The following is a 126656-nucleotide window of genomic DNA, read 5'->3' on the forward strand; positions in this document are numbered from 1 at the left end:
AGCAGTTTTCTAGGATAATATTGCTATCTGGCTTGTTGTTGTCTGCTAGTGTTTACTTGAAACTGTCCGAGCTGTTTGGCATGTGGATTCTGAGCAGAAAATATTAACTAGATTAGATTATGCAATTTGCAGAAGAATGAGGGTGACAGCTAAAAAAGCTCAAGACTTTGCACTCAGAAACTGCAATACCAGGAATGAACATGGTTTTACATTATACTGTATTATAGTTATTTTCCTGGTAGGAAATTTAAGTCTTCACAAGGAATCTTATCTGTGCACCTCACATCACACTAGTTACAAAGACACTGTGATTTTTGTAATATACTCATTGTGTCTCTTACTGCCTGGTTTTCTCTCTGAATATTGGTACATATCTGTACTTCCATGACAAGATAGGTGACAGGTTTTAACTAGAATAAGTAAAATTTCTTTTTACCTGCTAGCATTTGTTACAGGAGGATTCATAACAACACAGTGGAAAAAACAAACAAAAAATGCAGGCAGCCTTTTCCATGCACAGCTGTCAGCAATGGGACACTGGTTAGAAAATTGTGTCTATCTTTGCAAGCCATTGAGTCACCTATGTTTTGGCAGAATATTTGAAATCGATAAAGCTAGACCTCTACTGTTTCCAGAAACATTTGCTGCGTTCAACAATAGCTCAAAGGAACTGGTTCATTCAAGTGTTTTCTGTGATCACAAGTAACAGTGCTTCACTTTTCAGAAGTTCTGGGATAGCAGCCGGTATCTGAAGGAACAGGGTAGCAGCTACAGCACGTCCTGCAGCACCAGCATTTGCTCCACTGATAAGCTTTTCAGGGCCAACTAAGAGAGGAGGCTGTTTCTTGGAGATTATTTATCTTCCTCTGCAATATGTCCAGAATTTTTGGTGAGAAACAAGGAAGACATAACATTCTGACCCTTGGGTATTGCATTTCTGCTATTACGGCTGCTACGGGAGAACCTCAAAGTCAGAAAAGTCACGTGGCCTAGCAGGAGGGGATGTGGCAGCAGCATATATTGCTAAAGCTATCAAAGTACAGAGGGAACTCTCTATACAGACACAAGATTCAGAGAAAATTTACCAAGATTAAAAAATGTTAGCATCTACACCTAGTGAAGGTTCCCCCACCAAAACGAAGCAAAATTAGACAGCATGACATTCCTTCAGAGGTGCATTCTTCTTTCTTTAACCTCTCTCCTTCCCCCAAACCAAGCTCTTCTCTGCAAAACTCTCAGCTGCTTATATAGGAGTGTGTAAGGGTATCTGAGATACTTCTAAGGCTCTCTAAAATAAAACAACCTGATATCATTAGTTTTACATTAATCACACAAGGCCCGAGCCTTCACTGAAAAAATTTTAGGGGTCTCTCTATAAAAAAGGGCTGACACTTCAGATCTAGAAGACAGCCTAGCTCCAGGATGTGACTTTATTCCAAATATTTTTATATTGAAAATGAAATAAATGTTAGCATTAAAAAACCTAAACTATTCAGGGTACACAACTTGGCCCTACACTGCAATATCTGCATTACAAAAAATAGTATCTTCTCATACTTAAAAAAACAATGCAAGTGTTTTAAGTTTTTATGTGTAAATTTTCTCACAAAGTCCATGCATAATCATCTGTATTTTTAAAACAGTTTGCTTTACATTCTAAGTTTTGCCAGGGTTCGGTTTTTAAGAAAACTGCAGTGATTAGGCTTGTTGGCAAGTAAATTCAAAAGTTAATCTCAGCAGCTATTGGATACTCTGAATGGAAAGCAAACTTTGTACTCAACAAACATGCATCTGGTAGTAACAGCTGCAACCACACACATCTAGATGAAAAAAATATCAAACTAAGCGCTGCACTTTAAATAAGGAATGTTTGAAATAAATATTCATAAATAAGCTATTATTGAAGAATGAGAAAGTATTCAAATAATTGTGAATGGTGTATTTGACAAAATTAACCTACTTAGAGACAACTTAAACCCCAAATAATTCTACAGCATAAATTCTTTGCCCAGATTATATTAGAATCAATAAAAATCTGATTTTTGGGGAATTAAGGCACTCATCAACTTTAATAACACCAAGTCAATCAGACTCAATCATGAAATACAGTCAGATTGACACTTATGTTCCTTTAAACCACAGAATCTTTGAGAATTACGTTCAAAATTTTCTCAAATCATCTGCTAAGGTGAGAACTACAGAGAATAACTGCTGTCTGGTGCCAGTATTATACAAGCCACTACACAGGCTGCATTGGAATGGCTGCACTTTCACTGGGGAAACTGACAAATTAAAAATACTGATAATAAATGCCTGCACAGTAAGACACGCACACGTGTACGCCTGTACACATTAAAGGACACAATTTTTTCAGGAGGGTAATTCCAGCAGGGAGGTTCTCCATCTGTGATGCAGGCCCTTTTGGAGAAGTGTGGATCAATTATGCGAGACCAGTTTGTTTCTGCTTGGTTGAGAAATAACTGAGTACATACAAAAAAAGTTAGCAGGGCCTTGCTAGATTTCCAAGCTCAGGTTGGTTTCACAAACGCTTCACAGGCAGCAAAGCCAGCCTTGCTGCGTAAACTGTTTTCTGCAAACAGATACAACTGCTTTCCTAGTTGTTTGCTCCCATTACCACAGCAGGCCCTATTGTGCCAGAGCAGTTGTCTGCATACCAGTGCAACAAACCTGATCAGGGAACTCTACCAGATGAAACGAAGCACAGTGGTTGGTTTTCGTGCTGGCTCATCACACAGCCACACTCATGTTGGGACAGAAGCGTCAGCGGCACAAGTTCGTGAATAAAAATCCCTACTCCTTTTACGGGCAGCTTAGCAAGTTTCCAAAACCACCAAAAGAGCCAGCAATGAGAAAAATACGTCTGAAGGAGACAGAAGAGCTGGACTCAGTGAAATACATTGCCATGTTTCTCACATGGTGTTAGCCCATTTGCAACAAACCCTTGGCAAAAATATTTAAACGCAGCACTAAACTCATTACAAAGATTCTAGTAGCTGCTTCAGAGTGACTTACGCAGAATATCTAGAAGCAAACTGCTTGAAAACGTGTATGTGGATTAGATGCTAATCTCTAGAATTCCAGATGTCCTTAATGAAAAGATAATGGGCCAGATTAGCTTTCAACAAAAACAAGAGAAATCTTGTAATTCTATTTTAATACTTGTATTTCGACACATAAAACCCTATTCAAGTATTTAATTCAAAGTGGATAAATTCAGTGAGAAGCAAGCCTAAAGCAATGGTAATGTCCCTTGTAATTTTTCAAATCACATCAAGATGAGCAAGTACAGTAGTTACAAAGGGTCTCAGCCAAAATACACCAGGTCCCAAGCATGTGCCTCCCTGCCAAAACTGTGGGTGGACTAGCTTGCGAGGACACCACATGCACGCCACTAGAAATCGAGCTTCTTCGCAAACTGCACTGAAACTTCCCCCATACATTTTAGAAAAATATGGATTAGAATTAAAAACGAAGCAACAAACAAGCACCAAACAAGAAGAAAATAAGAACAAAAAACCAAAACAAACGAAAAACCAACCAACCAAACCAGAACAAAACACACACACACCGCTGTCCCCTCCCCAGTGTATTTAATTAGGAGAACTGAAAATTAACACTGCCCGCAGAGGTGTCCCCCAATACGCAGGGGGACGCAGGGAGGGGGTGCGGATTACCACAGCAGCACCCTCCCAAATCCTACTACCAGTGCCACCGGCCCCACCACGCTGGGAGTGCGCGGCGCGGGGGAAAGCCAAGGACCTGCCTCTCCGTGTACCACCCCCCGCTCCCGCGGCTGCCTCAGTTTCCCTCCCAAAGCGCTGGCGGGCGGCGGGCGAGGGCGGCGGGCGAGGGCGGCAGCCGGGGACGTACCGGGGAACTCCGGCGTTCGCCGCCGTCCCCGCCACGCGGCGGCCCGAGCGCGTGAGGGCTCCCGGCGGCCGCGCTACCTGCGAGGGAAGGGCGGCGGGTGGGGGATCCCCCGTAACCGTCCCCCAAACCGCCACCCTCCCCGCCGCGCCAGCGCCTCGCCCCCCGCTCTCCCGCCGGCCAATCGGAGGGCTGCGCACGTGACGAGCGTTCCCTTCGATGACCTCATCCCTGGTGTGGGATGACGTCAAATTCAAGATGGATGGAATCACGGCGGTGGCAGCAGCGCGCGCGGGCGAACCGTGAAAGGAGGCGCCGAGGGGGGCAGCAGGGGGGGGCGCGGCTGGCGGCGGAGAGGGTGAGTAACGGCCGCGTCTCGCGCCCGCTCCGGGGGCTGCCCGCGCCGTGTGGGTCTCGCGCTGTACAAAGGCGTCTTTTCCTGACGTAACTCTGAGGTGGTTTTTTTTTTTTTTTCTCTCTCTTCCCCCACCGAGCGGGGCTGCGGTCCCCGAGCGGCGCACTGCGCCTGCGCCGGTTACGAAACTCCGCTCCCACCTCCTCCGCGCATGCTCCCTCGGCCCTGAGGAAACGGCTGGTGCCCGTTGCGCCGGCACACGCCCGCCACATAGACCTGCCGGGCTGCCCTTCTGCGCATGCCCCGCGCCAGCACGCCGCCTCGGCGGTCCGTCATTTGCCTGTGCCTCGCCCCGTTCCTCCCCCCCAGCCCGGGTCGGAATCCCGCGGAACTGCGCCTGCGCGGCGGCCGGAGCGGGGGCAGCGCCAGGCGGTGCTCGCCTGCACGGCGCATGCGGAGCGGCGGCGTTGCCGGGCGGGGAGGTGGGGAGGGAGCGGCGGCCGCGTGGGTAGCGGAGTGGGGCAGCGCAGTGGGGTGCCCGGGGGGACGGCAGCGCCGCCTCAGGAGGCGGTTACCCCGCAACGGCCGCGGGAGGGACGGAGCGCCTGAGTAGTGGCGGCGGCGGTTCCCACTCCGGGGGAGCTGCCGGTTCTGATCTGAAATGTAAAACATGGCAGAGGATCCGGGAGGGCTGTGCCTCATTGTCATAGGTGTCCCCAACTCGTCTGTCTTGGAGAGCCACACTAGCTTGCAAATTTCAAGGCGGAAAGCAATCCAGCGAGCTTCCTGCGACGTGCAGGTATTAAAGTCCAAGAGCTCTTTGGCCATTTTATTAATGAATAGGAAAAAGTGCATCTCGTAGTCAAGTGGAAAAATTCTCTATGCTATGTAGCAGCCATGTGCTATGAAGCAGTGGAAGGTATTTTACCAGATCACAGCTGTCGGAGAGAACTTTTAACACTTTTTAAAGCTCGAACTGTCATTATACACCCAGATTGGATGCAGCTCATGTGAAATATCAGACGGCAGGGAAACTTAATCTAAAGGGACAGGAGACATTGCAGAATTTCATTGTGTACTGACTAAACTCTTAATTACATGGCTATAAAGGCTATTCCGTTTTTTTGTTGTTGGACTCAAAGTGGAAGTAAGAAGTAGGTAGGCTGTAGGTATAAGAAGAGATTATGATGAATTATATAATTACAAAACTTTCTGTAAATACAGTGAAGATTCTGTAGTTATAGTTAATATTTTTATCCTTAGATAAGTGCTTAAACAAAAATATGGTTTCTAAATGTATTTTTGTGCAACAAGGATTTTGTTATTAAATCGGGAGTAGCAAATATGTATTACAGGTAAATCTAGTACTGCTTTATGTTTGTATTACTTGAACACTGCCAATTATAGTGGTCTGTTCTGACTTTACTCAGACTGACAAACCAGCTGCTTTGACTAAAATTGTCCGCCAAGGTTATGCTGATGTTCTTGAGGGGAAGTTTTGAGCTAACTTTAGCAACTGTTTTTCTAAACTTTGTTTGCAAAAAACAAATTATGTGGCCATCTCTTGGGTGGAAGGGCATCTGACATACCTTTCTCTCAAATTTTGTTAGCCTCATGCTATACAGCTGTAATCTCATAAGAACATTTGTTTTACCTGTAGAAAATCCATACAACCTGATTGGATTGCGACCATCTAAAGAACTGTCATTTGCACGTTCTCAGCAGGGAGATGTCACAGATTGCAACCTGTGGAGTTTTCAGCTACAGTGATGTGTGCTAGACCAGGATTTATCAGGGATTTCTCCAGATGTGAGCTCCCCTGAGCCTGCTGGAGCCAAGATCACCCCTGGGGATCGGAACTGAGAGCGGGTGACCACATCTCTTGTTCTCACTGGTACTCTTGCTCCTCCACCAACTTCAACAGTGCCTTGTGATCCAAAACAGGGTTAAAGTCATAATGGGTTGAGCGTTTCTTTAACGCTTAAGGTAATTTAGCCTTTGGTATGTATTAGCACTCTTAATATAAAAAGAGGAAATAGCTTGTGAGAAGTCTGCAAAGTCTTCTTTGAGCTGTATGTTTAATGATACACAAGTCACAAGTATGATAAATGTGAACATTTGTGGTTCCTTTTCCTGCTGTGTAGGTTCCAGCTGACAGGGTGATCCTCTGTCAGCTGACTCAAATACAACACGCTTCTCAGGCTGAGAATTCTCCATATCACTGGAAGCTTGATATCACTAAGAGACTGGGTTTTGCGAGCTCATGCTTTTTGTGTGTGCGATGCTAGAGAATACTGATACACTGGGAATTGTGTATCATTTCACTGATCATCTTCATAGTAATGGCTGAGTATGCTTTCCTTAAAATTAGAGGCATGCCAGCATTTGGGTTTGAAAGGACAACTTTGCAGAATGCTGTGAGCTTTCCTAGTGTATTGAAGTTGTTGAATTTTTGAATTTCAGGAGCTGTGAAGCTGTTACCATAAAAAACCCCAAGTAATTTCCAGTTACAGTTTTCAAGGTTTTGAAAGTTGTTTTATCTGCAAAATAGTGAAAACTATGGTTTATAAACAAGTATATACTTACAGTGTAGAGGAAGGAGGAGCTGGAGAGAGGAAGTTTGGCTGTTACCACCGTATGGTTTGTACTGCACCAGGAGGTACTATGCTGTGAGTCACACACTACAGTTGCAGCTGTTTCCAGCTCTTGTTAAAACAAATTCTCAACTTTTGAGCAAGGGAGCTGTTTCACAATGATCTCTGCTACATTTAATGATCTGAGATTCTTGGAAGGGAAAAAAAAATCTTTAGAGGCAGCAAAATAATTTGTTGCAAGTGGAAAGACTGCAAGATGCCCTGCTCTAAAATAGGTATTCTGTGTAGAGGGAGTTGCTTTCTCCAAATTTTTATGGTGTAGATTTAATATTAGTCTCTGCACTGTAATCTATTTTCCCATTTTTCCCTTAATGACAATACTTAAGATATCAATTCTCTTATATTTTCTTTCAATCAGCAGTGAAATTAAAAAAAAAAATCTGTTGTCTTTGCTTATTGGCTAATTTATGTATTATGTTGTTCTAAAATAGTTCAGGTATATTTTATGAACAAGAAAAAAGTGTTGAGCAACTCTTCTACCTTCCTAAACTCAATCTACCTCCACCACTACTACCATCAGCTCAGCAATCTTACAGCCCATTAAAAATCAGAAAGTTTTAAAATCACCTAGTCCTGATTGTCGGAGGAAGTTTGTTTCTGAGATTTAGTGAAACACGACAACTTTGTTGTACAAAATCTTTCTTTACAATCTGTGATGAAAAGGCATGAAAAGTCCTTTGGCCAAATAATTTAAAAAAAAAATGTTGTGAAACCTGTCCTTTTGTAGTAATTCGTATGTGATTAAATTGCTTTCTCTAGGAAAGGAAGAAATTTTTTTTTCCTTTTTTGTATTAGAGCATTAATCTCCTTATCCATGGTTTATCCTACATCAGCCCTTAACAGTGTGAGTAATCTTTAGGTTGCAATTCATTCTCAGTAATCTCTTTGATAAGTTGTGGTTAGTTTAAGGGCAGTTCTCATACTGGGGATGGCGAGTGTCCCTGCCACCTCCTTGCCCCCCCATTCCCTCTGACTCACTGGTTTCCTTCCAGCACTGTGTAGCTGTGCATAAGCCAGCACCAGCCTGACACCACAATGCACTGGAACTAGGAGGGTACCAGTAGTCATGGTGGGGCCCACAAGCGAAAAAACTTTAGTGCTGCTTTGGGGTGAACTGTTTGGCATTCTGGTCTGAATACATTTGTGAGTATCTTCAGGGAATTTTTCAAAAATAGTCTACTTGGTACAAGAAATATGCCTCACAAAAATTCTTTTCAAATAAATTAATAAACATGGATGGAAAATCAGCAGAATTACAGTGATTTCTGATCACTACCACAACTTAACCTACTTGTCACAACCAAGAGTAATTTGGTTTGTGCCAGGAGATAACTCTGGGTACAGTCCTGCTGCTGTTGAGGCCAGATTCCCCAGAAGTTCAGTAAGAATAGGATCAGCACCTTTCTTGTACATACTTTTGAGGAATAATGACAAAGTACATATTGTTCTTCTTTGTAGAGGAGGAGGATTTTTTTTTTTAAGTATATGAGATATCGTCTACTTACAAATGCACATAGAGTCTGAGTAAGCTGAAAATCTTCCATGTGCTATCCGTGACATTGTAGATCTCTTATGTAAAACTCATGTAATATTGCTATTGTCTTTTCCCTTTTACAGTATCCTGTTACCTTCCCAGTGTCCTGCCCGTAGTTAATGATGGCGGAATGGAGTTTTCTTTGGATACTTTCAGTGGGTGGGAGATGTCTGTGTTCCCTGAATCATAAGTTCCTCACTTAGCAGTTTTTAGGCTCAGTTTTTATATTAGTTCTGCATGTTTCAGATTAAGTGCGTTACTTTTTCCCCCAGCACTTGTTTTTTAATAGAAACCTTAGTGTACACACAGTTCTGTTGATAAAGTAAAAAGTTGAAAAAAGTACCTTATTTGGGTATAATTGGCTTGTCTTCCCGTCTAAAATATGCCTGTCAAAAGCATCTTTATATTGATAGAAATATACCCACAATAAGGGTTTGTCATTTTCACTATACCAGCAAAACTAAAAGCAGTAGGTAGACAAGATTTTATTGTGAATTGGGCCAGTTAAACGAAGAAAGGGTGGCTCATATAGTAAAGCATGACTGAATATTATTCAATTTGCTAAGTATATCTCAGCATTACCAATAGAGTAATGAAGGAGACCTGTTGAAAGAATACAAGTGTACACATTTGATGTGTGTCTCCACTTCTTCAAATTCTCAATTACATGCATCTCTTTCAAAAAATCATAAGAATATTTCTGGGGATGAGGGTTTTTTAGGTGTTTAAGTTGTATGGCCATTGAGCCTTTGGCTCCTGTCTGATCAGAGAGTTTAATGACAATGTTAGAAAACTCAAGAGAGTGAAAACTGAAGAACTCCTTAGGGAAAGGGATTTTTAAAAATTTTAGTCTCTTGATTTAGTTTACAGCAATATGGATGATGAGTTACACACCTTTCAATTGAGGCATTGAGATCAGGACAGATATTTTCTGGAACTGTGCTTGATTTGCTCTAATCTTCACAAACTCTTACAAGAAGAATTAGAAAAGCTCTCAGCCAGTGCACATTCCTGCCCTCTCCCTTAGCCCAGTAGTTCTGCAGTCCCATGGTCAGCTGGTTCACTTTTAGTGATCTGGTAGCAAGCTTGTCTGCTGGGGGGTGAGACATGGGCTTCTCCTTGCAGGAGCAATCCCTGGTTAGATTGGACTGAGGGGAAGATGAAATTGCACCCTTAGCTGCTGCTTGTTTGTAAATAAGAATGAGAAGGACAAGTGGAGCTTTGTGGTGTTACTCTGACATTTTGTAGTTTGCTGCAAGTTGAGAAGGAGGTATTTTGAATGTCAGTTGGTAAAACTATGGACATGATCTGAATGTGAAAAGTAGCTGCTAATTTCGAAGAGAATTTCTAGTCAGGATAACTGCTAATTATTTATCTCTTGTGGAGAGCAAAATAGAGAGACTGAGAAATATTATAGAATTACTTATTTTCCTCTCCCTAAATTTCTGCATCTGTATGTGTGGAGGATAAATAGTTGGAAATTAATACATCAGTATCACACACTAGCAAATATATTATTTAATTTTATGCCTGCCCTCATACCAGTGACTCCTTGCTGCTCATCTGCTGGAGATGAAAAACATTTGTCTTTGTGGAGAAAGTTCACAATATTGTCTGCAATAGAAAACAGCAATAGCGGTTGAAATTGTGTTTTGTTAAATCCAGGAAGACAGAATCCCTGAACTTGCAGCAAAAGATTACTTAAATATTTGATTAGAAAAAGATTACAGAAGTGCAAACATTTTTGCTCTGCAGTTTTGGAACTTTGACGTATAGCTTTTGGGGTTGCATAGGGATGTGTGTGTGTGTGTAAATATATATGGACTGTAGAAGAGTATGTTGCAAAGGCTATTGATGGGAGAAGAGGCATTTGATAAACTGTTATCTAACTCAAATACTAAAATCCAACGTAGGATCATTGAGTAGAAGCTTAAGCAGCATAGGTTTGGTTTGCATCTGAACTCTTGATCAGTAATGGGACTTTTCCCCCGCCCCGTGCATCTGAAACATCACATGAATTATCAGAGCCATCAAATCCTCTGCAAAGGACTCACAACTGAGTGCAACATTCCTGCATTCACCTGGGGATACTCCAGGAGGTCACTTGTATTTCTTGGCTGAGTGTTATAATACATGTTTCTCTGTTTTTGTTTTTGTTTTTTTTTTCAGTGGGTTTGCTATCACGACACTTCTTATGGATGTTTTTTCCCTGTTGAAATCCCCATTCAGTCTCTCTTGTTGCCTGCCCCCTCTCTGTGTGTTTCTTCCTACTTCCTTGTATTTTCTGCTTCGAACTGCAGTTTCTCACAGCCCTGGCGCCTCCTTGCTGCAACACTGCATTTCATTCAGTGTTTCAAGAGCATGGTCTTTCCCACTGCCACCCTCAACGTGCTATTAACATAGCTTTAGCTGACAGCTGTGTATTTGTAAAGTTTCAGCATTGGTGACTTCATTGTTTCTGAAGGTGAAGTTTCAGATGGACAAACCTAACGGAACAACTTGCTGACAAAGAATGGGGAGTTGCATGGCTTCTCTTGCTGAAATTTTGATGCTCATCTGACCTCTCAATGAGCTGCTTAAGCTCCCAACCTATAAAATAGCAAATAGATATAAAAAGCTGGAATGATTTTGTTTGTTCCCTGCTTCATTTTAGGGACCTGAATCAACTTGCTGGGAGGTCAAATGAGCAGCAGAGCTGGTGAAAAGAAGAGGAGGGTCCCACTGGGCTGGGAGGAGAAGATGTGAGAGTAACAGACAGAGGAAAGGAAGGGAAACTACCACTTCAAAGGTAGGTAGCTGTTGAAGATCAGTAAACTGCTGGGCCAAAGATTAAGTTTTTTCATCTTTTCCTTGCAAAGAGCTTTCCTGAATAGAGATTTAAAAAAAAAAAAATATTGCAGAAAGTGATTTTGAAATAGTAGATGTCTTTTTCTATCCTTGTTCAAAAAATAAAATAAATCTTGTACCAAATATGGTACTTAAGTTTCTGAAATCCAGTTTGCTGAGATTAATAGAAGGCTGTTGAAGATTGACACTAAAATATCTTCTTGGCCTCCTAAAGGAAGGCTGTAGGTGTTCCTGCTGCACTTGCCCTTCCTGGGTCTAGAGTCTTGCTGTCACTGTTCCTCCTGAGGTCCAGCAGGTGCAGTAGCATGTGGCACCTGAAAACAGCCAATGGGAGATTTTCTGATATGCTCCTACTGTTTTCTTGATACAACCTGAACATCATGGAAGAAAAAAGAGGTTTTTTTCCAGTCACTCATGAAGGCAGCTGGAAGAAATAATTGGAGAGAGCAGAAGCAGGCTATCTGGAGGAAAGAGTTTAGGTAGTTAATGGCAAAATAGTCTTCAGATGAAGCAGTATGAGTCCTCAGACACCTGGAATCAATTCTAGTGCTGCAAGAGGCTGCCATAGCTTTGTTATCTATGCAGTAGCTAGGCACACCTTTTTTGTCAGGGCTGAGCGCAGTCAGCCAAGCATTGGCTTTGATAAAAAAATGCTGTAAGGAGTTCTTGCCTTCTTATAGCTACTCTGCTGCTGCCATTTGCCACCTCTTCAGATTACTGCTTAATATAAAAATCAACCAGCATTTCAAAAGAAATATTATTTGGTTTTTATTTATTATCTGATCTGCTGTGTAATACAGGCCTGAAAATACTTGTATTGGCACAAGCTGAAGGAGGAATGACCTGCAGTAAGATGAACAAAAGAGAGCAGAAATGTCTTTGATCAACTTTGTTACTGAAAAGTATTAATGTAGTGAAATTTTAATACATTGTACATTTACTTTGGTTATTTTTGGGGTTTTTTAACATTTAAGTATTTCAGGCTTTCAAATGATCTGTGTAAATGTCTCTAAATAGTTCTGCAGACCAGTTCTGGTTTTGTTTCTTAAGGTATCATAGCTTATTTTATTTCTGACTGTTGTGTTTAAAGACTATTAAGATAGAAGTCAGGCACTGGAATTAGGAAATACTGGGATTAAAGCTCCCTTTTCAGGATTAATTTGGTCCCTTGCCATTTGTGTATGTCACAGTCTTGGTTACTGTTAAAGTGACAGAGTTACATATTGCACCAAATTGCTCTGCCTCCTTCACTGCATAGAAGAGACTGTACTCTGAGAATGAAATGGGGGATTGTAGTGAGATGCTTAGCTCTGACTTGTTTAGCATAATAAATTGAAGGCATTCCATCAATAAAAAAGGAGAATGTGGAAAGAAGGATGGGTGACCATTGGATTCTGCTTTAAGGACGTCGATTTTACACCTATCTCTATCAGTAGCATTATTTTGTTACAGTGAACAAAGGGACACATAGTAATTACGTGATGTTTATTCTGTGAGTGTCTTACACAAAACGCAAGACCTGGGTAAAGCAGATTAAAATGAAAGATTTGAAAATATTTCATAACATTTGACAAATAGACACAGTGGGACAGGAGTATATGAAGTATGGCTTCTGCAGCAGCTACTATTGGGTGTCTCTACAATACTGTTTGAGTTCAAGTTTCCTTTTTAAGAACACTGTTGATCTATTACCTCCATATGTCATGCTGCAGCTTGCATCCCAGATGAATCACTTGAGTTTGCAAACCCAGTTTCTTTCCGATGAAGCTGAAGGAAAAGATGCATTCCTGCAACACTTATTCTGATAGCACTCCAAGTGTTAATGGGTGCTCAGACCACAAGACTGGATTAGGGCCAGACTCCACCACTTTAAATTGCAGTGGCATCCACAAAGGAGACAGGTAGTGCAACCCCCTGCCTCAGACAGTACTTTGAAGCAAAGCATAGAAAGCAAACTAAACCAGATTGGTTTCTCAAATTCATAGCAGCTTGACTGCTCTGCTCTTTTTAGATGGAGGTGTCGGGGGGGATTGTACATTATAACTATGAGGTGAATTAAGGATAACTTGGTGTTTGTGAAACGACACTGAAACACTCTGTAAAGACAGATCTGGTGAGGAAATGGAATTCTGCTTTTGCTGTTGCTGTGACACTATTAACTCATTTGGTAGTTTTAGATGTACGGGTGGTAGCTCAGTCCTAACATACGATCAGTGCCTTCAGATGCTGTATGCGGGACCCTTTAGGTCATTTCTCAATAATACCAATTTAGACTTCGATCACTTATTTATATCCATTTAGTTGTAAGATTTACCACTTCATCTATTAATCACGAAGTTATGACATCTTAATATTGTTTTTTGTTTTGATAACATTTTTGTTTTACTCATAAGCTGATAAATAGTGAAACCTTTTTGTTGTAGTAGCATACATCATTTATAAATTATAAACCTAAGAATAGTTTCCAAAATCATCTGTAAAAAGAAGATAATTGCTCTTAATGGACACATCATTGACTTGTTTTACTACCACTATGGAAGAAGGTAGTGTCAAATTATTACAGGTTAACTTGAACAGAATCATAAGCGTGTTTCAAGAGTGTTTCTGGGGAAAAAAAAAAAAAAAAATCGGATATTTCTGGTTTCTCCGTGTGTGCACGTGCACAGATACATAAATTTCATTTCACGCCACAGTATAGAGTGGGCTGTGTTTTGAAGCATATGGAACATGGAGATTTCTGCACTACAGTTTAATTTGTGCATGTTGTACTCTTGGATGCATCTGAGAGTAACTGTTCCTGAAGTATATATGTTGTGGGCATAAAGTGCTCTTATGCTACTGAATAAAATTGAGAGTTTGGTTCTCTGGTTGCTTTAAATCTAGAACAAAAGAATGGGGGAGATACTTCAATTATAATTGTGACATTTCCAAGAAAACAGACCCTATCAGCGCAGTTATAAGTGACACATATTTGATAGCTAGAGTATACATTAACAACACTTATTAAGCATAAACAAACATGGTGAATTAATCTAGATTACAGACAATAATTCTGCTTCCTTCTCTGTTCCCGGTATTAATGCCCATTCCATCATTCTATGTAAAATGACAACAAACCTCTGTTAATTTGTTTAGTGTGCAGGAGACTGTCAGGATTGCTTAGCCTCAGGTGACTTGGCATAACTAGGTTTTAGATACCTGATTCAAGAGTTTATCAATGTAGTTGTCAAGATAGATCTTCATAAAGCTAAAGATGAGAAAAAGATGATCAAGAGTGAAATAACTGAGCAGTTCCTTCACATGGACAGGTATATTGCAGGAAGAGAACACAGCCCTCACTCCCAGTTAGTTAGGTGTAATATTCTTGGTGTAAGATCAGCAATTAACAGTGTATTTGAAAGTGGACACTTGAGCTGGTTCTTCTTGAGCTTGTGCACCTGTTGGAGCTAACAGTGTTGTTTTAGTTCCCATACTTTTCCTCCAAACAAGCTGTTTTCTTCAGCACTGTTGATGGTAGTTTAGCCAGTCCATGAAGTACAGAGGGATTAGGTGTGTTTACTTTATCTCTAACAATAGTTCATGTAACACAACCTGCAACTTGTTGTTGTTCTCTTTCAGAAACACCAGAATCATGGAGGGACTCTTGCATTACATAAATCCAGCACACGCCATTTCACTTCTAAGTGCACTGAATGAGGAGCGTCTAAAGGGACAGCTGTGTGATGTTGTTCTTATAGTAGGAGATCAGAAATTTCGAGCTCATAAAAACATTCTGGCTGCCAGCAGTGAATACTTCCAGACTCTGTTCACGAATAAGGAGAATGAGTCTCAGTCAGTGTTTCAACTTGACTTTTGTGAGCCAGATGCTTTTGATAATGTGTTAAACTACATTTATTCTTCATCCTTGTTCATTGAGAAAGGCAGTCTTGCAGCTGTGCAAGAACTGGGTTACAGTCTTGGAATATCCTTTCTTACAAACATTGTTTCTAAGAGTCCTCAAGCTCCTTTTCCAGCTTGCCCTATTAAGAAAATACTATATCAAGATGAAGATGAAAGTAGTTCTCAGAAGAGAAGTGTCATTGTCTGTCAGAACAGAGTTGAAGCACAAGCAAAAAGTATAAATCAGATGCAACATGATTTAAGCCATAGTTCTAAACCTTCCCCCTCTGTTGCTGTCAAAACTAGCAGTAGACCACAAGTAGCAAAACCAACTGAAACCCTCCACAGTTTATCGCTGACTGAAAGGAGGTGGCTGAAAGAAAGCCCTGTGAGCTATACCAAGGTTCATGAAACTTCTGGAACTGTGGAGGATCAGAGCAGAGGTGGTTTAGTGAAAAGGAACACAGTACTGCCCCAAATGCCTTTAGCAGAGAAAGAACTTGCAAATGATGAACCAGGAAGCAGTGGTCAACTTCTACGAGGAAAGGCCGCAGAGATGTCGTTAAAAAGACTGCGTCCACCAGTCTTGTCTCTCCGTGGTGCATCAGAATCTACATTTTTGTTGCGAGAGGCAGGAAAAGCAACTGGTCAAGGTGAAGACAGGAATTTGCTATACTACTCTAAGTTAGGGCTAGTAATCCCATCTAGTGGATCTGGTCCAGAAAACCAAAGTATTGACAGAAGTGGGCCACTTGTAAAAAGTCTCCTTCGAAGGTCGCTGTCCATGGACAGCCAGGTTCCTATTTACTCAACTTCCGTTGACCTAAAACCATCGCAGGTATCATCGTCCTCCTCACCAGGAACTAATGATTCCCAGAAGCCATTCAATGTTGTATCTCAAAAGTCATCCTTGAAAGAGTCAACAGAGAAGTTAGTCTTAGATGAAAAACCACAGCTAATACACCCACATCGCCTTAGGTCTTTCAGTGCCTCTCAGTCAACTGACAGAGAGGTTGCTTCCCCTCTCACAGAGGTGCGAATAAAAACTGAACCCAGCAGTCCACTTTCAGATCCTGCTGAAATCATAAGAGTTACAGTGGGTGATGCTTCAGCATCGACAAATAAAGACTTTCCTTTTAAAACTGAGGATGATCCTAAGGAATCAAGTAGACTTCCAGCAAAAAGGAGATTTCAAGCTGATAGAAGACTACCGTTTAAGAAACTGAAGGTGGATGAGCAAGGTTCTCCTGGGTCAGAAGACAATTTTGAGGAAGGCTCAAGCCCTACGCACCTTGATGCTGATTTTCCTGATTCTGATGTCAGTAAGGATGAATACAGTGAGATGGAAGAAGCAAGACCAAATAAAAAATTTAAATGTAAACACTGCCTTAAAATTTTCAGATCAACAGCAGGTCTTCATCGTCATGTTAATATGTATCATAATCCAGAGAAGCCCTATGCTTGTGACATATGCCACAAGAGATTTCACACAAATTTCAAAGTGTGGACACACTGCCAGACACAACATGGAATTGTGAAGAATCCCTCACCAGCTTCCAGTTCGCACGCTGTTTTGGATGAAAAATTTCAAAGAAAACTGATCGATATAGTGAGAGAGAGAGAAATTAAAAAAGCTCTAATCGTTAAACTAAGACGTGGTAAACAAGGTTTTCAGGGACAGACTGCTTCACAAGCACAACAGGTCATCAAAAGGAATCTAAGATCTAGAACCAAAGGAGCCTATATATGTACCTACTGCGGGAAGGCTTATCGTTTCCTCTCACAATTTAAACAACACATAAAAATGCACCCAGGGGAGAAACCAATTGGAGGAAATAAGGGTCCTAAGCAGAAAGATCATATTCATATGGAAAGTCCGATAGAAAACAAAGAGGTTTATCAGTGCCGTCTCTGCAATGCGAAGCTCTCTTCACTTATTGAACAGGGAAATCATGAGCAACTCTGTAGAAACGCTACTCTCTGTCCTTACTGCAGCCTTAGATTTACTTCTCCAGAGTTGAGGCATGAGCATGAAAGCAAGTGTGAATACAAGAAGCTTACTTGTCTTGAGTGTATGCGTACCTTTAAATCATCCTTTAGTATTTGGCGTCATCAAGTTGAAGTTCACAATCAAAACACAATGGCTCCATCAGAGAACTTTTCTTTACCTATCCTGGATCACAATGGAGAAGTGACTAGTTCATCAAGATTGCCTCCTCCATCAGAATCCAATAAAATGAATAACTTTGTTGCTGCAAAGGAAGATGGTGTATTCAGTGATTCATCAGAACAAATAAATTTTGATTCGGAAGATTCCTCTTGCCTACCTGAAGACTTAAGTGTGTCGAAGCAGTTTAAAATTAAGATCAAAGAAGAGCCTGCAGATGATATAGAGGATGAGGTCACTGAAGCTAGCAGAGAACCTAAGGAAGTCGTCTCCAACAAAGATGCTGGTTTGTGGCCTTGCGAAAAGTGTGGGAAGATTTTCACTGTACGTAAACAGCTGGAGCGTCACCAAGAGCTCTTGTGCTCTGTGAAGCCTTTTATTTGTCATGTGTGTAACAAGGCCTTCCGAACCAATTTCCGGCTGTGGAGTCACTTCCAGTCTCATATGTCGCAGGCGGCAGAGGAGTCTGCAAATAAGGAGCCTGAGATATGTCCAGCAGCTAATTCCCCATCACCACCACCCTTACCTCCACCCCCGCCCCTCCCCAAAATCCAGCCTTTGGAGCCTGATAGTCCAACAGGCTTGTCTGAAAGCTCCACTACTACTGAAAAATTATTTGTACCGCAGGAGTCAGATACACTCTTCTATCATGCTCCACCACTCTCGGCAATCACGTTCAAAAGACAATACATGTGTAAACTCTGTCATAGGACTTTCAAGACGGCTTTTAGTCTATGGAGCCATGAACAGACACACAATTAGCTTTAACAGATACCTTAAAAAGCTGGTTCAGTGGAGGCTGTTTTGAGGATCTCAGAGTTATGCCATACAAGCTAGAAATCTAAGAGGATCAAAACGGTGACGGCAACAACGTCAAATTTGGAATTTGTGATGCTGCTTGGATTTGAAGATTAAGGTAAACTAACTTGGTTAGTAGTTAGTAGCGGAGTAATTTAAAATACTATGGTCTGGGATCTAAAAGTAACAGAGTAATTTTTATTTCATTTAACACTGAAATACGATCACATCTGGATTGTATGCATGGATCTTCATCCTGTGATGTTGGTGTGTGCGTGTGTGTTATATATAAAGTTATATATTAAAGAGCAACAACAATTTGGATTCTAATTGTGTGTTTGTAGTAGTGAAATACTGTAACCAACTTAATTTTTTTTTAAATAAACCAACACACAAGCTCCATATAAATACTTGCCATGCACTTGCAGTTAGGAAGGAGGTGGATGGAGTGTCTTGCTGAATTGACTTAGGTCTTAGAAGCCTTTAGCAATAACAAATAAACCTCAAGTTTGAGTAATCATGATGTTATTGGATAAGAATGTTTGATATTTTAAGGGAATATAGAATTGTTTTGTTGTTATATGGAACTTGTGCAAATTAGAATTGAATTTAAAGTCAGCAATATTGTTACTAAGATTTTATATAAAAAGGAGCAGCAAGCCTGCTTTCAGCCATTTAATTATAAGTTTCTAATGAAAACTGGGGAAGGGGGTACTTTGCTTTATATAATGTCCCAAAGACTAATTTACTGTAGATACTTTGGTAGCTGAAGTTGTTGTATTAACAGCCATCATGATGGAAATGGTACTGTTTATAATAGGAACTCAGATTGAATGGATGTCAGACAGGTTTCATAATTTTGTTTCCACTATTTGTACAACTGTTCGTAATTCTAACTACAAAGGAATGTATAACTACTAAATAAAAAAAAGAGAGCTCATTAAGGGACAGAAGATGAGTTGTGTTCCTACACACAGGAATAAGCTTGGCCATAAGTACAAAAATATGTTTTAACAAAAACTAAAAATGTAAATATTTATATAGACAACTGTATAAATGAAGAAGTATGTATTTGAAATTTGTATTAAGCATACATATCCAGATCAAAGCAGAGGAAAAAAACATCACACTACAATCACTGCATTTTATGAATACAATGCATAGAATATTTCTTTCTGCTGCTTTCTATGATATGTGATACTGTGTTGAAATTTTCTCATTTGTTGAAAATCGTGGTAATAATGGGCTGCAGATATTCTGTGTTGTTCCATTATTTTACCTCAAATCACAACTGGAGCATTTAGTGTAAGTAGGATCATAGGTATTTACCAGCAGCTATAGTAAGGGTCCAAAATCATTCTGTAAGTAGAAGAAATATTTACCCAGAAACAGGTGGTAAAGAGTGAAAAATTCTTCTGCTAGAATTTAAACTTAATGGAGTGGTGATGGAATCAAGTGGATGTTAAGTGATGCAAAAAGTATTTCTTATCCTGACCAACGTTACCCCGTGCGGGTTGGGACAGGGGATCGCATTCCACACCGTGTAGTCAGAGCCCAGTCTGTGTTTGCTGAAAGCAACAGGAGTTTAGTCACCAGATTCCAGGGGAGCAGGAGCGAGGCTTCAATTCTGTATGTAACCGTGAATTTTTTTTCAGCATCCTAAAATCAGAAGTAAGAAGAATTGCAAGCTGACACCAAGATTTAGCAAAATTGAGCACAAGTGTAACTCCTAAGAATCTGAGGATGGGCATCCTTACTTAGACACACACAGGAGTAGATTTTTTTCAGTGAAGGCCCAAGCGTGCCACTATATTTTCCAACAGATTTTTTTTTTAAGTTGTTTTTCTTATAAGTTAAATTTAAAATAATTGGCTCAGGATGGATCCTTGACTTTTTTTTTTTCACCAACCAAAAAAATTGCAGTATTAGTTTCAAGTCTCTTCTGTTTCATTTTTGATTAAAATCATTACAAAACACTTCTAATAGTAACGTGTTGTTCTTTTTGGTCCTTTTTCAGGCAAATTGTAGCTGAATATGATTATGCTGATTTGTTAGACTATCAGTTAAACTCTTTTGGTGACATTGCAATTAAAACAAGGTACTTGTTTAATAGTGACATTTCTAATTATTGACTTTTTTTATTCCACCTAATAAGACTAAATTTATTTCTTACCAGAAACAATTTCAAAATAAAATTATTATTGCACTTAATCTGGTTTAACAAAATCAGAAAAACATAAAGCTTGGCTAAGTATCCTTTAAATGCATTTTAAAAATCTGTGCCTATAAAATATGAACATGTTTTTGTAAAATGGTTCTTAAGTTTTCATCAATGATTCCTCTACACAACAATCTGAAAGTTTATATGTAGCCTTTTAAAAATCAGTGTGCTTTCTGAAGGAAGATGGCAACTAGTTCAGCTATGCCATAGTCATCTAACTTCCAGCTGGGATTCTGCTATGTGATAGGATGATAAATTTCACACACTTGAAATCAAAAGCTTGTGCAACTTCTTTGAAGAAACCTTGATCTTTTTCCTAGTATACTCTGTATTATAAAAAATACATAAAATATTTTTGGTCTAAATAGCCTCCTTCTAAGTTTTTCTTTAGTTGTTTTGTTTTGTTTGGGGTTTTTTCTTTAAATTTTGTTCTTAACTTTGAATGTGTTCTGTGTGTTTTTGTTTTGTTTTTTAAATTTGCTTCTTGTTGTTTAGTAAAGGAATTCAGGATCCCTGAAGTTTAATATGAGATGTTTGTATAGCAGCTCTGGTTTTCTATTAGCTTTTATACAGTATCTTAAAAAGCCCTTGATAGAAGTGTTTATTTTGGAGGATATGGAGTAAATATGCTTCCACTAATATAACTTTAATATATGTTTTAAAAGTTAAATTATGGAAAAAATGTTAGTTGCTTGTTTATAAATAAAGGTCTTTTGAGGAGTGTCTAGTTTGGCCACAGCCAAAATAAAAGACAAATTTATTGATACAAAAGTCTGTCTTCATCATATTTTGTTTAATTTTGTAGCTGTGTACTGAAGTGACACAAAGTTAAGAGGTCTTGTTAAATATAAAAAGTGGTTTGCTTTTTTTCTTCAAATTTGTGTCAGGAACGTGGAGATGTTTTAATATATAGATTAGAATCTTTAATAAACTTTTTTTTGCTATTTTTATAATCAATCAGATAAATCTCAGAGAACTATCCTGCTTCAGTGGAAGTACAGTGGAAACTTGTGCTGCATTTAAGAGGAGCAAGGTTGAGCCATGAAATGTATTTTGGTTTGGGACTTTTTTTCCTTTCAGGCACTCTGTTGGCAAAGCATCTAAGCCTATGGTTAAGTTCCATTAAAATCAGTCTTAATTTTTTTTAAACACATACTTAAGTTCTTTGCTAAAGTGGGACCATGATCAACCTTGAAAGTGAGCAGTGGCAGAAAAATACATACAGATTTTTTTTAAGCCCTAGAACCAAAAGTTAAAATTATTTTTCCTCTACGTAAAAACTGCATATACAGCTAAAGTATATTTCTGTAGTTTTACAAAAACAAAGCATGTGAACCAGTAATAATAATGTACCTACTTTTTTTTTTTATTATTTCTTTTTTTGGCAAACGGGAGCGAAACACCCTGTGACAGTTAATTGAGCAGGTAACCTGCTGAAGCAGTGGGTGACAGTAGACTTTCTCTTGTGTATTTCGGAATGGAGATGTAGCCTTATCCGTGAACCAAAACACAGCTGTAAGAGACTTACTCCTGCATTTCTTATTTAGGCAGGCCTTCTAGTGACATCTAGTAGACTTTTTTGTCTAATGTTTGGGTTTTTTCCCCCAAGTAGGACATGTGGGTTTGGTCTGAAGCTACATGTACTCTGTTTTTGTTCCAAGCTTCCAGTGATAAAACTAGAAGTTCCTCACATGGGATAAGGACAGACTATGCCTAAATTCTTGGCACTAACAGTGAGGGTGCAAATATCCGGCATGAGCCTGTAATCTGGCATGTGCCTATACTGTTCAGTAAAATTGTTTACATTTTCCTACCAGAAGATTTAGATAAAAATCAAAGCAAGCTTAGGTGGTTTTGGTTTTATTATTTTTTTAAAGTTGCTGTTAATAAATCAGTGTTAAAATCTTTTTGTTGTTGTTGAACACAGCCTGATAGTGTTTTCTAATGTCATTGATTCTTGCTTATTTAAGATGACTTGTGAAAAACTGTACTATAGCTGTTGTACATAAAGGGACACTATCAAGAGAAAGGTTGGATACGGTAAATGTACTTCTCTGTATTAAGAATAATTTATATTAATAAAAGCAAAGAATTCAAAAACGGGAATTGAGTCGTAACACTTGAGCTGCTTGTGCATGAGAATGCCTATTAAGGGCATCCTTAGTTGTTGCAAGTATGTCTGAAAAATGTATCTGAATTCTGTGGGTTGAGCTTATTTTTCATGTTGCTTTTTCTCTCACTGTTCCAGAGTAAAGGACTTAATCCATTTTTCCTTTTCCAGTTTCTCAGTGATACACATTACCTTTTAAAGACACAAGCTTCCCACTACTGAAGCAGCAGAACAAGCTACCTTTAGTGATGTGACACGCAAAATTTATATGAAGTACACATTTTAAGACTTATTCTTGATAGTGTCCCTTTTTAAAAAGCAGGAAAATGGGATCATTTTAGTGCTTGGGTACAGCGGAGTAGTTTCCTACAGTTCCTAAAAACTGGAATTATCCAGTATATTTGCTATAGAATTTTCCAATTAATTACACAAAATCACTTGTCATTTTAAAAGATTATAGAGGTAAGATAAAAGAAACTGGTTTTATAATCCTGTATACCTTTATAGTCGTTCTGTATCAGTTCAATACACCAGGATGGATTTTTACTTTTTTTAGGACTGAGACTTAATAGCTTACGGTAACTTTTTCTTTAATGTAATGTAAATCCATTGCTTCTTTGTACAACTTTTTCTACTGTGTGTTTTCTTTACTTAGATCTTGACTAAGAAATGTTGGCATCCAATAAACTTACACTTTGTTTCTTTTGAATTATTGTGTTTTATACTGTAATCTCTTGGCAAAGTGTGATGTTATTGTACATACCATTGTGTCTGTGGGATGGGAATTTTGTTTATAAAAGAGCATCTTTTGATCTATTTGTTGGATGTGACTTTTTACATTACAAACATAATGGCTTTTTGTTTGTCTTAGTAAGTGCCCTACTGAACCTTTTACTGGAAAATACAAGGAAACCAACTGCTCTAGACAATCTCTTAAAAACCTGAGCAGAGCCCAATTCTGCTTCCTGTGCAATCAGTGATTAAAATGGGACTTTGTGGAAGCAAGGTTACTTCAACTGAGTATCTCTTTCATGTAAAACCAGATTGAACCAGATGTTTGGAAACACACGGTCAGGAATGTTTATGGTATTTTGCAGTGCTCTCATCAAAAGCGGTTTTGCTATGTGTATTTCCCTCTTCAAAACTCCTGCATGGGAATATAGTGCGTGGATTCCCATGGTGCAGAAAATGATCTCTGTATCTTTTCAGAACAGGATTTCCTAGGCTCCTCTCTTCAAAGTAGATGAGACCTATCTTTGAAAACCCTTAGGCCAGTATTCCCAGCTTTTTGGACTTCACATTTGCTGTCCTTTGCCATTTTTAATTTGTGCATTCAGTTGAACCCATTGACCAGTTTCACTGACATTTAATAGAGGAGACACGGTCTCAAGTTAATCATCTCCAAGAAGTTTCATAAGCATAACTGACTGTGTAGCAAAGAATGGTCTTAGTGAGAAGGGTAAGATTTCCAGCAAGAGTACAGCTCTCTCTACAGCCAGTTAAGATCTACATACAGTTCTCTGTTACTGTTTCAGAGCAGTTGAACATCTGCTTAAATGCTTCACAGAAAATGTCTGCTCTAGAGACCATACAACCTATATTTGACATAAAAGTCAAAAAGCAAAACAAAATGGTAAAAAGTTAGCGATAATGCCATTAACATCATGCCTGTTGTCATGGTTATTTTTATTCTAATTCCAGCTATCCACTTTTAAGACAGTTGCTTAGCAAAGAAATCCAGTAACTGTTCCTTACTTTTCCACTCATATGTTGTTTTCAGTTATCACTCTTCTTTTAAATACACAAACAGGGTAATTTTTACATGAGACCTACCTGGATAATATTTCTGTTTCCAGTCCTGAAATCTTCTGGCAATAGAAATTTTCAAGGTCTTGGCTTCAATGAAGCAACACACACAACTTTTATTTCCCCTTAATTTTACGTGAGTTGAAAGAGAACATCGTATGCAAAGCCAGTTTATGTTAACAAATAATTTGTTTTAAATTTCTTCTGCACTTTTGATACAATCCTTAACAATTTCTTCATGTCTTGTCAGTCCAGGACCCAGGATGGATACCATTCTTTGATGTCATGATGTCACAGAGCCCCGGTTGTAATCATTAGCTTAAACTGATATTTTAGGGCTCAGGCTCTCATCCAGCAACTCCAATGAAGTGCACTGGTGTTAAAAATGAGGTGGTGATGAAGCAGCATGACCTGCTGGGATTAAGAGCATCCAGGGATGCTTCTGCTGGAAGGAAGAGACCATACTGAGATTAGCAGGCTCGGCAGGCAGGAACAAAGGACAACGAGCCAGAAGAAGAGGTGGGAGTAGGATGACAACAGTAGAAGAACATAAGATATAGAGGAGAGCACACTGTGGCTCTGCCAAAAAACAAGTTAAAAAAAAAAAAAAACCAGCCTCTGTTTTAAGGTGTCATTTGTGAAGAATACAGCTCCTTTGTTCCCACTTTCTCCTTTCTTCCCTAATGAACAGCTAGGAATCCCCGGGGTTTGCAACCTTTTAACCCTTTTTGGCTGACAAAAAACTGCATCCATTCCTCTATGCTTTTAAGGGAAGAAAAACTTCCCAAAAGATTGTTTAATAATATTTCCTCTACAGTGTTGCACTGGGAGAAGTTTGGGTCCTTGTGGAACAGACTTTGAAAACTGCACGTCCTGAGGGCTTTGCCAGGTGTGGAAACTATACCTGTGGAGATACATTTGCAGTTTCTCCACCTCACCACCTGCACCTCTGGGTCCTATAAAGAGGGGGCTATAAAACCAGAGGAAAACCTATAGAATAGTAAAGATAGATCTGTTGACCACCATCCTACTTATTCCTTCCTCAGCTGGTTAGTCCTTGGCTTCATGCACATCTCTTGCTCTGCAGGGCACCCTGTGTGGAGCCCAGTTAATGTAACAAAAGACACAGTTGTTGCCCCCCATAGGGGAAAAGGTAAAGACTTCCTCACTGCATGATAGCCCAGGGCTGTGATTAACAAGGCTGCTGCCTCTTCTTCACTCATCAATCAGCTGAGCAGCCAAATGCCACAAGGAAGAAATTCAGCTTTGTTAGCTTGCATCCAGATTACTTGTTTCAGGAGAAATTTGACTGAGGCATGTAAACGCATGTAAATGCATTCTTTAAGAGCATGAGAAAAAAACCTGTAAGAATACCAAACTGTCACTGAATAAGTCTGGAGGAGAATCACTGATATTTAAAATGAGATTTGAAATCGGGTAGTTCTTTAGCAAGTACTACTACAAAGCTCAAGAGGGGAAGAACCACGTAGAACCTTCATTTTATGGAGATGATCCTACTATCTATTACGTGCCTCTAACACTGTGTACAGGCACTAGGAAAAGCCAGAAATAAAAGACTGCAACATCGCATCTGTCTGAAGAGCCACACTGGAAAGCACCACACGGAAGGTGAACCCCTATATATACATATATATGTATGTGTATAAAAATGCATGTGAGTGTGTTTAAATATGGCTCTGTTACACAGCAATTGCTGAGTTTGGAGAAAATTCCCTGTTAGGTCAAAGGCATGTTATAATACACTTTTGTCTAAAAGCTATCTCTCCAGTATTTCTTTAAGCGGCATGGTTTCTGCCTAACTGATAGTTGGGAGTGAAGAGATCTCCAGACTCTCCAGTCCTTGGCTCCCTCTTGAGACTGCCAAGGAGGAGGCCAGTCCATCCCAATTGTTTCTGCACCACAGAGAGTTGTTTAAGGAAATGCAAGAGGATCCGTTGTAGCTTAACACCTATTACGGTTACATACAGTCAGCACACTTGAACATAATGTGAACTCGTGACTGAGCGCTCACAAGCTTTTTACCTTCTGCCCGTGCCATAACACGTTGCATTCTCCTTCAAGTATCTGGCAGGATTTGCGTAACCATGAGTGAGCCTGTACCCACACGCTCCAGATTCTTAAGTGTTTTAGCATTAGCACAGTACCCATGGGGGTGTGCTCTGAGATGACATGCAACATCAAACTGGGACATGCCCTTGGATCTTAGCTGTCTAGCTGAGTTGGAGCATTTTAACTGTGCTTCTAGAGGAAAGCATGAGTTCTAAGATTTTTCACAAGCCTTTTGGGTTTTTTTTCATACTCTTACCATTAATTTCCTGCAACATTGCTTGATATGCTTTTGCTCTCACTGTAAAACTTGAAGATCTCTTTTACTACTTATTAAGTCCTTTCTTCTTTCTGATGCCTGACAGTCCCAAAGGCAGTTGGTCTAAGTGTCCTCACGCATGTGTCTGGGAAGCATATGAGTGTACTGTATGGGAGAAGCACACGTCCCTGGGAAGTCAGCATCTCCTGGGCTGGAGCCCAGGATTTGGAAGGAGAGGAATGTCTCCAGTGGTTCCTTGTCAGGAAATTCTTCAGCTCCGTCTTGGACATGGGAAGCCTTAACCATTTAAAAGTCTAAAAGGCGTTTAGATGAGGTTCTTAAGGATATGGTTTAGTGCTAGAGTTAGGCTATGGTTGGACTCGATGATCCTGAGGGTCTCTTCCAACCTAAATGATTCTATGATTTGGGCACAGCTCTGAGCCTAAATTAACCCAGAGGCATTAACCTTCATGTAGCTGAAATCTCCGATCACGTCTGGAGTGCCATACTTGAGGAAGGCCGCTCACAATACTGCTTAGAGTACAGCAGTCGCTCCATCCCAGCACCATGACCTCTGGTGACACTTGCGCTCTCTAGTGGAGAGAACATGCAGGCTCCAGCAGGTGAAAATAAAGAAGAAAATAAAAGCAGCTTGTTTGACATGGTTTAGTTTCTAATAAATCCCGGTATTTTACTGTAGTAAATATATTTTTGAAGATTCAACATAATAGAAAAAATGATACTCTCAAAAATATTTTTCCCTCTTCCATTGCAATGCCAGATACAAGTAGTAAAAGAAACCATCAGCAGTTCCAGACAAAATGTCTTTGTTCCTTTTGCAAAGTTGCGACCACTTAGAAATAGGTTATTTATGAAGATATTGGAGAGTTGGAAAAGTGTAATCCTACAGAGAAAAGCAGAGTAGTTATAATATGACAAAATTATAAGACACTTCTAAAATTAATGGGTGAAATATTGATGCGCTATGATGAATACAAACGCCATGGTGATGTTATTTGTGAGCTTTCTCATGATGTTTTTTGTTTGTTTGTTGGAGGGGGTTTGTGGTTTTGTTTTTTTCTTTGCTAGGCTGTATTTTTGGTGCATGAATGGCTACAAAAGAAACTACAAATATCCACGGTGTACCAAGTTGTGTCCATGGTTGTTCTAATGGAATTGAAGCATGGCTATGCAGTTTTGCTTTATATCTGAATACATCATTTGAAATTAAGTTTGGTCAAAATAAAACGTTGTGATCCATTTGAAACTTGGCCAATTTGTGAACACATATTTATGAGGAACGGTGGTTTTTTCAAGATTTTTTTTTTAGGACCATACCTATATATTAATAACATATCTAATAACAAAGCCACAAAAGCAGTTTTCTGATCTAATGAAAAACAGCTTCTGGCAGAATGCCTCCTTAAGCACTTAGGAGATGTAGGCATTTGGGCAAAGAAGAACTAAGTGGCATAAATGAATTGAAGATACTCTACTGTGAGGTCATGGTGGACACAAATTTTTTTCAATAGAGATTTGTGCTTGGATAGATCAGATATCTCCTGATTTTGCACAAGTACCAAAAATAAGAGTAATTAGTCTAAGTGAAGGTCTACTGGTATCATCATCTCAGAGCCTTTTTTTGTACGGAGTAAGACTCCACTAATAAGAGGATGGTGTCTGGAAGATATGAGGCAGGGGCAGTTATTCCAGATCAAGAGCCAGCCCAGTGCTAGCCTCCTTGTCCTCACATTAGCTCCTAGTTTTGAAAGCTTGCTTAATGGCTCCTCCTTAGTGCCAGACAGCCAACCATCTTCCAAGGAGGCTTCTTGGGCCATCCCACCTGGCCCTCGTTCTAGCTCGTTGCACACTCATTACTGTCTCTGACGGCTGTTGCAAAGTGGAGGACATAATCTCTGGTATGTTGAGTCATGAGAGATGAGATGGGTCACACATACTGAATGTCACCTAGAAAGCAGCTGCAGAAAACAGACTGGAGAGTACACTAAAGGGCAGGACTAAGTGGAGGAGCTCACCTTCTGGCTTTAGCATTGTGCCTCTCCTTGCCTCACAACCCCTGAGCAGACTTGCCAGGGTCAGCAGGTAGAAGGACAAGGCTGTTACCTACCCCTGGCACAGCAGGTAAAGGAGAGGGAGAGAGGCTGAAGTGCTGCCATGTGACAGGAGAAACGGTCCCCTTTTCCACAGGAAGTAACATGCCAAAGGGTCATCTTTCAGCTGTGAAGACTGACAGGTCTGCTTCCGACAGCAGAGCTGTCAATGAAGAGTAGACAGTGCTAACATCTCAGTCTGACTGTTATGCCAGCAAAATCTGTTAATGAAGACATGGTAATGGCCATCTCACAGTTAAAGGTGGCATCACACAGAGTCCTGGGACACTGGTAAAAGCTCTCCCAGCCAAAGTGCAATTTGGCCAAAATAAGTGCCTCTTACACTTTTATAGTCTCCTGACAAAGCCCTTGTTTCAGACTTCATGTTAGACTGTATGTATGGTCTCTTACAAACCTTCTATTTCTTTCATGTGTGTAGAAAAAAATATGCTGGTGCTTAGAGGCAGAGAATTAGTGAGAAAGGTTTGGATTGATTTTATCTCTGTGCATTGTAATTGTGTAAGTGATCATTTAATTGCAGTGATTGAACCTACTGCTTTGTTGTTGTTGTTGTTCTGCCTTCAGCTTTAAAAATGAAATTGATTAAATAATTATTATCTCATCCTCCTCCCTTTGCCTATCTATACCATGAGACTCAGGGTAGTCTCTGATCTAGCACTTTCCAGGTGCTAGGTCTGAGTGCATACCCTGATGGGTGCCACCCTAAGGTAAGACAGGACCTTGGCATACACTGTTCCCACATTTGCCTGCGCCAAGTCCAAGCCACCATTCCACCAGCCTCCAACAAATCTGGAAATTTAAGAAATAGTTAAGGTTCTCAAATTCTGCCCACATTCTGTCTGGGAGGTGAAAAAGAACATCTCTGGAAACTCAGATGTATGATGAACCCGGCAGTGCTAATTAACAGGTGAGATATTGTTGTTTGTGTGCCTTGGGTAGCTCTACCAGCAAAACATTCTACTGTACACTGTATCAGAATAAGCTACAGGTTTGCAGTTTTCTTCTTGCCTTTCCAACACGGAGAGTGAAATAGTTAACAGAATTCATACTTCAGATGACCAAAACAGGACACGTGAGGTAACCATGATGAGTAATATTTTTATAATTTTCTTGTTCCAGGACCCTTGTAAAATCAAGTCTGTATCAATATCACTCACTTTACATTTTTTAAACTTGCTTTGCAGCCATCACTGACAAAGATATATACTTGCTGTTTAAAAGAAAAGCTGGGATCTGGGAAATACAGAAGTTACTTAATAGAAGTACAGCACATAACAGAATCTAGGAGCAAGTCAGAGTCACAGTTCCCAGCTTCAAAGTACATGGAATTATGAAAAACTAATTACTTTACTAATCACATCCCCAGAGCTATGCTTTGATGGGTAAGATCCTGAATGATCAGAGAGGGCTATTCCAAATTGACAGGTGCACAAAAAAGGAAAATAATTTAATATTAGCTGACACATATTTTTGCTATACTTCCAAAAAAAAAAAAAAGTAAAATATTTCTAGTAACATGACAGCTGATAAAGTTCTGTAAAGGAAAACCATTCTTAATATCTCAGTATAAACTTTTACTCTTTCTTGTCATTTTGTGTTCGCTAATTAGAGTCACAAAATTCCTTCCAGTTAAAGACAATTGTCTGCATGGCATATGTGGGGACCTGGAACCTGAGACAAACTAAGGGCGGGTTTGTCTGCCACAGTGCAGTGCTGTATTAGAAATCTCTGAGCCATCTGCAGACAAACTGGTACAGCGCCATGCAACACTGAGCAAAGATACTGGTTCGGATCTTAAAATGAATGGGCCTGGCTAATAAATCTGGTCTCTCAGCAGGGTCAATTAACCTACGTATGGTGCTGTACTAACTGAGCAATATGGCTCTAGCTGTGGATCTCTGGAGATCTCAGCAGCTTGTTCTGTGGTACCATGTAGATGTACCCTAAGTCACTCTAAATCACCTGCCTGCAGCCAGGCAGGCAGAAGGCAGCTGGTCAGGGACTGAAGCATGGGATTTCCCTGTGGCTCAGGCAAGTACTTTGAGGTCTGAGTAGCCCTTTCTTCATATGCCCACACAGTAAACCAACTATAGAAGATAAAACCATGTTCTGCCCCTGTCAAGTTTGCAGCTTATAGGTGCAAATGTGGACAATTTATTTCCAACACAAAATGATCAAATAGCTTCTCAGGCAACAGCCTGTTTCTTCTCCCAGAGGCCTAGCCCCTGTATTCATAAATACTGTATTAAATGTTGATGTAACAGCCCTTTGGGAATCCCAGGACTCAGAGATGAAGGTGAAAGTCCACAGTAAAGAAGACAGACATACCCTTGGTGGAAGAGAATCAGATCATGGAATACTTATACAAGCTGGACATATATAAGTCCATGAGCCCTGATCACATGCCCCCACAAGTGCTGAGGAATCTGAGAGATGTCATTACAAGGCCACTCTCAATCATCTTTGAATGATCATGGTGATTGGTAGAAGTGCCTGAGGACTGAAGGAAAGCAAACACCACTCCTAACTTCAGGAAAGACAGGATGGAGGACCATGGGACCTACAGGCCAGTCAGATTCACCTGAATCCCTGGGAAGGTTATGGAGCAACTAATGCTGGACACCACTTCTAGACATATGAAGAATAAGAAAGTCATCAGGAGCAGTCAGCATGGATTCACCAAGAGAAAGTCATGTTTGACCAACTTGATTAACTCCTACGATGAGACTACTGGCTTGGTAGATGAGGGGAGAGCTGTGGACATTGTCTACCCAGACTTTTGACACAGTCTCCCACAAGATCCTTGTAGAGAAGCTTATGGAGTATGGGCTGGATGAGCAGACAATGAGGTGGACTGAAATCTGGCTGAACAATTGCACCCAGAGTAGTGATCAGGGGCACAAAGTCTAGTTGGAGGCCAGTAACTAGTGGTGTACCCCAGGGGTCAACACTGGGTCTGGTCCTGTTCAACACCTTCATTAATGATCTGGATGGTGGAGCTGAGCATACTCTCTGCAAGTCTACAGATGACACAAAACTGGGAGGGGTGGCTGATACATCAGAGGGTTGTGCTGCCATCCAGAGGGACCTTGACAGGCTGGAGAAATGGGCTGACAGGAACCTCGAGAAGTTCAGCAAGGCTAAGTGTAAAGTCCTCCACATGGGAGGAACAACCACTGCATGTTGGAAGGCAACATGCTGGAAAGCAGCTTTGCAGAAAGTACCTGGGGGTCCTGGTAGACAGCAAATCGAACATGAGCCAAAACCATCCCCTTATAGCAAAGGCCACTAATGGTATCCTGGGCTGAGTTACGAGGAATGTTGTCAGTGGGCTGAGGGAAGTGATCCTTCCCCTCAGCACTGGTGAGGCCATACCTGGAATGCTGGGTCTTCACCAGAGAGAGTCCAGTGAAAGGCCACTGACATGATAAGGAACTGGAGAATCTCTCATATGAGGAAAGGCTGAGAGAAGTGTGGGGGAAGAAGGCTAGAGAAGGCTCAGGGGGATCTTATCAGTGTATATAAATGTCTGAAGGAAGGGTGCAACGAGGATGGAGCCAGGCTCTTTTCACCGGTTCTCAGTGACAGGACCAGCAGCAATGTGCACAGACCAAAACACAGAAGGTTCCCTCTGAACATAAGGAAACCCACTTTTCCGCGGTGAGGGTGACCAAGCGCTGGAACAGGTTGTCCAGGGAAGTTGTAGAGTCCTTGGAGATATTCAAAAGCTGTCTGTCTGGGCATGGTCCTAGGCAACTGGCTCTGGGCAGCCGTGATTCAGCGGAGTGTTAGACCAGATGACCTCCAGAGGTCCCTTCTATCCTTGACCATTCAGTGATTCTGTCACATACCAACTTCCTATTCCTTTTTACCTCTGCTTCTAGCTGTGAATTTGCTTGAACTGTCCAGCAAACAAGCTTTTGCCATCTGGTCTGTGAGCCCGCATGACTTCTGTGCCCTGGCACCTGCCGTGTGCACGGCTCCCTTGGGAAGCACACTGCAGCCAGGCACCACGAGATCCCTGGTAATTCCCCTCTCTGATCCATGGCATGCACTCCAATGGTCTGAAATTCCAGTTCCCAGCAAGGAAAAGATGTTTTTGCCCTTTAAGGCTACAGTGGCAATAGTCTAAACCTGACTGGAGCAAGAATTTACAATGACATTTCACTACCAACCTCAATGACTTAATCGCTAGTTGTTTTAGCGTGTGGATTGGGCAAAAAATACAAGTGAGATTCATCAGCTGGGAGCTGCCATGGCTAAAGAAAGTCACTATGAAAGAAACTGAGCAAAGAAGAGTAGAAGAAAAATGAGGGCACTAATAGAGATGAGCTGATGAGGTAGCACTCTGAAAACCAAACAGGAACTTACTAAAAATGAATGTGACAGAAATAAATAATTATGAAATTTTTATTTTCCTATCAAACAGCAATTTCCTCCCCCTTATCACAAACCTCCTACTGATAAAAACAGTCATCCAGCATGGTTTGCAGAAAGTACTTAGTTCTGAACTTATGCTCCAGGTCACAGATCACAATAAAACACAGAATTGTTTTTCCTCCTTCCAGTGAGTTTGACATCCTCAGCAAAGGAGATGCTGAGGCACCAGGAAAAACGGGAAGCTTGCGTTCACTTTTTGATAGGAAGCAGAGGGAAAAATACAATGTCTCACAGTCTCTTTAGCTGTGCCCACAGTGCTGTGAAGGGGTGAGCAGGAAGGCTGAACACAGACCTGTAAGTGTAACCTTGTTACATGAAGGTGTCCTTCCATGAAATGCTCAGTTTCTACTGAGGAGCAACATGGAAATTTTATCATAGAATCATAGAATAGTTTGGATTGGAAGGGACCTTCAAAGCTCATCTAGTCCAACCCCCCTGCCATGAGCAGGGACATCTTCAACTAGATCAGGTTGCTCAGAGCCCCGTCCAGCCTGGCCTGGAATGTCTCCAGGGATGGGGCACCTACCACCTCTCTGGGCAACCTGGGCCAGTGTTTCACCACCCTCGTTGTAAAAAATTTCTTCCTCATGTCTGGCCTGAATCTCCCCTCCTTTAGTTTAAAACCATTACCCCTTGCCTTCTCATAACAGGCCCTGCTAAAAAGTCTGTCCACATCTCTTCTAGGCCCCTTTAAATACTGAAAGGCCACAACAAGGTCTCCCTGGAGCCTTCTCTTCTCCAGGCTGAACAGCCCCAACTCTCTCAGCCTGTCCTCACAGCAGGGCTGTTCCAGCCCTCTGATCACTTTTGTGGCCTCCTCTGTCCCCTCTCCAACAGGCCCATGTCTTTCCTGTACCTGGTGCTCCAGAGCTGGAGGCAGGGCTCCAGGTGAGGTCTCACCAGAGTGGAGCAGAGGGGCAGAATCACCTCTCTTGACCTGCTGGCCACCCTCCTTTTGATGCAGCCCAGGATACGATTTGCTTTCTGGGCTGCAAACGCACATTGCCAGCTCATGTCCAATCTTCCATCCACCAGTACCCCCAAATCCTTCTCTGCAGGCTCGCTGTCAATCCCTTCATCCCCCAGCCTGTATTGATACCGGGGCTGCCCTGAAACAGGTGCAGGACCTTGCACTTGGCCTTATTGACCCTCATGAGGCTCACTTCTCTAGCTTGTCCAGGTCCCTCTGGATGGCAACCTGTCCTTCAGGCGTGTCAACTGCAGCACTCAGCTTGGTGTCATCTGTAAACTTGCACTCGATTCCAATGTTTATGCCACTGATGAATTAAACAGTACTGGCCACAGTAAGGACTCCTGAGGGACACCACTTGTTACTGGTATCCATCCAGACATTGTGCCATTATTCACTAGGCTTTGTAATTCTGACATAAACTAGGTGAGTATGCCTCAGCACCTGTGAACACAAAGATGATATGATCTTTTTTGGGGAAAAAGTCATAACTGACTCCCACTCTACCCACAGGCTGGCATTAACACATTTATCTATTGTGTGCAAAGATGAGAGGGTCTGTTCACATCATTTTTCATTTGCAGTTGTTTCTTAGGGTGCAAACAACATCACTAAATAACACTGATGTAAAGGGAAACCTGTTTGGTATATGAAAAACAACGAAAAACTAGTTTGACACCTGTGTCCATCCTGGCCCTCTGAATGTCTCTTCTGCCTCGCTGTCTCTGTTGAAACTCCCTGTTTTTGCCGAGCCCTGGATGCGCTCTTCTCGTCCCAATCTGCCCGCAGCACCGCCCGAAACAGCAAATGGTTTCTTCGAGAAGCGGCGGCTCCGGGCGCACACGATCCCGCCCGGCAGCAGCTGTCCCGGCCGCAGCCTGTGCCCCAGCCGCCCCTCCCGAACCCCACTGCCCCCCGAACCCCACTGCCCCCCGAAGCACCAGGCGCCCTCTCACGCGCTTTGCTGCGGGACGCGGTGGGAGCCGCGGGCGGAGCGCCCCCCGCCGCCGGGCGATGTGCGGCCGGGCCACGCCGCGCTGTTGCCGCCTCGCCACCGCCCACTCCGGCAGCGCTGGGCAGAGGCCGGGGCTGGGGCCGCGGTTGGGGCCGGGGCCGGGCCTCCCCTCGCGGCCCCGCCGGCAGGGGCGGGCCGGGCGGTGACTGCGCCGTGGGCGGGCGGTGCGGCGCGGCGCGTTCTCGGGCGGGCGGCCGGACGGCGTGCCGCCGTTCCCGGCTCGGACCCTGCGCGGGCTGCTGCCGCCCGGCCCCGCCGCCGAGCGCGTCTTGGTGGGGGCCGGTAGCGCGGCTCCCATTATGGTCAGCCATGGCGTGGCTGGCGGGCGGGCTGGCCGAGCTGCGCTGGTGCGCGCTGGTCGCCCTCTTCGTGGCGGCGCTGGCCACTCTGGCCGTCTACCTGGTGCAGTACGCGCTGCTGGCCCTGCGGCGCCGCCGGCCGCCGCCTCCGCAGCTGCCGCCGCCGCCGCCGCGGCGGGACGAGCTGCTGGAGGAGGGCAGCTCGGTGCTGGCCTGGGCGCTGTCGCTGGGCAGTTGGCGGCGGCAGTGGCGGCGGGCCTGGCTGGCGGCGCTCAACGCCGAGGCGGCGGCTCGGGCGGTGAGTGCCGGGGACGCAGGTGAGGGGCGGCGAGCGGGCGGGATGGGAGACGGGAGCCACCTCGCTTGAGGAGCCCCGGGCGGCGCCGCTGGCCGCTCCCCCGCGTCCGCCGGGCGGGGGCCGGGGCTTCCCGGGCCATGGCGGGGCGGGCGAGGGCGGCGTGTGCTCCTGTGCCGGCGGGGACACTCCCCACTCGGGGCGAGGAGCGGCTGTAGGGGTAGCGGGACTTGGCTCCAAAGATACACGGGGGTTCCACCAGCAGGCTGCTGACAGCGCCTGCCGCCGTGTTGCTGCCCGTGCACGTGTGTGTGTATATACGTGTGTGTATATACACACGTTTAGTTGCCGCTCGGCAGGAATTTGCAGGAAGGAGCCGGCCAGAGGTGCGGTGTGGGCGCACCCACGGGAGCAGGGTAGGACCCCCGCGTCCGATAGCATTGTTCGGGCGCCGGGAGGAGGAAACAATGGAAACTTCCTGGCCTGGTTGCAGGCACGGGGCCTGCGGCCGGTCCTTCGGCAAATAACTCCCCGGGGCTGGGCTGACTTCGCGTTGTCTTTGGCCATGCTGTGCGTGTTAGAGCAGCGCCGAGGGCTGGCGTCCTCCAGGCGGCCATGGGTTGGTGGGATTCACAGGTTTTGGTCAGTTTGCTTTTAACCCAGGTCAGGTAAGATGCATAAAATGTAGCACCCCTTCCCATCCTGCTCTTATGCAAAGGGCACGGCATGACATCTTGCTGGGTGGTTTGTAATGGTATACCCAGGTCTAAGAGGCAAGGAGGTTAGGTGAGGCTGTAGCAACCTAATTCTCTGCTTCTGAGGACTGAACTTTTGCAGTGTCAGTGGAAAATGCTGAGGCATGTACCGAGGCTCCAAATTTGTGCTCAGCCTTCTCCTCAGGTTTAGGAGGTTCATTTCCTGGCAGCCCCAGCATGCTTGCTTCTTGTATGTTGGGGGGAGAAGGAAGAGCATGGCAATGTGTGTGTGGAAGATAAGCAAAGCAGTTTAACACTTTCCGGGCATTACTGTATGTTAGGGCAGCTTAAAAAAACAAATGCTGAATCTGCCCTCTCAAATTGCATGGTGCAGTTCAGAAAAGTGTGAGTTGTGCTAAGAACTGAAGGTTTGCCCTGCACTTGTGGAAGAGGAGAGCCCAGACAGCTTGGGCAGAGGTGCTGGGAACTGAACTAACTAGAACCAAGCAGCAGCTTCCCATCCCCGGCCAGAGACCAAAGGCGCTTGGACAGGGACACACGCACCCTCCCTCCCCGGGAAAGCATCTGAGGCCGTCCCTTGCCATGAGTTCACTGCCTGGCACTGCAGCATGGCATAGCTCCCGCTGTCAGCATCCCAAAAAAATGTCAACAGTGCACTGCTAATGAAATTCCTGCGTACAAAACAACCTTGGGTGATGAGGAAAGCAGCGCTGACTGCTCACTGTGGGCAGCAGGTGGAGAATGCAAGTACTGATGTCTCTGAAAGTATGACCTCATTGCCAAAACAGGTATACGCTGTCTTTTCCTTGCTGTCTGTGTGAAGACTGAGTAGCTGTCATCACTGCTTGCCGTCACACAAGGGAAGGCTGGGGAGGGAAAAGCTTCTTTCCTCACCTCTTTAAGATGATATTTGGGTTTTCTTGTTTCAACATATCTTAGTGCAGCCATATTATTAGGTCAAACCAAGCCCACCTTTTTAAACTATAGCACTGACTAATCCTTTCTCAAGTTTCACTGAACTCTGTCCCCACTCATGGACTTCACTTTGTGCTGTGCTGTGTACCTTGATATTCTGCTACAGAGAAAGATAAGTTATGATTAGGCCCATAGTTATATCCTAAGTATAGGTTTTCAGGCTTTACCCTGTATTATGTAGTGAGGTGTCATGCAATTAATACATGTTTTGACATACATTTGCAATTCTGTCTCCAGTTCCTCCAGGAATTTCACTGACAGTGCACTAATGATGTTTCCTTTTTTCTTCTTTCTTAGGATTCGCAGTTGCTTACGTTTGAGGAAGATGACCCTGCAGAGCCGCTTGAGTTAGCAGTTAAACAAGTTGTTAGTGTTGTAAAGTCAGCCGAAGAGAAGGTAAATTTCAGTTTTGTTTTGTCTCAGTGTGCTTCTGGGCTGGAAATGTTAACTTTTCTTATTAGCATCAGTGAGAATTTTATCTGTTATTACTTCTGTACACTTGACCTAAGTTTGTTGAGGCTGGTAGGAGGCTGCCTCTGTAATGAACCTATGCAAATTCTTGACATTGATTCACTTCTTTTATAACTAATGAGCAGAATGTGCCCCAGGGCTTCTACCAAATGAACAACAACCAAGTTTATAGGTATGCCTTAAGTGAACAGCCCTCTCCTGCACCATCAGTACAATGGTTCCCCATCCTGTTGTTGAATCGTGGGGTGGGGACTTCATGAAGAATGAAAGGGACACTTCTCCTCTGGGACAGGAAAACATCTTTGTCTGCCACTTGCTGTTTGTGTGGCTGATCACAGGTTTGCTTCCTAAGTCAAAGCCAGGCAGCGACCAGTGGAACAGCTGCAAAGTCCTGAGGATTAAGTCTTTACTGAATCTTGTATTCAGTGAGGAGTGAATGGTCTCTCTCTTGCACTCCCACTTCACATACTGGGAAGTGGTTTTCCCTGTGCTTAGTGCATATACAATTAAAATACGGCAGAATGTGGCTCTTAGAAGAGGGTAAAAATGTATATATGCTAATTAGCAATGCTAGCTTCTGTGTTTTCATCCTAGTGACTGGAACTACTAGTCACATTTGAACTGGTGCTCAGCTTTAGGCAGCTGCATCAAATTATCCTGATGCTTTTCTTCTTATTTTGCTTTGTTATTTTGGTTTGTTTGTCTGATTTAGCTCTACTATGATTCCTTTGAAAACTATGCATGCTTATCTGCCTCATATACAACTTATAGGCACGCCCAGATAAGTGGCAGCTGGTGGTTGCCAACATGTAAAGTTTGTGCACTTGTCCTCTCTCTTTTTTTTCCTCCCTTTTTTCATTTTTTTTTGCCTTTCCCTCCAACCAGTGGTCCCTGCTCCAGCAGTGGGGCTGGAGAAACTGGAGTTGTAGGGCTTGTAGAGTTTGCACCAGTGTTACTCTGTGCTGCCGGAAGACACCACAATGGGAAATTGTAAGCAGAGGGGACTGTGAAGTCTTATGTGTTGTATAGTGTGTGAAGCCAGCAGCCGAGGGAGATCTGCACAAAAAACACGTGTTGCAGCATCTAAAATATTGCTGGAAGGTGGGCAGAGCTGCAAATGTTTGCATGGGAGATATGGGAGATGGCTAGGAGGTTTGAGTCTGCTGGTTGCTCTTGGCTAGCATCAAAATTGAGCAGGGGTGCACAAGGCCAGCTCTGTGCTCAGAGTACTGTGCCTGTGGCTGGACCACAATGAGAGTGGCATCTCAGGACTAAAATCCGCTGCTTTTGGTCTTACCTGTGTGCCATAAACAAAACACGCCGCTACAGTCCTGGAGTTCCCTGAAGTCACATTGTACCACTGGGAACATCTCTGCTGCAGTCCTCAGTTAACTTCTGTGTTGTTTAAATGTAGATGCTGACTGCCATAGCAGCAAGGTGAGGCAGCACCCAGGGTGCCCCATGGCCACCTTAATCTGCTGTGGTTAAGCTTGGACAGGAGGAGGCAGCGAAGGGAACTTCTTCCTGCTGTAGGGCTGTTTGCTTGCTTTCCTCTACCTGTGGCTTTGCAATCCTGCACCCTCCCTTGTGCAGCCTCTGGTCTTTGTCTGACCTTGGGTTGAGCCATTTCAGTATGTTAATCGAGCTGTTATACTGCAGCTAGCAATCTGATGTGTTTAGCAGCAGCTTAAACCAATATAAACACATTTAAAAATATATTGGATTAAAACAGGTTTGCTTACGTAAACTGGGTTGTTCTGAACTGTTCCAAAACCCAATTCCATAATCTTCTGCACAGCTGCTGGAAAAATTTCTCTGAATTAATCTTACTCCTTCAGTTAAGGTACAACCTGAATATTTGGATTTCAGTGTATAACCTTGGAGTGACACTCTAGTAGCTACTTTCCCTCCTTCCTTAAATGCATACTTTTCTCTAAACACCTCAGAAGTTCTCTTACAAGGTAATTGTCTCTTTTCATATTCGTTAGGTAGCATGTGTCCAAGTGTCCAAAGGGCTTTTTTTGAGGTGTTTTCTTCCCCTCCTCCCTTGGTCTTCAGACTTTTAGTCTTTGCATATGAAACCTCTCTCTACAGCTTGTCCAAACTCAAACTTCTGATATGTGTTTGTAACTCACTACTGGCGTGACTGGCTCTGAGCGTAGTTTGTGACCATATGCTGCATGTTTGTCAGCGTTGTAGCATCTCACTGAGCTCTGCACTTGCCTGAGGAATCAGCTGGCACAAGACTGTTTTCCTGCAACTGGTTCAACATGCTACTTTATTGGTGATCTGTATGGTGACAGCATACAGGTGCCTTGGTTCAGCAGTCAGGGCTTGATTCATTGCATGTCATTTCAAATATGTATTTGACCTTGCAACAAAGAGGTTGTGGTCATCAGAGGAAGTGGAGGATTGAGGCTGAGAGATGAAAATAGCAGTAAACATGGGGTGTGTAATGTTTTAATGAAGCTGTACGCTCATAGAGCCCTGTGGTATGTCTTTTGTGGTGAGTGGTCCTCTGTCCTCTTGAATGCTGGGCCTTGGCGCACACCCAGGTGATGGGCCTGCCTGGTGCTGGCAGTGAGTCTCCTGCCTGGGAAGGCTCTCATGCAGGCTTCCTCTGAAACAATACAGGATTGCCAGCCAGCCTATAATTATTATATTACTACTGACAGCTCTATTTATGTCCAGGACACACGCTGACACCTGCAGTCTGTAGATATACACATACCGTCCTTGCCTTGAAGATGTAAAACTGGTGTATGCTCCGCAGTGCAGAGCTGCAGACGTGGTTGGGGAAGGTGCTGGTTGTGAGCTTGGCCAAAGCCATTGTGATGGGGACAGAGCTGCTCTTGTGGCTGAAGGTTACACCACACTGCTTCTTGACAAAGCCTCTATTTATACTTTGCCTTCACTCCAATTTTGGGCCAGAGCCTAAATATATAGAATGAAGTGGCCTGTTTTTGTTGTGTGGTATTGGTTGTTTTGTTTTAACAAAGTAAACATTAGCATTATTCTTAGCTAATTCCGCCAACCTTTCCATTGCTGCGGTCTGTTTCCAGAGCCTTTGAACTTCACAACCACAATAACAAAAAAGGTGATTTTGTTGTTGGGAACTTGGCACAGGGCCTTTGAATGGAGCAGAAGTCTGCCATATCTTCCTGCTTCAAGCTTAAATAGAAACGGGTAAAACACCCTCAGAGTGCCATTCCTTGAATGAGTGATAATAACTTGCTATTCAAGGAATTACTGTCTTGGATCGCAACAGGCAATGGCAAATGTGGACACTTCATGTTAATTTTTATGTGATGAATCTTGCTGGGGGAAGTAGTGGACAGAAGAGAGAACTGTTTTCCCTTCAGCTGTGCAACATGCCTGGAAAGGTCTTATTCACCCACAATGCTGTTGTGGCTTCGTTTTGGTATCATTTTGTTTGCTGCCACCCTGCTGCACACTGGTAGCCTGTGTTCATGCCCCACTGGGATGTCGGGGCTTCTAGTTACGCTTACTTCTAAAGCAGGTAGAAACGTCGTGTAGCAAAGGCTGTTTTCTGCGCTAGGAAAGACTGGTTTCTCATCGTCACTACTACAGTACTAACTGGGACTCCTTCCTAGTTACATATGTGTGTTTATTTCTGATTATTTTTGGTGGGGCGAACTGCTCTGACCATCACATGCAGTTCCTATTGTCCTTTAACTCCCTGTTTTGCTTTGAAAAGCTTTCCTGGAGCTTTGCTGCTTTCATGACTGCGTTTTTTTTACAAGCCTAAATGGAAACATGGCCCATGCAGCTTTTAATTTTTTTTTTCTCAGTTTCTATATTAATATAGCCTTTATCCTTTATGCATTTGTTTTTCCTCCATGCTGCTTGCTGTCAGTAAATACATTATGAAGGAATTACATTTTCTTTCAGCCTTTGTTTACCTTGGTTAAATAAGCTGTTACTTACGTCTCCTTTTACAATGTTGTCCTGCCTCATAAGTCACTCCTGTGCACTCATTCTCTCTAGAAGCTCCACGTAAATTAATTTTCTTGAACTTGGAGGCTGAAGTGACACACAGCACTTACAGGTGAGGTCTCACCATGCAAAGAGATTACTGCTTCTTTGTGTCTCTGAAAGTATTTTCTTGATGCATTTTGGGCTTCCAGTCTGCCCCTCCTGTAGCTGCTGACTTGATGTGTCCAGGTCTCTCTTCCTTTGGTGTTCTCCCAGTGATAAACTGCCCTTTGTAGGAGTAATATTTGTTAATGCTCATACACACATGCTCCGTGTTTTGAATTGCATTTCCCTTCTAGTCTTCAAGATTTTTCAGCTTTTCTGTATGATGTCGTGATCTTCCTTTATATGGCTGCTTCCCAGCTCGCCTTGCTCAGCATCACACTTCCTTTCAGACTTCTGAGGAATTTTGGATGTTAAATGTGTGATAGGGTCAGTGCTTGACAGGCTCGTTTGTAACTTGCTTCCAGTTTTCACCTCCTTGCTCGTTGTACTGTCCTCTCCCTCTCAGGTGTATCGCCCTTCACCTTAACACAGGAATGATGGAGTACGAGCTTAATTGTCAGTGGGGCGACCCTACTAAAATAGATAACATAATTGATCTAACCTGCCTAAGAACTGAGTACCATGTCAAAGGAGGACATCAGGGTTGGGATTTGTTTGTGTCAGTGGAGATAATACTGGTTTTGGCACTGTTTGGTAGCCTGCCTGTCTTCCAGCTGCTACTGCAGATGTGTGCGGGCCTCCTCTAGTCTGGTGCCACATCTGCCAGCCTGGCACAGGGGTCAGGGGTGCCTTAGCACCCCGATGGCACGATGTGCCTCCATCTCTGCAACTGGATCTCTCTTCAGGGTACTCTAGCACAAAGTGGCAAACCCCTCCTGAGTTCTGTTGTTTTCTGTTTATGTCTTCAGCTGTGCCGTCCCCAAATGGTTTGTAAGGTTTGCGTGTTAGTGAGGCCAAACTAGAAAGTCTATTTCTGGTATTTATTTATTTTCCCCCTTCTTAAATATAAGTACTGCTTCCTGTCCTTGCACAGTTTGGTATTCACTTTACTTGGTGACCAGATAGAAAATTATTCCTGTTCTGTCTCCTTGTACTCCCTGCTTGTTTGTTTTATTCCTGTCTCCCCTTTTTTTTTCCACTTTTTTTGCATTTGTATGCTGGTCTCAAAGGAATAGATACATTCACATGTTACATCAGTTTCTTCTTTGTTTCTGTTGCTGATGTGATAACTCTCTCTTGTGTGCTCATTCCATCACTCCCCCTCCCTTTCCCTGTTTTTTATCATAATTTTGGAAAGCTAGTCCAGGGTTGTCTCAATATATTTGCAGGCAAACTTGCTTTGATACTGACTTCTAAAAACTGATCTCTAGCTGTGCCTGGATCAGACATTGCATTTGTCGTCTCTCCTTCAGTTTGTCTGTGTCATTCAGTAAACTTTCTGGTTAAAGAGGGGATGGTAAAGAGCTACAGAAACTTGCTCCAGAAGTTAATGTATAGGCTCTGGTAACCAAGGAAGATGGTGTAATTCTTCTGAACAGCTGAGTGTTATGACTGTGAAAAGGCAGAAGTTTCTGACTGGAAATTTTCTTAGGGTGAGGTTTTAAGCTGAGTACACAAACTGCCTGTTTGGCCATGGACGAGATTTCCATGCCAAAGAAGAGCCTTCTCCTCAGCGTAGTACTCCAAAACAAATGTGGGAAGTGGGAGAGGATCCTAAATCTAATAGCACACTGGTACCTACAGCTGAGGTCAAGGCAGCTTTTGCTTTGCGGCTGCCTCATGGTGTATACTCATTTTCTTGTGAAAATGCTTAAGACCTGCTCTTTCTGGAAATAAATACCAAACACAGTAAAACCAATTCATTTCCAGAAAAAAAAAAAAAGAGAAGAGGCCTGTAATGCTGAGGGTTTTACATGCACAGGTGATGTGGTTGGGGCCTGAGGAAGGTGAAGACTTCTGCAGAGATGACAGAACTTCCCCATGAACTCATGGCCCTTCACCCTCCCTGGGCCATGGGAAGGAACATGCTGCTACACATGGAGAGGGGAGGGAGGAGGAACAAAGAGGCCACGTGCAACGCACAAATCAGTGGGGTGCCAGTGCCAAAACTGAAACCTCTCAAGGCGAGAAGACACCACGTGTGAGGAGCAGAAGCACTCTGGTGCTCCCTGAGATGAAGCAGCTTCTTCTGCTACTTCAGGAAGGAAAGAAACTGAAATTTTGCAGCTCTGTCCAGAGGAACCACAAAAATAAAAAGTTAGTATATAGAGGGGGAGAGCAAAGCAGGGGGGAGGACTTTAATAGCTGCGAGTACACAAGTTAGGGCACTTTACTTTCTCAGAAGAATACGTGTTTTACTCCAACTGTAGTGTTTGTTCAGTCTTCTTCATTCCTACAGTTGTTTATCTGAAAAATGATGATTTTTTTTTTTAATGGATAATTTTGCTGACAGTTTTACGTACATATAAGCAAGGTGTGTTACAGCATCCGCAGCTCATTGGAGCTGGGTGCCAGCATCGGGCAGATGGGGAACAGCCCAGCCAGGTCAAGGGGTTTTGCCACAGCAGCTCACCCACATCGTGGGCAAATGCAGTGAGGGGGGAGGCTGGAAGATGTTGAGGAGATGGCAAGAATAGCCCTGGCATGGGGGTGATCCAGTGTGAGGAGTCAGCTGAGCATCAGAAGGGATGGCAGAGGGCTGAGGAAGAGCGGGGAAGCCTTGCCTGTGAAGGCACCTGAGGAGGGGCTGGGAAGACCTTTCACGGCAGATCCCCGAAATGCAGAGAGAGACCTTGGCTGGTGATGGGGTGTTTGTGCTGGGGGAGGCTAGAGCTATGGAGGTGATGAAGAGAGAAAATACCTTGGTCCTGCTGGTAGAAGAGTCCTGGTTTCTTTATGCTGCTACTTCACCTCGCCCTGTTTCTACTAATTTAGGAGGTCTTGCTTGTCCAGATGTAAGATAAGAAAAGCGAGCTGGGCTGTGACCCCTCCAGGCATCCACAGCTGCTGTGCAGTGGTGCAAGGGCTTAATTTTTAAGGAGCAGTTTGTTATAAAAATGACAGGATTTCCAGACTCTAAAACACAAAGTGTCCCTGGTAAGGAAGGCTGTACAAGAGAGATGAGGAAGATAAATGGAAGTTGAAGAGCAACTCCATTCATATTGGTCCAGGTTTTCTTTGTGGACATCTGTCCTACCTCTTTCTCTACCTTTTTGACCAGAAAGGGGTGCTTTGCCTGACCCTCCCTTCTTCTTCTTCATTGATGCAGAGAAAATGAGTTTGAAAAACAGGTTGGATGGGGGCATGGCTGAAGAGGAGCATAGCACAGGAAGCTTCAGTATTTTTCTTCATGTGACTGTTCTAGGGAAAATGGCCTACATATTTGTGCTCTGGTCTACCAAAATAATCTGCTACACTTCTTCAGAAGTGTCACTTAAAAAGGGAAGCAGCAGTTGCAGTCTCTTTAATCAACTTTTTACCACTTGTGGCAGCATCTTGGATGAAAACAGAATAGCTTTCTCTTCAAATTCTAGCCCAGAATTCTACTCCTCTCAGTATTCTGACTCCATAATCCATCCTGCTCCCAGAACAAAGGGATTCATTAATATTCATGGAACCACTCCTTTTTCTGATTGGATTAAATATTAACAGACCTCTGTACCTGAGGACCAGTTATTTTATTAAAAGTGAGGGGAGGAGAGGAGTAGGACTTAGTAGATGTCTTTGGCAGAAAATAAATTAATCAAGGAGACTGAAAGCCCAAACCAGTAAGGTTTGGGCTTTCAGTCTCCTTGATTAATTTATTTACCTACTAAACTAAAGGTATAAATATTTTTTTAAAATTGCTTTAGCATCTCTTGACAAGGTGTAGAAAGAAGAGTGAAAGTTCCACCACCTGCAGTGCCTGTTTCCATCATTTACTTTGAAGTAAACATGATTAAGAAAAAACTGGCACGTGAGCTCATCTATCAACTCTCCTACCACTTTTTCTTTAAAGCAGTAATCAACCACGTACCTGGCAACCTTGGCTCTTAGGCATCCAGAAATTCCAGACAAATGGCTTCACATCTCATGTGCAGCAAGTCCAACTTGTTCTCAGTGCACTGAACTTCCTATGCATATCTCATGAAATGTTCACAGATGATAAACCACTGCATTTAGGACATGCAAGTGTCAGCAGCTTTTGCATCAGACCTGTCATTTTCTCTCCTCCACTCTCAAAAAAGAGGGAAGAACGTACGAACTATCATGCCAATCTGTCCTCACAAATCAAAGGATTTGGTCTTGTTAGCTATTAAAAATTCTTAAAAATCTTTTATGTTATAACGTAGTCATGGGTGTTCATGTTGATTGTGTGGGATTAAGGGTCAGAAATCACTTTTGAAGGAATTTAGACTTTAGAGAGAGGTAAAGGAAACTGATTTGTCCACTTCTAAACTATCATTCATAGAAGACAAACCTGAAAAGGCAAATCTTGTTGCTTGTGGGTGTGGTTGGGATTTTTATCATGTCCACCCCTTCCCCCCACTCCTTGGTAATTAAGTCTCTGCCTTAATGGATGTGCTCTGGAGCCACAGATAATGCTCTAGTCCTTCTTAAAATGTACGCTATAGAGCCCAGGGAGATGAAATGTATTTAACGAGAGACTGATAAGGATCTTCCAGAACGTACATTATTCATTTTTAAGCCTTCATCTTCAATTCCAGTGCCCATAAGTGAAGCAGTAAGTGCACAAATATAACTTAATAGCACACATGCAGAGTCTCCATCAAACAAATCTTGCAGCAAATGATTTGTCTGCCCATTGCATTAACGTGGTTGAGTTTGCCTGAGTCAGTTGAAGGAGGGCCCAGGTGTCCTTTCCAAGGTGGAGCTCTGGGGACAGTGACCAGCAGCTGTCTTCAGCCAGCAGAGCTGTTTGCAAAGGGAGCTTCTCTCTCCGGTGTAATAAGTGATTTCTGACTTGTGTACCTGGGGCATTCCTGTGCCACCAGGTGCTTTCTGCACACTCCGGGAATTTTGCATAGCAGCTCTGGCACCTCAGTCAGTTTGCGGAGTAGAAGGAGGAAAAACCATTTTGGTGTTTGTAAACTCAGTGTGATAACAAGATAAATTACTGCTCATAAAAGTGAGGGAGTGTATTCAATGAAGTCTGTTGCCTTCAAGTGACATACAAACTTTTCCCAGACATATGAGTTCGTCACCAAATTACAGGGCCTTTCTTAGTTTAGTCAAAGACTTGAATAAACTTTTAAAGGCTTCTGCCCCTTCCCACCTCACTTGGAACTGGAATTACTCGGGCAAAATCCTCTTTTGCAGCAGCAGAGTTATACCAAACTTTCACATTTGTAGGATACCTCTAAACCAAATACTGTTTGGTGAAACCAGCTGTCCTAAGGTAGACTACTTAGTTCAGAGCAGAAGAGGAAAAAGAGCAAACTTCTTTGTCTCCCTTATACAAAATCGTGATCTTTGAGCTTTTAGTATATAGAAATGTGAAACACAAAGGAGTCCTTGTCAGGTATTAGTTTTGTATTGGATAACAATACAAAATAAATTTTGGAAAATACGAGAATTTCTAGTTATTAAATTCCATGTCCAGAAGCAAACACCTGAACTACATTTTTTAGAAGTGAATGTACAGAAGGAGGTAGGGATGTTAAAGAAATTGCTTAGAAATCTCCCTCCTGCAGAATTTAGCATAATTCTGGTAGCTTAAAGTGCTTTCTTAGTTCATTTCTTGCCTTCACCAAACCTTCTTCTGAAGACTAATTTTTTTTTCCTTTCTTTTGTCTCCTCCCACTCCTTTCATTTCTTTAGGTGGTTTCTTGCAATGTTGTGGGAGATTCTGTCAAATTTGTTGTCACTGTCTCAGATACTTCACCCGTGGCTGCAGAAGATCAGTCGTACAGCATTAAACTGTCTCCACTTCACCTGCAGGTAGAGTTGTTATCTCTCTTCTTCCTTTAGTTAATGTCTCATCTGAAATGTTTAATAATGTTACAGATTCCCTCTGGAGCAAGTGATAAATTCATAAATTAAGCTGCCTCTTTAGGAGAGTGTGGATAAATAACATGTTGGGTAAACTCCCTGGATATGTAGAACAACAATACCCTTTTTTTGACTGGCGTGCACTCAAAGCTTAAGTAACTTCTGCCTTCTTAGACTGTCGCTTTGAATTTACGTACTTAGAAACTGGTATCATTCTTCCTTTGGTGAGCCTTAGCATGGAGCTCGAACTACAATTCTTTATAGGACAAAAGAACACTCTCCAATAACTGCTTTCCTATCCACAGCTTCAGCTCTACGTGAAAGACAAAGGAGAAGATGTCAAAGTTGAGTGGTTCCTCATTAACGCCGATGAAACCAACTTTGAAATCCAGCCAACAGCGCAGGAGGTCAGTCGGTAACTTTTGTCATAATGTAGAGAAGAAGGGTCTCCACCCCTTCAGTGCAAAACCAGTGTAATGCTTTAGGTCAGCAGTAGCAGTGTCTAGAGTTAAAGTGTCCGGTGAGGCTGGAAGAGCTGAAACAAAAATACCCGTTCCTTTCTGCTAGCTGCCTTTGGTAGAAGCATGGGACTTGAGCTGCTTCAGTGAAATCTGCCGTGGCTCACCTGTCAAAACCCTACACCTCTGAAATCAAGGAGCATTTTCCAAGAATACTGAAGCATTAAAGATAAATTGAGTCCATATTAGACAGACGAGTGGCTTTGCAAAAAATTTTCATCCAAATTCAAAGATGTGAAAAACATCTGTTCCTAAAAACGTTCTCTCAGAGCACTTCTAAAATAATAATCAAAAGAAAACAGTTGCAATGGTATTTACATCAAAGGAGTTACAAAGTTGCCCCATCCTTAACTTAGACCAATTTTGAAATCTGGCAGTAGTTCAGAAACAGCTCTAAAAAAATACAATTATTTCAGGAAATGTTGGATGATCTAAAAATATCTTGATGCTTTTGGAATTGCACCTTATCTTACTATTAACACTTATTCATTGGAGGACTTTATTTGGGACATCCCTTGAAATAATTTCATGACAGAGATTCTTTTCTGCCTTTGACCCTTCACAATTTTTTTTGGCACAAACTTGGTGACTAAAGCCTTTCTTACAACAGTGAGTGAAGACTTGCTTTTGCTTTGTGAAGTTGGTTTTCTGACTGAAGGCCTCATTAAAAAATAGGTTTATTGTACAGTAGAGCTGCTTCTAAAGACCTGTAGCGAGTGACCCAGAATCTTAGTAATTTATTACCACAATTTTTGTACATAAAAATGTGAAATTCATAACTAAAGACAGATGAGTCTTTTGAAGTGGGTTTTTATGTAGATTTTACTGTGTATACGTAGCAGTGTAAATGAGCTTCACATGTTGGGGGTGGCATGCTGATCATCCACATATTGAACAGTGATTAAGTACTTACTAACAAATGCAGGTGACTCTGTTACAGTCACTGGACTTCACAACCTGTTTTTTGAGAGATGCCCACGTCCAGGGTTGCGAAGGAGTTGCAACTTCTTGTGCTTAATCTGTGGTTTTAAAATGAGCCTGTTAAGTTCTTAATAGCTAAGGGGTTTGTTTTCACTTTGAAGTTTCTATTAGCGTTTAGGGAACAGGGAAGGCAATAAACAGCTAAAATCGGTGAGCAACCTACACCTTGGAAATTGCTTCAGCTTTTAAGTGCCAGCTTTTGCGTCTTGTTTTTACCTCTTTTGGAAGCAATATTGTGTCTACAAATAAATACCTTTAATTGCTTGTGATTATCTACACAGTGGTTTTGTCATCAGTCAGACAAGGTGGGTATAATAACCTGCTTTCTCTTGATAATAACTGGGTGAACCTGAGTTGCGTTTGGCAATCTGGATGACTAGCAGGGCTTAGGTTGACATGTGGTGACTTCATGTGCCCCAAGGGGCTGTGGTCTCTGGCTGCACGCCCCTAACCCATGTCAAACCCAGAGTAAAACGCGTTGTCTTAAACCTTTTTAGTTAACAGTTAAGCCATTATAGCTTTATTTGAGATGCAGCAGTACTTTGCAAATAAGGATGGCTAAAAATGAGGTTGGGCTGATGGGAGGGTCTTGAACCAAACTGCTTTCCAAATATTAATAACTATGGAAACACCAGAAAATACTTATGAGTAGAAGTCCAGTGGCGATGGTTGCTGTTCTTACTGTTAAATAACAAATGTTAGATTAGGTTGACAGCAAAGTGAAAAGCAGGTAGGATTTTGCAATTTGACAGTGTTCTTCACCAGTGTTTAGGTAAGAACAGGGGAGGGCAATTACCTCTAAAACAGTGAAAACTAACCACAATTTATCTGCTTATTTAAATAACATGGGTAATGAAATTACTGAAACTGAAGCTTTTGGCAGCTTAATTTACTTTAATATTTTTTTTTAAAGTAGAAGAGCATTATCTGCAAGTTGCAGAAATGTGCTGCTGCCTCTTGTTTTGGCGGTTGTCTGAGGGATCACAGTGTGAACAAAGCGGAGATTCTCTGGGACTGGTCAATGCTGTTGTGTGTTTTGAACCGTAGCGACCTGTCATGAAGGGGCGGTTATGTAAGAAGGCTGTGAAACAGGATTTCTGTACACAACATTCCTGGGATTTTTATGAAACACCCTAAATGTTTCTGTAACACTTGGGTAGTTGGGAAAGGGTTGTTACTCCAAATCTATTTGACCTGTTGTGCAAGCTGCAAGCAAATCTTTAGGAGTGCAGAAGTCATTGCACCATCATTCTCCTGCACCTAAGCAAGGACCAAGTCTTTTGAAATTACAGATTGGCGCTCGTGCTGAGAGCTGTCTGTAATGGAGGAGTGTGGTGCCGGGTGTCCGGGCTGGCAGAGCAAAGCCCGTATTCTGCCAAGTTCACAGAGATGCGGCTGTGGGAGATTCTGTTCCTGCCTCGCACCTTCCTTGTGCTGCATGGCTGCAGCAGCCTGGGGCAGAGAAAGGCTCCAGGGAGACCTTATTGTGACCTTTCAGTACTTAAAAGGGGCCTATAAGAAAGATGGGCCAGACTTTTTAGAAGGGCCTGTTACGACAGGACAAGGGGCAATGGTTTAAAACTGAAAGAGGAGAGTTTCAGGGCAAACGTGAGGAAGAAACTTTTTATGATGAGGGTGGTGAAACACTGGCCCAGGTTGCCCAGAGAGGTGGCAGATGCCCCATCCCTGGAGACATTCCAGGCCAGGCTGGACGGGGCTCTGAGCAACCTGATCTAGTTGAAGATGCCCCTGCTCAAGGCAGGGGGTTTGGACTAGATGAGCTTTGAAGGTCTCTTCCAGCCCAAACCACTCTATAATTCTCTGATGGGTAGTGCTGACTGCTGGTGATGCATGGCTGCAATGTTACCAAGGGAATCTACCAGGATTAGGCTTGATCTCCCTGCTGGTGCAAATTGGGTGTCCTTGTCACGAGTCTGCCTTCTCTTCGCAGCAAGGCCGTGTTTGTTGGCCATGGTACACTGATTGTAGGCATTCTCCTGTCAGACAGCAGCATGCAGAAGGGTACCTTTTTCTGCTTTCTGTGATTATTGGATTCTCCAGTTCTGTATCTGCATCTATAAATCAGTTCCCTCTCCTTTAAAGCCTAGTTCTGTAATAGCAAAGTCTCTCAGGTGCAGTATCAGATCAGAAAAGGTGGATGAGCCCTCTGTTATTTAGGTTTGATATTCGTCTCTTACTTCAGTCCTTTCTTTAGAAAAGAAACCTGTCAGATTTCTCCTGTCCCACCTTTAGAGCAGTTGGTTATCACACTGCACTTTCTGTGATAGTTTAATTTAAAAATCCACTCCCTGTAGGTAACCGAGCATAAGAGACTATCTGAAGAGCATGACATGGGAAGCAGGCTTCTCCAGGAGTGCAGGGAGGTCAAGGGCGGTTTGCAGTCTTCATACACCTTACAATTAATCGTGTGAAGCTACATATGTAAGCAAAATCTGTGTTCTGTTCTCATCCATCAGAGACATTGGTGCTAAGCACAGATTGCCATGAGATTTTTGAATGGACAAACGTACAAGTCAGTCCCGCAGAGCAGCATGACTGTCTGTCCATACAGGACACTTTTCAGCAAGGTTGAAGGCCTCCAGGAGATACTGTAATATTTTTTTCAGCGCAGCACTGGATTAGCTCCTTCTCAGCTGTTCCAAGATGGCATAACTCCCATTAAATCACTGGACCAGTGCCGATCTGCTTATCTGATGACCTGATCTGCTCTCTCGGTGGAGTGCAAAGCAGTACAAAAACTTTAAAAATACCATCATAAGATATAAACTGTTAATGAAACTTCTGTTTTTGTGGCTAATAGCTGTGGCTTCGTAACTCTCAGAATAGCATGTGGCATTTTCAGTGTAAATTTCTAGTTTTTCTTTAGTGCACAACATAGAAATTCAAGTAATTATTTGCATGATTTCTTGTTATATTTTGTTGTTGGCAACAGAAACCATGTCTCTCTCTGACAAAGGTAATGTTCAATGGCTTTGCTAGTTTAGATATACCAAATTAAATTTTACCTTAACTTCTTTTTTCAGAGTTTTGAGAAGCATTGATTGTTTCTTTCCTCTTAGGGACAGACAGAAGGGGCACGTGCAATAACTGAAACACTCAGAGATGTTTTGAAGAACCTCTTTAGCTCAGTTTCTCCATCTGTAGTGTTGAGTACAAGGCCTACAGATATAAAGGAGGTTCAGGTAAGTCTTATTCCTACCTAAATCTTTCGAGAAATGTCCTTCTGCTTGGCGTTTTTGTTATATATTCATGACCCACAAATGTAAGTTTAACACTGTTCAGTGATCAGAAACAAATGGAACACATTATTTAAAACAATATAGCCTTTGGAAGTGAAAGCTTTGTGATCATAACTCTCGTGTGGCTGTCTGTTGATGTTACACCCCATCACACATCTGCTTCCCTATATCAATGTGACAGAAGTTAATAGTGTTTGGTATTTGTGTATGTGTGATCCTTCTTGTTCTGCTTGCTTTTCACAGAATGTACAGAACACAAGCCTTCTCCCTCAGGGCACTAGTCCGCCTAAACCTCCAAGGGCTCATGAACTCAAACTGCTGGTGAAGAACATCGCGGTGAACCTAACTGATCACAGTGCTGCAGGTAACGTAGCCCATGCGATGCTGCTCCTTTTCAAGCGAGATTGTGGGTTTTATTCCTTTCAGATGAAATAAATTGAAAGTTCTGGGTTACAACTTTCTCTCAAAAGAAGATGTAATAAATTGCTGTACTCTGAAAAAGAGACTTAGTCATTCTTTTACAAAACTGTGTGTGTTTTGGTTTGCGTATTTGAACATCTTTATCTTCTTGTAAACAAATACATCATTGTTGAAAAAGAAGTGAGTGTGTTTATAAAGTTGGCTGATTATTTTTTGGATTTTAGTTTTAATTACTAAAACTTATCACTTTGGGTAGACCTAAGATAAGACACTCAAATCCAGCTCTCCATTAACTGTTAGCAGTGACATTGGTTTGGTTCGGTATTACCTTGTTTTTACAGCTGCTTTGCTTTACTTTACTTTTGAATGATTTGCTGATTTATGTAATATCTAATTATCGATGTAAATTCTTCTCAACGGTGGTGATTTGTTGTCAGGGACTTTCTTCCCCCTCATAAAGTACCTCTGTAGGTAGGTGAGGGAGTGCAGGTAGAGAATGAAACCACAAAGGAGGTCACTGCCTAGTGAAGTTGCAGCGTTGGTTTTGGAAAGAAGCACCAAGCCTGTCTAGCAAGTATTCAGACTTATTCAAATGCAAACATGCGTCCATCACTGTTTGAGGCACGAGCAAGCAGATTTCAGATAGTGTCAGTGGAAATGCAGATTTGAGGCTGTGTTATTTATGGTCACTAACAATTCTGTAGCAGTCTTTTTAGTGGAAGCTTGTGGCTGCTAAGTTGGGCAAGGCATTGGTTTTGGATAAATATATCCTACTTGCTATACTCGTTTTTTCAGTTAGATATAATAGGTTTCTGCCCTAGACTCTTGCATAATGCTGCTTTGCTTGTCCTGGTTGGAAGTGGTTCCCTTAAAACTTTTCTGCAGACCGTTTTTTTTTTTTTAAAACAAATTATTTTTAAAACATTTCTGGAACTCTTTGCAGTGAAATGTCCTATATAAATAAAACTGTGCTAGAAACTGTAGATTGTAGGAAAACTCATTCAGAATTTGCTACTACTCTACAATTTTGCAAGCTAAACTAAACTTTACAAGAGCAGATCATTTTGGCTGCCTTTAAAAGTCATGAGATGAGATACCTTTATGTGCATGCAACCTAAGATTCGTCCTATGGAAAGCCTCACTGCCTCCTCCCTGAAAATTAGAGGAAGAGGGTACAATTAATGTGCTCTGCTTTGGGAACCCAGATATTGAGAGGCAAAATCACCATTTGCTTTCCTAAAAGGAGATGGAAGGAATTTTGCTGATTCCCTAGCAGCTCTGGGAGTGTAAACTCTTTGGAACTGAGTGTGAGAAATAAAGCTTCATAGGGGGGTTTAGCTGGTACACTAGAAATCTAGTGGAAATACTGCACAGCTGGGAAGATGCTAGCTTCTGGACATAGCTTGCTGCCTTTTAATTATTGTTCTCTTCCCTTTTCCTGGCCTTGTCTTGCAGCAATAATTAATTTATCGTTTTGCAACTCTGAGACTCAATAATGATTGAGTGTGCAATATTGCAGGCTCATCTGCATAGATACAGAGAGGGTGAAGAGGAGCAGTTTGCCTGTCTTGATCATTATCATCCTATAAACCATGGATGCTAACATGGTCTATAGGAGCTTGTGGCTTTCCTATAGATACGTTCAACTACTGCGTAACCAGTAGCAGAACTGGTCTCTGTTTCTGAGCTGTGCCCATTGTCTCCTTTGTGTATGTAAACAAAGATTATCCTAGATTTAGTACCATGTGGTCCACAGTGTATCATATAGGGCAAAAGCGATTTCTGCTGTTAAGGAAAAAATTGTTAGTTGTGCACACCAGGGCGTGGGGTGCAGAAATGCTGAAATACCCTGTTCAGTATCAGTCGGTCAGTGGCTCTGGTGTCATTTCAGGCAGAGCTGTACAGGCGTTTCTGGCCCGGGCTGCTGAGCGCTGCTGGCAGCAAGAGCAGGTTGCAGAGACATATGGCTGGGTTAACAGAAAACCACGCCAGGTTCATTAACTCGGGCTCAGCTCGCTGTGAAAGCAGCTAAACTACTTACTCCAGGGTTAGCTGGGATCCCAAATAAGCTGTGTGTACACAGTGCTTGGTCTCCTCTAATAACCTTGCCAGGCCCAAGCTGCTTGTGTGCCTGAGGTAGGGCTCATCCACAGCTCTGATGCACCACCAGAGGACAACTGAGAGTTGATGGTAGTTAACATAAACCTAGAGCCTTCTGGAGAACTGTTTGCTTTTGTTTGCTTTTCACACAGTCAGGGCTGAGCGTTTTGTTGCTTTCCTTGATATTTTGGAATGCTGGGACTGAAATTATTTCTGATGGTGTGAAAGCCATCCAAAATAAATTGTTTCAAGAAGAGCACATTGTGCAAACTATTTCCCCTTGGAGCAGCAATATATTAGTAACTACTCTAATATGCCAGTTTGCCATGCTATTAAATTTCAAGATCAAGGTAGAGATAATTCTGCATCAGTACTCTAGAATGTCATGAACTTGTTAAAAGCTGCATTCTACAAAGCCATTGTTAATTAATGCTACTGTCATAATTCACTTGCTAGCAGAAAAAGCTTGTTTTGATGTCCAAAGAAACCACTGTGACTGTGGCCAGTAGGAACTTAGAAAACTTCTGGTTTTTTTAAAGCAGCTGAAAGCAACTTTACTCCCACACTGCCACCTCCTTGCTGTTCGTCTCCCCATCCTGTTTGATCTTTGCATGCCTGCCCTTTTTTGCTTCATGCCAGAATTTTGATTGGGTTGTCATGTTTCATACTACGTAAAACAGTGTGTAAGGCAATGATGTTGCAATGTGGACCATCACGATTAATGTAGATGGTATGCAAACAGAGGAAAGCAATTTATCCTGTGAGAGAGTGGGGAAGTGTTTGCAATAGTCTATTCAAAAGTGCAGTATGTATGGAAGGGGGTTCTTTGTAAGTGTGCCTCTTGGTGATGGAGTATTAATAACTGGATATTGATTTTTCTCATCCTTACAGGCAGCACAAACCTTGTGTGTATAGTTCAGTTGAATGACCCTATGCAGAAGTTTTCCAGCTCTGTAGCCAAAAATGCTGCAAATCCCTTTTGGAAGGAAGAGTTTATCTTGTAAGTAACTTACCTACTGAGAATACTTCTATAGTAAAGCATCTTTTTTTACTTAAACTATGTGAGGTCTCTGAGGGAAGAATGGCATTTTGAAATACGTCCAGTCGTGTGGCCTCAGAGAAATCTGGAGCTGGCAGGGACTTCAGAGTATCTAATTACCTTCTGCATGGATATGAGATCAAATATGTCTGTAGATCTTTCATGGCAGATACGTGTTTCTGGTAAACGACAGCAGTAACAAGCACAATAAATCACCCTGTCATTTCATACAGTCCCAAAAAAAAAAAAGTGTTAACAAGGTTTTAAAGTCACTTTACCTTGAAAACTACATTTGAGGAAATCTGATGTCTCTCTGTTCCCTCCCCTGAGTCGAAAATGTACATGTGTAAAAAAAATGACCATCTAAAAGAATGGTGGCTGTGGTTAAAAAGGGACTGTAAAACTAACTAGGGTGTTTTGTTGTTTGTTTGGTTTTTTTTTTTCTGTAGAACAAACATGAGACTTTTGGGCAGCCTGCATGGTATTCTGTGATTCACACAGCTTCTGTAAATAAGGTCAAGAGTGACCAGTTGTAAAACTCTTTTAATTTCCACTTTCTATCAGCAGAGCAGAAACATCTGGTAGCTTCTGTGTTGTACAGGTTGAGGAAGGGGGAGTCACTGATGGCAGGGTGGGTCAGAGGGATGTTTCTCTAGGGGCTTTAAACACCCGCACAGGCAGGCAGAAGCAGCTTCCCGAGGGAACAGCATAGAGATGCTGCCATGCAACATACAGCAAATACTGCTTGTTTGTTTGGGGTTTTTTTCTAGCAGATTATTAAGGTGAGAGGCACTTCATGCACAGTGGAGTCTCTCTGGTTCTTTCTGTAACTTTCTTCTCTCATGTCAATTCATTTTCTCTCTCTACATGTACGTACAGAAATATATATTTTAGAGGGTAAGGCGTTTGCTTTTGTGTGACATTTTTCTTCGCTGCCTAGTCAAAAGCTGGCATCCACTGTACCCATTCCTTCTCTTGCAAAGCAAGAGTCTTAGTGTACAAGGAACTGAGTGTGTATGCAGACCTGTGCCTGTCTGTGCTGAATGCTCCCTTCCTTAGGGAGCGGAGCGCACTTCTGTGTGCTCCTCCTCAGCTTGAAGGGGGAGTGAGCGTGCAGCGCAGAGACCTTTTCTTGCCTCCTATCACAGTCTGCTGGGCTGCGCCTGTGAGCGTTATGGAGCGTGCACTGCAGAAACAGGGAGAGCTGAGGGGAAATGTGACAGGGGCTGCTTGATTTGAAGGAAAGCACCAGGATCGGTCATCACAGGTTGTACAGGGCTTGGGAATGCCGGATACCTCTGCATGTGTTGCAGGGGTTGGAGTTGATTAGAAGTCACTATAGTCAGTAAAGTGATGTTGTAGAGCAACACTAAAAGGCCTCACATTTTTTTGTAGTCTGATGGTGGTGTGTGGAACTGCTTCTCCTCCTGCTGTCAAGTGGAAAACCAGATAGGAAGCTCTCTTCCTCCAGACACACACAGTCCGATGGCTTTTAAACTCTGATTTTAGTTATGAGGCCCTACAGTTTTTGTGGAAGGCCACAGATCAGACAGTGTTCTTCTGTGACAGTGTGCTGTGTTGCCATCAAGACTTAAGGATTAATGTGATGCAATTTCTTCTCCGCAATAAGAGGGGGGAAAATGGATCTCTGTAACAGGTTTCCATTCTAGAGTATCTCAAAGTGCTTCAGCGACTGGGTCTGTGAATCACTTCAGCCATCTGTTGGCAGAACAGCACCCATGCTCTGTGTTGCAGAGCAGACACGTTCCTGGCGATTTTGGATAGGAAGTTTGTCAGAATAATACCCTTTCTAACTGAAAATGCAGAGAGAGGACAGGCAGGATGTGATTAAGTTGACTGGAATTTGCCCTTGATGCTAGGGATAATGCTGGGTTTTCCACAGCATTGGCTGCTTTTCAAAAGTGCATGAGGTAAGCTTGGGGACTTCTATAGATGACTGATCAGGATTTGGCTGCATACCTTCTTTCAAGCTCATATTCTCCCACCATCCCCTTTTCTTTCTTAATATACAAAAATACCCACCAGCTTGCAGACCAGTGCATTGACCACCGTGTCAGGCTCTGCTTTAGCTTCATGGGAACAGCGTCAATAGTACCATCAAGGTGCTTCCTTTCAAGGTTTGGAGATGCAGGAGGGGATGGGAGCGGCAGGGAAAAGCTTAATACCTGCTGCATAGATTATGTCCCACAGCGGCTAACAGAGGTGGGATGCCTGTAACCAAGATCACACTGTCCTGAAATGAAGGCATAAAAATAAAATACATACATATATGCCTTTAAGGTTTTTGGCAGAGCACCTGCTGAGAAGGTTATAAAATCAAGTTTTACTGGAAGGTTCTTCAGTAGGTACTCAGTTTTCTTCACTCTTTCAATTAGAGGAAATGTTTTGTATCAAATCATAGAATAAGAGAATAGCAGGTTGGAAGGGACCACAAGGATCATCTGATCCAACCTTTCTTGGCAAAAGCACAGTCTAGACAAGGCGACCCAGCACCCTGTTCAGCTGAATCTTAAATTGTCCAATGTGGGGAATCCACCACTTCCCTGGGGAGATTATTCCGATGGCTGATTGTTCTTGTAATGAAAAATTTCCCTCTTTTGTCCAGTTGGAATCTCCCTGTGTTGTATCTATTGTCTAGACTATCTTATGAGGCACTGCATATGCCAGTAATTCTGCTGATAGTTCACACTGGTTCTGTCAAAGAAACTAGTTCTTGTTATCTTGCAACATCCTTGAGTCTTACTCTTCTCACCTTAGCCTGTGACTACTTTTGTTTACTTGCACATATCCTGCTTTTGCAGGACACTTTCCTGCTTTGACAGGATATCCCATGGCTTTGAATAGGTTGTTGATTGGACCTGTTCTGGCATCTTGACTTAGAAACTTGATCCTGCCAGGAAAAAGTAGCTTCTTAGTGCTGTGGTATAGTAGTCAGACAGGGACCAACATCAGCTTGAAGGGCAGTGTTTGTCAATTACTGGGGGGAAGAAAGCCTCAGAATTTTTAAGAAATCGACCTTGTGCAGCAGTGCTGGAGGGAACCAAGCTGTGGTTTTCTGACTTATGATCCTTTCAGTCAGTCTTACCTGAGGTGCTGGATGGCTTGGTGCGGGCCAGGAAACTTTTGTGTATTGGCAACCGGAAAGGGGAAAACCTAAGTGAGAAGGAAAATCTGCTCACCTGCAAAGACCTAACATCAGTTTTGTTTACTTCACAGGGAACTAAGTGCCAAATCAAAAGCATTGCAACTGCAGATAGTAGAAGATGGGAAGTTGGACAGTAAGTATTGAAACCGAATTGTTTTGCATGATCAGTTTGTGAGCATTGCTAAATGTTGACAATAAGTCCTTAAGTCCTACCTGGCTGCACAGTCAAACAAGCAACTGACAGATTTATGACCTTGCATTAAGACATAGATGTCTTCTGCTGACATGTCCTGGCAGTGAAATCTGGTATGCCTCAAGCCCAGCTCTAGGGAGCCTGGGTGGGGGAACGAACAGCTGTGCAATGGAGATCAGCTGAAAATAGCCAGCCAAACTTGTACAAAACAGGCAGCTTGGGGAAAATTTATGACTTAAGTTTGTGTTTTTAAACTCTCTGAGCTTGTCCTCAAATGTAGGTCCCAGAGTTGGAATCCATGGAAAGTTGCAGAGTTCTTGGGCAACACTGACTGACCTGGGTTAAGTGCTGTGTACAGTCTTGCTTCTATCAGTAATCATGGACAGACGAGAGAATCTACTGTTCACATATCTCTCTCCTCCTCTGAGTTAAGGTTATAGAGAAACCTTGAGTTTCTTTCTAGATTGTCAACATACTGAGTTGTTTCTAAACATACTGAGTCAGGTTTCTAAACTTTTAACAGATCCACTGTTAGTTAAGCTTTCTAAGCCTTTCTGTGACTTAAGGGGAATCATGGGTGTTAATCCTAAATCATTCCTTTTCAAGCCCCAGACGTTGCCTAGCAATTACCAGGTATAAAATACACTAATTCTGATTATATTGGATTAAGTATAAAACATGGGGGCTGAAACATTTTTACTCTTTGATTCTGTTGTTGTAATTTACAATTAGCCTTTAGTGGCAAGAAAACTCCACTACTCTATTGCATTTGGTTTATTTGGAGAAGCACTACCTTCCTAGTGGGGGTAAAGGGTAGGTGGATGCTGAGACCAGAGACCGTGTTTAGGTGTTTGCATGAGCTTTGTAAACTTGCACCAAGTACTTCATTATTTGAGCTTTATTGAAGTGGTGACAAAACATCATAAATTCTTCTCATATACACTGCATGTTATTTTACTGATACAGGATTTTGCTGTAGCTAGAAATATAGTAACTGCATTTCAGATCTTGGATGTGTTTGCTTTTTCCTTCGTATGTGAGGTTTCAGGTCTAAAACAAACAAAAGAAATATTACTCTTTGACACCTATTTCTCTGTGGTTTAGTACTATCAGTTATATTCAGCTTAGTTCAGGAAACGTTGGCCGAAGGTCTTCATACCCAGTGATTAAAAAAATAACTGTACTCATGGTGTCTTGTGATAGTAGATGAAGGCCTGGCCAATAGTTTATTAGGTCATAATATTTTATCTAAGCCACAGTTAAAAAGTAGTATATACAAATGGACTGTGTTTAATTTGGGGTTACTCTATTTTTATTTTGAATAATTTAGATGCACAAAGTCGTGCAATACCTTGCATATCTCTGATTATTGGAGGGACTGGGAAGTCAAACGTAGACAAATACTTAAAATTTCTCTGGTATGGATACTATTTTTTTATTTTTAGCAAAAAATGTGATCTATGTACAGTCAGCAAATGTATATTGTTTGTTGCATAAAGTTTAATCTTACTTGTACCTGAGCATCTTTAGTAGTGGGTCTTTGAAACAAAACCAGTTATGTTCTACATCCTAATGAGAGTGTAACTACCAGCCCGGTTTCTTGAAGAAAAAGGTTGCAATTGGTTGCAGTGACAATCGTCTTCCTCCCCTCCCTGCCACCCCCAAACCATCTTAGGTATTCTTCTCCCAAAAATTTGAATAGAAAACTCCAAGTAGCATCACATTAATGAGGAAAGAGCTGAGTAATGTGAGTATAATGTAGATCTCTACTTGTCTTTGAATTAAACAGAAAAGTAGAATTTCATCTCTGAAATTGTGCAGTAGTTTTGCTAACAGTTTGCTCCAGTCTAGTGTAGCAAATAAAGTAAGGGGAGCAACAGGAGAAATGCTGAACTTGCTCTAAAATTGAAATTAAGAAAGAATCCAGGAATCCAGAGGGTTCTCTGAAATTAAAGATGCAGGTAGCTGGTTATGGAGATTGTTCCAGAACCTAGTAGTAGTATTTCTAGATGTTTTCTTTTACTCCAAATATTCAGTATATGCAGGGGAAAATACTGGGAAAAAATAGTGGCAAATAAGTAATGTCTCCACTCTTTCCTGTTGCACAGTACTAGGCCAGGCTGAGGCCTGGTGTTAAAACAGAAAGCAAGCTGTGAAAACTGCCGTGTTTCTGCCCTGTGGTGCAGAAACAGTTCTTGTGATGAGCCGCCTCTGTCCTTCCTTCTCCTCTCCTGTCTTCTCACCCTTAAGACATACCGACAGCTCAGATGTGAGCTGATCTTGTTGATTTTATTTCTTCCAGGTCCTTTGTCTGCAATGGCGACTGTACCTCTAGACTTGTTCAGGAAACAACCTTCTGGCCAGCAGAGCTTTGCGCTGAGCAGCGGGGCCAGCGAGAGCAGCCCAGAGCCGGGGCCCGGGCTGGGATCCATTAGCGCAGAGGTACTGCTGCGTCTGGGTGGTTTTGTGGTGGATTTTTTACGTCAGGAAGTACTTGTGAATACTTACCTTGTGCTTTGGACTGTCACTTGCAGTGCATTGCGGTTTGTGGCTGAGTAATAGTGCATTCAGATTGCATGGTAACACTTCATATGGTTCTTGTGTCTATCAAAAGAATTAGCTGTTTGGCTCTTGAACATTAATAAAAATATTAAAGGAGTACTAGCTAGAAATGTTAGTGTCCTTCTTGCTTGGCTGTGGTTCCAAGGTGACATTTTTTTTGTCTTCCTAGTTCTTTTTCATAGAACCCAATGAGTTAAAGACGTGGCAGGTGTCTTCTCCAGTGCCAGCCACTAAAGTAGAAAAGGATCGCACTGTGATGCCCTGTGGGACTGTGGTCACTACTGTAACTGCTGTGAAAACCAAACCTCGTCTAGAAGGGAGATCATCTCCACTGAGCACAGGTGAGGAAATCCACTTCTCCCTGTGTTCACTCTTGGGGTTATCTGTGGGGACCAGGAGAAGTTGGAGACATGGGATATAAGGAAAGGTGCTGTTGTCCAGACTTCTCTGATGTGTTGGGGGCCAAGGGTTGGGCATTATTTGTATTCTTCAGAATCAGGTTTTTAATTTTCATGAAACCTTGTTCTTACAAGAGAAGTGGTTAATGCTCCTTTTAATACACATTGTAAATCTTCATGGTAGGGTGATAATGCAGAACAGCTTGGTTTTGGTGGTTGATTTTCTGCATGACCAAAGTATCAGACTCTTAGAGTGTTTGTTGATGACAGAGCATCCTGTGCCTTCTAACCTTGATCTGTATTGTAATCTCTAATGAGGATTGGTGTCATCTTGTGACAAAGTTTTTTTTTTTATTAGAATATCTCTCAGGAGTAGATTCTTCTTCTTTGGATAAGTATGAAAGTAAAACCCCTAAACAATCTCTATATGAAGTCTCACCAAGAACTGCATTCTTTTAAGTTGAAATCAAGATCTATTACTTAAGTGGGTGTTGTCTAGCATATTACAGTAGAATGTTTAAAAATAATAAATTCCTACACTTGACAGGTCTTTTGGGGTCAGGTTACCACAGAGCGTGCATTAAGACTTTGTATTAAACAACTTTCTCAAACATGATTTGAACAGGCTTTAACATTGGTATAATACATTCTTATTAATTTCAATAATTCAATGTCTTGAATAATTTCAGTAACCAAAACCTTGGTCCTTAGATTCTCCTGTGAAAACTCCAGTTAAAGTAAAGATGATTGAAAAGGATTTCTCTATTCAAGCTATCCATTCTCATGGTGCTCCAGTCAGCAAAACTTTATCGTCTTCAGATACAGGTAATAGAAGTGTTCAAAGGTGCTAATGAGAATGTGTCTCTCTCTGCTGCACATGGAATTAATGTAATCCTGTTAAAATAATAGCAAACCCACATGGCCACTGCCTTTCAACAGGCACTGAAATGTTTATGTTAGCAAGTACTGTGGTTAGGCATATGGCAGTCTTGTAACAGAGTTCTGTTTTTAGTTGGTGATTTAAATTGCTAATTTTGAATAAATAACAGTCAGCTGTGGTTTGGAGAGGTGAGGTGACTGCAGAAAAGCCAGGCTGTTTTTTCTCTTACTTTTGAATGAAAAATTCCTCCTTTATAAAAACATGAGGGACACGACACAAGATGAAAGCGCTGTGAAACTTATCTCTAAGGCCATTGTGATTCCCCTCTATCTGAAGAGAGGCTGGACTGATGTAAGGAAGACTGGACTCCCTTCCCAGTCCTGCCACTGGGCTTTTTCATGCTAATGCAAATACACAATCTTGCTGTGTCTGTCTGTCTGCCTTCCTAACTCACCTGGCACACAGTTGAAATGCCTTCAGAGTGTGGCATTGATAATAACTTTAATTATAAATTCACTTTTGACTGTATTAAACCTGAGTTTTAGTTTGAGCATTTTACCTTTTGAGTTGCAACGCTGAATCTTCAGCATGTTTTTCACTCCTGTGTGTGGTCACCATTCGATCTTTCTGTTGCTCTGTATGGAACAGTAATGCAAGATGTGACCCATTCTAGCTACAAATGGCACATCGTGCCATTGCACAGATTTGAGTGTGGATGTGACAATCTGGAAATGATTTAGACTGCTCCTGGCTCAGTCAGAAGGTTTGTTGAGAGAGAGAAACAGATTGGCCAAAAGGCAGAAATCTGGGGATGAACACGAACCAGTGACTATGAATAGCTGTAATAGCTACCTACCTCTAGACTAAGAAGTACTCTGATACCATGAAGCAGCATGGTATTACTAAGCCAATTTGGGAAACGTTAAGATAGTCATAGACTTATGAGTTGACTCTCATAACTGTTGATGACATTAAAGGTATGAAGCATTTACTGGAAAACTCACCTTAAGAGAACTTAGAGCATATTGATATGGAAAGTGTTTTTATGGGAATGCAGGGGAATTTCTGTGAAATGTTTATACAACACACTGGGAAGAATTACTCATTAGAATGAAAGTTTAAGCCAAATAAAACAAATACAAAGGAGCGTTTGGTATGTCCGTAACTTAGATAGTAGTTATTACAAACATTGTGTCAAAATAGCAGCAAGCACTATAGAAAAGGTACCGTGGCTGTGCCATAGTTCTAAGCGATGGCAACAATAAGAATTAGCAGGTGCCACTGATGTTGTCCTGGATGCCCTCAGCTGTTCCTGGGGGCTTTGCAGTGGCGAGGGAGATGGAAAAACAGAGGTTTATAATGAGTGTGCAGACATGCATGGGCGTGCATACCCCTTGTGAACACATACTCTTAAATTCCAAAACTATCCAAGATTCTTGGTGCAGTGTAATTATTCAGGCCTCGTATTTTATTGCATTAATGTCACAGTAACAAAAGACACTGCTCAGTTTAAAACTCCTAACAGAAGAGCCAACTCAGACAATTATATACAGGGATTTTTGTCTTGTTAACTTTCTTAGCCTTGTTTGTTCCTAAGCTTGACGAATTTGATTAGTGTGTATTTGCTGTGCCCAAAGTACTTGTGTACTAGATGCCAAAAAATGGCCATGCTTAAAAATAAACTTGTGTTTGTCACTAAAGAGCATTTTATAAAGAAGATTTTATATTCCTGTACAAAAGTTGGAGGGGGGGAAAAGAGGTGCACTTTACAGGCTCTGGAGGCAGCTGATTAAGAGCAGAGCAACTGCCACTTTGCCTTCTCCTTCCTATCATAGTGCCATAGCAAATCTGGAAATGCTGAAAAAGGATGTCTGGAAAAAGAGCAAATTAGCTACCTGAAAAAGTAGTAGCACGTATCAGCTTTGTACCCTCTTAGAACTGTGGCTCTTCATGACGTACCTCTCCACCGCTTCTGGATTATAGTCACCACAGTGTAGCAATGCAGTGAAATAGTTGGATGTTTCGTGTAGGCTTCCATAACCTCCTGTGTGCTCAGAGCAAGGGTTTGTAAGTGCAACTTAGGTACCTTTTCTCAAAAGAATGAGTAACAGAAGGGAAATACAAGACCCGATAGCTGAGTAGTGAATTGCAAGATGTTTTGGTATGCCTAGTGTTTATACCATTTCAACTAATTTCTCTGAATTCTTGAGTCAAGAACAAACTCTGCCTCTCTTTGCTCTGTTTTTTCCTTTTTTTTTTCTTTCTTCCCTTTGAAATAATGCTTTCTTTTCAGAACTGCTGGTGCTGAACGGCACCGATCCTGTTGCAGAAGCAGCCATTCGGCAGTTAAGTGAGTCTGCAAAGCAGAAGCTGAAGTCTCCTAGAAAGAAAAGCACCATTATCATATCAGGGGTGTCCAAGGTAGGGCAGAAAACAACACTTTACATTTAATGCTTAGTACTGTAAAGACCTAGCTCCACTGATTGTGACGTTTACATGCGTTCTTCTGTTTCCCATTCAGCAGCCTCTGCAGGATCTAGGTCTGTGTGCCAGTTTGTTTCAGTAACTGTTTCACGTTAAGCCAAATCAGGATGGGTTTGTTGGGGAGGGTGTTGGTTTTTGATTGTTAGGTTTGAGAGCCTAACTAAAAAGGAATGGTATCCTTGAATGGGAATGGCATGATTAGGAATTTGGGAAAGCCATTTTAGGTGAGAACAGAGGATAATTAGTCCTCTGTGTTTTGCCTGTGGAGGGAAGATGAACAGAAAAAGAAAAAAAGATTTTTCTATTTTTTCAAAAGTTGTTAAAACCCTCCAAAAAACCTCCTAGTCCTCCAGACTCTGTTCCAGAGGGAGGGCAAACGGAAGACTGTTTCTCACTTGGTACATTGCAATCTTGCAGACTTTCTTCATCCACAGCCTCAGTCTCCCATCTGATGGGACACCATCCTGGTGTCTGTCTGTAGTCCTTTCCCTGCAGGCTGCTGTATGGATGTTTGCTATCAAGTCTTGCTGTTATGCACAGGACCCCTAAAGATCCCTAAGTGAAAACGGAGCCATTGGGCATGGATCCCCTCATCATCGCTGGGATGGGAGGCAGGAAATGAGGATCAGCTGCCACAGTGCCAGCTGTATCTACTTGGGAAATGGAGGCAGTGGAACTGCATGGGTTTTTGTTTACCTGATGCAGCTGACAAAATTCCCTCTACAAATAAACATCTTTTCTCAAAAGGACCAAAAGATTGTCTATGCATGCAGATAACTTAATTACAGCAGCACATGTAGGAAAGAATCCCGTTATTTGCAGTGGGAGGCATGTACTTTTTTTTTTCCCAGTCATGTGGCTTTAACTATGTGATTAAAACTTGGCTATACACTCCTCTCCTTTAGTAGATCTAAAGAAACTTGAAGTGGCTTTCTGATAGCCCTGAGCAACACAAATAAAAGTGTAAAGAAAAGCAAAGAATAGAACTTTTACAGAGAGGCTTGTTTTTTCCAGCAGACCAGCCCGTGTCAGTGTTGTCTTTTTTTTTCACGGGGCAGACCTCTTTATCTCAGGACAGTGAAGCTGCGCTGATGATGGACTATGCTGCAGCCATGGATAGCTCCTGCAAAGAAGTACCACCCGCTGTGGAGGAAGCTGTTGCAGAAGTCACCTCTGATGAAAAGCTATCATTAGGTTCTTCAGAAGCAGTACTTGATACTGACCCACAGCAAAGTGCCCATAGGGCTTGGGTTTTGGAGAACGGCAGCCAACAGTGGGACACCAACACGCTCTTAGACCAGACCTGTGAAGACATATCTGGGAGCTCATTAAGTGTTTCAGAAAGTGGGAGCATGAAAAAATCTAAAGGTATGTGATCCTTACCTCTGCTTGAGTGAATGACTGCTTTCTCTATGTAATTAGCAGTGTCATGCGACACTGTAGTAGTTCATCCTTTCTTACTGATTTAAACTCCTTGTGATTGTGGTGTTGGTTGAATCTGTCTTATTATCAGGCATAAAGAGTGCAGTCAGGCTCTCTTACATTCCCCTCCATCAGGAAACAGGAAGGCGAATAGAATAGAATAGAATAGAATAGAATAGAATAGAATAGAATAGAATAGAATAGAATAGAATAGAATAGAATAGAATAGAATAGAATAATTTTAGTTGGAAGGAACCTACAACAGTTGCCTAATCTGACTGCCTGATCGCTTCAGGGCTGACCAAAAGTTAAAGCCTGTTACTAAGGGCATTGTCTAAGTGCCTCATCAACGCTGACAGGTTTGACGCATTGACCAGTTCTCCAGGGAGCCTGTTCCAGTGTTTGATTACCCTTCTGGTAAAGAAATCCTTCCTAATGTCCAGTCTAGACCTCTCCTGTTGCAGCTTTGAACCATTCCCACACGTCCTATCACTGGATCCCAGAGAGAAGAGATCAGCACCTCCCTCTTCCCTTTTCCTCCTCAGGAAGCTGTAGAAACCAATGAGGTCGCCCCTCAGCCTCCTTTTCTCTGAACTAGACAAACCCAGACCCCTCAGCCGCTCCTCACAGGACATGCCTTGCAGCCCTTTCACCAGTTTTGTTACCCTCCTCTGGACAAATTCAAGGACCTTCACATCCTTCTTAAATCTAGGGTGCCAGAACTGCACACAGAACTCAAGGTGAGGCCACACCACCACTGAATACCGTGGCATAATCAACTCTTTCGACCCGCTGATTATGCCATGTTTGGTGTACCCCAGGGTAAAGTTTCTGTGCCCTTGCCTGCCAGGGCTCACACTGCTGACTCATATTGACTCTGCTGTTGACCAGCATCTCCAGATATCTTTCTGCAGGGCTGCTCTGCAGCCACTCCTCTCCCAAATTTTATTTGTGCCCAGCATTACTCCATCCTAGGTGCAGAATCTGGCATTTGGACTTGTTAAATTTCATCCCATTAATCATTAACCAGTGTTCAAGGGCAGCTCACTAGGCCCAACCTAGTTATCTGGGAGAGAGAAAACTACCCACATTGTCAGTTCCTCCATGAAATCTGTGTTATTGTAAACAAGGACTTGTACTATATTAGCAGCCTTATTACTAACATGAAAATGGTAGGGTTCCACAGTTGCTTTCTGGTAGGTTCCTTCTCTTCTCCTCCTTCACATCTCTGAGCACAAGACTTCCCTGTCCTCACTGAAGCGTGTGTTCAGGAAGCATCACAGCTAAACCAGAAGTACACTCTCTCTTAGCTGCCTTGTGAACAGTTTCTCCCTTTTCACTGATTTCATTTATATGTAGTTTGCTAAAGAAAATAGAATAAAGGGTAGTTTAATAAGTTAATAAGGGGTCTGATCATTTTGCTTATGTAGTTACCTACCTGGATAGGTGCAGTTTGAAAATATCTTATGTTTCTTTGTGTTTCCTTTACAAATCCATTAACCTCTGAGGTTGTAGCACTGTTTTGTGGCCAAGTGGTAAACACAGGGGCTGTCAGGAAGGCTGACACAAGAGCCAGTGCAGTGGACTGTGCCCCGAACAGCAGAACGGCACACCAGTCTCATGGGCTGGATGTGGAAGTTGCAAAAAGTGTTGTGTTTCTCACCCATATCCGTCCCTCTTTCACTTTATTATTTTTTTTTCTTTCCTTACACAGAGATACTGTAAAATGATTTACTACAAAACTTCAGTATATTACTAGATTATCATGATCTGCCCTTACGTAAGGCCTACACTGGACCTCTTCAGCAAGGCTTTTCCCTTAGAGCACTGAGGTTTTCTGGCCTTCTTGCAGTTGTATTGCTTCACTTGATAGATCAGGATGGTACAGCAGCCATCAGTTTGACATAGATGGTCAGGCATTGGAAAGTTTTGGGTGTGTTTGGGGTGAGGGCAGGGGGTTAGTTGTGAAGAGATTTGTCTCATTTGGAGCCTGGAAAAGTTTAGGAAGCTGAATGAGACTTTGCAAAACCTCTGGACTCTTCTTTAATCTGTTATTCTAAAACTAACAAGTAGAAGTTTGTATGTCAGTTGTTGTCTAGTTTTGTTTTTCCTGTGCAGTACATTGCAAAGAGATCAGGCTTCTGAAGGTCCTGTTAACACAATGTAGTATAAAGCAGCTAAAAAGCGCAAAGTGTATCTAATGTTTGAGACAGTTGTCTCATCTTGAAAAAATATTTTTTAAAACTGTCTCAAATCCCTTTCTTTACATATAGGTCTCTTTGTGAAAGTCTCGAATCTCTGCTTTGTCACAGCCGAGTATCTTTTATGGAGCGAGACAGGAAAATATTTCAACCCTCCTGCCTTCTGTTAGCTTTGAATAGTTCAAGGTTTCTGTTTTGTGAAATGCTTTCCCTCTACAAAACAAACAAACAAAACCCCACCAAACACAAAAACACAACAAAAAATCCAAACAAAACCCAAACACAACAAACAAACCCCTTCTGCTTTAAAAAGCCTTATGTATGTATTGTCTTATAGTTAGCACTGTCTTTTTTTTTTAACTCTTGCATGTTTTTTTCTGACTTCCTCTTTCTTACCCATTCCCTTTTAAAAACTAAGAGGACTACTATGCCAACCAGAGTTAATTACCTACACAGTAAGTTATTTTTGTCTTATTTTTTAAGTAAACGTAGCTTTACAATGGTACACTCATTGTAAAAACAGAAGCAAAACATAGTTTGGCACCCATTTTCTTCTTTCCCCATCCATTTCTTTCCTCCCTCCAAAATTAACTTCCCATACCCAGGTGTCTTAGCAGACTCATCTGCTGTGACAAGTCATTCTACTGGTGGTTGTGCTGTCCAGGTGGGTCACACAATGGACAACAAGGAAGGCTTGGAGGGGTGATGTACGCTCCTGATCTCTCTCCATCATGTCCGTTCCTGTAGCATCTACTTATCAATCAAACATCTGCTCATGCAAACCATGTGTGACCCCATAACTGGATATGCATATGCAGAAAGCTTATTTTACAACCTGCTGCTTACAGTTTTCTAGACCTCTTTTCTAGTCTAACCTGTAGAGCTACCAGGACCTCAGCAGGTATTACAAAACTACCTGCATAAAAACTGTTTTGGAAGTTGGGAAGAAATGGAAAGAAGCTATCTCTATTTGTATCCTTGTAGATGTGGAAGGAAGTCTTCCTTCATTAACAAAAATGAGATTCAGAAGTGATCCTAGCCCCACAAGCATTTTTAGAACACCCTAAACTAGTGCAGAGGAGCCTGTGAAGACCAGTCAGTCTGTACAGGACTCTTGACATGCTCTCTGCTAATATCCTGATGTTAGGGGCAGAGTTGGCATATGGATCCAGTCGAACTCAAGAAGTAAGCATGCAAACAGCACGAGCGTCGCCAAGCTTGTGATTTGCCCTGCCCTGCCTTCTTGGCAGGGGATGCATGCTTCCACAGCAGCTGGAGCCACTGCCAGGCAGCACTTACCAAACTGATGGGTGTCAGTTGAGATGTGGCAAGCTTCCAGGTAGGAACAACCTCAGTACCTCTGAGAACACAGGGAGCTTTTGTGTCAGGGGGCCTGCTGCTCGTGCTGAGCCTGTTCTGCTCTCAGGGAAGCGCTGCCTGCGGTTTTTCAGCTGCAGTGGGCTGTCCCAGGCCGCCGGGGTAATTTTTCCAGCATTCTTGATTCGGTTCTGTTTCCTAGCGTGGAAAATCAGTTGGAATGGATAAACCCTTCTGCTCTACTCCTTCTGCTGGCACAGCTTCAGATGCAGCAGCCAGGACTGCTGGGTGGAACAGCTGACTGCTAAAACAAAAGCCACACAGCAGCAAGAACTCATCCCCCCTCAGTCTTTGCATATTAACAACTGTCAGTATCATGGGGTTGAACACTGTTTCTTTTATGCTGTTGACAGCAGCTTGAAGTGGTACTGCCTTGCCAAAAATGTCAATCAGAGGATGATGGGAGAGCAGTCAAGATTCAAATCTGTGAGTTCCAGTTGCTTTTAGCTGACTTCTGCCTCCATCCTGTTGTGCCCTGTGAGAAGAGTCTCAGCAGCAGCAAGACAAAACATGCTAGAACATCTTCTTAAGTGCTGAGTGCTTAGTCCTTAAAATACAAAGTAATAATCCCAAGCACGTGTTTGTATGTGCTGTGGTCTGCTCAAAGAAGCATCTGGCTGCATCCAACAGAGCTGCCACAAAATACCTATTCTGCAGCTGTTGCTGTGCAAAATGACATGCAGCCTGTGTCAAGTCCTTAGGGAACAAATATGTAATTATATATATTGCACAGAATCATATGAAAAAATTGGTCTGTTTGTTGCTTTTGTACCCATTTGCAATGGAGGGAAAAGCAGAATCAGGACTATGTGGTGACAAGAATTAACAGCTGAACTGATAAAAAATTGGGAAGCCTCATAGGGAAACCTGTAGGAACAAGGTGTGGAAGCTTTGCCAGTGAGATGACTGTCCTCACGTACTAGTCTGACTGCCAGAAGGCTCCTGTGTTGGCTTGCTACCTGGGTCCTCCTGTGTTCAAATTGGCTGGTGCCGCTTAGACAATGACACTACCCAATTCTGCACAAAACTGTTGCTCTTTTAACACTGGGCTGATGTGCTGACACCAGGCTGAGTGTGGATGGTAGCCTGGAGTGGTGTCCTTGCCAGCTGCCACTGAGCTGCCTTGCACGTCGGGCACATGGAAGGGGAAGGTGGAATTTGGCGAAACAGTGGCTGTAAAAACAACCCAGGCTTGCAAAGAGAGAAGCGTACTGGTGCCTGATGTTGGCAACATGAGTCCCGAGTCCCTGTTGAGATGACAGCTGCAATTACCTTGGCTGCATCATAGGTTTGACATGGGATCAAGGGAAGGAATAAAACAAAATAAAACAACCTAATTTAACACAGAAGGGATTTCAGCAAACTTCTGAACCTATTTGAAGCAGATATAATATTATTTTTAATCTGCTTGAAGTGAATTGCTGTTCCTAACAGGATTTTAAAATAACAGATGCTTAGTGATTCTTTTTCTAGGTGGTGCTACCAAATTTGTATAGAATATGTGCTGTCTGGCTTGTCTGGGCCTACTGCATGCAGGTTGACTGCCAAGTAACTGTTCTCTGGCACTAACAGTATCCTTCACCTCAAAATGCCACCATCATGTTCTGCATCACAGAACATCTGCATCTCTTCAGCTCCCTTGATCTCTGAAATAACGAAGAACAACATTACTTCCTCTATTTCATTCTTTTTATAAAATACACTGTACTTCTGTTGTGTTGGAAAGGTTGGATATGCCTGTTTGACATGTGAGAACCCAGTGTACAACCCACACCAGATGCTGTGCATGTGTATGTTTGAACAGTACCATAGCTTTCAGATGAGCTTCAGAAACTAGTGAAGTGTAAGGAAGGAGACTTCCACAAGATGTGTGGATTGACTTGAGAAGCTGAAATCAGATTAATATCTAATGGCTCACAGGCACGTTTCACAGTAGCTTTCCTTCCTTATCAGCTGTATCATTTCTTAAAGAACTGAAGGAAAATTCCTTTTTTCTTTAGTGCTCCTCTAGCAATATATGTGAGCTCTTCTCTCCTGAACATTTCTACTGACTGTACAAGTGTGTCGATATGTGTAGATCTAGAGCTGCCACTGTCATGATTCAGTTTGCATGGTACTTGCATGGAATGAGAAGAAGCAGAGAAATACATACTTCCGTGGAGTCTAAATTTCTCAGTGGTGTTCACTTGGGAGAGAGCTGGAGTACAGTGGGGCAGGGAAGATTCAGAGGCATGTATTGTATGTATGTGTGCCTCTGTCTGAAAGCATGATGATTGCTCGCGTTTGCCAGTATTTGAAATCACTTGTTCCAAGGTGGAACTCATAATTAGGGGCTCTAAGTTACAAACCGTACATATTCGCACTTTAGATTCACCGCGCTCTTAGATTTCTAACATCATTTGAATAGTTACCAAGGTGATGCTTAAACTGGAAAGTTAAGACCAAAGGTTTTTTCAGTCATGCTGCAGTTACAGTTAAAGCTGATCTCCAAGAGGAAAGCAGCCTGTTCTGTCTAAAGTGTCCTGTGCCTCTGCTCTGTTTCTGCAGGTGGGATTTTAAAAAAAAGCGCAAAGCTCTTTTTCCGCCGGCGACATCATCAGAAGGACCCAGGAATGAGTCAATCCCACAACGATCTTGTCTACTTGCAACAGCCACTGTCAGAGGAAACGCGCAAGAAGGGAGGCACGCTTTCACGTATTCTGAACAGAAAGCTCCTTTCCAAAAACAAAAGCAAGAACAAACTGAACGGTGCTTCGGCAGAACCATACATACAAGACTGAACACTCTCTGCTGGGATGCTTGCACATCACTTGACCATTTGTTTACAGAGCAGTGCTAGAGAATACAAATACGGCTGATGACCTGCAGAAGATGATGTTCATTAATACAGAGGTCCAGGAATAAACAGAAAGCTTGAATTTTTTGTTTATTTTTCTAGAATGCTTTTTCTCTCTGATTATAAAGTTGCTCCTCCAAATACAAGCAGTGCTAGTTGTATCGTGACGGCTTTTGGAGGACCATGTGGTTTATTGTAGAAGATGAGGGAGGATGAGGAATGGTGCAGATGGGGAAGACCTGTGTGTGAGCACCTAGTTTACATTAACGGGGAGCTAAGAACTGAAACATCATACCTTCTATATATGAGGGAACCACTATAATGAGAGAAGATACCACTGTGCTTCCTTACTGCGGCCTGGAATAGTAGCAATGCAAGTCTTGTTTTTCTAGTCAGGCTGAAAGGGAAAAGAGACCCAGATCCAGTTTGTATTGTAATTTGGAAATGGGTGAGTTTTCAGAAGCAGAACTGAAGTGCTGATTAAGATAGCCTACTGTAATAACTGTAGCCTGCTGTAATAACTGCTCAGTCCATGTAGGTGGAGAGATGCCTTTGATATTAGCCATAAATCAATAAATTATGCAAATACTTAGCATATTGTTTAATGTTCTGTGCATAAGTTATGCTTAAAAAAACAGAAATTTTTTTTTGAGTCAGCTTGCAAGAAAACATTTACAAATTCTTAGATGCAGCTTTTCTTCCCTGTGTAAGAAGATGCATTGCTAATGTAAAAACCTATCCTAGGGGCTCTAATTCTAAGTACTGGTTAGACAAGTATATTAACCATCATATCAAATGCAAGGCTTGGAGCAGTAAGTGATGAATAGGGCATATTTAACCCTATACTGCTTTTCATTAGACAGCTTCTTTTACTTGCCAAACACATACTGAGAAAAAACAATAATAATTCCCTTAGTCGGTTTCTAGATCTACCAGTGTTGTCACATGGTGAGCAGTTGGTTGAATGAGGTTTTTTACTTTTTTCCTTAATAAATATTGCAGCTGGCTCCTTTAAATTAAAAGGAAAAACTGATGAAAGTAAAGGCATAGTTCTTGTTGTGGCTATTAAAAAGAGTGAAATGTCAGTCAGTATTTCACAGGTACCATCTTTTATGCATACCTGTACTTTTCCATCGTATACATTCCTGCTGAGGACAAAGGACCAAGCCTGTTCTCTTTAGCCAAGAAAAGCATTCGTTCCATCTAAATTACCAACATGAATGGATGATAGATTTGTGCCTGCTTTGCCAACAGTGATTTCCCCCCCGCCTTTTCTTCCCATAAGACATCCAACACTTGGGCAGATACTTGGACTTTCAACTTAAACCATTCTTCAAAAATAGAAAGTCATTGAAGAACAGAAACATGTTTCAAAACTTCTTATGAACTCTAGATTCCTTTATAAATGCTTTTACAAAGAATATAAAAGTAGAGGGGATTTGAATTATTTTTTACCAACAAAGAGATTAGAAGAAATTAACTGCCAAAATCTTTTAACTGAGCCTGCTGCTTAAAAATAACTTTTATGTGAAACCTCGTAAAATCACTGTGGTAGTGCAGCAGTCCAGACTGTCAAATAGTTGTACATTTAAGCATGCTGCTTATTATGAAAACACTTGAAGGCATTTTTAAATTCTCTGTTTTGAAAATTGGTTACAAATGAGTCTTCTAGAGCTGAAATGTGCTCAGAAATCCCAGTTCAGTAATACAGCTTTGTCCAGCTTGAATGTACTTGAACGTTTTTGTTTATTGTTAATTTAATACAAAGTAGTTCAGTTTCTTCATTTGTTTTACAGTGGTTCATGATATGAACATTAAAAAAACCTGATGTTACCTTCTCTCAACATACACTTTTTCTCTTGACTTTGCTAGGAGCTCTTTGCATGATGGGGCAGGGTAGAGCATCAGATCCCTGCCATGTTTTAAATGCTCCCTCTTGTTCACTGAAGGAGAAAACCACAACTGGTCACTGAGTTGAAGAAATCAAAGTGAGACTGAGCTCTGTGGGCAGCACCCCCTTACACTGAAAATGGAGTTGTGGAATTGAGAATGTAAACAGAGCACGTAACACTACTTGAAGTCTGCTTAAATTACTGAACTGCAATTTTAATTTACAGAAGCTTTATAATGTACCGTATTAATAGAATGGGGTGGAAATACCACTGAATAACTTGCAGAACGCAGGAGTAGGGTTTGCTTGCAGCTTATCCCAAAGAACAGATAGACACTGAAGTGGTTTTTGGTTCCTTTTTCTTAAGGTCTTGGTGATTGCCTAAATGCATGTCTTGATGGTGGGAACCGAGAACAAACTGGGTGAAGGTTTGGGCTTAAGACGAGGAAAGCAAGGCATTTGGGGTAAAAAGGGAATCTTGGTTTTTAATTGCCTTTACTCCTCAGGAAAATAAATATAATTTGGTTTGATATTTGACCTCCACATCTGGCTGGTGTGTTCCTCACCTCTTCCTCCTCCTCTACAAATAGTTTATGTCCTATTGTAAAAACAAGCTCAAGTGCTAAACACAAAGGGAGAATTGAGTTGCTGGGTTGTGACAACCCCAAAGGCCCATAATGTTCAATCCCATTCCCCTCTTCTGAGATTAGGTTGTTATTTAAGATCAGGAGATCTGAGTACATACATTTTTTGTGTACTAGTATTTGGGTCAGCCTGAGTTGGGTCCTGACAACCAGTGGAAGCTACACTACAGGTTTGGGGAGGATGACTGGATTTGTAGACTGTTGTAACTAACACTGCAACGTACCCTGTCAGTGCTAAATATTTCCTGTGCAGTTGTGTGAGGGTTATTGGAGGGAATAATTTTGCTCTTTTATGTTTTGCAGTCTTCATAATTTTAATAACTACATGTTTGAACAGCAGAACAAATCTCTGCATGATATTACACTGAAGACTTCTTGTTTTCTGTCTTCCAGTTTAATTACTTTAGAATAGTAGCTTGGAAATAACCTGTGAAATCTGTCTTCCTTTTTGCCCCTTTTCTTACACTTTTGTGTTTCTGAATGTTCTCTACAGCAAAGAAGGAGGGGTATTTATTTTATGAGTACTAAGAGATGAATGCTTGCTTTTCCTTTCCTGCCCATAACTGAACCTTCTTATTCTGTATTTGTGGTTTGTTTTGCTTCATGGTATTTTAGCTTTTCATTTGCCTTGATGGAGACAACCTGCATCCTTACCTCACCAAGATTTGCCTTAGCTTTAGTAGGAATTTTGACCAAGTAAGTAGTGTAAGAATTCATTTTGTCTTTGTAGATGAAAGCAATAAAACTACCTAATCTCAAGTGTGAATACAACTTAGTTAACTTTCTTGAAGTGTCTGAGATCACTTTAAAAGTCACTTTAAAGAGGAGGGTGTCCTAGGTCACCACTATTTCATATCCAATTCACCCCAGGAAGAAATGACAAGTCATTTCATTCCTAACTATATATTAAACATGTGAACCTTAGGCAGCAGAAAGGAAAAGGAATGCTGTCATGGAAAAAAGTTCATATTCTTTTAAAAAGTAAAATACCTTTGGCAATCTTCTTCGGCTTGATGGACAGGTCATGATCTGTGCAGGCATAAATACTGGGCTTTATTCTTAGGCTTTCTGATAGATTTTATTTTTTTCCCCTGCTCTTTGTTTGGGAGAGAGGTTGGGGTTGCAGGTCATACAGACCTGTAGTTACTGTCTGGCTCTTGAGAGGACTTGGCTTCCAGCGCTGCTTGTTTCAGGGAGATCTATTACCCAGCAATGATACCAGCTTTGAGCATTAATGAAATTTTGCAGCATTTCGTGTACTGCATCTCTTTGCTGGTTCTAAGTGGTTTTCAAATAAAAGCTTTCTGCTGTGTATTTCTTGTAAAGTTTTGGTGTTCTTGATATGCAAAATATCATAGGAAAAAAGCAAAGTCAATGACATAAAATGCTACCAAATGTGTATGGGGAAGAAAAAGAAGAGTCTTGCTCTTGTTTTAACACCTTTTTGAGCTCCAGGTGTTACAAGCAGCAAGAGCTCTATACAAGGTGGGAGCCACCTGTCTTTTTCATTTTAGTTTATTGCAGTTTTTTTAATTGTAGAGGTGAAGGTTGAGATAAGTGCTTATCCTGGTACAGAATTAAGTATACTGTAGTTCTGGGCTAAGACATTCCCAGTCTGAGTGGGAACAGCTGACCTCATGGCTTTGACCTCCACAGAACCTAAGTGGATTTACTATTGTGTTTAAAGTCAGCATATGCTTCTGTATGTTGCTAAGCCACAGTCTTGTTGACAAACAACTCTAACTATGTAGCAAGGTAATTACTTTAAGATAAGGGTGAATAATATAATTTCACTCAGGATATCCAAACTGCTACTATGCAAGGTGATGTCATGGTGTGAAAATAGCTGGGAAGGATGGATCTGAGGTCTTTCCAATACTGTAACTCTGTATTTCCCAATAATGTATTATATTCTTATATTCTAGGTGGGGTAAAACATTTTTTTTTCTAGCATTCAACTGTGATAGTCACTTCTTCTGTGGTATTTTTTTCTTTGTGTGTACACAAAATTAAGCTGGTGTAATTAAGAAGTCTGTGTTGTACAGATTTATTATATCACTAAAAAGCCTGAGGATTTTTTAAAGAAATAACTACTGTTGTACATACAATAAAAGCCAGTTGTCTCTGTGCAGTGTGCTGTCCTACATACTTAGTCAAGTGTAACAGATGGTTTTCTACTCTCCTCCATTAATTTTACCAGTTGCTTAACATAGTCCATTTACATGTTTATTCAGAAGCAGAATTCTCCGCCTGTGCTGTGCTGACACTGGGTTGTTCCTGATAACCTCGGCCATACCAGGTAGCCCCTTCTTGTTCTTTGAGAAACATGGACTGGGTGGGAATCTCATGGAAGAAAGCACTGTGGTTACTCCTTATTTCTGTTGTCAGTAATGATGCATTATCCTGAAAACATTTGTCATTTGGGAGACAAAGGGGCAGGCGTGTTAGGGCCTAGATCCTATATAGAAAACACCAGTACTAAAATGAGTACAGCCTGGAAATAAGGTTCTCTTGTGATCATTTTACTGAAAAAGATTTGTTCTAAATTAAAGCTGCCACAAAGCCCCACCAGACTGAGGGAAAAAAACAAACCAAACCAAAAAAAACCAACAAAACCCAACACCACCGAAAATAGGCATTCACATGAAAGTAGCCACGATAGTGTTTTTATTTCCCTTCCCAAAGTGAATGTTATACCTTCTTTTACAAGGAAATGGTATGTTTCCTTGCTGAGAGTTAGTGCCCACGTTTCTACGCCTTATTTTATATTCTTGAAGTGCTTAGCTGAAATTTCTTAATAGTCTCCCAACAATCCTTCTTACTTTTCCTTTCTGCTCTAATCTTGGGTGAGGTTTATCAACTTGTGTGATGCCATCCGTGTACACTAGCAAAACTGACAAGGCCTATCAGAGTGAGAGCAGCAATAGGTGTAGCGCTGAGTCTGGCACCATATTCTTTCCTACAGTTCATAATTCTTAACAATGAATGGAAGGGATCTTCATTTATTTTTTCATCTCTCTACCCTAGCAAGCCTGATGTAAGTTCACAGTCTGTTAGCTCTGCAGAAAGGTAGAAATACTGACCAAAAAAATACACAAATCATTTTGGAGCTGCAGAATCCAGAGTCCCATGCATTGTAAATCCAGGCTGCTTCATCTAGGAAACGTACAGATAACTTTTCTGAGTTAGTTATAGTTATAGTTATAGTTATTCTGACAAAGTGAATACTCTGCAAGCAGGATAGCCACCCTTGTGCACCAGATGCTGGAGAAACCTGTGTGAAGGCCCTAAGACAACATGGTGAATGTGCATATGCACTGAGATGTACAGGGAAAATAAGTAAAAGCAAACTACACAAAACTAAAGGCCAGCTGGCTTCCGTCTTTGAAAAAGTAAATGACCTGTACATGCAGTGAGATCTTTGAAAAATTCCTCTATTGAAAACTTCTGGTGAGTCATTGTTAAAGAATAAACTGTTCCCCCTCCTTAAATTAACATTGTTTTGCCAAGCAGCATCATTTTCAAAATTCAAAAGCTGCACTGTTTCCAGTTACCCAAGCACTTAAAAAAAGAGAATCACTATAGTCTCTGCACCTTCCTCTTGAAACTGGGTACCTTGTGCAGAAGGGGACGTGGGATGGGTGAGAAACACAAAAGGGTCTGGCCTTCGCCAGCTGTTCAAGATGTGGCCATGAGAGGAGCATGCTGCCTGGAGAGCATCTTTCAATCGTCAGGGGTGCTCTTACTGTGGGGACTGGCCAGTCACACCACAGTGGCAGGGAGCACTGCACAAGGTGTTGGGGGACTCATTGTAGGCGACAATTCTTACCTGAGTTTTTCCTTTTGCCAGAATTAGGGGCATCTTTCTTGAATACAAAAAGCATATGTACTTCTTGGCCCTGGCCTCTTCTTCCCCTGGAGGGGAGTTCTTTGCTGTGCTGCGCAAGTTTCAATTGGGAGAGGGGCAAGCACCACAACAACGCAAAGTGGGGGTTTAAATCCCCTTGAGCTGCAGGCACTGAGTCCACATCCTTTGTTTCCTGGGTGCCAGGTCTCAGTGAAATCCCATTCCTGAGTGGTACATGTGGCCATGCTGTTTGCTACGAATACAGCAGGGCTCGGCTCTGATAACATCCAGGTAAGGCCAGACTGAGGAGCGCTGAACACGTTTGCCTCAGCGGAGCGTGGGTACAGAGGACACAGGTGCTCAGGTGCTCGTTCAGGAATTAACTGAGGAAAACCCACCGGGCCTGCAGCCAGCCCTGCACCTGACATGGCATGGCCGTGATCCCTCTGACAGACGGCTCAGGGGACTCCCGCCCTGCGGCTGGCACTGCCTAGCACGGGAGGGGAAAAAACAGCTTGTGCAGCCTGGGTCGCTAAGTCAAGTTCAACGGCAGGCACCCTCCTCCTTCTCCTCCTCCTTCTCCAGCCCAGGGCCGAAGCGCCGCGCCGGCGGTGCGGAGAAACTGGCCGGGTGGGGGCGGCCGCCCCTCGCACAGGCGTTGTACCCGCCCGGGGGATCCGCCGCAGCCCTGACAGCGGCGGGACAGCGCGATGAAGTCGCCGCGAGTAGGACACAGTCGCCACCGACCCCCGCCCCTTCCCTGGCCGCTCCCCAACCGCCGCCGCCCGGGGACTACACTTCCCACCGTGCTTTGCGGCCGCTCGCGCCGGCTTCCGGTGGCGCGTGGTTTCCGGAGCGGATCGGAACCCGGAGTCCGGATCCGATCCGGGTCTGGCCATTCCCCAGGCAGGTAACGCCGGTTCCCCGCGCTCCCACCCGCCGTGCTCCCCTCTCCCCCGTCTCCCGGCCCACGCGCGGCACCCTCCACGCGGGATCCCCGCCCCGCGCCCGGCCCGGCCCGCCGCGCCTCCGCTGGCCGCCCCGCCGCTCCCCAGGGCGCACGGGGCCGAGGCGGGGGCGGCGGTGAGGGCTCCCGGGGCGGCGGCGGCTGCGGCCCCGCGACCGCCGCCGCCTCCTCCTCCGCGGCCGCCGCCTCCTCCATGCCGCCTGTTCTTTGTTACAGCGGCCGCGGCGCGCGGAGGGAGGGCGGTAGGGAGGGGGGCGAGGCGGGTCCGAGGCAAAACCCGGCGGAGCCGCTCCCGGATCCCGGGCCAGGCCCTGCCGCTCGCCGGGCTCCCGGCGGCTCCCGCGCGGTCCCGCCGCTCGGCTCCGGCTGTGCTCGCGGCGGGCGCGGGGCCGCGCCCGGGCCTCACACACCCCCCCGCGCACACTCGCAGGCAGGCCCCACGGCGCTGGGAGGCTCCGGCGGGCTTGGGCAGCCCCCGTGGCGGCTGCGAGACGAGCCGCTGGGGTTGTGTCACGGCGAGGGCGGGGGGTGCCCGGTAAAGCCATTGGTCTAGGGAGGGCGCGTGGCCTGTGAGGGAAACGGCCGTGTTGGGACTCGCAGGCCCCGTGGCGGCGATTGCTCGGGGCGCCCCGGCGGGGCACGGATCCGCCGCGGGGAGGGCTGGGGGGGGGGCGATGCAGAGGTGGGAGGGTGGTGGGAGAAGGGAGCAGGTCGGTCACCGAGGATGGGAACCGGCGTTTCGGGATGAAGATGTGGTGTGCTGGGTGCAAGACTAAAGGAAGAGAAGCCCCAGTCTGCTTTGCTTCATACACACGGATTTTTTTCTACAATACGCTCGTTTTCTGCTCACATTTGTTAAACTTGGCGTGTGTGTAAGTTCACCCTAGGCTGGGTGAACGTGATGGCAGCAAGTGTTGGAAAGGGCAGGTGGCATGAATTCAACACTCACTCTGCCCCCCCAACTATACAGAAATTGTTCCCCTTCTCTATAATAACTGACAGAGTGGTCATAATTTCTTAGAAATACAAGGCCTCGCTGTAGTTTACAAGGTATTGTGACATATAGTTTCCAATGACTTTGAGCAGTAGTGTGAACAAATTAGACTTACACCATGAAGAAATAACAAGGGGTAGTTTTAAGTGCATTCTGCTTGCACACATGTATTTCCAGTACCCATCCACTTGTATTTTCAAGTTACTTATTCACATTAGTAGAACCCCATTGTAGAATTTTTATGGAAAACTTAAGAAAGGGAAACTTCAATTTTACTTTGGTTATTAAATTCAAGTACAGCTTGGGTTTATTTCTTTCATTATTCTTTCCTATTTTTTTAATCAAACACAACTTGCCATAGGAGCCTATATTTTTTTTTGTCAGCAGTTTAGAAGAGGAAAGTATGCATTTATATTAGGTCTTACATTTTTTGATAGCTTATGGCTTGAGCGATTCCCTGACAGTAATGCTGCATGTCATGCTCTGCAAGCAAATACGTGTGAAGCTGCAGCCCCTCAGTGTCTGCATTTGGGTTCCCTTGAGTTTGAAAAGTATTCGGAGGCCTGTGTTGCCACTGGAGTTTGTGTGTTTAGTTGTGGGCTCTACTCTCAGGTACAAAAATCATTCAGCTAACTATATGAGCAGAAATTTCTGGTTTTCTTCTCTTCTTCTGCAGTCAGAATTAGGCTCTGTGCTTGTGATCTAATTTCTTCTCTGTAGGTTTTTGCCTGATTGTTCACTGCTTAGATTTTTCTGGCGTCTAGTGACAGAAACCAAGAGAATGTCAAGATGATGTGCCAGGGGAGGTTTAGGTTGGACATTAGGAAAAGGTTCTTCCCCCAGAGGCTGGTGGAGCACTGGAACAGGCTCCCCAGGGAGGTGTAACGGCCCCAAGCCTGACAGTGTTCAAGAAGAGACTGGACAACACCCTCAGACATATGGTGTGAACTGTGGGGTTGTCATATGCAGGGATAGGAGCTGGACTCGATGATTCTTGTGGGTCCCTTCCAACTCAGGACATTCTATGATTGATCTCTGTTTTATATAAAAATATCTGGAATTCCCAGAAGCTTTGAAGATCTTTGCAAGATAAGGACCTAAGTGTGTGTGGTAGGAGTATCTGTCTCATACAAATGCTTGAGGAAAAAAGAAAAAGAGAAAAATCAGACATGGCCCAGAACAACAGCAGGTGAGGGCAAAAACCTCTGAAGTCTGTCTTCAGTCCCATCATGTCAGCTAGCATGGCCCTTCTCACTTCTTGACTCTGTTTACGAGCTGGAGTGGGTGGTATAATGTCATTTATTTGAAAAATTAATGGGAAATACAGTTGAGATTTGTGCAGAGTTTTGAAGTCTAAGGGTGAGAAGAGTTACATATCTACAAATCAGAATTGTTAAACCCATTTTGGTGCAGTTCTTCCTTTCCTAGGCTTTCTGTAAAGTAGGAAGGGAGAAGAAAAAGACTACACAGGAATTTGTAACAAGGTGCAAATATTAATGCAAGGTCGTCCTCTTTTTGGCACCTGTATGTTAAGGTGTGAGCGTATTTGATACATAATATGCTACTCATTCCTGTTTATTTTTGAGCATAGCAGGTTATTCTGCTCAGCATAGGAAAGATGGATGAAGAATGAGGAGATTTGTGGGAAATTAAAGTACTTGCTACAAAAATGAGAGTTACACTAATACAGATAATAAATGAGATGCGGTGTCCTCATCAACTATGTGAGATGGGTTTGAGGGACCTTCCCAGTTTCTCTTGCCACCTTGAACATTTATGCCACTATGGTTTCTCCGCCCCTTTGTTGCTATTCTCATCTGACGGCCCCTAGAACAAGACTGATGCGGCTGCTTCTGTAACGCCACGTGTCATCGGTCTGCTATCTGTGCAGAATGTGACACAGGAAGGTCATAGAAGGCGAATGCCTTTGAGGAGTAGGTCTCACAGCAGTATAGCTGGTCTAACTGTGCTGTGGCCTTCATGTATTGGAACATGCAGGTGTTGACCAAGAAGAGTATTTGTTAATTTCACCATATTTAGGATTAAAGTCTTGTCAGGACACAAACTATCTAAAAATAACTGGACACAGACCTCTTGGAATAGCACAGAACATCCACAAAAAGCAAAACCATTTTTGACATCAACCTATGATGCACTTTCTCTGGCTTGTTTTACATGGTTATACTCTTGGTTTGCCCTGAATACCTGTCGCATTTTTTACAGTGTTTTCAGGACATTACCCGAACTCGTGCTCAGCATTGGGCCTTTGTGTAAAAGTTTAACTGTTTTGTTACATAAGTTTAGTCCCCAAAAGCCATAGCAGAGGAAGGCCCAGCTTGTGCCACAGATGGGCAGTGCTGGCCCCTCGCTGGGGCAGCGTGCGTTAGGAGGGATCGTGCTGTTGACATTCAGTGGAGTCAGGGAGGGCAGTGCTTGGTTGGGACAGGCTGTGGAGGAATGCCAGGGTGCCCAGACTCGGTGACCAAAATCCTCCTGAAGTTGTTGCCCAGATAACTGAGCAGCAGGATCTCTCCTACCGTGACCAAGAGCCCCAGCAACCAGGTGTACCTTTTTATTCCCATCAGTTGGATGTGCTGGCTTTCCATGCAGCACATATCCGTGTGGGGATAGACTGTCCTTTGTTAATTGGGAGTAGGCTATGGATTGGTGAAGGAACCTGTTGGCTGCTTCTAGTGGAAGCTTGGGGTGGAGCGGAGCATGGGTGCAGCTGGCAGCTGCGCATCAGACATTGCTCCTTGGCACACAGGTGCTATAGTGATATTAGGAGCAGACTTGGCACAAGTACGGAGTCCTTCCTGAGCCAGTGATAAGGGTTGTGTGGGACAGGAGCTTCACTTGTGATGAGAGGTCGGTAGAGCCTGTACCTACACAGAAGTAGCTGCTGCTCTGGACTCTGGCCTGAGACGTTATTTCCGCTGCCCAGCCAGGCAGAGCTTGTGAAGCATCGGTGTTCAGAGTAAACTCATAACAGGGACTCCTGCTTCTACGTTGATCCTGAGTAATGGCTGTGCTTGTGTGTATCTTTTTGTTTGCTTGGCTTTTGTTATTGCAGTAGCAAATGCTTTATCTTTTTTCGAACAGGGCTCTGCTAGCTTAGTGTGTCTTCATTTGTGTTTCCTCCTGTCCTATTTCCTCTCACAGGTGTAGTCTCTTAATCCTCTCTGTTTTCTTCTTGACCAATGTACTTTCTGTTTCTGCAGCCTAATTCTCTCTTAGTCTTGGGTCACGATCTTTGAGTTGCTTTGCCTCTCACTGGGGCATTGGAAAAACAGAAGGGAGGAGAGTTTTTTCATGGTTAGAAAAGGGAAGACTATCTTCTAGATTCTGCTTGTGTCATGATCTTAGCCATACATAATTACAGATTGCTTGCCAACCATAATTCAGATTGTCTAGTCTGAGGGTGTCAAACTCATTTTCACCAGGGGCCGCATCAGCCTCGTGGTTGCCTTCAAAGGGCCGAACGTGATTGTAGGCCTATATAAATCCATTTTTTTTTATATATATATATAGATAAATAAAAAATCAAAATCCATTTATATTTATATATATTTATATTTATATATAAATATAAATGGATTTTGATTTTTTATTTATATATATATATATATATATATATATATATAAATGGATTTATACAGGCCTACAATCACGTTCGGCCCCCGGTGAAAATGAGTTTGACACACCCAGTCTAGGCGTCATTGGAGAGCAATAGTGTTTATGCAAGTTTTTAATATACACTGCCAAAACTGATCTATAAAAGTGAATATAGATTATCCTTATTTTATGGGTGAAAGCAAATTGGTTACTGTTTTATGAAAGATCAGTGACAGTTTTCTGATGCTCATGACTAGAGTATACTTTGCCTTTGGAACAAATCTTTGATTGTATCTGTAGTTTTTAGGTTCTTAAGATTATTGTGTTAATTAAATAAGTAATCCACCCTTCAGAGATAATTTTTTAACCTGTTTTTCAACAAAATGTTGCACCGAATCAGATGGGCTTTGTTTTTGCAGTGGTTGCTGACCTAGGTCAGTCATCTGTCCCTGAGCGTTCTGAGGCTCCAGAGGAGCTTATAGCAGGGGTTGAGGGGCACACAGGAATGGCTGGAGGTGATGAGAGTGAGAGGAGGGAAGGGGAATGGTCTGAAAGAGCATTGCCTCAGGGAGAAAAGCCTGTGAACATGCAGACCTTTGGGTCTCTCGGTAGTGACTTCGGCAACACATGATACAGCAGTCACTGGGGGATTTTTAGGAACTTTAATTTCTTTAACTTTCCACTGATACTTGTGCTGGGGCAATGTGTTTGGGTATGCTCTGCGTCAGTCACCATCCTTACTCTGGAAAGTGATGTTTCAATAATATGGAAAGCAGAAGTCATTCAGAACTAACTTCATCTTTTGTATTTTGGCAGGTTTAAAAAATGGCTGAAGACAGCAGTGATGAGCTTGTGTTTATTTGTAAGTATTAGAAAGGAAAATGACCTGCTTTGCATGATGTGACTGTCTACTCAGAATGTTTGCAATTAAAGAGTAAAACAGTTTTTATTTAGAAAAGTATTTATGTAAAGAAAGCTCAAACAGCTTATGGAGGAGTAGAGAGAAGGTTGCTCATTTTAGGCATACACATTCTCCTGGTTTTGTTGGCAAACATACAAAGAGACCTCTGAATGTGAGTTAGCAGAACAGCTTTTAAATGGGAGAAGTGAGGCTGAAGGCCTAACATGAGTCTAAGCTCTTTGTTTACACAGCCAGCTTTAGCAACCAGGAGTGTCTCTGGAGAACTCTGACCTCTAGCCTAAGTTGAAGATCTGCATTTCCACAGGGGGAGGGTGCAGCCTCCTTATTCTTTCTGGACAAGTCCCGTTTGAGATGCAGCGACTGCCCTGACAAGTCTCACTCGTGGCTTCTGTTCTTGTGCCCCTGCTGCTGGGCCTGTGCCTCATGCAGCATGTCTTATGTTCCACATTCTGCTGCGTAACCCTGTGTGCTAGACTGGGCTCCGTGACCTGGGATCTGGACTCATGAGGTCATGGTGTGTGAAGAGAGGCTGCAGCGGTGGTGTGACCATGGAGTTTGGTGGGCAGCATCCCATGCTTGATGTAGCTTGGCTAGTAGGCTTTTTTCTCAGTGGCATACTAGCCCTGCAGCCTCTCCTTTGTCACCAGCCTGGACATGCAGGATCTGGTGTTACAGTGGAAAAAAAAAAGATGTAAAGGAGATGTAGAGTCAGCTTATCTACTTGTATGAGCAGAGGGGGCCTAGATATTGTGGATCTGATCTGGGAAGAGCAGAGTGGAGCATATGTCTTCAGTGGTATGGATCCGCAGTGTTTTACCCTTGCTGGCTCCACAGCTGCGCATTAACCTTATGACAATTACGTCAGAAAGAAAGTTGCACTTTTCCTTCCACCACAGATTCACCAGGTTTCCTTAAAAAATAGTATTGACTCAATAGGCATTTTTATTGAGTTGCAAATATGGGCAGTGAAGTTACCTTTTCTTCCCCTTCATAAAAAGACCCTGGTGAATAGCAACAAGGACTGAGATGTGACACCATTCCTTAATTGCACAGATAGAAGGTGTTGCACAACACTATCTTCCCCCTTCCAGTGGAGGTTGTCTTGTGTTCTCTTTAAGTTTTTACCATGGGATATGTATCCACTTATTTTCTGAAAAAGTGATTTTTTTATAAGTGATACTGTGCGCTTCCATAGTAAACATCATTGACTACGGATTTTGTAGACAGAGAGTTTTGGAATAATGTTTATAGAAGTCTCTGCACATACTCCCCCCAGGGTATTTTACCATTTATCCTCATGAGTGATTTTATATTTCTCCTGTGGCTGAAGTCTCTTGGAAGTGTCACATAGGGTGAGTGTAACAGACTTGGGGAATGTCTGCTGTAAGGCATCTCTTAGATTTTGGGAGACATGCTACGCAATGTCAGTGTCATATTCTCCCTGCTTTGGTCATTCATCTTCAAAGGGGTGAGAGAAATGTGTAGCTTATTCCTGCATGTAGTTTTGGACAATGCTGTCTGCATCTTGTTGAACCTGTGCAGTGGCTGAAGTGGGGAGTGCCGAGGTGCAGTTGAAAGATAAGAAGAATGACTAAGGGCTTTATTTTCTTTGACAGCAAAGCCTATTTAAGAAGCTGTCACTCTGGCTATTCCTTACTGTCCCTGTTGGTTATGACAACTCTTTGTGGATGATAATCCAGTTCTTTTCAGCAGTATGGTTTACACATTCCTCTGTGGCTCCACTCTCTGTGCTTTTAGAAATTTGTATTTAGCCCAGATTATTTCAGTAATACTAAGTACAGTGTGAGCTACAGGCACACCTAAGGGGGGTGGTATGGTAAACAGCACAGGATGGGGGAGGCCATTTGCATATAGGCTTAGATTTGATGGTGGTCTGTGTGGATAGCATTTGCCTGCTGATCCTTTCCTCTGATACAGCTGTCTGGTGATTTACAGCAAAGTGGACTGGGAAATTCATTCAGCTGAAAAATAAACTGGTGGGAAAAGCTGGTTGTTTTGTTCCTTGGTTCACCAGGAGGCAGCACAAGCAGCTGTACAGGAAGCAGAGCCAGGCTTGGGGGCTGCATGAGCTGGTACTGCCGTTTGTCAGATGTATGTAGATTTTCACTGCTAAGCTGGTTTTGTTGCCAGAAGAAAAAACAACGTGGAGCTCTGTTACTGTATTTTGGGTTCCCTTTTCCACATCTTAGAAGAAATCCTTTTGTTAGTTCACTGGGACAAATACTGAGAGGGAGAGTTTTCCGGTTAGGAGTACAGAGTAGCTTTACTAGGGGGACATACCCTAGAATGACGTGGGGTTTGTCTTGTTCTCTTGCCAGACAAGGTGTAGCCACTCTCTACTTTGCATCCTTACTGGAGTTACCTGACTTGTCCTTGTGAGCACAGTGCTCAGATGGAAATTGCACTATAGGAATATAACATCTGTGCAATGATATCTTCTTGAGCTGCGTCAGCAACTGACCAGGCAGGGCAGTTTGACAGCTATTTTTCACAGTGAGGCAATGTATGTGCATTTGAAATTCTGTTAAATTGGCTTATTTAAAATAGCCTCAAATTATCCTGGTCTGAAAATTGTTTCTTAGGAACCATGCAGTTATGGGTAATTTACAGCCACTTAAACTAGAAGTTAATTTAGGTAAGCTGGCGGTGAATTAAGAAGTGGCCAAAGTATATTACGCAGCCAGCTGACTTGTTTGGAAAGGCACCAGAAGGTATCTTGGAGGTGTCTGTCCCAGCGCGGTGGGTGAGGAGCACGAGCAGGCCAGGTGCTGCTCCAGGCAGAGCTTGGCTCCCACTGCCTGCTCGTGCCCTGCGGAGGCCCCATGCCAGTTCTGCTACTGGGTTTATGCCTCCTGTTGCTAAAAAGTCTGCGCTAGCCAAGCTGTTTCTAAAAACCTGGGTTCTGCTGAAGATAGTAATGTTTTGTTTAGCTGCTGCATATTATGACACTTCATCTGGAGATTAATGCCATCTTTAGGCAAAATGTTTACTGTGAATGTAAGGCAATTATTTTCATTTGAGAGAAAATCTAAACAATTGTCTTCTGATTCCACTGATCATAGTGTGTTATCTCACCTACACAGGTGCCAGCTATCAACTTGATGTTCAATTACACATGTTCTTTTAAGCAATATAGCTAAACCTCTGCCTTCATATGCATGTCTTTTACCTGCTGCTAGGTTTTGTATTCGGCTCTTGAAAGAAGGAGGCAGCTGTCTTACAAAAGTGTTTTTCATCAGCCTTTCTGTATGCTGTCTGCTTCCTTGCAGGGTGTGAGGACTGTGGGCAGTACCATGACTCAGAGTGTCCTGAGCTGGGCCCAGTGGTGACAGTCAAAGATTCCTTCGTATTGAGCAGGGCAAGGTAAGGAACATTAGTGTTACTTCTGATTAACATAACACTCATATTAGTTCTTTAAAGTATGTTTGGTGTTTAATGGGTGTCAAACTGACAGCTGAAAAGTGAAGTCCCAATCTATGGAAGACACATGGCCTTGATTAAATAGAAAAATTGAGGCACACACTTATTTGCTCTACTGAGTCAAAGCCAAAAGATAACTTCTTCACTGAGATTACTGGAAAAAAAGTCAGATAATGCCAAGTGGGGTGATGACTTCTGTCTTGGTTGAGTACCTGCAACTTTTTCCCTGCCTCAGGTGTACCATATTAGTTTCAGAGAAGTGTATGTGGATTTCTCATTTGTATGAATCACTGTGTCCTCCTGCTTTGTGTAAACTCTGAAGTTCCTCCACAGAGAAGCAAAACAAGTTGTTCTCATTATTGTGAATCTTTATGAATGATTAGGGATAATGCTCCTGTTGGAAAATCTGTGACAGCACAGCAGAAACATTCATGCTTTCCAAAAGAAACTAATAGACTAAATGTAGTTAGGAGAAAACAACACCGAATAGTGATTTTTACAGATAAAGGCAACTGGGCATTGTCAGCAAAATTCATATTAAGATGTGAAATATAAGGCTAAGCAAAAGAAACAACTATTTTGAAGATACAATACAAATCCAGAAAGAGTGTTCAAATGGCTTCATGTGTTATATAATGTGCTTAGGGCTTCTGTATTTCTTGGGAAGTCATGGACAGAAAACACGGGCGTGTGAGGAGCAAGTCTGACACATGCTGGCTATGTAGGCCACACTTCATTTTCCCAGGATAATTTTGTAATAAATATTGAATGTGCAGGGTCTGTTGCGCAGTGCTGTGACCCCTCTGTGCCTGGCAGGATGCTCTTGATATCCCATGGTGCACATTGACTGCACGTGTGCACAGCCCCTGGCCGTTCTTCTTGGCCTTCCCTGCAGCTCCTGCCAGGCACTGCTGTCCTGTGCCTGGAAACCCACTGTGAGTGATCTTCTGCAGCCAGTGCTAGTGTGAACTGTTCTCTTAACAGTCCTGACACTAAGGGCACTTTGTTCTTGAGGGTCATTTCAAAATGCCTGTAGGAGTAATAGAAAATGGTGATGGAGGTGCCGTACTTATACATGGAAACTGTGCAGTGCAAAGTCTCTAGCCTGCACTAAGCAGATTCAATGACAAGTTAAACTATATTTCTTTTTTCTTTTTTTTTTTTTTTTTGCCTTGCAATTTAATGCTCTTAGTTATTTGTATGGTGGACATTTACCATAGTGTCCAGATGTACCAGCTGTGAACATTGGCAAATATGGTGCATTCACTGGTTATCAGCCTGTTTTGGCGTGCAGATGCTAAGTGTTCCTTAGTGGAAATGTTGGCTGCCAGTAGTGGATTTGAAAGCAGAGTTTTAAAATGGCCGTGTTATAGAAAACTGTATTTATTTTCCTGAAGAGTTTACAGCTGAAAACGAGTAAGATAAGAAACAGAAAGAAGAAATATGATTGTGGCCTTTATTTTACATCTGGCAAACAGTAGCTGAGAGAGTGAGTTGCCTGAGGTTGAGAGCAAGTTCAACCACAAACTGGATATGAATCTCTTAAAATCAGCCTAGTTGGTTGACCACATACATGATCATTGTTTCCTCAGTCCTACTGAAAAGATAAACTGGATGCCTTATGGTTAGAAAAGAAGTGTTAAGAAGCATTTGCTGAATTTCGCTGCCTCTAACATTGCATATTCTGTTATTAAAACTGAAAGTATTTTTCTGTTTTTTGCGTATCGCTAAGATTTCAATCTTTTTGTATTTCTCTTCATTTTCTAGACAGGAAAATGGATCTGCCAGTGTCAACTTCTATAGAGTAGTCAGTAGCCTGTCTGGTTATTTTTAGCTTTTCATCTGTTAGCACAGAGCTGAAAACACAGGGTTGCATTTGGTGTCTGCAAGACCAATACAGTGGTTGCAATTGTTTTGGAAGATGTTCTCTGTGATTATATGTAGTAACAATATTTACTATATGTAGTTCTTCTCAGAAGCTTGTTTGGTAAAAGAGAGAGGTAGGGAGCACAAAAGCACTTGTGATTAATGTTTGCAATAAGAGGGCTAGAAGACAGAAGGGGCTCTCATCTTAAGGGCTGTGTTCTGCATTAAGTATGTAAGGTTTTAAAATTTGGGGAGGAATACAGCTTATTTTTTAAAATAAGCATGACTAAAACCAAAGTTCTATAAAGTCATAGGATAATTCATTTTGGAAGAGGTGTCAGGATATTCCAGTCAGAACTAACATCCAGGCTGAACTGCTTGTTTTTCATTTTTATGTGTATTGTCTCTTCTGCGCTTGCCATGCGCCCCTCAGAAAAGCCTGACTTCTTGGTCTCAGTGATGTCCCCATAGGTGTGCAGGGGTGGCTGTTTGGCACCCCATAGCCATCTCTTCCCCAAGCTGATCAAGCCCCTGCTTCCCCAGCCACTCCTCACAGGGTGACTTCTCTCAGACCCCTGACCATCCTGGTGGTCCTTCCCTAAGCTTGCTCCAGTTTGTAGTTTTTTCCCATATCAGGAGCCCAAAACAGGAGGTAACAGGTAGATAGGATCCAGCAAGTGCAGAGCAGAGGGGGACAGTCACGTGCCTCAGTCTGGCTGCTCCCATTCATACCATTCGAGATGCAGTTGGCCCTCTGCTGCTGGGACAAGCTATGGCCTCATGTCCAGCCTGCTACCTACTACCACCCCTAGGGTCTTTCCCTCAGCCAGTACCATCACCAGGGCTTCTTCCTTCTCAAGTGCAGATCTTTGCATTTGTCCTTGGAATTTCATATGATCCCTGTTGGTGTACCTCTCCAGGCTATCCAGGCCCCTCTGGATGGCAATCCTACCCTCAGATGTATTGACTGTGCCTGTCAGTTAGTGTAATCTGCAAACTGGATGAGAGTGCACTCCATTGCCATTTCTAGATTGTTGATAAAGGTGTTAAACAGGACAGATACCAGCACAGATTTCTGCTGCACCCCAGTTGTTACTGACATCCAGGTAGGGGTTATTTTCTTTACTAGTTGTGTACCCATCCAGACCATAACATCCCAACTTGGATATAAGAATGTCATCAGACTGTATTGAGGACCTTGCTAAAGTCAAGGGAAATTACATCCACTGCTCTTCTGTCATCTACAAACCTGGTCATTTTATCCTGGAAGGCAAACATTTGTCAGACATGAGTTGCTCTTAGTCCGTGGTGGTTGTCTCCAGCAGCCTTCTCCTCATATGCTCTTAAATGCTCCCCAAAAGGTCTTGTTCCATGGCCTTCCCAGGGACTGAAGTAGTTCCTTGTATCATCCTTTTGAGCTTTTTTGAAGGTGGGTGCAATATTTGTCTTTCTTCAGTCATCAGACACCTCCACTGATGCCCATGATCTTTCGAAGATGATAGAGAATAGTCTCATTGTGGTATTGGAATACTCTGTCGGCACCCTCAGGTGCAGCCTCTTGGGTCCTTGGACTTACAAGAGTTCAGCTCTCAAGTAATCCCTGACTCTGCCCTCCTCCACTGCTCATAGTTGTTCTCTGTTTATTTATAAATCCTCATAGAAGTCAGGAAAAAAAGTTTACTATCACTGGAGATAGAAGAAAGAAGTCAGCATTTATTTCTCCAGTGGATTTCTGCAGTTTTGTCCCATGTGTAGTTGTTTTTTTTCTCAATTCTCTCTTCAATTCTTAGATCATCTCTGCCTTCTAATTTGGAGATAAGGCAACTGGAAGATGGAACTGAAGGAGTGTTTGCTCTGACGCAGCTAGTGAAACGTACCCAGTTTGGCCCGTTTGAATCCAAGAGGGTTGCCAAGCTGGAAAAAGAATCATTTTTTCCCCTGAAGGTAAGACATGCCACATGAAAAGCAATAATGGAGTTAGTTTTACCCGTGATGGTTTCATGCTATCTACCACTATGGAAAAAAATATGTGTAGGGGAGGTTATTTGGGACATCTTTGAGGCAAGCCCTATAACTGACTACCTAAACAAGTATTCTCTGGGCAAGATACAGAAGAACCAAACTAAAGGCTCGTTCTGCATGTTTGAAGTTAACATCATTATAGGAGATAGGACTGGGATGCAATGGGCAAAACTGCTGGTCTTTCACCTTCTGTGTATGATGATACAAGAGGGGCTGTGACTACAGCAGTTCGTTTCAGTTGTTTTAATGAGTCTTTTCAGTTTGATTGTATTTGCTTAATGAATGACATATGCGTTAGGTTTATGGAACATGCAGAATAAATGTTTGGGGGTTTTTTTTCTGTCTTGCATTTGTTTTATTCTTCTCTTGACAAGTTTTGGTAGGAAAAATGCTACACTAATGAGTGAGTTCAGTCTTACATTTTCAGTAATACCTCACTCAGAGATTTAGAATGTGGCTTGGGCTGATGAGTGTTTCACAGTGTGCTGTTGGGATTCCACTCCATTCTCCTGTATTCAGTCATTCAAATTTTGTGAGTAACTGGTGGCTATAGCAGGAATCCTTAGGATGGAAGTTCATTTTGTTTTGATCCTGCTCCTGGTTGTCTCAGACTTATTCATCTGAAGATGTGACTGATAACATGAGACATGCTTAATGCGGGTGTTGAGGTTTGCTTTGTCTCTGCTGCACACTGAATGGAAGCCGTTGCAAAAGCAGAAAGTAAAAATTCTTCTTAACTTTTAATATTTTCTTAGGGTTTTATTATATGCATATTTTGCTTGGCAGGTGTTCCAGAAAGATGGGCCTGTGGTGTATTTTGACACCTCAAATGAAGATGATTGCAACTGGATGATGATGGTGCGACCAGCCACTGAATATGAGCATCAAAACTTAACTGCCTTCCAGCAGGACAATGATATTTACTTCACCACCTCCCGGGACATCCCACCAGGAACTGAGCTGCGAGTGTGGTATGCAGCTTTTTACGCCAAAAAAATGGAAAAGCCAATGCTGAAGCAGGTCACTAGTGTTGCCAATGGTATGTGTGGGGGCCTTTTTTCCTTCCTAAGGGCCCAGTCCTGGTAGGGACTGATAGTCCCCTACCATTACAGTTGACAGTGCTGTTTATCAAATAGGCTCTGACTCTGAATTGGTTAGCCTTTAGAGTCAGGCTAAGCTGCACACATGGTTGCCTTGCAAGAAGAAGGCATAGATTCTTCATCGTTATAGATCTGAGTTTTTGGAAATGGATGGCCTAGTTGATTCATCCTCTTCATAGTGAACAAACTGGATAAACGGTTCTTAACTAAAGAACTGATGGTTGCATCAAAAACATTCCTGGGTAGAAGAGCCAAGGAACACAAGTATCAGTGTAAGTCTAAATGTATATGCAGGTTTGCTAAAGAAGCCATTCTATTTCAATTGAAGTGAAAATGTTTCCATTTGGCTCGGAACTATTATACAGTTCTAAAAAATTACTTTTGTCTTATGCAGCCTTACAAGGGACCTACTAGAACAAGATAAGCTCAAGAATGAACTACCATTCCATATATTTGCTTGTGCATTGGCAAAGCTAGGCAGCAGATTTTTTAGAATCTGAATTAGAATTGCCAGAAGTCTTTCATTCCTCTTTTCTGCATTTGCATTTCTGCAGTGAAAAGGCGTCATCATTTAGCATTGCAAGGGCAGTTTATTTCTGCTCTTAAGTTTGGAGTAGTCCCCGAACGGTATTACTGCTACGCTGTGTATAATTTGGGGTGACAAATGGCTTGGGGAGAGGCCATTGCCATCAGCATGCTTTATGGCTGATCTTGATGGTAAACAGAGTCTTAAGTGCTACAGCTGAATCGTTGTGGTTAACAGGTTTCTGAATTCTAAGATGTTTCCATTTGGTATTAACTGAGAGGTTTCATCTTTTTCATCTTTAGTTTTACCTGTTGATGTATTTTTGTGTGCATATGGGTATTTAAGAATATTGTTTAGGTATGTCCTGCTTTCTCTTTTCAGCACATTCACTATACACTCCAGAATACAAAAGGCACATTGTATGAGATGCAGGCATAAGAATGTCCTACAAGAGAATGAAAGGGTCTGGAAAGTAAAAGAACTGTTTTTACTCTTCACAGATGTGTGCTTGGTAGTAATGGAATCTGATAAAGAGGGGAACAAAATCTCTTCAAAACCCTCGTCTGCTGTCTTCCCCCATAAAAAAATGAAGAAATCCAACATACCAGCAGCTGATCCAGCAAGTATGCAAAATTACATTATTTTTAAGGGAGATAGAGAACAGATATGGATCTAAAGAGCTGTTAGGTTTACCACTCCTATGTGGATACTATAGTTATATAACTTTCAGCAAATACTAACTTAGAGAGGATTTGAAAGTCTGGATTTTTAATTTCATGACCATGGTGCTTAAAATACATATGCAGTTTGAAAAAAGACAGAGGGGTCGATAAACATTTAGACAGATGATTTTCATGAAAAGCACAACTGCTTCTGACTTTGGAGGTAATTAGGGTTGAGATGGGGGCAATTTTGAAGGAAATCTTTGGACTCTTTGCAAAATCTAGTAGTTCAAATTATCAGGTTCTAGAAGAAAATATGAGTCTGTGAGTGAGTGTGAGAACAGTGCTGTTTGGAAATGACAAGGACATTGGCTGTCTCCAAATTACAATAATACCAGCAGCCTATTAGAGTTCAGACTGTACTTTATTACAGGAACTCAAATTTAGATAAACTTCATAAGCAATACAGGTGATCTTGACAAGGAACATATGACTCAGGAAATAACTAGTGGTGTCATAGGAGCTTGGTCGCCAAGGTCAATTATGAAGCAATGCCCCCCACCCTGTAATTTCTGATAAGGGTAACAATGAAATCAAGAGCCCACTGAACAATAATTGCCATATCTAAAAGGAAACTTGGAGTATGTATTATGAAGATCAGTATCTAGAGAAAACCATTCTGGGTCTGTTATTTGAAAAAGTTACTTTGCTAAATTTTGCTTACTAATACTAAAAGTAGTCAGGAGGAAGAGAGTAGCTGCAGCTGTTTGCAGAGCAATTAATCAGAAAATCCATTTGTTTAACTTGGATATTGCCACAGCTAAAGTGTCACATTGACTGGGGAGTTGTCTTGCAGTTTGAGATCTTTGATTTTTCCAGGGGGAAAAAAATATGAAGAATTTGAACAACCCCTCTTACGTCCTTCATCCTACTGTATGAAAGTCCAACTTCAACAGAAACAAAATGCTGCCTATTATACTTTGGGAACCCTAAAGTGTTCCCACTAATGTATTGTTTTGGTGTTCCAAAAACCAAATATACCTCTTTTGATTATGGCTGTTTGCCTCAAGTTATACAAAGCTGTTGTCAATTGAGAGATCTGTACTTCCAAGTAAACTGGGTTGCCCTGCAGCCACTCTGGAAGCCTGAAGGAGTGGGAACCTAAACAGGGCCTAACTCTTCTTGGCAGACCAGTGCACAACCAAGGTTTATAGGTTTACTGCTTGAGGCAGCTCAGGAACAAGGGAAGTGCAGAACAAGGGACAATTTTGCAAGACAGACTTCAGTTTTGCACATAGTGCTTTTTCAGTTTTACTGGTGTGCAGCTTCATGAGACATATACAGTAGCTTATGTGTTGCTTATGTTGCTTAGCAGTCTGACTGGGTTTTTTTAACATTATGCAGAATCTTGGGGTTTAGGTTTGCTGGTCCTGGCCTCCCGGATAGAGCTCTCAAAATAAGAACTTCTTTATGTAGCTTGTGAAGAAGGAATTTCTGTTACTGAATTGTCTAGGCATTTACTTACCACACACCTCTGTAATACTGAACACTGAATGTAAGTTGTAGCAGGGAACAACCTCTGCCTCGGAGAATCTTTCCTTTTGGTTTAAGAGATAACAATGAAAAGGAGGAAGTAAGTTTATTGTCTCATTACAGATAGGGTCCTCAGGCAGAGAGATTAACTGTCTTGCTAACAATTGTACAGGCAGTCTGTGGCAGAAGCTGCGGTACAGTTTGAATCTCCTGTGCTGCCATTAACCTAGTTTCAGTGTCATCTTCCTCCTCTGGGTGGTCTTGTAGGCTGTGGAATATTGAGCTTTGTGTGTACCAAAAAAATCTCTGAACCAGTCCAAGTTTATCAGGTCCTCTCAACAAATTCAGACATGTCATCCAAGGACCTAAAGACAATAACCATTTTCCTATTTTCATTTTTCCATTTCCCCCTAATTTCTTCTTTATTTTCTTTACCTGGCATGAGCTGATATGTTAATTAAAACATTAATATGGTGGTTTCATAGGGTGTCTAAATAATGAAACTGCTCAAAACCAGGTTTTCATTGACCTCAGCCTGATTTCCAATAATCCAAATGTTCTTACTCTGCTATGCTCTTCACAGAGAGCAAGGAGGCTTCTCCTGTTCTCAGCAGACCCAGAAAGAGGACTAGTAACCCTGGTCTTAAAGGTGCTAAAAACTGCTTTATATTGTGCCTTTGATAATCACAGTTCTTTAGAAAGTGATAAAAGGACCCTCAAGACTTTTACACGAGCACTCATATTCTTTCCTGGCATCATTTAGTATCTGTTCTGATGTTTCAAGTGTTCATGTTTAGAAAATCCTCAAGTGGTCCCAGCTGGCACTGTGGGCCTCTTGCTGCTTAAATCATAACTTGTGATACCTGGGGAGTTATTGCAAGATAAATGAAGCTACAGAGGTTTACCACCTTCTCATTTTCAGAGCTTTTCAGCATTTCTTCTTGTGTTTTAGTGAACACTCCAGAAGGCAGTGGAGCCACAGAAGCAGAGTCCAGCCAGTGGACATGTAAAGTATGTTCATCTGCTTTCCCAGAGCCTCAGCTGCTGACAGGTAAGAAGTGCTAGAAATTAATGAGAGAGTACTGAGAAGCACCAGGAGAATTCTGGTCTTCCAGAGCAGGACACCATGAAACCATGCTCCATCCGTGATGCAGTGAGATAAAGGTTTTAATTTTTGTGTTCCTTTAAGAAACAAGTGTAGTGGGGAAGCTAAATCAGGAAGTATTTTTTATATGACTGTGGTCAGTCTCTGGGCAAACAACTGTGATGTTGAATCTAGAAGAAATAAAACTGTTGTCCAGAAGATAACGTGAATGTTGGGAATACCAGGGATGGGGAACTGCATGAGCAGTGTATAAGATCAGTGATGTCAGCTTATATTTAGTGGTATTGTCTGTCTGGTATTTGTGGCACTGATTTAGTATAGGTAATGAAATAAATTTTTTGCCTGCATTTCATTTGCAGCTATTTCACGCATTTTTCAAAGGAACTTAAAATATTTAAGAGCTCTGACTGAATCGTTTTTGAAAAGGGGATTGAGGCTGCTAAATAACTTGGGCATTTGGAAAAATGTAGCCATTATCGGGGGCACAACCTTTTTCCAGTGATATGTAACAGATCTCTTAGAATTTCAGTCCTTGTGAGTAGTCGTTTCCATCTTTAATAGACTGCATGCTTCTATTTAAGAAGGTATTGTGACTGCTTTTGAAATAATTTGAAGTGAGTCTCTGCTAAGTCAGGTTGACCTGTTAGATAGGCTTCAGCTGGATCTATCACTTTGAGTATTTCATGACAGTTTCTTTCTTCCTTACTCTCTTGTTTTTTCCCATCCACTCAGAGCATTTGCTGAGTCACCTGGAGCAAGCTAAGGGTGCGCCCCAAACCAGCCAAAATGAGGCTGTTGCAGAGAAAGCAGCAGAGGTTCTCCCTGTGGATCAGCCAGTGATTTGTGATGCAGCTAGTGCCGGTACAGACTCAAGGAGGAAGGCCAGGCGGGGAAGAAAGCCCAAAACAACTAAAGTAGAAACACCTGTTGTCATTATTGAAGAGAAAGATTCTGAAGGTAAAACAAAATTTAAGAAAATGCTAAGCATCTATCCCCTCATATGTCTGTATTGATGCCTTCTCAGAAAGGCCTAAAAAAACAGTACAGAGGCAGGATGGAGATTTTTAGTTAGATCACTAAAGCAGACGATTTACAAACTTTGTTAATTATCTCTGAGGTCCTTGTCTACACTAAACACTGCAGCACCTACACTTATATTACCTGCATTATCCTGTGACAGTTTTAGTAATAGAGAAGCCCAGAGAAACACAGGATACTGGTTATGAGAGACGTGCTTAGCTTCCGGCAAGAAGGAACAGAAGAGGAAGCATCCTACCTCTCAAAAGGAGATAACTTCCTCTCTACCTTAAAGCTTACTCTTGAAAGGGGCCTTTTTCAGGGCCTTACGTTCCTTTAAGGGAAGTTCTAGTAGGAAATTTCATGATGCATATTCAACTGACCCCTAGTAATAGGTTGGAAAGATAAGAAATGACATTTCTATAGGAGATGTTGGCTACATGTTACTCATTCAGCAGCCACTTTGTCTTGCAAGTGCTACCTACTTATTTGCAATCTGTTATTTGTCATGGACAAATAGTACATTCAGTGCCACATCTCATTACAAAAGCAAATTCCTGCGTTTGAGGTTTTCTAGCTATCCAAATTAACACTGTATTTTTGTGGTATGTTTGCAGCGGAAAATGTAGCTGAAATTGTAACTGAAGTTCCACCAGAAGAGACAGCCCTGCCCTCAGATGCAGAAGAGAGGATTATGGACCTGGTTTTAGGAAAGATGCCTAGCACCACAAATAGCATCAGTTCAGTGACAAAGTAAGTGCTCTGGGATGCAGAATTTCCTCTTAGGCTTAATTAAGATTATGTAGCATGTAACATCTCTGCTCAGCTTCTGAGCCCACAGATGCTCCTTTTTGTTAGCATAAAATTGTGTGATGCTGCTGCTGTAAGATCTGACTTGGAGTGCCACAAAGATGGCTTGTGCACTGGAGGATGGTGCACAGATGGTAAGATATTTATGGTAGAATTTAGGAGCATACCATGAGAATTTCATTTTCCATCATGTTATGGCTGCTATTCAATGTGATTCCAAAAGCCTTCTGCAGCTACAAGGTGAAATATTACTGCTGTTGAATACTGGTGGTAAAACAGGCAAAGAGATTTTTGCTAAAAAAATTATGCGAACTGTTATTATTCAGTCTTGCTTGTCATCTTAACTCTTGAATGACTTCATGTTGATTTGTGCATATGATACTTCAGATTTAGAGCAGTGAGAGGGAAAACTTTAGTATAACAGAACCTCAGGGAGACTCTTAAATGTAATTTGATTAATTTAGACTCTTTTATGTCTTTTTGTCTTGGTAAAATTGGCTTTTTGAATTCTTTTTTGTATAATAAAGCACTTGATTTCTCAAAATTAGCTGGTAAGGCTATATATTGAAATCCTTGTTCGACACAGAGCCATTAAAAATGCGTTCCAAGGGGTTGTTGTGCTGGGAAATAGAACAGTACCACTTCTTGGCACCCTGCTGCTCTCATATATACACCTTTTGCATGCGAACTGCTAAGCTTTCTGAAGCTGGAATAGTGCTAATGTTTTCAGAGGATAAGCAGAACACATCCTTTATATTCCTCTGAGGGGTCTGCAAAGAGAATCTCTGAGGTTGGTGGCTGCTGCTTTTTTTCTTGTTGTGCTGGGCAAAGATAATTTGGAGTTAGCCACGTGTTCTGAATCTGCTGCTTCCAGGGGGTGGCCAGGAGGGTGCCTTGGCAATGAGGAAACTCCAGCCTCGCCTTTCCTGCAAGAAGCTGAGCATAACACTCCTCTAGCTTTTGCCAGCTGTGGGATACCTTTCAGTCCCTGCCTTTCTTTCTCTAATCCATTAGGTTTGCTCATCAAGCCGCCATGTCCATCAAAAGAAGTATAATTCTCTCCGGTAGACATGGTATACGGCGCAAGCTTATAAAACAACTTGGGGAGCACAAGCGAGTCTATCAATGCAGTATCTGCAGTAAGATTTTCCAGAACAGCAGCAACCTCAGCAGGCACATCCGTTCTCATGGTAAGTTTGATTTTTGCCTCGTGTGCATATTGATTTTTGTCTCTTGGTGGTTTCACCTTTGAGAAAAGGAGCGAGGCTATCCTTAGATAATGGGATACATAATTTTAATAGAACTCCTTCTTCTTTTGTGCTTTTTTTAAAACTCTCTCTAGGGGACTCTTAGTTTTGCAGACCAGAGCATGAGAAGATAATACTTGAAAGTTGAAATTAGAGTATTTTAAAGTTTAATTTAGATACATGTTTTAAACAGGAGTGAGGATGTGATGTTTTTTCCAAAACTGTTCTTCTCTTTAAATACATGTGTATGTATAGTCCCTCACCTTCACAGGCACATGGGTAACATTGCTGTGTAAATGTCAGCTGAGTGCTTTTTAGCTTGTTAGATGCAGTTCCAGGGGTCTGTGACCTACTTCTAAGGATTCTGTGAAAAATACGCACTAAAAAAGGGTGGGGGAACCAAGCAAAATTGTTGTCAAAATTGTTGGAAAAGGTTAAAGTCCACTAGTTGGTTCTCCTGAATTACTAAAGCTTCTCATCACTAGCCTGTTTGTTTGCAGTTGCTTGTGCTTTGTTTCCCCTGTGTGCATGGAGTTGATTATTATCAATTGCTGACTTCTTTTTTTTTATCTTGATTGATCCCCTCAGGTGACAAACTATTTAAATGTGAGGAATGTGCAAAGCTGTTCAGCCGTAAAGAGAGCTTGAAGCAGCACGTTTCATACAAGCACAGCAGGAATGAAGTGAGTGGAAATGACTAGCGGGCTCTTTCTGAGATTAGGTGAAAATGTACCGTAGGCATCCAGCTGCTTGCTGGGGAGCTTGGGTCCGTTATATTTGAGCACATATCCATGTGAATAAGTGAGACAAGACTGGCAGGGAGAGGTAATATCTTCTGTTAGAACAGTTGATGAATTTGCAAATTGTGGACACGCTTTTGAGCACACAAGTCCTCTTTTGTGTCTGAATTTCTATAGAAAGTTGTTTTCAGGCATCAGTTACAGCAAGGCAAGCTGGAGTTAGCTGGAGCTGCACGATCTAGAGGTGAGATCTGACTTCAGTTTATGGTACTAAATAGGATTGTTCCAGTCTTGTTCACTTGTCCTGTTCCATTTATTCCCACCTGTAGTGTCATTTAATGTGTGAACTCTTTGGGTAAAGGCTGTGTCAGTAAGGGCTGTGTATACCTGTTTAAACCTACAGTGCTTACAGCAGTAGCAACATTCCTGTTCATGAGGGCCTTCCAAATGTGACTGCCATATAAATATTAAGCATGCCTGTGGTGGGGCCTTATCAGTGAATATTTCCCTTGCTGCTTGACATCAAGGTGCTAAGCTCTCAGATTGCTGGCATCCGTTCTGGAGCGGGAGAATGAGAAAGATCGTATCTTGCTTCTCAAAAATTCTGTCTCTGTGTTAGATGAGAGGTTATCAGAAAGACTGTTACATGCACACAGGTGCATGGTCTACTTTTTGTATAGAGAGTGAGCTTAGATGTAGGAACATGGCAGGATGATATATCATCAGAATTTTGCATCAGTGAGTATTTAAATATCCTGTTGAGGAAAAAAAAATTGAAAAGACAGCAGAAAAAGTAGTTGAGATTTAGAATTTCTCTGTCAGACGTGACTTGGCTTTTCCCTGCTTAAACACTTACTGTTTGCAATCCTCAGGTTGACAGTGAGTACAGATACAAGTGCACCACATGTGAAAAAGCCTTCCGGATAGAGAGTGCGTTGGAATTCCATAACTGCAGGACAGGTGAGACTGGCTAACTGTTCAGATTCCTCTGGCACCTCGACTCTGCTTTGAGAGATGTCCACAAATACATCTCAGCATAGGAATGACAGAAGGGAAGCAGGAATTTAGATTGTTGACATCATCACAACAAGCAACCTGCTTCTCTTCCCTCAATAACACTTTTTGTGATAAGAAAAGTGTAACAAATAATCTGCAGAGCAACACGTCTACTATGTACTGCTTTTTTTTAGTATCTCCTGCGCACCTGTCTAATATCCTCACTGGTATTTCATTTGTATGTTCACAGATACCCTGTCACCTTCTCTGTTTATTTTTCTTTCCTGAAACTAGGTTTCACTTCATGTCTCTGAAACAGAGGAACTGTCAGCCAGAACTATCAATAGTTTGTAGTTTTCTGGGATTACAGTTTTCTTCTGTGTTCTCATGCTTTCTGTGTAGTTCCAGTAGTCTCTACAGATTTTTTTCTTATTATCACTAGAGCCTGTCTTTTTCTCCCATAGCCACCCCTTGTGGTTACTTATTATTTATGCCGAGTCTTATGCTTAGCAAATGATATCCTGGTTATTTTTATGGACCCATGAGAACTCTTAGTCCAGAATCACCTGGGTGATTCTGCCTCTTACAGCACTATTCAATGTAGGTCTTCTCATTTCCTTTCAGAAGGAAAAACTTGTATAAAACATGTATAAAACTTGTATAAAACATGTATAAAACTTCAACCTTATAACAAGTGGCAAGTGATGCCAAGTAACCCCTCAGTATTCTGTTTATTCAAGGGCAGCAGCTCATTTTCTCTCCCAGTTGACCAACAGGAGCAGCAGTTTTTGCTCTGCTCTTCAAGGCATCAAACTGTTCATTCTTTGTGATTGCTTCCGCACCAGCAAATTCCATCTACAGGACCATGCTTTCATGCTCTAAGAGAAGTTTCAACTACTGAATACAAAGCAAATTCCCTGTAGGCTGCTTGTCACGTAACAATGTCTTTTTAAGATTTTATACTTTCTTCTGGAGTATTCTGTACTGGCTGGTATTAGGAGCCAGTGCTAGCAGAAGTTTTCTGGTGCTTAGACATAGCAGTTCATGTGATGCTGTGTTGCTGAATGTGTAGTGATTTTACCAACATTAAAAACTGGAAACAACAGAATCTACTCCAAACATAATTTCAGTGTATGCTAGACCACAATGGAAACAGCCCATGTGAGGAAGTTACAATGCTAGATTCTGTGTTCAGGTTAGAATCACCTTTATGTATTGCCTTTGAAAAAAATTTTGAAGTAAAACGGGTGCTTTTGCATTTCCCTCCTCAGTTCATGTCATGACAGTTTATATGTTAAAATTCAATTCTAACAAAAGAACTACCTGTCTCACAAACATACAAAACGTGCTTTCATCTGTAAAGAGCTGTATGGTTTCTCTTGCTTACAGATGACAAGACATTCCAGTGTGAGATGTGTTTCAGATTCTTTTCTACAAACAGTAATCTTTCAAAACACAAGAAAAAGCATGGGGATAAGAAGTTTGCGTGTGAAATCTGCAATAAGATGTTCTACCGGAAGGATGTCATGCTAGACCATCAAAGACGACACTTGGAAGGTAAGCATACTGTGGATCAACTTAATTACTGCTACTAAAACAGCAGTAGAGGTGAGAAGGTTAAGGAAGTGATTGGGCATTATTTCTTCTGGATGGTAGCTGTCATTTTTTTGTCAGTTAACTTGTTTTAGAGTAGCAAGTTTCAGCAAAATTTGGCGTGTAAAAAAAATAATAGTAATGGATCCTGGAAGGGAGTTGTCTAATTCTAAGAAAAACTTTCTAGAAGTGCACATACCTTTTTCTTTCAGCCTCACTTGATTGGATCCAGTGCTACTAACAGTCATGTGGAAGTTGCTTGGCTTATTATGCAGTAGATTAGACTAGATCATTAAATTATATCTTTTTCTCTCTTTGAATTTTGTTCTTTGTTTTTTTTGTTGTGGGTTGGTTGTTTTGTTTTTTTTTTTTTACAGTGGTAACTGGAAAATTTGAAGGCAGAGAATTAACTTGCAATGTACAATGGAAAGTGACTGCTGTATAAATATAGTATAAATGGGATGCTATATGAAATTCTTTTTCAAAATCTTGAGCATATATGAAAATAATTTCATACTGTTCAAAATCTCAAACATCTAAGGATGCTGTAGCTACTCAAAGACTGGAAAAACTTGGGTGATGGCAGATGGCTGAAATATGTATTAAAATGCCTTTGGTGATCTAGATGATAAAACCCAAGGCGATTTTAAAAAAGCAGCCAGATTGTCTGATTTGGTGCTTTGGGAGTAGCCGGTTGACACTGGCCACTCTTGAGGTTCAGGCCTTTGTGTCGTGAACTGGAGGACAAGAGGTTGAATGACAATGGCAAGGTGGCTCATGTTTAGCTGTCACAGAACAGCAGTAGCTGTCTGCCCTCCTGAAAGTAGCAGATAAAGAGGTTGGAAATCCTCTTTGAGCATTAAAGGTGATGCTTGGTGGTTGCTTGTCTCGTTAGAGACTGCAAGGGGGAATTTCTGGCCCAGATACCTGATCCAAGTGCCAAGGCAGTTTCTAGGTGTTGACAATAAATGGCTGTTTTGAGACACTTTACAATTGGTGTAATAACCAGTAAACCGTAATACATCAGTGTGGCAGACTGTTTTTATATTCTTCAGACACCATTTTAATTTAGAATTTATCCTTTTGTTAGAAATTAAATTCTACATTGAGGATCTTCCCAGTATTTCACTCTTCTTTACAGTATTCACCTGAAAGGGCATACAGATTGGAGTGGAAAACCATGGTTTATTTTTTTTGTTTTGTTTTTTTGATGGGGACTATTCTGATAAGGGGTGAGACGTGTGAAAAGAGAAGACTTTGAGCACAGCACGGAAAACATGGTTCGCTACAAGAAGGAGCCTTCGGGATGCCCCGTGTGTGGGAAGGTAGGTGGCTTTGCTAGCGTGAGAAGCTCCAAGGACAGACAGGGGTATGGTGCACCTCAACCCAGCACTTCCAAACGAGCTACCATGGCATAACAAGTTACTACCTGTGTAATAAAACACAGTAGCAACCTATCTGAGTAAGTACACAGCCTGCTAAAAGGTTGAAGTAAATGGCATACACTGAGGTACATGCCAAATCGGATTGCCTGGCAACTTGGGCAGGCCAGCGTTCAGTTACCAGTGAACCCTGTTGCCCAGCCAAGACTTTACTCTGCAAACTGCCGTAGCTCCATTTTTATATCCAAGCCCAGGGATGGTGGGAACTGTTAAGCTAAAAGTAAGAACAAAACTGGGGTTCAGATCAGACTCTTTTTCATGACATGTAGCACAATACAGAGTGTAACATGGCCACTTTGTCTGTCTGTGAAATCTCGTGGCTTATGCTATTTAGAGTGAAATTTTTCTACCAGAATGTAAACAATCGGAATTGACTGTGTGAATTCAGTTTCTATTAGAAATCAAAGTTAATTCATGGTGTAGTCACGGCACTGCTGTGTTTGGGTGTTAAATGCTTGCAATCTGAAGTTGCTGTTATCACAAGTATGAAGATTGTGGGTTTAACTAGTGGTTTTATAAATGTTTAATGGTTCATGGCACAAGATGTACTCATGCAACTCTTAAGTTGGTATATAGACCTTTGTTTTTAATACTTTGAATATGTTACTTATCAATGGAGGTAGATTTTGTGAATGTGTCCTTTTGCAGATAGATGCAACATTCGTGATTCAAAAGATTTAAGTATTTCTAAATCTAGCCTATATAATTTTGCTGTAGCTTTTTTGGAAGTCTACCTCTGATGAACAGCCAATTTCAGTCAGCTCTTTGCAACTGTATACCTATATTTTGCTGTGCCTGCAGTTTCTGAGGTAGTCTGCTGGCTGCTTAACAGGAGCTTCTACATGTTTCTGGCCAGAATGAATAAAATAGGACAGTATATATGTTCCATACCTTCCTTCATTTTCTTTTAGGTGTTTTCATGTAGGAGCAATATGAACAAACACCTTCTAACACATGGAGACAAGAAATATACCTGTGAAATTTGTGGACGGAAATTTTTCAGGGTGGATGTGTTGAGAGATCATATTCATGTCCATTTTAAGGTATTGTGTTAATAATTTATTAGAAAAGGTGTGGTACATAGCAGCCATTAATAAGCAGTGATGTTCCTAGAGCAGCCTGACATGGGTTGTGCTCTGATTTACCCATGGCTCTGTTTTTCCATAGCTGGATTGCTACAGAGTATGTGGACTAGCATATGTGAAGTTATTTCACCTACCTCTGCAGAACACTGTTCCCAACATTATGGAAAGAACACCTCAGTGACCTTGGGTGAATCACAGTGGTTGCTCAGTTTAAAGGAAAGAATAATTTAACAGGAAGGCTGCAGACAGATGTATTGTTCTAGCAATACTTTGGTTGGGCTGAGGTTTTACTGTCTTACCGTCTCTTTGTATGAAAAAAAATTCAAACAAGAAAACTAATTGTTTCTGCCTTTCCCACTCCAGTGATTGTAATTCTCTTGTGTATGCCAGCGTAACTGGCTATGTGTTGAGTTCCCCACCTGGCTTTGTCAAAATGTTCCAAATGACAAAAAAACCCCCCTATTAATAGCGCTGAATTAGACACAGATTATTTTGATGTAATTAGGTTAACACTGAATTTATTGTAAAGGGGTTGTTTAACTCAGTGGTGCTCATAAAGATGCTTATATGGATGTAATACTGCACCAGTGAAGTCTGTATTTGCATTAAAGTTCCCTTTATACACAAAAAAATGAGTATTACCTGTTTAGATAAACAGTTGCTCCTTGTTTTGTCATGGACAGAGGAACTTTGTTTACCTGAATTGAATGGAGCAGAAGGATATTCCAAATAAAAAATGTTACAGCAATTCTTAATGCAAGGCAGTCTATATGTCAACAAAAGCTGACAACTAGGTGTTACCTTTTGAAATAAATGTTTAATTTATTAAAACAGAATATTCTTTTGCACCCTACACAGGACATAGCACTGATGGATGATCACCAGAGGGAAGAGTTCATTGGTAAAATTGGAATCTCATCAGAGGAAAACGATGACAACTCCGATGAAAGTGCAGATTCTGAACCTCACAAGTATAGCTGCAAAAGGTGCCAGGTAGCTTTAAATACTTCCAAATTAACTTGTTTTGGGATGGGGGGTCTGGGATGGAGTGGAGATGTCAATAAGTTATTCAGAATTTTAAATAACATTAAGGGTTCACAAAGAGAAGGCCAGTCCATAGGTCTGCTCTCTTCCGCAGTGCTTGCTAACGTTAATCTATGAAGTGATGCTATTCCATAGGATGTTAGGTGGTCTGTAAGGTGAATGCTAATACTTAAAAAGAGACCTACACATACATACGCTTATCTGTGTGCAAGGAAGCAAGCAAGCAAGCAAAATTGGAGGACAAAAACAATAAAGGAGTATTTAGAAACTTATACTACCTTTTAATTATATGCAAATTAAATTTGTTATAGCACTTCTGAATGATACAGTCCACAAATTGATTAATTTTTATGAGATCAGATGCTTCTCTAGTGTATATGGAAATTAACATTGCTGCTTACGTTCAGTGTGACTGCTTATTCTTGGCCTACTCTACATACTAACAGAATGGCATTAGAACTGTTACTGGAACATACTTAGTTGTCAGCTGAGAGAGGAATACTCTTTAAATCTCTTACTGCTAGTCTTTTGCCACTTTGTAAAGAAGTGATGGGGAAGAATGGCGTCTTTAAGGCCTGTCTGGATTCTGTACCCTTACTGGTCAAGGATGCTCTGCTGGGGGGGTGGGATGCAGAAGGAATCAGTGAGAAGAGCAAAACTGGCCAAACTGATGTATAGACAGGGGAATGTTGGTAATTGAGGCACTGGCTTGGCCCCTGGAAATCAGAGCTTATTTCAGTCTACACTTAATGTGGTGAAAGTGCTTCATTTTAAAGACACGGCAATAATAATATTTCAGTTTTCTGTTCTTATCTGTGAGCTGGTTTTAAGTGCAAACTGATTTTAAGCTTGTGGTAGTAAGCGTAAGAAGATGTGGTATCACAGCAGTTAATCACGTTTGCTTTCAATGTGGTAACTTTAGGTCCTGACACTCAATGAGTACATGAACTATGTAAAATTGTGTGCTTCCAAATGAGGCAAATTGTGCCATTCAAATTAGAAAGTTCTTTTTGGAAGCTGTTTTTTGGGGGTTTTTTTAGTGCTTTAAGTGTTTGTGAAGTAAACAGTTGTGTAAGGCAACAGCTGTGAAAAATGAGTGTTAACTGTAATGAGATGGAGGGGCTCTTTTTGCCCAAAAATAGCTATTCACACATTCCTAAGGGAGAACAACATACAAATGAGTCTTAGTGAATTATCCCTTCTGATCTCTTGAGAAATTATCTTTTTTTTTTCATTTTTTTTTCCCTCATCCCAAAGTCCACCTTCGCCAAGCTATGCAGTGCTGTCAGAAATGCCCCAAGTAGTTCCAAAATTGGAGCAAAAGATCACGTCATTATAGCACTTTGCAGGGTTAATTCGCCCAGGGAGCAAAGTAGTGGAATACCTGTCTGTCACAGTTGTAGCACTTCCAGGAGCTGCGCTAGAATCACTGCCCTGCAACACCTGGAAATACCAACTCTTTTGGAGCTAGTGCCGAAGCTTATTATGCAGACTAGGGCTTACTGTGTCCCTAGAGCCCAGAAGACATTTTTTCCAGAAGACATTTTCTCTGTAGCATACTTACTTTGACAGCTAGCAGAGGTTAGACGTGGTTCTTTTCAAGGCTGTTCCTCAGTGCACAAATAGTTGGAGGTCTTCAACATGTACAGTGTAAGAAGCAGACGTACCATCTCAAGCTAGTTTTCCAAATGAGTTAACTGATGTCCCGCAGCAATGTGCTTGTAATAGCCAAAGAGCTTCAGACCTAAAACCAGCTTTCTCAGATTTTTCATCTAGTGATATGCGGGCTATTTATATCTCCCAGCTCTGACTCAAGATCCTGGTAATGTGTTATTAGATCATTGCTGTTCCTGAGGGCTTTCTTCCCTTTTCATTCACTATTGGTTCCTTCCACAGTTGACTTTTGGCAGAGGGAAGGAGTACCTGAAGCACATCATGGACGTGCACAAGGAGAAAGGCTATGGCTGTAGCATTTGTAATCGACGTTTTGCCTTGAAGGCTACTTACCATGCCCACATGGTCATTCATCGGGAGAACCTGCCCGATCCTAATGTGCAAAAGTAAGAGGATATGTTGGACTGATACAAGGAGCTATCTTTTTTGAAGATACAGTGGTTCTGCCACCTGATGCTTTTGGAGAATTGGGCTGTACTAAAATATCCGAAACTGTATGATGGGTGTTAAAATGTTTATTAAAAGCTTGAAATATATATCACTAACAATTAACTTCACACGGGTGATTAGTGAACGGCCTCGCAGTTTGGGCTCTGTAAAGTATAAATCTATGATTTTGGTAAATGTTTTCTAAAAACTATGATTTGAGGATATAGCAATGCCAGAGCACTCCAAGCTTCCAGTGAACTTATGGGTTTCTTAAGGCTCATTTTAAAAATGCGTTTGTTTCAAAGAACTTTTATAGTAATGAGTTTTACCAAATGAAATACAGTTACTGACAGAAATGCCTGAAAGGCACCTCTGTCTCAAGAAAAGAATGTCAGTTTTTGTCTCTTTGGTTTCAGATACATCCACCCATGTGAAATCTGTGGCAGGATTTTTAACAGTATAGGAAATCTGGAAAGACATAAGCTTATACATACAGGTAAAAATGTTCTGTTTATTATTATCAATATTAGACAGAAATTTCTTTTGCCATTGGTTGCCTTATTTTTTTCAGGAAGAAATAAGTTACGAGTTTTTACTGTAAGTTACAATAAGATAAATGTAATATTTATGCCTCTAGGGTAAACCGAGTTTCTAAAGCAAGTGGCATTAGTTAAAATACTTGGTCTAGGCACACAGTCCAGATTCCAAGTTAATATGGTGCAGGATTCACCTGCTAAAAATCCTAATTCTGTATTCTGTTCTGCCCCAAATTTTTATCCATGCTGCCTTCTTACCATTACACAGGCTGAAAACTGCTATTGCAAAATCATTTTTAACAGCTCATTATTATTTCATGCTATTCAGTGTTTTCCTACCTCAGGCTTTATCTTCTTTTTCAGATTTCACATTAAAAGCCAGCTTTTCTCTCTCTCTCTAAATTAAGTTGGGCTACAAAATGCATGAAGAATGTGGTTGACAACACAGGTGGACCGTTGCCCTCTGATTCACCAGTTTAGTCAGTTTTTAGGAGATGCACATTTTTCATTAACATTTTTTTTGTTCATGTTGTCTTTTACATTTATTTTTAAGGTGTAAAAAGTCATGCTTGTGAGCAATGTGGCAAATCATTTGCTAGAAAAGACATGTTAAAAGAACATATGCGAGTCCATGATAATATCCGAGAATACTTGTGTGCAGAATGTGGCAAAGGTATGTCTAATGCCTTGTTTTCCATTAATTGTGATACTGAATATCAGGTGAATATCTGAATAAAAACTACTTCCATTCTTAGAATGTTGGGAAGATCCTTGGAGTGCTGTAGATTCTGCAGTTTTGCAAGGCAGAAATAGTATTAATCAGGACCCTTATGAGTAAATAAATTGCCCCTAATTTTATACAACTTAGTTTCATGGCCTGTAAGACAAAACTGATTTTAATAAAATTTGCTTCTGTCAGATTGAGTAGTGCTTGCCTGAATTACAATGCATTTGCAGCACAAAAGTGAATACAAGTTATTTTTTTTCATTTTAGGCTACTTTCAGGCTTAAGAAATAATTTCTCTCTGAAAGAGCCTCGAGTCAATGTGGCTTTGACTTTTTGAATTGTTCATGTCATAATTTGAACAAATCTGAACTGGTATTTTAGTGGAAGGCAGCAACTCTGACATCCATAGGGATGTTTTGTCTTTGCTTGTCCCTGCTGTTTGCTTCTTCCTCAGTGATTATTTAGGTGTTTTCCAGAGCTTTTGCCTGGAATTAAAATAACTGCTACCTAAACAATTAAAAATATGCAGTTGTGGACATGCAGCAATTACAATCTTAGAGCACTTGGTTGACAACATGATCATCCTGAGTTCTCTTCCGAAGGTGGGAGCAATGGACTAATTGTCATGCTGTACCTTTTGTCTCACAGGAATGAAGACAAAACATGCACTTCGTCACCACATGAAACTTCACAAAGGGATTAAAGAATATGAATGCAAGGAATGTCACCGAAAATTTGCACAGAAAGTCAACATGCTGAAGCATTACAAAAGACACACGGGTGAGGTCTCTAAAGGTGTACAAAAGTTGCACTGAATCAGTTAAAGGCTTCCAGAGAACTCTTAGGTGCAACAGTCAGAGAGTACAAAGAATGCTAATTAAAACAATACGCATATTCTGCTTTTTGCAAAGGGAGGTTTTGTCCTCTCGTCAGCCAAGACCACCTGTTACACAACCAAAATATATAGTTTAGTTGGTTTCGTGTTTTGCTTTTTTTTTAAGAGAGGTTGTTTTGGTCTAGGGTAGGTCTAGAATGTTGGTTTTGTTTTAAGTTAGTCTTCAGATTCTTATTTCATGAAACAGACTTTTACCTCCCACATCAATTTCACTTGGATTCATTTTCTGCTGGATATAGTAGGATGGCTTAGATAAAAGTAGCTGGTGAACTTGGGTTGCTTCTACTTATTTGGCTATGATATTTTATTATTTTTTCTTATTAATATGAGACTCAGAATTGTCGCAGATAACTTAGGCTGTTTTCACTCTGATAGTAAATGTGCTTTTCATGCAGGAATCAAAGATTTCATGTGTGAGCTCTGTGGCAAGACATTTAGTGAGAGAAATACAATGGAAACTCATAAGCTGATTCATACAGGTAAATCCTCTAAAAAACAGTATCCAAAGACAGTATCTTAATTCTGTTCCTAGGCTTGCTTTAGACTTGCCAGTCTTGGAATTAGTATCACACATCATGTTACCAACATAAATTTGTTGAGATGCTGACAACACAATACTTATTCGCTGAGGCTGTTGCTAACAGCATTTCCTTCCATCTGCCACCAGTAGGAAAACAGTGGACTTGCTCGGTCTGTGATAAGAAGTATGTCACGGATTACATGCTACAGAAGCACATCCAGCTCACTCATGATAAGGTGGAAGCCCAGAGCTGTCAGCTGTGTGGGACAAAGGTTTCTACCAGAGCATCCATGAGTCGACACATGAGGCGTAAACATCCAGAGGTGAGTTAGTTTGGCAGGTAGATTGTTGGGTGGTAGGTTTTGTTTTGCTTTTGTTTTTCCCTTTTTTAAGGAAGTTTATGGCCTTCAGTGACTTGAAAGGAATTACTTCTTTTTCTTTCCTCCCTCTTTTTTTCCTGTTCTTTTGGGGCTAGTTTTCAGTAGTGTCTGTTAAGCATGTACTTAACTGAATCAGCCCTTTCATTATGTTATGTTTCAGTGGCAAACATATCTGATTGTCAGTCCTTAAAAATGAAGTCCTGATTATTTAAATCCCTCTTCTTTTTCTGCCTCGGCCTAAATGTGTATTTTTTTCATGTTCTGTTTTTATCCATTAGTGAGTATAATTGATTCTTTTTTACCCATTGTGTTTCTCTGTATTCAGAAGTGATCTGAAAGAAGTGGTGAATAGAGAGGTGATGGCAGCATCTGCTGATGATAGAAAATTATTCTTACTATTAAAGATGAATGCTGACTGCAGAGAATCTGGATTAAAGGGATGTTTTGTCTGACCCCAGTGGGGCTTTTTCTCTGTTCTAAATTTCTGAATAGCTGTTGTGTTTCTCCTCAGCATTTGTTGTTTAGGTTGATGAAGGCTTCTCCGTTCCCTTTGAGGCTTTTTTTTCACTATCAATTTATCATTAGTATTGCTTTGCTGTGGACATTTTTTTTATCATGATGACTGGGAAGGAAGTCAACAAAAAGCTTTATTTATTGATTTTTTGGATTAGAAATGCAGCTACAAATCTGCAATCCAGGGGGCAACTTGTCTCTGTTCTTTGATGAGATGTGTAGATTCAGCTGAAAATAACAGAATAGGACACAGTTGATAGATTTATAAATAAAAATGACAAAAATAATAATATTTTTTTCAAACACATTTTTTCTTTTCTGTAGAATGCATCACTTCCCAGTAAGTTGCATTCTGCCTAGAATATGAAAGTAAACATTTTCTTCTATGGTTTCTTTAAACTTTGTTGGTTTCCAGTGAAAAGGAAAAGATCATATGCCAAAAAGCCTTGTATTAAATGATACGTGTAAAATGTTAGATTACATCATTTTTACTTTGTGGCAGGATTTGTAAGGGCAATACTGTATTGTCTGACGGTGGTATGCACTGCTGCACTTCACCAGCTGATACCTCTTTGTCCACAGATTGTTTCAGTGAGGATTGGTGATTTAGAGCAGCTGCCAGAGACAACTACCATTGATGCCTCCTCAATTGGGATTGTTCAGGTAAATGGCAGCTAGGTTCCAGGCCTACTGGAGGGTGAGGTAGGGATGTCACTTTTTTGGTACATACCATAGTTGAGCATAGGCTGATGGGCAAGGAATGTGCTTTTTTAAGAGAGTCACCATCAGCTTAATGCATATAAGCAGATGCAAGCTGTTGATCTGTGTTCTTGTATAACATGGGTGCTGGTAAAACTGAGGTAATTACAGGGTGAGGTCTCATTCCCTGAAATCAGGTTTTTGCTAAAGTTTGTTTCTTCACCTGAGAATTGACAGTAAACCAACTTAAGGTGATAGTCTCTTATTTAAAACTCCACTAAGCAAAGTGTTTTCTTTGGAAATGTGTTGCTCCAGCCGGAATTAGCCTTGGAACAGGGAGAATTGCCAGAAGGGAAGCAGCATATCAAAACTCCTAAACGCGGACAGAAACGAAAACAAAAGTTAAGTGAGGAGGAGGAAACTCAAGTGCCTGAGGACCCTGCCTTCAGTGAATACACAGAGAAGGAAAGTGAATTCACAGGGAATGTTGGAGATGAGACTAATTCAGCTGTTCAGAGCATCCAGCAGGTGAGCTCCAGTAGCAGGGTGATGAGTAGCAGGCATTGCTTGGAGGGATAACCCTTCTTTTTTCCTACTAGCAAACACAAGAGAGTGATCAGAACGTTTAGAGCTAATTTGATAAATTGTGGCAAAACAAAGATGAATAGAGACTTAAAAAAAATAAGGAGTTGGACTAGTAAGCTCCTCATATTTGTTTTAATTTCCTTTGATGTTACCACCTTCTTGTTTGCCAGATACCACTGACTGGCTCAAGCTGCGATTAAAAGTGTGCAGGTTGATTCGGCTGCTTGTTTTGAATGCCGCAGATGCCTCCCTCCCATTACCTTCTTATTTCTGTGCTTGGAAGTTGTTATATTCCAAGCTTTCCATGTTTCCCTCTGTGTGTATGACTTCTCTTGCTTGCAGTAGCAACACATCAATGGCGTGCTGATGGGCTCATCTTTCTTAATGCTTGATATTTGGTAGTCAGCTGCAAGATATAAGGTTGAAGTTACCTTTATCTTTTTCCTCAGGTGGTGGTGACCCTTGGTGACCCAAATGTCACCGCACCTTCCAGTTCTGTCGGGCTGACAAATATCACTGTTACCCCCATTACGACGCCAGCTGGAACCCAATTCACAAACCTCCAACCCGTGGCCGTGGGCCACCTGACTGCACCTGATCGCCAGTTACAGCTGGACAACTCAATTCTCACTGTGACGTTTGACACCGTCAGTGGTTCAGCCATGCTGCACAACCGCCAAAATGACATTCACATCCAGCCGCCGCCAGAGGCAGCCAATCCTCAGTCTGTGGCCCATTTTATAAACCTGACCACCTTGGTGAACTCCATTGCTCCTCTAGGGAACCAGATAACGGAACAGCATCCTCTGGCATGGAGGTCAGTGCCTCAGACTGATGTCTTGCAGCCCCAGGCACAGCCAACGCAACAGCAGTCAGGACAGCAACAGGTTCAAACAGAGCAACAACAACAGATGTACAGCTACTAATTTATACTTGGAAAAGTTTTGAAATGAACAGTACGTAGAGACAAAAACACAGAGATGTCTGGAAAATTTCTAATAACGTTGTTTGCTGGATACCAAACAGAGATAGGAACATGTTTATACAATTAAATGTAAGCTAAAATTGGCATAGCACCCTGCAACACACTAACCTTGGGATTCTTTTACTGTCTCTAGACCTTACACTGTCTTAAAAAAAAAAAAGAGAAAGAAAAAGGAAGAGGAAAAAAAAATCTTGCCATAAATCTAGCACCCTCTTCCACTGTGTATTTTGTGCAGTAAGATTGAGAACTGACAGGAGCATCATAATACATCATAACCAAAGCAGGGAAATCCTAAATATGATGGCACTGGTGATTTACGAAACCCCTTCAGCCATACCATGTCATTTCTTTCCATGGAAATTACATATGAAGACCTTGTTCCCAGTGAGGTGGAATGTACTGGTGGTCAGCTGGTACAGACTGAAATGTAAAGACACAAACTGGCAAAACAATAATTATAATGGTTTTAATCTTCTTTAGGTCTTGTATTTAACAACATTGGTAAAGTAGGTGGAGGTTGGGGATTTGGGGTGGGGATGAGTGTGGTGTGGAAGAAATACTGATTTCATGAATTATTTCCATTTTAGTCATGGGAAAAACTGTGTACCCATAACACAGTGTTAGTGCTACTTGAGTCAGAAAGCTGGTTTAATGCTAAAGCAACTTTTATGGTCTTCTAGTCAAGTTTGGATCAAACCAGTTATGAACTGAAAAAAAGAATGTGATACAGTTGTATGTAATTTTTCAAAACTGCTCTTTCAATCTTGCTTTTAACTAATAGGTCTGAAGAGCAATCAGTCCCCTTTGATCAAGTTCAGGATGTGAATTTTTTTCAATTAGTTTTCTTTCATCGTGTAATAAATATTTGAGAAAGCATTCTTTTTATATATATATACACACACACATATATATATATAGAGCCCTTGTACTTTACTGTGTGTTCTTGGTGAATATTTGTGTGGAAAACACTTACCAATATGATACATTAATTTTTACATTCTCATGTTGCCCTTTCTCACAGAAATAATGTATGGGTTCTCTTCCAAAACTATATCAAAATTTATAGCCACACACGAGACAGTGTGAAACATAAGAAAAAAGAACGTCTGAAGCATATGCTGCCACATGGAGGCAGTATGCCCTAGTGTATAATAGGCAAGGTTTGTGTGACTGTTGGGGATATAAATAGTGGGTTGGGTCAAATACATCATTGCTGATACTACACTTTCAGTCCATTCTCCATACATTGATGTGCATTCTGGACTTTTGCATGTCAAAAACATAGTATCTATCCCACCGAGAAAAAGCAGCTGCTATCAAAAAGAAATGAACAAAAAAAGTTGCTGCATGTAATCCTGGAAGGCAAATCTGTCCTTCCAGCTATGGCTGAAGAACAGGGTCCTTTGGGTCAGCAGACTGAGCCACAGAACCATGCTAAAGGTTTTTGCTGAGGATAAAGCAGCTGCTGTGTCTGACAGTGAAGATAGATTGATGGTTGTAAAAATCCTGTCTGTGCCTATCGTATTTATGAAAATGTTTGATGTATTAGCAAAAATATGAATAGGAATGACTTCAGCTTTGAAAGTCTGTATTAACATGGACTACATAACCCCTAAAGGATGCCTTATAATCTCTACAACAAAATCTTCCAAAGTATAAATGTCTGAATATTAAACTTAACCTCCAGTGGTTTTCTTGGTGCTGTAGCAGTGTCCTGAGACTCACTGTGCTAGCTTTGTGTAAACCTTAGTTGCAACAGGACATGAATGAGAAAGAGGTTTCTGGTGACAGATATTATGTGTCAGAGGAGCAGAACTACTTTTCAGTAAATGTCGACAAGCCTATAAAATGTCTGCATGGGAAGGACCTGTATTTGATGGGACAAGGATGCATATCAGAAAGAGAAAATATCTTTTACTGGTGTGGGAAAGAGAGTTTTTCATTCCCAAGCTCCTTCTGTCTTCTTTTTCACACAATACCATGAGATCCTGTAATTTTATTTGCCTCCCGATATCCTGAGAAGTACAATTTTATGCTCCTCTATCACCTGGATTATTTCACCATTCTCTTGTGCCGGTGAAGTTTCTCCTCAGCTTTTCTGTCCACAAATGCTTCCCTTTCACACCCACTGGCCAAGAAAAATCTAGGTTTTACTTATGAAATAAGTTATGTACTTGAAACTTCTGGTTTTTTCTTCTCGTATTTGGTGCCTAATTGGTAAAGGCATGTTGTATTTTGCCAGGGTACTTCAGAGGGGGAACAAAAAAACAACAAAAAAAAATGAAGGAAAGCAAGTGCAGAGGTCCTAGGTTAAGTTGTTATGATAAATAATAGATGGCTAATATCTAAAAAAATACATATACATATAATGCACATGGAGGGTTACAGTGCTGCATATGGAGTTTTTAGAAGGTCAGGGTTTTGTTTAGACATACATAAATGGTGATTAAGCTTTTAAATGGGGAATGAGGTTTTTTGCCTTAGCTGCAGAGTGAGTACATCTGCTCTACATTAATACTAGTGATAGTAGCATTCACAATGCATTGAATCAACCTGAGTCATTGTAACATGTAATTGCCTATTTGATAAGAATTGCACATAGAGGCAGTCAGCCGTTACAGAGACCTCTCTGACTTTACAAAACCTCTTTGTCCTAATGTGATCCTCTGGTATTCTGTACTCCGGCGCTGCTGAGCACCCCTCCCACACTAACTGGCCCACGTAATCCCATCCAGGCAAGCTAGCCTCTTAGTTTTCTGTTCATGAGTAATTCTAGCTGATTTAAAAAGGAATGATCACACAACAAATGCTTGCACGTTGGTGGTCACATATCTCAGTCTCTCAGTATCCCCGAAATCACAGAATAGCCCAGGTTGGAAGGGACCTCAAAAGATCATCTGGTCCAGCCCTTTTCTGGAAGGGTAGCCTAGATGAAATTATCAAGCAACCTGTACAATTGCATCTTTAAAACCTCCAGTGATAGGGGTGCTACCATGTCCCTGGGGAGGCTGTTCCAGTGGATGATTGTTCTTACTGTAAAAATTAGCTTAAATAATATTCTGCTTCAGGAGGGAAAAATGTAACCACTGGAAGGGCTTTGACTAGGCCAGGCAATAGGAAGTTCTCTAAGAGCAAACCTGCCTAGAGCACTCCTTTTAGAAATGATCCTGACTGTCCCTGCAACCATTGCTATGGTATCTCATAATCTCTCAGTGTGACTTTGTTATTACTACTGTTCTTAACATCCCTCTGAGAACACAACTGTATCTTGGGTGTGCTGCAACATGAAACATTTCAAAACAAATGATTTTGTTTGGTTTTGTTTCAAACAAATTATTTTGTTTGGAGACATTGGACATTGATGTCTTTTCAGACAGAGCTTACCTTGGACAAATAGTGACTGCCAGCTGCTCTCCCAATTAAGCCTTTTTTAGATGGATACCAAAGTTATACTAATGCTGTTTCAAACTGCACAAGAAATAAAACTATATAAGGGATGTGCAATCTAAATTTCCTTTGCCAATTTGTTACGAGCCTTTTAAGCTGTAGGATGTGAAGGTTATTATTTTCAGCCATGTGGTAGAGATTTTGCATAACAACTGTTCAGTAACAAACTGGAATTACTTTGAGCCAAAGGAGTGATGTTATGTAGTGTTCTGTGTATTGTCATTGTTTATTGCTAAGACTATTATTTAATTGAATGCTGTCTATGGCACACGGGCTCTGAAGTAAAAGAGCATCAAGGTACAGAACCCTTTCTCCACCAGTGTTATTATTTTCTGTTCCTTAATTAATGCATCAAACATTTTTTTTCTTCAAATCGCATAGACTTGCTTCAAAGTAAGCTTAATCATTATCTCAGAACTTTGTACATCCTGCAATATATATAAACATGGGGTAGCATTCTAAAATATTTATTCTGTAGCTTGTTACTGGGTAATAACAGAAAGCAGAGGAGATTGAATCTTTCTTGGCTTATGGTCTGTGGTGAGTTCTCTCAGGAAAACCTACTGTATCAAGTGCTATTACACTCTCTAAAATTAAAATATTCTTTTTAGATGTGTCGGTATAAAAACTGAGTGTTTTTGCAGAAACTTACCAGTCAGTCTTCTATCAGTCTAACAAACTATGTTTCTGTACCTCTTTGTTGTTCCAGAAGTTGTTTGAAGTTAACAACTAAGTAACAGTTGAACTTATTTCTAGAACTGAATTTTCTGACAGTTTGCCAGAGTGATGTGTTAGTGTTCTGCATACATAAAGATGCCTGAATTTCTCACCTTGAAAACCAGGGATGGAAAAAATACCAGACATCCAAATGACAATCCTATAAATACTATAGGTACTACATGAAAATGGATAGGGTAAATAGCTTAGTTACTACTGCTTTGTCAATTCTTGCTCCACGAGATTTCCTCAGTGCTTTTTAAAGTAATAATGTCACTTTTGGCCTTACATTTATTATTGATGTAGGCACACCTGTTGGAAAATCTTTAACCCTTTGTATTTTTGTTATGCCTTTTCGTGGTGGTTGTGTGTTGGCCTCATCTGGTGTAAAGGGAAAAGAAGGAGATACACTGGAGGAGGATGCTGCTGATCCACACCATGATTTACAGCCAAGCTCTGCTTGAAGTAGTTTTGGAGACAGACTCTGCAGCCAAGTGACGTCCATCCATAAGATTAGTTAATGAGATTTGTTTTCATATAAGGGCTTTTGCCCTGTAGCAAACCTGAAGTGTCATGTTGGCAACAGGAAAAAGGAAAAAAGGGTTTGCCTCCTGTTTGTCATCATCTCATTTTATTTTGTTCAGTACTAAGATGCTACCATGATATTTGCACTGTATATGACAAGAAGCCGTTTTCTTGATTTAAAATGTTGGAACACAGTAGAAAAGCACAGGTACTTTACTGCACAGTGTAACATGGTTGGAAAACATGTTTCTTGCCCTGCAATGCTTTGAGTAAGCTGTTCTAAATTTCTTTTCCTTGACGAATGCTGAAGTGCTGTTCTGCATGTGTACTGCTGCCAGCAACAAAGCACACCGGACAGTTCAGGCTGGGATTTGGCCCCTGCAGTACAGCTAATGATGGCTGACACCTTCGATCATTTCTGTAGAAAGTCCACGTTCACTGTAGCAAAACATGAACTTCCAACAGCCGAGCTGAGAGGGGCAGAGAGGATGGGTTCTGAGTGCAGCAGGGAAGGTAAGACTTGTCCAGGAAACTTCAGTCTCGTCCCTGGAGTTAGGATTTCATCAACATTTGTAGCGTAATGTTCTTGTCTTTCTGCCTCTTCCATGAGTTGTTTCAACCAGTTACAGTGCCCAGTTAATTGCTAAAACTTTCGAAAAGCTGCTTAGTAGTTACGGTGGCTGTAGAGCAGCCAATGTCAAAAGCAATTACTGAGTTTGGGGATTTATTTAAAGCAAAATGCTTAAGTTTTAATGTCTTTTTGCTGTCAATTGAGTGGTTTCCCTTATTTTTCCGTTTACTTATAGATTTTTATCCTAAAAAAGTTTTTAAGATGTTCAGCAAATGTAGCAAAAATGTGAATGGCTATGAGAAAGGAAGTGTAGTAATGGCAGAATGAGGAGTTAAAATTAGAAGAAACCAACGATGCTAATTTTCTATAGATTTCTGCCATTTTCCTACCGGTGTGAGTCTGAGGTTCTTGCTGTGATACTCGCTCAAGGAAGGAGACAGCACGTGCTCTGGCTTGTTTGCCAGAACGGCTTGTGTAGGGATTGACGCGCTGGGCGCTGTTAGCACGAGCAGATACCAGTGGAGTTCTGCCAGCCTTCCTGCAAGCCACGGGCTCGTTGATGTATCTCTTCCCGACACAGCTGGCTCTTTTCACCAAGCTCACGCGAATGTGTCCCTGAGACTTGCACCTCTCACATGTAGCAAACATCAAGAAACAGATCCATAACTGTGGGGAAAGAAGGACCTGAGGGCTGAGAGGGAAGGAAATACAATGGAAGCACAGCTAAAAACTCTGTGGGAGAACACATGAGCAGCCTGCTGTACTGAGCAGTTGTGGTGGATGCAGTGCTGTTAATGAAATATTAGTGATTATTGCATTCAGATGCTTTTTTCTAGTAGAGCCTATATTCTGTTACTTGTATAGAGGGAGGCATTAGTGTGTGTTCAGTTTACCATAAATTAAATTCAAAGGTAAAATACACTGTGTGTTATATGCAGAAACCAAAGGATAAGATGCTCAAATGGTAAGGGAATGAAGCGGGTCCACGTTTCATCACTTTGGGGCAGAGCAAAAGCAGGGTTGTGGGCAGCGTTTTCTCAAGAGTGACAGTCCTTTCTCACACACAGACCAGACCCACTCTGTTGCGTACGGGATATCTGTGTGCCAGTCGACACAGGAGTGCCATTCAGAAGGTGACACTGGAATAGAGAGGGGTGTTTTACAATTAAAAAACAAAGCAAAAAAAAATCAAATTGGCTCATTAAAAGAAAGAGTGGGGAAGCTCTAACCCCACTTCTTTCTGTGCCAAGGTGATGGAGATAGAAAAGAATGGCTCTCAATCTGTAACGCTGGCTGTGTTGTTGGTAGGTAAAAAATAAATCAACAGCATGTGTGAACTCCTCTTCCCATCTCTCCACACCCGTGCCTCTGCTAACACCCTAGTCTGAGCTTTCATATGAATAAATACCTTTCCCTGACTGACATTTAGATGGCACTTTTGCCCAAGGGCCCTGGTTATCTAGAATTCAGGACTGATTTTCAAAGTAAATAAAGGTGCATAGGTTGGGGTTATTTGGGCAGGTGCAGGTTAATTTGGGGGCTGTGTGTGTCTTAAAAAATACAGAATAATTGCTTTATTGTTCTCCTGTGTAGTCCGTGCTGACGCAAACAGATTTTTGCTGAAGAGACAGTGGAATTAGTGACAAAGCGCCATTTTTAAAGGTGCAAAAGAGAAGAGCTTAAATTGCATAATTGAAGAGAAAAATGAGAAACTTTGTCCTGAAGGCAGATGAACTTCTCATTCACTCTCCTCCCGTTTCCACTATTTTTTTTCCCATGAAATACATGCAAATCCCAACATGCTCAAAGGTTTCCTCCAGGCATGATACACTTGTGTGGTTGTTGAAGTAAGAAGTGGGTTGCATAGAGATATGAGCTGTTCCTGGCAGAAGGGTCTTAGAAAAGAGCACTGTGTTTACTGCTGTTGTTTTAAAATAATCCAGTCACCCCAAGAGCATTTCTTATTAGTAAAGGGATAGCTGTCATTCTAATTGTACAACATACACATTTCCTCAATTTACTTTGTCTTCTCACAGTATAGCCAGTGTTTCTGAGTCTACCTACTTTAAAAAATGTCTAGAAATTAAGTGTAAGTACTTTACCAAAATGAAGAGTGGTTTAAGAAGTAGTTCAAGTAGAGCAAGAACTTGCTGTAATCAATTAATACTTGCAAGAGATCACAAATTCTTGTTGCACAAGATACTTGCCGGAGTCCGGGAGGAGTAACCGAATGTGTGTGGTCTCCTATACTTGGCTACAATGATTTCCTGCTCTCAACAGTATGCACTGTCAGCTAATACAGTCTTACCTTTAAAGGTGCCTGTGTTTGGTGTGAAAGATATTGAAAATGGTGGAGTTTAGTCTAAACTAACAGCACTATAAACAGAAAAAAACAGAGGGCAGGCGGCGGTGAGTGGAATTGTTCAGGGGCAGCTACAATGGTAGTCATAGAAAGATGTGTTTTAACCACCTAAAAGCCTTCAGAGCACATTGCCTGCTTCTCTTCTGACATTTCACCTCCCACCAGCTGCTCTCCCACTCCTGCTCATGAACTGGCAGTGCAGCCTCAGCTCCAGCACCAGAAATGGGGGCCTGTGCCACAGCTGCAGGCTGACAGCTGTCCCAGGGGTCCTGCGAGACAAGACACTTTCGACCGCTGAGCCTCCTTGAAACTGGGGGACTCCAGGAACTGTGAGGCCTCGATAACCTGCACCATAAAGGAAGCAAAAGGGATCGGGTCCGGCAAAGGTACGTCCCCACCACCTGCATCTACACACCTACACACACAGCTGCCCGCACCAGCCAAGGTGTGCTGATACCTGTATTTCTAATTATTAGACTGTATTTTAACGGTTTGTAGAACTCATAGTTTAGGAGGATATTAAGATAGCAGCCTTTAAAGATTAACCAACCTTGTAACCATAGAATCTTTGTACTTAGCAATCATACCCCATTCTTAAAATTGACACAGATTTATGACATGTTCTTTTAAAACAGGTAACTGAGAAGTAACTGAGAAATCTGCGAATGTTGCTTAGCGTTGCTTAAACAGATAGCTTGTGTTAGAATAGGCATGGAATATTTTAATGGTTGTAAAGAATTGTAATGATTATGTAATTTTTCTGTCAGTATAAGCCATGTATGACCACCTGGTTGGTGGCAGACCTGTGGAGGGACATGATCGGTCCAGCGCTGAATAACAAATGCTACTTTTAAAACCTTGAAACGTGTTTTTTAAGAATTTATTAATTTGCCGATTTTATGGCATCGTGCTGCCCTGCCTGCACCGCCCCCCGCGGCCCCACACCGGGCACCCTCGGGTTTGGTGAAACATCTCGACGCAGGAGCTTGAAGACAGAGAAATAAAGGTTTTGGCCTGCCGTCACACAGCAGCGGGGGCGGGGACAGGCCACCACCGCGGCCGTTAACAGTCGGCGGCCCGCGCGCCTGCGCGTGCGCTGACTCTAGCCTCAGGTAAAGTCACGGGCCGTAGCCCCGCAGGGCAACCCGCAGCTCCTCCTGCGGGATGGGAGCGCGGCGGAGCTGAGAGGCGCCCAAGGCCTGGCTCTCGGCCACCGCTCACGCCTTCGCCTTGAGGAGAAGGATGGTGGAGGCCGCAGCTCGCCCGTTCCCCCCGGGCTGTGAGGGGAGCGCCCCACCCCCGCTGCCCCTGTGCTGGGTGCAGCCCCTGTGCTGGGTGCAGCCCCTGTGCTGGGTGCAGCCCCTGTGCTGGGTGCAGCCTCTGCGCATGCGCAAACCGCCGCAGGCGCGCGTTCGTACCTGTGTCGCTGCGCAACGTCCCCTCGCCCCGTCCTCCCAGCCCGGGGTTGGTTAGTGCCGCTGGTCAGGCGTGTGGAGAGCCGCCCTGCCCGGGGAGGGATGGATCCCCCGGTCGTGAGCAGCTCAGGGCGGCTCGGGTTGGGTGTAGAGGGAGCCGCTGTGGGTCCTTGTCGTTATGAACGGGAGGATTTCAAGGTTGCTTGCAGAGTTTTTCTCTCGGGTCGTTTTTGCCTTTGGCTAATCTGCCTGTTAGGTCACTGTGAAGACCGGCATTAATCTGTTAGAATACTGATAACTTTTAATATTTAATTAATTTAATATTTTGTTCCAGTAATATTAATACTGTGGCTGGAATAGCTTTAAACCTGCTGACAATGGGTTATTTAACATGGAGCATGGTAGTCTTCTCACCTTTCAGTCTACCCTCAGGGATGGTAGCATCTCCTGCTTCAGGTTGGTAAAATGGGGCATTGGTGAAATAAAAGGGTTGGCTGTAGCAGTTTAGATTAAACTGTTACCATGTGAGGAGAGTCCCACTTGTAATCTAAGACTGGTCATCAATTCTCTCAGAAGCTTTCTGGTAATCAACTTAGTGGTGGGGCAATGTTTCCAAATTGGTATTTTTGGTAGCAAAAAGTACAAAGATGCTGCCAGTAATGTTGACAATGTCTGCTTAATGCCATTTAGTTGGCATACTGATTCCCTGCATGCTTTTTCTGCTTGCACACTGTTTTTTAACCCAGTGTTATGTCAGGACCTGACTTTTTTAATCAATAGAATCAGTAAGAGCATCAGGGAAGACACAGTCAGACTTTTATAGTGATGCTTTAGGCTAT

The 126656-nt window shown here is 42.0% G+C and overlaps 3 protein-coding genes across 12 annotated transcripts; all 3 read left to right on the forward strand.

Annotated features, from left to right (window-relative positions):
• Positions 1-4148: 4148 nt before the first annotated feature.
• Positions 4149-23250, forward strand: ZBTB21 (zinc finger and BTB domain containing 21). Of its 4 annotated transcripts, none has more exons than XM_080351805.1 (3): positions 4149-4246; positions 11085-11219; positions 14897-23250. In XM_080351805.1, the coding sequence occupies exon 3, from the start codon at positions 14910-14912 to the stop codon at positions 18084-18086; it is 3177 nt and encodes a 1058-aa protein (XP_080207931.1). In that variant the 5' UTR covers positions 4149-4246; positions 11085-11219; positions 14897-14909; the 3' UTR covers positions 18087-23250. The 4 variants fall into 4 exon arrangements, 1 of the variants encoding a protein (XP_080207931.1); XR_013922684.1 differs by lacking the exons at positions 4149-4246; positions 11085-11219 and having other exon boundaries at positions 14897-18240; positions 20140-20220; positions 21305-21317; XR_013922682.1 differs by lacking the exons at positions 4149-4246; positions 11085-11219 and having other exon boundaries at positions 14897-18240; positions 19778-23250.
• An 11986-nt stretch (positions 23251-35236) lies between these two features.
• On the forward strand, positions 35237-73810 carry C2CD2 (C2 calcium dependent domain containing 2). 3 transcript variants are annotated; one of them, XM_080347195.1, is made up of 14 exons: positions 35237-35739; positions 37725-37823; positions 47721-47840; positions 48197-48298; positions 52471-52593; positions 52894-53014; positions 56062-56170; positions 59447-59508; positions 61871-62010; positions 62300-62471; positions 63240-63353; positions 65702-65829; positions 66951-67260; positions 73440-73810. In XM_080347195.1, the coding sequence occupies exons 1-14, from the start codon at positions 35452-35454 to the stop codon at positions 73670-73672; spliced, it is 2121 nt and encodes a 706-aa protein (XP_080203321.1). In that variant the 5' UTR covers positions 35237-35451; the 3' UTR covers positions 73673-73810. The 3 variants fall into 3 exon arrangements, with proteins under 3 accessions (XP_080203321.1, XP_080203322.1, XP_080203323.1); XM_080347197.1 differs by lacking the exon at positions 35237-35739 and adding an exon at positions 35984-37240; XM_080347196.1 differs by lacking the exon at positions 37725-37823.
• Positions 73811-86499: 12689 nt separating this feature from the next.
• Positions 86500-120560, forward strand: PRDM15 (PR/SET domain 15). Of its 5 annotated transcripts, none has more exons than XM_080358289.1 (24): positions 86500-86548; positions 89899-89992; positions 93706-93859; positions 94724-94976; positions 96064-96186; positions 98711-98809; positions 99596-99820; positions 100498-100633; positions 101705-101880; positions 102526-102620; positions 103550-103637; positions 105063-105230; positions 106497-106591; positions 107620-107751; positions 108652-108786; positions 110734-110897; positions 111357-111436; positions 112030-112149; positions 112852-112983; positions 113494-113577; positions 113766-113941; positions 115094-115174; positions 115526-115738; positions 116245-120560. In XM_080358289.1, exons 1-24 carry the CDS (start codon positions 86512-86514, stop codon positions 116719-116721), a joined length of 3537 nt encoding a protein of 1178 aa, XP_080214415.1. In that variant the 5' UTR covers positions 86500-86511; the 3' UTR covers positions 116722-120560. The 5 variants fall into 5 exon arrangements, with proteins under 5 accessions (XP_080214415.1, XP_080214416.1, XP_080214417.1 ...); XM_080358290.1 differs by having other exon boundaries at positions 113769-113941; XM_080358291.1 differs by lacking the exon at positions 99596-99820.
• The last annotated feature ends 6096 nt before the right edge of the window (positions 120561-126656 follow it).

This window comes from Nesoenas mayeri, assembly GCF_963082525.1.
Source record: "Nesoenas mayeri genome assembly, chromosome: 1".
Classification (NCBI taxonomy): domain Eukaryota; kingdom Metazoa; phylum Chordata; class Aves; order Columbiformes; family Columbidae; genus Nesoenas; species Nesoenas mayeri.

Excerpts from the sequence above, each read along its gene's own strand:
- ZBTB21 (XM_080351805.1), top strand. The coding sequence starts at position 14,910 with ATGGAGGGACTCTTGCATTACATAAATCCAGCACACGCCATTTCACTT.
- PRDM15 (XM_080358289.1), top strand. The coding sequence starts at position 86,512 with ATGGCTGAAGACAGCAGTGATGAGCTTGTGTTTATTT. Across the intron at positions 102,621-103,549 it reads ACAAGCACAGCAGGAATGAA|GTTGACAGTGAGTACAGATA; the intron begins GTGAGTGGAAAT and ends TGCAATCCTCAG. Across the intron at positions 108,787-110,733 it reads ATAGCTGCAAAAGGTGCCAG|TTGACTTTTGGCAGAGGGAA; the intron begins GTAGCTTTAAAT and ends TTCCTTCCACAG.
- C2CD2 (XM_080347195.1), top strand. The coding sequence starts at position 35,452 with ATGGCGTGGCTGGCGGGCGGGCTGGCCGAGCTGCGCTGGTGCGCGCTG. Across the intron at positions 52,594-52,893 it reads CAGATATAAAGGAGGTTCAG|AATGTACAGAACACAAGCCT; the intron begins GTAAGTCTTATT and ends TGCTTTTCACAG. Across the intron at positions 65,830-66,950 it reads TCATATCAGGGGTGTCCAAG|ACCTCTTTATCTCAGGACAG; the intron begins GTAGGGCAGAAA and ends TTCACGGGGCAG.